General features: G+C 49.4%; 9 protein-coding genes, 1 non-coding gene and 1 pseudogene across 16 annotated transcripts in view; 7 read left to right on the top strand and 4 right to left on the bottom strand.

Moving 5' to 3' along the window:
- The first annotated feature begins 9,570 nt into the window (after nt 1–9,570).
- On the top strand, nt 9,571–14,568 carry PRR14 (proline rich 14). The gene is made up of 12 exons (XM_047087637.1): nt 9,571–9,720; nt 10,518–10,589; nt 10,714–10,882; nt 11,536–11,657; nt 11,728–11,917; nt 12,151–12,194; nt 12,396–12,505; nt 12,807–13,395; nt 13,532–13,601; nt 13,682–13,773; nt 14,034–14,105; nt 14,196–14,568. Exons 2-12 carry the CDS (start codon nt 10,567–10,569, stop codon nt 14,473–14,475), a joined length of 1,761 nt encoding a protein of 586 aa, XP_046943593.1. The 5' UTR covers nt 9,571–9,720; nt 10,518–10,566; the 3' UTR covers nt 14,476–14,568.
- A 1,488-nt stretch (nt 14,569–16,056) lies between these two features.
- FBRS (fibrosin) lies at nt 16,057–28,585 on the top strand. Its single transcript, XM_047087212.1, has 18 exons — nt 16,057–17,582; nt 17,872–18,051; nt 18,790–18,825; nt 18,946–18,975; nt 20,038–20,086; nt 20,178–20,478; nt 21,870–22,171; nt 22,379–22,584; nt 22,700–22,744; nt 22,975–23,070; nt 23,307–23,375; nt 24,176–24,205; nt 24,585–24,656; nt 24,966–25,086; nt 25,192–25,272; nt 26,241–26,324; nt 26,447–26,654; nt 26,768–28,585. The coding sequence occupies exons 1-18, from the start codon at nt 17,127–17,129 to the stop codon at nt 27,345–27,347; spliced, it is 2,946 nt and encodes a 981-aa protein (XP_046943168.1). The 5' UTR covers nt 16,057–17,126; the 3' UTR covers nt 27,348–28,585.
- Nucleotides 28,586–45,234: 16,649 nt separating this feature from the next.
- LOC124518015 (microtubule-associated proteins 1A/1B light chain 3B-like) lies at nt 45,235–48,616 on the bottom strand (annotated as a pseudogene).
- A 9,588-nt stretch (nt 48,617–58,204) lies between these two features.
- SRCAP (Snf2 related CREBBP activator protein) lies at nt 58,205–94,004 on the top strand. Of its 4 annotated transcripts, XM_047087881.1 has the most exons (34): nt 58,205–58,471; nt 59,953–60,026; nt 61,059–61,321; nt 62,678–62,929; nt 64,681–64,866; nt 65,109–65,249; nt 66,007–66,229; nt 66,345–66,625; nt 67,252–67,342; nt 67,484–67,573; nt 68,067–68,255; nt 68,341–68,669; nt 68,772–68,949; nt 69,742–69,878; nt 70,106–70,275; nt 70,391–70,583; nt 72,217–72,353; nt 72,445–72,631; nt 74,111–74,280; nt 74,678–74,943; nt 75,152–75,436; nt 75,921–76,085; nt 76,358–76,543; nt 76,762–77,028; nt 77,368–78,866; nt 83,056–83,321; nt 83,458–83,660; nt 86,044–86,213; nt 86,341–86,537; nt 86,632–86,746; nt 86,932–87,051; nt 90,360–90,554; nt 90,711–90,794; nt 90,906–94,004. In XM_047087881.1, the coding sequence occupies exons 3-34, from the start codon at nt 61,268–61,270 to the stop codon at nt 93,594–93,596; spliced, it is 9,717 nt and encodes a 3,238-aa protein (XP_046943837.1). In that variant the 5' UTR covers nt 58,205–58,471; nt 59,953–60,026; nt 61,059–61,267; the 3' UTR covers nt 93,597–94,004. The 4 variants fall into 4 exon arrangements, with proteins under 4 accessions (XP_046943837.1, XP_046943836.1, XP_046943834.1 ...); XM_047087880.1 differs by lacking the exon at nt 76,358–76,543 and having other exon boundaries at nt 75,924–76,085; XM_047087878.1 differs by lacking the exon at nt 76,358–76,543.
- On the top strand, nt 67,033–67,161 carry LOC124518097 (small nucleolar RNA SNORA30/SNORA37 family). The gene has a single exon (XR_006963626.1). It is a non-coding gene; the product is annotated as a small nucleolar RNA SNORA30/SNORA37 family (small nucleolar RNA).
- Nucleotides 94,005–94,108: 104 nt separating the features above from the next.
- On the top strand, nt 94,109–97,759 carry TMEM265 (transmembrane protein 265). Its single transcript, XM_047087882.1, has 3 exons — nt 94,109–94,572; nt 95,604–95,774; nt 97,266–97,759. Exons 2-3 carry the CDS (start codon nt 95,607–95,609, stop codon nt 97,425–97,427), a joined length of 330 nt encoding a protein of 109 aa, XP_046943838.1. The 5' UTR covers nt 94,109–94,572; nt 95,604–95,606; the 3' UTR covers nt 97,428–97,759.
- Nucleotides 97,760–102,334: 4,575 nt separating this feature from the next.
- On the top strand, nt 102,335–111,607 carry PHKG2 (phosphorylase kinase catalytic subunit gamma 2). Of its 3 annotated transcripts, none has more exons than XM_047087887.1 (10): nt 102,335–102,468; nt 102,870–102,982; nt 107,612–107,787; nt 108,063–108,117; nt 109,181–109,246; nt 109,338–109,501; nt 110,404–110,494; nt 110,589–110,742; nt 110,815–110,940; nt 111,042–111,607. In XM_047087887.1, exons 2-10 carry the CDS (start codon nt 102,888–102,890, stop codon nt 111,333–111,335), a joined length of 1,221 nt encoding a protein of 406 aa, XP_046943843.1. In that variant the 5' UTR covers nt 102,335–102,468; nt 102,870–102,887; the 3' UTR covers nt 111,336–111,607. The 3 variants fall into 3 exon arrangements, with proteins under 3 accessions (XP_046943843.1, XP_046943842.1, XP_046943844.1); XM_047087886.1 differs by having other exon boundaries at nt 102,462–102,540; XM_047087888.1 differs by lacking the exon at nt 108,063–108,117 and having other exon boundaries at nt 102,462–102,540; nt 109,367–109,501.
- LOC124518079 (cilia- and flagella-associated protein 119-like) lies at nt 109,743–113,698 on the bottom strand. Of its 2 annotated transcripts, XM_047087889.1 has the most exons (4): nt 112,844–113,698; nt 112,692–112,761; nt 112,526–112,612; nt 109,743–111,911 (listed from the first exon to the last, which is right to left on the bottom strand). In XM_047087889.1, exons 1-4 carry the CDS (start codon nt 113,144–113,146, stop codon nt 111,733–111,735), a joined length of 639 nt encoding a protein of 212 aa, XP_046943845.1. In that variant the 5' UTR covers nt 113,147–113,698; the 3' UTR covers nt 109,743–111,732. The 2 variants fall into 2 exon arrangements, with proteins under 2 accessions (XP_046943845.1, XP_046943846.1); XM_047087890.1 differs by lacking the exon at nt 112,526–112,612.
- A 19-nt stretch (nt 113,699–113,717) lies between these two features.
- CFAP119 (cilia and flagella associated protein 119) lies at nt 113,718–115,378 on the bottom strand. Its single transcript, XM_047087891.1, has 4 exons — nt 115,047–115,378; nt 114,692–114,723; nt 114,116–114,181; nt 113,718–113,970 (listed from the first exon to the last, which is right to left on the bottom strand). Exons 1-4 carry the CDS (start codon nt 115,248–115,250, stop codon nt 113,718–113,720), a joined length of 555 nt encoding a protein of 184 aa, XP_046943847.1. The 5' UTR covers nt 115,251–115,378.
- A 211-nt stretch (nt 115,379–115,589) lies between these two features.
- On the top strand, nt 115,590–127,600 carry RNF40 (ring finger protein 40). Its single transcript, XM_047087884.1, has 20 exons — nt 115,590–115,827; nt 115,936–116,139; nt 116,550–116,717; nt 116,853–116,994; nt 117,642–117,848; nt 118,398–118,519; nt 118,618–118,764; nt 118,858–118,932; nt 119,636–119,755; nt 119,852–120,031; nt 120,206–120,341; nt 121,179–121,300; nt 121,385–121,812; nt 121,899–122,016; nt 122,141–122,290; nt 122,468–122,680; nt 122,759–122,884; nt 124,107–124,247; nt 124,358–124,459; nt 126,356–127,600. Exons 1-20 carry the CDS (start codon nt 115,720–115,722, stop codon nt 126,530–126,532), a joined length of 3,186 nt encoding a protein of 1,061 aa, XP_046943840.1. The 5' UTR covers nt 115,590–115,719; the 3' UTR covers nt 126,533–127,600.
- A 3,302-nt stretch (nt 127,601–130,902) lies between these two features.
- The window catches only part of ZNF629 (zinc finger protein 629), an 8,857-nt gene continuing 3,479 nt past the window's right edge, over nt 130,903–136,280 (bottom strand). The window contains exon 3 of the mRNA XM_047087771.1: nt 130,903–136,280. This exon is cut by the window's right edge and continues 526 nt beyond it. Coding sequence (XP_046943727.1) covers nt 134,273–136,280 — 2,008 coding nt within the window. The 3' untranslated portion in view covers nt 130,903–134,272.

Here is a 136,280-nt window from a genome sequence, read left to right as displayed (position 1 = left end):
AGATCATGACCTGAGCTGACCTCAAGTCAAATGTTTAACCGGCTGAGCTATCCAGGCGCCCCTCTATGGATATATTTGTAAAACCACCACACCTCCCACCCTGTTATATCTAGTCTATTTTAATAACTTGCCCTCCCATATAATAGAGTAACTCGCCCATACTCCCAAACCCAGCTTGTCCAGGAGTTGCTAAATCTTCCTAAAACATCATCTTAATGTTGTTTTGTCCTTCCTCAAAAATCTCCACTATAAAACACATGACACATTGTAAAGGTTATCATTGAAGCGTTGTTTCTAATACTGATAGAAAACAACTCAAATCCCATCAATAAGAGAGTGATTGAAGAGAGTATGGTGGAATCACACAATGGCCAACTAGGCAGCTGTTGAAAACAACACAGAAGTGCTCTAGGCACCGCTAAGGAAAAAGCTTCCAGACTCATTGATCAAAGGGCAGAACAGTATATGTAGTATGGTACCTCTTAAGTATAAACAAAGCCAAGGGGAAAATAGTAGATATGGAAATTTGCTTTTGTATGCACAAAGAAACTCTGCAGGATAGATAAGAATCCAATAAGAATGATTTTCTATAGGGTGCCGGGACTGACTAGAAAATTATTTTTTCGAGTGTATTTATTTATTTTGAGAGAGCGAAAGAGTGCAAGAGTGTGCTCATGAGTGGGGAAGAGGTAGAGAGAGAGGGAGAGAGAGAATCCCAAGCAGGCTCTGCACCATCCGTGCAGAGCCAGGAGCAGGGCTTGAACTCAGGAACAGTGAAATCATGACGCGAGCGGAAATCAAGAGTCAGACACTTGGGGTGCCTGGGTGGCTCAGTCGGTTAAGCGTCTGACTTCGGGTCAGGTCATAGTCTCACAGCTCGCAAGTTTGAGCCCCGAGTCGGGCTCTGTGCTGACTCCGTCTCTCTCTGCCCCTCCCCTGCTCACACTCTCTCTCTGTCTTTCTCTCAAAAATAAACATTAAAAAAATTTTAATAAAATAAAAACAGAATTGGGGCGCCTGGGTGGCTCAGTTGGTTAAGCGTCCGACTTCGGCTCAGGTCATGATCTCACGGTTTGTGAGTTCGAGCCCCGTGTCAGCTCTGTGCTGACAGCTCGGAGCCTGGAGCCTGCTTCGGATTCTGTGTCTCCCTCTCTCTCCGCCCCTCCCCTGCTCATGCTCTGTCTCCATCTGTCTCAAAAATAAATAAAACATTAAAAATAAATTAAAAATAAAAATAAAAACAGGATAATCAAAAGTCAATAGTTTCTTATTACCTGCAAACATCCACTCATTCATTTGTTCCCTGACTCACCTAACAAATCTTTTTTTTTTTTTCACCTAACAAATCTTTATGGATTCGAGCATACCAGTGCCACTCACCGTCTTTTTCCCCCACTACCTTTCCCCTCCAACTAAGCTGACCTTCGCTGAGCTCTAACTAATCTTTCCACCTCCCATTTCTTTGGGTATTCGTCCCCCCGTTGCTGACCTTTATGCCTTAAATCTGTGGCCCTAAACCAGTGGTCCTCAACAGGGGGCAGTGCTACCCATAGGGACTGTTCTGTGAATTTGTGGAGGCATTTTTTTTTCTTTATCACAGTGGTGGAGGACCTATTGGCATGTAATGGGTGGACCCAGGGATATCAGTTGTCTTGCATAGTACCAGACAGCCTTATTCAATCAAAAAAAAAAAAAATGTCCCTTGTCCTCCACCATTTTCAGAAGGCTCCGTGGACATTCATGTAGGTAAGAACACATTTATAACTATCCAAGTACAGAACCAACATTCATTTTATATATATAAACATAAAGTTATAAATGGTTCTAATCTCAGGGGCCTGTCTTGCTCAGTCAGAAGAGCGTACGACTCTTGATTTCGGGGTCATGAGTTCAAGCTCTACGAAGGGTGTAGAGATTACTTAAATAAGTAAAACTTAAAAATATATTTAGGGGTGCCTGGGTGGTTCAGTCAGTTAGGCGTCCGACTTCAGCTCGGGTCATGATCTCGCAGCTTGTGAGTTCAAGGCTTGTGAGTTCAAGCCCTGCATCGGTCTCTGTGCTGACAGCTCAGAACCTGGAGCCTTGCTTCGGATTCTGTGTCCCTCTCTCTGCCCCTCCCCCACGTGCACTCTCCCTCTCTCCCTCTCCCTCTCTCTCTCTCTCTCCCAGAAGTAATAAAACATTAAATATATGTATATTTAAAAATTTTAAGAATAGTTTTAATCCTGACTTTTTCAGAGAGGCAGACAGCCATATATATCAAGGGAAAATTGTATTTTGTTTTTTTGGAATTTCACCAAGAATTGTTGGCATTTTGGAAAATCGTGGCACAGATGGCCAATTTGAATTTGAGTCACCAGTGCAACCCATCTGTGACAGTCTGAGCTTGTAGCTGCAGAATTCATGAAAATCCTGTATGTAGATGCAAGCATATGATGACTTCATTATGATCACTTCACTAAATCTTTTGGCAAAGCCCTACCCAAGCATTCACACATTGAGATACACATTACTTAAGTTTTTAAAGAATAATATACAGAAAAGTGCACAATTCTTAAGTGTAAGCTCAATGAACTTTCTGGTGAACATAACCAGAATATAACTGGTGAACTGGTGGATATAACCAGTACCCAGATCAAGAAACCAAAACATTTCTAGCACCTTAGACCCTCCCATGCACTCTCCAATCACTGTCTTTCCCAAGGGTATTGGCTAGTCCAATCTCTAACATTATAGATTAATTTTGCCTCTTTTATATTATTATTTTTTATTCATCTGTATACCCAACGCGGGGCTCCAGCTTACCACCCCAAGGTCAAAAGTTGCATACTCTTCTGACGGAGCCAGCCAAGCACCCCTGGTTTTGCCTCTTTTTATGTAATACAAATGGAATCATACTATATATATAATATGTACATACATATACAGTATATAGTATATACATATATACATACTCTTTCGTGTCTGGATTCTTTTCCTTCTAAAGTTCATATTGCTGTCTGTAATTTGTATTCTAAATCATGTATAGTATACTCTTATACTACTGGATACACAGTTTAATATCAATGGCCTGTCTTTTATATTGAGGGTTACATTGAGTTTTTAAAAGTCGGACTGTAAATGAGTTACTTCTCTATTCATTTATTTCATCATCATTAAAGGAGCATTCAAAATATTTATTCTAAAAGGCGTGCAGGGGCGCCTGGGTGGTTCAGTCCAACTTTGGCTCAGGTCATTACCTCACGGCTCGTGGGTTCAAGCCCCGGGTTGGGCTCTGTGCTGACAGCTCAGAGCTTGGAGCCTGCTTCGGATTCTGTCTCAGTCTCTCTCTGCCCTTCCCCTGCTCACGCTCTCTGTCTCTCCCTCTCAAATATAAAATAAAATGTTAAAAAAAATTTTTTTTTAAATTTTTTTTTCAACGTTTATTTATTTTTGGGACAGAGAGAGACAGAGCATGAACGGGGGAGGGGCAGAGAGAGAGGGAGACACAGAATCGGAAACAGGTTCCAGGCTCCGAGCCATCAGCCCAGAGCCTGACGCGGGGCTCGAACTCACGGACCGCGAGATCGTGACCTGGCTGAAGTTGGACGCTTAACCGACTGCGCCACCCAGGCGCCCCTAAAAAAATTTTTTAAATAAATAAAAGGCATGCTTTATTTCCAACAGGCTGATGACCGAATTACAGCCTCCTGAGTCTTGTCCTCTGGCCCTTCGCACGACTGGGGTGACCCATGCACAGTCTCTCTTCCCGACCCCCTTTCCTTTAAATCTCAGATGATTCATCACATTCTCAGAGAAGTCTTCTCTGGCTCTGTTTCTGTGCTCTTTTGGGAAGCTGTGTACAAGTGGATTTTAGTGTTTATCTCCCTATGCCCTGTGTCCATTTATTTGTCTGTCTGAGGAAAAGGACTCTCACTGTCTCATTCACCGTGGTAGCTTTTGTGTCTGGTATGTGGTTGGAATTCAACAAATGTATTGAGCAAATAAATGGACACCTTAGCCTTCTTGACCAGCCAAGGACATTGCTGTCCTCCATTTAGGCCTCTTTCTCTGAAGGAAAGATCATGGCTGTGTGAATCTGTCAGGTGTGTGGGTCATGGTTCTCCCTGCCCCCCCAATTGCCATTCTAGCCCTGAATACCACTGTCCCTCTGCCCCCTCAGCCTGTGACATCAACCACGGTCATTTCCACAAGCCTCTACCCGGACTTGCTTTCTGAGTGCTCCCTAGAGCACTATCCGCCTATCTGAAAACACAGGATGCCAGGAAGTGCCTTTAGACAACATGGGAGCTCTGCAGTTCAACTTCTTCCATCCCAGTTGAGCCAGCTGTCCTCACAGGCACCATCTGCGTGCATTTTCTCCTCCCCGCCCCCTCCTCAAGTGTGATGGGAGCATTCAAATGCCTTTAAGGATTATGTCTACAACGCAGACTTTAAGCCTGTCTTGGAAATGACCGACTGTCTGAAATATCTCCTTAGTTACCGCAGTAGGCACTTTCAGATATTCTGTTTTATTTACTGCTAAAACACTAGTATTTTTGTATTCTAAATCATAGAATAAGTCTGCGACCAATCAGGAGAGAGAAACCACACAGTAATTTGAACAAGGACAAGTTTGTTATAAAGAATTATAGGGGCAGCTAGCTGGCTCAGTTGGTGGCGGGTGCGGCTCTTGATCTTGGGGTCGTGGGTTTGAGCCCCGCGTTGGGTGTGGAGATTGCTTAAAAATAAAATCTTAAAGGGGGCGCCCGGTGGCTCAGTCAGGTAAGCATGGTCAGGTCTTGATCTCAGGGTCATGAGTTCAAGCTCCGTGTTGGGCTCCACATTGGGTGTAAAGCCTGATTTAAAAAAAAAAAAAGAAAGAAAGAATAGAATAGAATCTTTAAAAAAATTATCAACTATAACAGGGAAATAGAGAAATGAGGGTTTGGAATGTGTATTCGTTTCCCAGGGCTGTCCTAACAAGTTACCACAAACTAGGTGGCTTAAGACAACACAAATCCGTGCTCTCATAGTTCTGGAGACTGGAAATCTGAAATCAAGGCATCAACAGGGTCATACGCCCTCTGAGACCCTGGGGAGTATCCTTCCTTGCTTCTTCCTAGCTCCTGGCAGCTGTTAGCAATCTCCGGTATTCCTTGGTTTCTGGATACATCACTCCAGTCTCTGCCTCTGTTGTACATGGCATTCTTCCTGTGTCTCTGTGCGTGTCTTCACATGGCATTCTCCTTTCTATTTGTGTCCAAATTCCCTTCTTCATACAAGGACACCGACGCTGGCTTAGGACCCACCCTAATCCAGTATGACCTCATTGATTATACCTGCAAAGATTCTATTTCCAAATAAGGTCACAATTAAAGGAATTGGGGGTTAGGATTTGAACATATATTTGGGAGGGGGAGACACAGTTCTGCCCACTACAGATAGCAGGAAGTAAAGAGAATTCTAAAGAAGGCAGGAATAGGAGATACAAGAAGACGCTAACCCTTCGCTGGGGATATAACACCCAAGGAAGAGCCTCTATCTGGGCCTCCCTGGGGCTGAGATCCAGAACTTTTTAGAGAGAGCACAGAAGTGGCTGGGGTGTCACCTCTGGTGGAACATCCTGGATATCTTCCCTCTGGGATGTCAGGGGAAACTAGTCACAGGAAGGCATCTCACCAGAGGCACTCCACTAGGAAACTGCAAGAGGCACATCAGGGAGAGCTTCTGGCCACTGCGCGCTGGTGCTGGAGAAGCTGCAGGGACTGCAGAAGCTGGGGGCTGGGGAACCCACTTACACGGCAGGAGCTTGACCATAGGGCTCATTGGAACCAGGAGGAAAATCCTTTCTTCCTGCAATGCCTCCCCAGCTGTCTACTGACAATTTAGTACGATGCCAGCTGGCAAAGAAAATATATTTAAAGGGCCCAGATCCCTTTTCACAGAGGAGGCAAAAAGAGTGAATTTGGAGCTAAGTAATAAATTGGTAACTGATACAGTGACACGTCATTGTTTCAGATATTAGTGGACACTTCTTTTTTATTTTTAATGTTTATTTATTTTTGAGAGAGAGAGAGAGAGAGACAGCTCGAGTGGGGTAAGAGCAGAGAGAGAGGGAGACAGAATCCAAAGCTGGCTCCAGGCTCTGAACTGTCAGCAGAGAGCCCAGCGTGGGGCTTGAACCCACAAACCATGAGATCACGACCTAAGCTGAAGTCCGATGCTTAACCAACTGAGCCACCCAGGCGCCCCAACCTTCTTTTTTCTTTTTAGGTTTATTTATTTATTTTGAGAGAGAGAGAGAAAGAGAGGGGGAGAATCCCAAGCAGACTCTGCACTGTCCGTGTGGAGCCTGACGCGGGGCTGAAACTCAGGAACTGCAAGATCATGACCTGAGCCAAAATCAAGAGTCAGATACTTAGCCACTTAGCCAACTGAGCCACCTAGGCACCCCTCCCTTCACCTTCTTGATTCTCTACTTCCCCCAACCTTCTCCCTTCCTCTGAAACCCTCACCATAAGCCCTATCACTTCACCATCAGTTCTTCTGACCTTGACACCTCCCTATGATCTCTCCCTCAACAACAACAACAACAACAACAACGAGACAAGTATAGAACTGATGGCAGGTGGCTCTCTAACTGGGGAAGAGGAGTTAGACCATAGGTAGGACCAGCTTTTCTCAGGATTTGCTTACAAATTCTAGCAATAGCTGACCAGAGAGGAAAAGCCCTCAGAGGTGGATCTTGAAAGCTCCTCAGCTGGGGAACTAAGTTGGTCAGGCATGTGCTGCCACCTGGCTGGAATAAGTCCTTTAAGGTGGAAAGGACAGAAGCTGCAGGAAGTAGTAGAGCCAATGGCAATTTTGTGTACAGGGACTTAAACTCCAACCTCCTGGGAATAAGCACCTGTTTATCCCCAGGGCAGAGCATGTAGGAGGAGTTGAACTCTTGTTAAATGGTTGATGGGAACCACAACAGCAACCCAAACCTGAAGCTTCCTGTCATTTTTCAGGGGTGGTTCTTAGGAAAGCTCTGTCACTGACCATCCCACCCTTCCCAATCCCCTGCAGCCACGACCCAACTCAACCCACCCCAGCTGATCTGGAGCTCGGGCTAGAGGCTTCTGCAGACAAAGGTACTGAGCAGAGCTGGCTTGAGGGCCAGAAGGGATAGGGTACTCTGAGAGAAAGAAGAGGTGGTTTTTTTTTTTTCTTTTTTGACAGAGAGAGGGAGAGAAAGAGAGAGAGAGAGCATGAGCTAGGGAGGGGCAGATGAAGAGGGAGAGAGAGAATCTTAAGCAGGCTCCATGCAGGATCCACTATTAGATCATGACCTGAGCTGAAATCAAGAGCTCAACTGACTGAGCCATCCAGGCGCCCCCATCTTCCTCATTTTACCGGAGACTTTATTTATCAGGCACATTCAGGTGTGTCTTATTTGATCTTTATCTTTCAAGTCGATTTTCAGATAGGCATGATAGAGTTCATTGCTCCCATTTCACAAGTGAGACCACTGAGGTCAAGAATAGTTAAGCAGATGGGAGACCCAGAGTCAAAGGGACCCAGAGTTTGTTTGTTTGTTTCTTTCTTTCTTTCTTTTTAATGTTTATTTATTTTTGAGAGACAGAGAATGGGTGTGTGCACACGAGCGGGGGAAGGACAGAGAGAGAGAGGGGGACAGACGATCCGAAGTGGGCTCTGTGCTGACAGCAGAAAGCCTGATGCGGGGTTCAAACTCATGAACTGTGAGATCATGACCTGAGCTGAAGTTGGACGCTTAATCAACTGAGCCACCCAGGCACCCTAGAGTTTCTGAACAATGATGCACTGATGGGCCAACCTCCAGCCACATCACCTGCCCCACTGGAAGTTGTGTGGGGCCTCTTGCCAGTGGATCAGCACACATTGACCAGGCCCTAGAGTGTGTACACAGGTGGTGGGTGAGGTAAGAGTTGTTGAAATGGTAGTCACAAAAAAAGGCAGAGGTAACACGGTGAGGCTATCAGGTTTGCTATTGCTGACCTGAGCTTAAGGCCAAGACACCACAGTCTACATTAAACTTCAATTTGATAAACGCCAGCACCCCAAGTTAGGTCTTAGGGCTGGGCCGTCCCTGCCAAATTCTCAGACCCAGACCTTTTCCTTAAGCCTATGTCCTTTGCCATTGCCTGACTTCTTCAGGAGACCCAGAGAATCAAAACTCTGATCAGGCATGCTCTACCCTTGAGTGCTTTTCTTGCCTTGGGGCTGGGGAAGCACCTGTTTAAGAAAGTGAGAGCCTCAGAGGGCCTCTCAACTCAACAAGGTTGAGAAGGATCTCCAAGCACTCACAGCTGCAAGCATCACCAGACAGCCAGCCCCCATCCAGGGAAGAGAGAACACTTCCAACTGGAAAAGCTGCTGCTCCCCCAACACCAGAAGCCTCATCGTGGATTTCCAGAGGACCCAGCAGGCCTTGTGTTACAAAGAGAATTGCTGTAGGCTTGGGAGAGCTATCTGGATGAGCCCTTGCTTACAGAGTGGGGAGTCTTCACTTTCCACACCGGCTCTTGCTGAGTCTGTTCTTTCCATATCATTCTCACTATGTCAATACGTTTATCACGAAGTCCCAGAAGGCAGAATTCTGCTGGGTTGGGCTGCACCTTCATCTCAGACCCAGGATTCTAGGCTTCAGGCTTTCTTGTTCCACCACGAAAATTAGGTACTGGTTTGGACGAGGAAATTCTGGGGAAGGAGAACTAGTGGAGGTACAGGCTCTGGTTAGGCGGTGAGAGCCCCTTCACAGTTCAAGAAGCTAGTGCCTGCCCACTTCCTCCCCACTAATAGCCCGACTCCTGGTAAAGGTTGCATGATGCAGACTCTCCCAGGCAGTGGGAATGCACCCTCGATCCCTTACTACTAAGGGCTATTTCCAGGCCCCTCTTGAAAGAAGGTTAGTGGGACCCCGGAACAGAGAGGCAAGCTGCCGGACCCTACGGAGCACGCCAAGGTGGGTTATTGGTCCCCTGCAAAGGCGCCCCTATACTGAACACTCGGCGTGCGCCGCAGAAACCCCCACACCTCCAGGAAGGTCAACGCCCCAGCCTCCTCCCAATTTTGGCCCAGCCCAGCAGTCTCTCCGGGACATAGCGCAAACACAGGAGCTGGAGGTGGTATTATCATTAGTCTCTGGCCCCTAGCCCCTCCCGATCTTCTCAGCGACGTGGGAACCCAGCTGAGGAATCCCGGAGGGTAACCGGAACCGCCCTCGATGAGGCCTCTCTAGGAAATTGGGAATTTCACATGTCGCTAGCAACTCAGTTCACGTTTATTGGCCTGAGAACAAAAAAAAAAAAAAAAAAAAAAACCAAAACCGGAAGATGCCCTTAAAAAACGTGGCGGCACTCTAGTCACTACAGTTGCCTCAGTAGTTCAAGAAACTTGGCATAGTCTTCGGCCACTGACTGGCCTTCACAAAACGACTCCATCCGGTCCACTTCGGTTCTTCGAGGACAGAGCTACCTGCCCTCAACTATAATGGCGGCGCTGCCCAATTTGGCTTCTTGCCCCTAGGGAAGATGGCTGCCAGGTGGCTTCACTTAGTTTCTCACCACCCCGGAAGACGGGGACCGGCGATTGGGCGGCGCCCGAAGGCTCCGAGAAGAAGGCCCTTGGCGGTTGGACAGTGCTGGGTAAGGCTGGTTTTAAAGGAGCCGGAGGTGGGAGCCGTCGAAGACCCGGGATCCGCGGGAGGCGGCGGTGAGCGGCGCGCGGGGGAGGGCACCGAGCGGCTGGAGAGAGGGCGGGAGGAGGGAGGGAAGGAAACATTTGAACCATCTGGTCCTGGGCTGGGGAGAGCACTGGGCGGGGAGCCGGGGAGGGGTGAAGGATGGGGTCTGTGGGTGGGACCTCCCGAGATTGGAGTGAAGGGGGTATCTGTTTGACAGTGGATCCCCGGGGATCCGGACTGAGTTCGTGATGCTCAAGCTCGGGCTGCCCCTGTCTGAGTGGAGCTTTGCGGAGCCCAAACTTACAGGGAGAGGAGGATCCTCGCGGCGTCTGATTGGAGGAACCGCGCTGTAGGATTCTTTCCACAGGGATCCAGTGTAGGGGATCTGGTGGGGCGGGGGGTGCCGTCGGTGTGTGAGAGTATTGCTTCGGAGTTCTCCGCCACTCGCTGGCAGTGGATGAGGATTGCAGAGGGGTCCGGCAGAAAGTGAGCCTCCCAGGACCGGGATCCCAGCTGATCCCGGGGGATCTCAGGGTGGATTCTTCAGGGACAAAGGCCCCACCAGGAGGCTCGGGCCGTGGGAGAACTGGGGCCGCTGCAAGCCAGGTTCTCCCGGCGAGTGCCAGTCTGGGCGCGGGTGATCCACTGATTTCGGGCGACGGCAGCGGGAAGACACTCGCTCCGGACGGCCAGCCGGGGGCGCCCTTTTACGCCCCAGGGCCCTGGCCTGTGGGCTACCGGGAGCCTTGGGCGGACCATGAAGGGCGGAGCCCCAGGGGAGGGGCTGGCCCTCACTCCCCGCTCCCCCGCTCCCCCCCCATCCCAGGCTGCAGCCTGGGATCCCCCAGGGACTCCCCGGAGCCGCCGCTTCCCCCATGGACTTGCCCGGGGACTCCAGGTGAGAGCGCACCCCGCCCGCCTGTCTTGAGCACGGGAAACGGGGAGCCTGGCGACCGTACCGGGGAAACCACAGAGCTAACGACAGACCCAGGCGACTGTCTTCTGCTTCTCTCATCCTCCAGCCCACCTGGCCGGCCACGTCTGTGCCGCCAGCCCCTGGCTCGAGCATTATGGGGAGCCAGGAGCCCCAAACGGCCGAGGCTGCAGTCTCTGGCAGCCCCTTCGCCCTTGGAAAAGGCCTCTCGGCGGGTCCTGGCTGTAGTGCTGGAAGATGTTATGGCTGCCCGTATGGTGAGCCCCCTGAACTGAAAGGCCCCCTTCTTCCTCAGGTCCTCTCTTCAGTACCAAGGTGAAAGTAGATCACTAGTGAGGATAATTGAGGTCCAGATACCTCATTCTCACACCCTGCTCAGGCAGTCTCACTAATACTAGACTTCTGCTTAGCTCTCAATCCAACCTAGATTTGGGCAGAGTCTCTGGTGCCCATTCCCCACTATCAACCCAGCATTGGTGGTTCAGTGGTAGAATCTCGCCTGCCCCACCATCAACCCTGTTGGGCTGCAACCACATCTCTACACTCTTAAGTATGAGAAACCCTTGCTTTCTTCCCGGGCAAACTTTTAGGCTATCCTTGGGAAGCAGGCTGAGGACTTTGGCTCCATTGCACAGATTAGAAAAACTGAAGCCCCAAATAGGGCAGTGACTCACCCAAGGTTACTCTCTCCCTTTCATTTCGCCAAATAGCCAGGGTGAGATTACTGCAGCTCAGGACACTGTAATATCTGGCCCCTGATTCAGTTCAACTCACTTCATTGGGTTCTTAAGTGAATTCTAGCCACAGTCTCTGTCACTTTGATGGCACAGGGCACTGTTAGGTTCAGGGAGGCCCTGTCCAGTCTGACCTCAGTCCATCACCTTGCTCTTGACACTTTCTCCTCAATTAGGTTCCCCTGGTGCCCCAAGAAGAGACCACCACCCCACAACACCGCAGCAACCGCCGAGATTCTGTCCGAAACCAGCCGCCTGCCTCGCCATCCCAACAGGCTACGTGGTCCTCGCAGACCAGGTGAGCATGGCAGGATAGAGGGTAAACAGGACACAACTGAACCCCTCTGATATTCCTGTGTCCTCTCTAGGCCTCCCGACCCACTGCACTTATGCCGAGACCCCTTGAGCCGCACCCACCGGCCCCCTTCTACCCTGAGACGGAGATCAAGGACAACCCCTGGCCCAGAGGAAGGCCCTTCACAAAAGGTGGACTGGGCCCCCCAGCCTACTCTGGTGGTGATGCTAGAAGACATTGCCAGCTCAAGACCCGCAGCTGAGGTATGAGTATTTTGGGGTAAGGATGTCAGGGCTCGTTCAGCTGGGGTAGCTTTTGCTCTGAGTAAGGAGAATATTATTTTAGATGGAAGACATCGAGGAAAGACCTATATGGAAAAGTCTTTGGTATAAACCCCGGCAGACCTTTGGAGACTTGAGAGGGTCGGAATGTGGGTAGCTAAGAAGGCTGAAGGGGTTTCCTTGCCTCCCCCAAAACATTCTTTGTTTACACCCAGGGCTTTGCTGATGAGACTCCCAACTTCATCATCCCAGCAAGAAGGTGAGAGGGCTGGGGAAGGAATTATCGAAATGTCCAGGCAACACCTGTTACCCAGGCAACTAGAGTTAGGGGCATCAGAATTTACTTGTCCAATCCTTCCTTGTAGCACCTTCAGAAGCCTTAAGGGACAGGGGAGGTGCTGGCTCAGGTGGGATCTGGACTTGGAAGCTCCCTCAGCCTTTACCTTCCCCTTAACCCCAGAGCCAAGCCCATGACCGTGGTTCACCAGCCAATGCCTCCGTCCAGGGACCTGGATCCCCCATTCCAGCCATCTGCCTTGCCTGAAGACCCTCTGGAGAGCCCACCAGGAGGTAAGGACTCAGAGGGATGAGACTTAGGGCTCTGGAAAATCCTAGCTGAGTTTAAAAGTATCAGAGGCAAAGGTGGGGGTGGGGCTTAACTCCTTCCCCTCAGGGAGCTCAGTGTGTGAAGTTGGGGTGTAGACTTCAGAGGTCTGAGGTTCAATTCCTCAATTTAGGACTTAGCTTTTTAGGGGTGGGCTTAGACTTCTGTGGGCAAAGTTTAGTGTTTGGGGGAGGAGCTGAGGCTACTGAAGTAGGGCTTAGACACCTGCAGTTGAGGAATGCCCATCTGAGCCTCTCCTTTCCTTAGCCCCGGATCCTGTACTGGAGCCCCCATCGATCCCACCGCCGTCCAGCCTTTTACGCCCCCGCCTCAGTCCCTGGGGCTTGGCTCCCCTCTTCCGTTCCGTCCGCTCCAAGCTGGAGAGCTTTGCTGACATCTTCCTCACACCCAACAAAGCCCCACGGCCCCCACCCCCATCACCTCCCATGAAGTTGGAGTTGAAGATTGCCATCTCAGAGGCTGAGCAGTCTGGGGCTACTGAGGACACTGCATCTGTCAGTCCCCGGCCCCCTATCCGCCAGTGGCGGGCCCAAGACCACAATCCCCCAGCACCTCTTTCTAAGCCCTCTCTGGGCCGAAGCCACTCCTGCCCCGATCTGGGGCCCCCTGGCCCAGATACCTGCAGCTGGCCCCCTGCTCCACACCACCCGAGCCGGTCACGGCTCCGGCGGCACACTGTGGGTGGTGGAGAGATGGCCCGAGCCCCACCACCCCCTCGGCCCTGTCTCCGGAAAGAGGTCTTCCCTCTTGGAGGAGCGGGAGGCTCTCCTCCCCTCATCACATCTTGTTCGTCCACCGCATCTACTTCCTCCTTCTCTGAACCTGCAGAACCCAGGTAGTGCTCTCAATAAACCCTTCTTAAAGCCCTGGCCACAGTCTGGGCCCAGCCTCCTTCCCTACTATCCAGTGGGCAGGAGATGGGGATATTGCTATGAATATTATTTGTCCCTGAGCCTTGACCTTATCTGCAGGTTGGGCTCAACCAAGGGGAAGGAGCCAAGGGCCTCAGAGGACCAGGTGCTTTCAGACCCTGAGACCAAGGTAGGAGTAGAGATGGGGGGAGGAGACAAGTGGGACTCTGAGTCCATGCTGCACCCTTATCCTCTGCCCTGTTTTTGCAGACCATGGGAAAGGTTTCTCGATTCAGAATACGCAGGACACCAGTCCGTCCTCAGCCAAACCTTACACCAATGGGACTGCCTCGACCAATCAGGTGAGTGGCTCATTGTACATGCAGCTGCCTTGGCCAAATAGGTGTAGGCTTGGACCCTCTGAAGTGGGGCTCTGTCTTCTCTCAGGGAGGAGTCAATTTGGTCTGAACATGGTTTGCACTTAGAACTATATGTCTGTCTCAGGCAGCACTCCTGGCCTCAGTGTGTCCCAGAAACTAAAATATAGACCACACCTTGCTTATCCTTTTTTCAGGGCACAATGGCCCTGGGTTTTTCAATGGCCTCTGCTCTTTGCTCCCAGGTTGAACAAGAAGGAGTTCAGCTTAGAAGAAATTTATACCAACAAGAATTATCAGTCACCTACAACCAGGAGGTGAGAAACTCTGAAGGCTTGGGGGTAATAAAGGGAAGGCTGGAACCAGGGGCCATGCTGGTAACCAGCACCCCTCCCTGCCTGGTCCAGGACCTTTGAAACCATCTTTGAGGAGCCCCGGGAGCGCAACGGGACTCTGATTTTCACCAGCTCAAAGAAGCTTCGGCGGGCTGTAGAATTTCGGGACAGCAGCCTTCCTCGATCCCGGCGGCCATCTCGTGGAGTCCGGGCTGCAGCTGGCAGGACCCTTACCTCCAACGTGGCCCCCAGCCCAGATGTGGGACCTCTGCTGCAGCAGCGGCTGGAGGAGCTGGATGCCTCACTCCTGGAGGAGGAGGAAGTGGATAGGGAGCATCCCCATCGGACCTAGGAGCTCCATCTGTTTGTCCGTCCATCCTGAAGCATCTGAGGCAGTTATATTTTTTTCTTTATATTTCTAGTAAAGTTTTCAATATGTTTCTGATTCTTTTGTATGTCTCTGGCTAAGTTTGAGATTGACTGACAGTACCAGCTGATGTTTTTACTTTGGCTCCCAAAGACTGGGAAATGGGGGAGGTGCCAGGGAAGGCAATGAGGGTTTGATACGGGAAGTGGGGGAATGGTCATCGGACATACTTCCTTGATTTAAGAATTTTCCTGTGTGGAGGGATACTTGAGAATCTGTTCCAGAAGATACTGGCTCTGGACCCTGGGCAGGGTTCTCTAAATTCACTCACATCAAGGAGGAGACTGAAGGACCCAGAGTGGACCAAGGCCTTGATCAATATGGCCCTGAATTCCTCTGAACATGCAGGCCAGGATTTGCTTCTGGATTCAAGAGATAAGAGTAATCAGCTGTAATTGAGCACCTACAACAACCTGTCATATGTACTTGCCCTGCAGATAGCACTATGAGAGGGAATTATACCCATTTTACACACAAGCAAGCTGGGGCACCTGGCTGGCTCAGTTGGTAGAGCACGTGACTCGATCTCGGGGTCGTGAGTTTGAGCCCCACACTGGAGGTACAGATTTTTTTTTTTTTTTAAAGTAAAGGAAGGAAGCTGAATGTGTAATGAGATGCCCTTGTTAAAATGGTTAACCCAGGCAAGCAGAGGCCAGAAGTGGCATTCTCCATCTTTGGTAACTTAGGGCCAGAACAGAGCAGTGGCTAAGAGCACAGTTAAGGTTTCTTGAGCCCAAATCCTGTGTAGGAAACTCAATGTGTATTAATTCCCCTCCCCCTCTGTAAAACGGGGCCAATATCAGTACCTTCCTGAAAGAACTCTTACTGTCAAATGAGTTAATATGTGAGAAAGTGGCCGTGGCCGGCACACAAGTGCAAAGTGTTTCCTATTAGCACGCAGAGACCACTCTCCCACGCAATGAACCGATAATGAGGACGCAGCTTCCTTCTAGCGCGTCTGGTGCTCGCAAGGCATGCCGCGTGCTCGAGCCACCCGGCACCGAGGGGATCCCGCTGAGTTGCCAGCCGCTCAACAGTACTGCCAACGCGCGTGCGCGAGAAAGCCAGGCGGCCTGTGGACTTAAGGCAAGCGGCGGAAAGGGAGAGACGACGTAACTTGCTTTCGAGAGGCACTTTCCGCGACCGCACGCCGCCCAGCGGCCAACCGCCTCCTAGAACTTGCGCACCACCTCCTGGCTCCTAGTCTCGACGCTGTCTGAAGACGGGCCAATGAGCAGAGAGCAGGAAGAGGCGGGGTCACCTGAGGGACCGCCCCAAGCGCTTACTTCTAACCAGTCTAGTCACAAGACCTGATGAAGGGCGGGGCTAATCTGACGTATACCCAATCCAAGATTTGAGGGCGGTTACATATTACCCATTCCCCGGAGCTTGACTCCGCCCTTCGCCTTGACGTACACTTCTCAACCTATCAACGACTAAGCTTGTGGAGGGGTGAGGGGAAAGGGGCGGAGTGTGGGAGGAGGCCGAGAGAGGAAGGAGGCGTAGGCTGAGGAGGAAGAGGGAGGAGGGGCAGGGAAGTCCTGACGAAGAAGAGGCCCAGGACTCCAAAGGAGACAACAGGAGGGTGCGCTGGAGCTACCCCGCTGCCCAACGGCTGTTCCGGATCCCTTACGGCGCAAGTCAGGCAGAGACGGAGGAAAGGAGGAAGAGACTTTTATGTCGGCAGACAGAGAAGCTCTACCCGTCACCGTTGCCTCACATCCGGGGCTTTGGAGGGCTGGACCCGCGGCCCCGCCCCCCCCCCTCGCCTTTCATGGCGACCGGAGGCGGAGGCTGGAAGAGCTGGGCCTGGAGGAGGCCCCTTTAAATCTCCTTAAAGGGGCGGCCACTGAACTCGGCAGACTACATCGGCAGCCTTAAAGGGGAAGCCATCGAACAGAAGCTTGACAAATTGAGAACTGTGCTGTTGGGAGAGCTGGAACGAGTGGGGATTCTCACCGCCGTTTCTCTCTCACGCAAGAAGTCCTTTAAAATCAGCTTAAAGGGGAAGTGGCCGCTTGTGGAGGACCAGAAACTTAACTCCCGGGCCCTTAAAGGGGCGGCCTGCTGTTTGGAGGACCCTGGACTCCTTAAAGGGGTGGCCTCTTTTAGCCGGAGGACTTGAGACACTTTTAAAGGGGAGGTCTACGTTTCGGGGCGAGCTTTCGGTCCCTTTTAAAGGGGTGGCCCTTCCTCTTCCTCGGGGAGACTTGTCTCGACCCCTGGCAGGGGGCGGCCGCTGCACTAGGCCGGCTGGACACCATCGGGTCGTCTTAAAGGGGTCAGGGGCTGGACAACTTGAGGCCTCGCCTTAAAGGGACGGCCGCCCCGTTTTCGGCGTCTCGGCCCCGGCGGCCCCACAGGGGGGGCCCTCGGGCTTGTCGCCCCGGGGGCGGCGCCGGCTCCCCGGGCCTTGGCCTTGGGGCAAGCTCGGGGCCAGTAGATCCTGCTTTAAAGGGGAAGCCGTGGCCTTTTCGTCCCTGTGCAGCCGCCAGCGCCGCGCCTGCGACCCCGGGCCTGCGGACAGGTCGCTTCGGGCCCCGCCGCCTCCGGATGCGGCGCTGAGGGCGGTCGCCATGGAGACGGCAGCGGCCGCGGCTCCGGGCCCGGGCTGGGCCGCTGAGGGGGAGCGGCGGCGGCGGCGCTGCTCGCGCCGAGACCGAGACCGGGAGCAGCGGCGCCGCCGAGGTCCCGGCGGCGACGCGCCCCGGGCCCTGTTGGCCGCCCCGCGCGGCTCCTCGTCGTCCTCGTCGCCGCCACCGCCGGCCAGGCCTTGGTCGTCAGCTTCGTCTGGAGAGCGGCCCGGAGGCCCGAGACGACGGCGGCCCCGTCCCAGGCCTCGGCCCCCGCGACCCCGAGCTCGGAAGCGGCCTGCCGGCTCGGGCAGCCGCGGGGAGGAAGAGGAGGAGGAGGAGGAGGGGGGCGCAGACGACGGGGAGGCCGAGGAGGAGCCTGAGGAGGAGGAAGAAGAAGAGGAGGACTTGATCGATGGCTTCGCCATCGCCAGCTTCGCCAGCCTTGAGGCCTTGCAGGTGGGGCCTGGTGGGGCTGGGGACCTTTGGGGGCTTCAGAGGGGCAGAGAGAAGGGTATCGTGCCTGGAGTGGGTGGAGTTGAGGGGGGAATGCTGGCACCCCAAACCAGAGCAACCGGCTCCTCTGGCCAGGCCTCTGCCCCACCCTGGGGTGGGAGGAGGTAGAGTTAGTCTCCAGGGACCAATCAGGTTATCTGGTCTGAGAGCCACTTTGGTAGCCTGGTCACCCCCAGAGAGGTCGGGAGCTTTCCTTTCTCCATCTACTTTAGTCCCACCTCCTCCTCCACAGAAGGATGCATCTCTTCAGCCCCCAGAGCGACTGGAACATCGGCTGAAGCATTCTGGGAAGCGGAAGAGGGGGGGCTCCAGTGGGGCCACTGGGGAGCCAGGGGACAGCTCTGATCGGGAGCCTGGCCGGCCCTCTGGGGATCGGGCCCGAAAATGGCCCAATAAACGGAGAAGGAAAGAGGTGAGCTTGTCATAGATCCTTGTCCTTTAAAACTCTGGGCAGAACGTCCTTCACATAGACCTGTTTTTCATCAGTAATGCCACTGCCCATGGTAAACAGTGATTTTATTTTCTAAGGGCAAAGAAGGCAGAGCAAATTTGAGCCCTCTACTCCTCAGTCTTGGTCTGACAGAGGCATTCCTACAGTCAGACTTTTCTGCTTTTGGCTGGCTCTGTTTCAGACATGTTGATAATTCAGAGCTGTATCAAAGAGATTTCACTGAATTGTAAATGAATTAGATAGGGTCTCAGCCCTCTCTCTTGAGGCAGTAGTAATCTCCCAAGAAAAAAACAATCTGTGAACAAATACCTAGACCAAAATCTGAGAAGCTATAGAAGGCAGAGGTCTGGGAGAGATGCTGTAGAAACCCACATGAGGAAGCCACTCATTCTGCCTGGGGGATGGGAGGAGGGTTGTGGTTAGGGAAAGCCCCCTAGGATGTCTTAGTCAGGCCTTGAAGGATAGTCATAATTGTGCTAAGAGAAGAAACGAGCCAAGTTGTTTTGAGCAAAAACACAGAGATGTGAGAATGTATTTGGAAGATAGAACATTGGGAACGGTGGGCACTAGCAGGAGAAGTAGCTGGAAAAGGATTGAGCGTGTCATGAAAGACCTTGAGTTCTTTGCTGGGGAGTTTAGACTTTATCCAAAGGCCTTGCCAGTCAGCCTCCCTTACCTCTGGACTCTGGTCTTTCTCAGGCCTCCTCCCGTCATTCTCTGGAAGCTGGATACATAGTAAGTGCTCTCCACCTGTACTGGTCCCTCCCCTCTCAATTCCTCTTTGGAAGTCCCCTCTCTACCTTGGGCCCCACTTTTCTTCCCTCTTTTGACATCTCTGTCTTTCCTTCTCCCCAGTGCGATGCAGAAAGCGATCTGGACGAGAGGGTGAGTGGGGGTAGAACTTGTGGGGTGGGCAGTGTTACAACTTGTAAAATGTACTGCAGCTTAAAGGTCTCCTATGTGCAGCAGACAGAGCCTCCCCTTGAGTGGGGAACATAGGTTAGGGTGGGCCAGGATTGAATGTGGGGAGGGGGAGGGAGATTGAGAGGGTAAATGACTTCTTTTCTTTAGTAACTAGCGCCAGTTGACCAAAGAATAGAAAGCCCATGTTTTGGTATCCCACGTTTTTCAAAGCCCTTGGAGATACCAGTGGTTCTCCACAGAAATCCTAGGTGACTGTGAAACTAAGCTGGTCCTTCCTGCTAGCAGTTAGTCTGCTCTCACAGATTAGAGTCCCAAGCAGAGATTATGGCAGCAAAGATTCTAAACTGTTGTGGTCAGTGTCAGAACAAGTCTTATAAATTAGATTTCAGTTTTTTCATCAGGCTTGACGTGCTTGTTTTGAAATAATGTGTTGTAGCAGTTGGTGCTCTACTCCTATAACTAACTGAGTTTGTATTCCCTGATGTGTGTCTTGTTTTAGTTTAAAAAGTTGGCTGGACAGGGGCTGTGGTGAACCAGAGAGTTCTTTTCTGTCTAAAGGAGGTGACCACTGTCTAGTTCTAGCTAATTGTCATGCAAGAATAGGAGCCAGTTTTTTAAGGGACCCTGCAAGTCTGAGTTTTTATGAGAACGTCTTGCATTTATCAGCAATTAATTTTCAAAGATTTTGCTAACACTTGTGGACCAAACTGATCTGTAAGTCAGGTAGACATGTGGGCCAGCAGTTAGTGATCTCTAACATTTTTGCTTTGATGTGTCTACTTCTTTGCTATGTAAGTTCTACCTTGATTCAGTCCTCCTGGCCTAATTTCAGGTTCAGCTATCCTACCCTTTTTCCCAAAGATAGGCCCTCTGGAGCCCATAGTCTTTGCTGGATTTTAGCTAACCTGGTGAAATAGACTTCTTACCATCACTTATTCCTAGCAGGCTCTAGAGGCTGTTAGCCTTCCTGGGTTAGAGCCTTCCTGAGCAGAACCTGACCCTGTCCCTACCCTTCTTCCCCAGGTCTCCGATGATGACCTCGATCCATCCTTTACTGTCTCAACCAGCAAAGGTTGGTCTCAAGGGCTGGGGCTGGAGACAAGGGAGGGAAGTTGGGTGAGCATGGGCCTCAACTGAATATGTCTGCTGTCCTGTCCTCACAGCCTCGGGCCCCCACGGCGCCTTCAATGGGAACTGTGAAGCAAAACTCTCCGTAGTCCCTAAAGTGTCGGGCCTGGAGCGGAGCCAGGAACAGCCCCCAGGGCCCGACCCGCTGCTAGTGCCTTTCCCCCCGAAGGAACCACCGCCTGCACCGGCCCCTCGGCCTCCTGTCTCACCCCCTGCACCCCTGCCGGCCGCCCCCAGTCTGCCACCCCCACCCCAGCCCCAGCTGCAGCTTCGGGTCTCGCCCTTCGGCCTCCGCACTTCTCCCTATGGCAGCAGCCTGGACCTCAGCACTGGCAGGTGAGTGGTCCAGGGGTTTGGTCTGATCTGGAAGGACCTGGTCATTTTGGCGCCAACCCCTGCATTCTGTGGCTGGGACATGGGATGGTACCTGTGGGATGTGACTTGAAGAAAGGATTCCGAGGCTGAAAAGTTTTAGAGACACTGGGTGAAACAGATTTAAAGAAATTACTTGCTTGCAGGACTTACCAGAACCTTTCCACCCTACATTCACATGCAGGGAAATCCGCTTTGTGCCGTTTCTCAATTTTATTTGCTGGTGAGACCTTCTTGCGGGGCACATCTGCTAGGAATACTGTTCTTCAGAACATACTTTGGGAAATGCTGACATGATGATTAAGGGTGCTGGCTTTGGTGTCAGTCAGACCTGGACTCAAAATCTTGCTCTGCCACATAGTGACTGTGTGATTTTTGACAAGTCACTTAATCTCTCTGAGCCTCCATTTCCTCCTCCTGTAAAAAGAAATAGCAAGAGTACCTTCATCCTAACAAAGCTATTGTGAGGATTAATTATGAGTTAATGCAGTGTTTCCCAAAGTGTGTACGTGCATCGTCAGTGGTGCGTGAGATAATTTGAGCTGTTACGTGAGTAAATTTTTTTCAGTTGTTACTTGCTTTAGAAAAACATGACTAGTATCTCAAACCCTTGATTTCACATGTGTGGCTTGGGCGAGGCTAAGTGAAAAGTCAAGAAAGAGTTAAATTAAAGAAAGAAGTAAATGGTACAGGTGGTTGCACGGACGCAGCAGCAGTTGGGAAGGTGGTGTGACATGTTGGAGATTTGGATTAGCATGTAAAGCAGGTGCCAGCACTTGACCTACAGTAAGTGCTTGTTAAAGGGTAAGAATCACTGACACTATTATCATTATCGATGCTGTTCTATTGTTGTCATTCTCATTATTGTTCTTTTTCTTATTCTTGAGAAAACTAAGGCTCAGAGAGGGGCAGTGACTTGCTCAAGGTCACCCAGGGTATCAATGGCAAGATGGGCCTAGAATTCAGGTCACCTGACTCCTAGGCCAGGCCAGGGAGGTGCTGCTTCCACTGTCTTAGGGTGGGAACCCAGGTGGCTTAGGTTGTAACTAAGCGGCAAAGTGAACGACATGTTTCGTGCTGCAGTTGAGTCAGAAAAGGGCAAGTCATGTGGCCAGAGACGTCCGGGCAGCTGTGTGGAAGAGATCTGGAGAGGGAGAGCGTGGGGGTCGCTGGGTGTGGGAGGTACCTCAGTCTGAGGATGGGCTCCCTGGGCGGGGGTGGGGGTCCTGGGGGCCGGGTTCTGCCACCTTCCATGTTGGAGAACCAGGGTCAAGGTATCGCCCAGGCTTCTGACCCCCTCCCGTCAGAGCTGGCACCTCCCAACCCCTCACTCATCTCCCCACTTCTCTCCCCAGCTCTTCACGGCCGCCCCCCAAGGCCCCGGCCCCTCCCGTGGCTCAGCCTCCCCCCTCATCATCCTCTTCGTCCTCTTCCTCCTCATCTGCCTCCTCCTCGTCCGCGCAGCTCACCCACCGGCCCCCGACGCCCTCACTGCCCCTGCCTTTGTCCACCCACAGCTTTCCCCCCCCTGGGCTGCGGCCCCCCCCACCGCCCCCCCACCCCTCCTTGTTCTCCCCTGGCCCCACCCTGCCCCCACCCCCACCCCTGCTGCAGGTGCCAGGGCACCCTGGGGCCTCAGCCGCTAACGCCCTTTCTGGTGAGTTTGGGGTCCTGGCCGGGGGGGGTGGGGGGCCATGGCCCCGGGCTTGGGCCCAGTCGGCTTTGGGGCAGCTGGACCTCAGCAGACATCAGGGCTTGAGGAGGGAGTGGCTAAAGGCCAGAAGGGAAGGCCAGTCACCTGGGCCCAAGGAGGCTGACCTGGTGGCGACAAATATTAAAGCCTTCTCCCCCTCCCCTCCCACAGAGCAGGACCTGATCGGCCAGGACCTGAACTCTCGCTACCTGAATGCCCAGGGTGGCCCCGAGGTGGTGGGGGCAGGGGGCTCCGCCCGGCCCCTGGCCTTCCAGTTCCACCAGCACAACCACCAGCACCAGCACACCCACCAGCACACCCACCAGCACTTCACCCCTTATCCCCCGGGCCTGCTGCCACCCCATGGCCCCCACATGGTGAGCTCCTCATTGGGCTGGTGATGAGGCTCAGAGACTTGGGGGGAGGGTGTGGCTTCCAGGGGAAGATCATGGGTCCCTGGCTGGCAGCTTACTCTTCCCTTCTCTTCCCTAGTTTGAGAAATATCCAGGAAAGATGGAAGGCCTTTTCCGGCATAATGTGAGTGTGTGTGTGTGTGGTGTGTTATGTGATGGATGCATCAATGCGTGTGGCCCTGACTGTTGGGGATCCAGTCTTCAGCTTCAAAAGCAAGAGCCTTGAGCCTGGGAGAGCTCCCTGGGGGACTTTAGGGTGGAGGCCAGAGGATTGATGGGCAGACGTGGGCCGACGTGGGCAGACGTGGGCTGCCCCTCCACCCCCAGCTTGGACTAGTCCCCTTCTCTCCACAGCCGTACACGGCCTTCCCTCCCGCAGTGCCCGGCCTCCCTCCGGGCCTCCCGCCGGCTGTCTCCTTTGGCTCCCTGCAGGGGGCCTTCCAGCCCAAGGTGAGCTCCCAATCCAAATACCACCACCTCCCACCCTGTACAAACCCAGACGCCCCAGATCCACATACCTTCTTCCGTTCCCCAAAACCACGCCCATTCTCCTGTCCTCCCCTTGTGGACCTAGATTTCTTCAGAGCCAATGCACCCTCCCTGTCCCAGCCCCCAGCTTGGTTCCAGACCCCTTTTTATGCCTGGCGCCAGCTCTCTTGACTGATCCCTCCACTCCCCTTTCCCAGAGCACGAACCCCGAGCTGCCACCACGACTGGGGCCAGTGCCGAGCGGGCTTCCCCAAAAGGGGACACAGGTGAGGGGGGCCAAGGCAGGTCCTGGGGGAACTGGAATATCTGTTGAGGGAGAGCAGGGTTGATTGAAAGTGAACGACTGATCCCTGCCTTTAATACACGATCAGGGGCATCCCTGAGAATCTGACGAGAGGGAATTTCTGTAAAGGACAAGTTTTACCATGCATGAGGAATAGGAAATTTCATGAAGTTGTCCCAGAAGTGAACTTACTAGGAGAGTAGTTTTTGTAGGAGTTTTCTAATTTTTCAAGTTACAAAATCCTTTTTTTTTTTTTTCAAGTGACATCACACCAGGAAGTCCTGTCCATAAAACAATGAATGAAAAGATAAGCTTCTCCTTTGTGAAGTGGCACAGGGAGCAGCCTTAGAGCCCACGGCTCTGGGAATATCATGAAAAGCACAGGATGTGTTTCCTAAAGGGTAGACTAGACCAGAGATTTTGCAACCTCTTTTAGCAGCAGTAAAGGTTTTTTTTACTAGAGGAATCTTCAGCAGAGTCTCACTATGTAAAGCTGTTAGTAGGATAGGTTCTGAGATTGAGAAAGCTGCCTGTCTGCCTCCTCACTCCGCAGTCTTCCAAGCAGGGACACGTCCTTGGGGCCTGGTTCAAGACCTTAGTGCTGGAGGGGAGATACCCAGAGTGGGAGAGATGGGGAAATCAGTCTTGACAGAGGCAGGCAAGGCCCGAGGGAGCCACACAAGGGCTCTGGTGTTTGGGTGGGGATTGGGGACTGTGGAGACGAGGTGCCCAAGACAGTAAACAGGTCTGAATCGCCGCCAATCTCTGCTTTGCCATCCCCAGATCCCCGACCATTTCCGGCCACCTTTGAGGGTGAGTTTGGTGAGGACCTCAGGCTGCATGAGGCTGCGGGCTGGTGTCAGGGTGTTTGGCTAAGGGCGGGTCTTGCTTGGGAATGAGCGAGAAGCCCAAGACGTGGAGGCAGCCAGATGTGGAACAACAGAAAGGGAAAGGCTTACAAGCTACAGACCTGGGTTCTGATGTAACTGGCCGTGGGACCTTGGGCAAGACAGTTTATCTCTCTGAGCCTCAGTTTCCTAGGCTGTGAAATGAACCTAGTCATCCCTCAGTTGTAGGGATGATGAGTGGGGATGTTGTGTGGCAAGGCTGGGCCTAGGACCAGGCCTGGAGTGGGTGATGAGTGAACGTTCTTTCCTTCCCTTTCCCTTTGGTTATCCTTCTGGGGCGGCAGAAACCAGGGAAGTGGTGTGCCATGCACGTGCGCGTGGCTTACATGATCCTGAGACACCAGGAAAAGATGAAGGTACTGGGGCCGGAGGGCTGGGGAGAGCGAGAGTGGGCCAGCCTGAGCCCTGGGCATCTGCCTTTGGCAGAGCTTGGCCGAATTGCTTGGCTCTGTCCCGGTCACTGCCTGAGCGTTTTCACAGTTAGTACTAGGTTGTCTGGCTAACTAGGGGGAGGTGGTCTGAGAAGGCTCTGAGAGAGGCAGAGGCTAGGCACCCAAGCCCCTTCTTGGCGCCCGCCAGCCCTTGGAGGGGACCTAGGGGTGGAAGAGCAAGAGCGGGACTTCACCTGGCTCCTCACTCACCACCCCTCTCCCTGTCCCACGCAGGGCGACTCCCACAAGCTTGACTTTCGGAACGACCTCCTGCCCTGCCTTCCGGGGCCCTATGGGGCCCTGCCCCCTGGGCAGGAGCTCTCCCACCCGGCCGCCTCCCTCTTCACTGCGACTGGTGAGTCTGGCCAGCCCTCTCAGGGCCTGAGGTTCCCTGTCTATAGCCCAAGGCCCACCTTGCGCCCACTCAGCCTCACCAGAATCTCCCACCTCTCTGCCCCAGGTGCCGTCCACGCTGCAGCCAACCCTTTCACCGCAGCTCCCGGGGCCCACGGAACCTTTCTGAGCCCCAGCACCCACATTGGTAAGAGCCAAGGGCATGTTGGGCAACCCAGGCCTTGTCCCTGACTTCAGGAGTTCTCAAGCTGGGGATGGAAATTAGACTTGAGAGGCGGCTGGAATGGGGGTAGGCCTGGTTCCACTTGATTCGTGACCTTGGGCGAGTTACTCTAACCCCTCTGAGCCTTGATCTTGTCACCTGTGAAGTGGGATAGGGAAGGGAGAAGCGATTGCCAATCTCTGCCACCTCAGACACTGTCTCTGAAATAGCCAGTGGTAGGGGGTATAGTGTGCCACCTGGGAGAGGAGGGTGGAGGAAGGCTGTGCACGCCCAGGTGAGAACATAGTCGCTGGCTCCTAGCAGTCTTGTCAGGCTTCGTGGGGAGATTTAACTCGGGTCTGGGTAGACACAAGGGAATTGAGCCTGATAGCATAGGATTAGGTGTTCCTGGAAGAGGAAGTTGTGAGATGTTCCCCTAGTGGGGTAGGTTAGTTGTTCTGACTGGCTATGTGCATGAAGTTAGGGTCAGGTTGGGAAAGGCCCTGCATGTCAGGTGGGAGGAAGCCAGCAGAGAACTTCGGGTGAATGGTTTGCTCTAGAGCCGGTCTGGGTGGCCGGTGTCGGGGGATTGTGGGGTAAGACCTTGACCTCTGGAGTCAGAGAGGCCTTGGGCTGGGGGTACCATTTACTGGCTAGATGACCGTTGGCAAGTCACTTCACTTCTCTGAGCCTGTTTCATCATCTTTAAGTGGGAGTGATCCTGTCTGCCTAGTGGGACTTGTTGTTTGTGAGGTTAAACAACACGATGCATGTCAAAGCCTAGTGCCTTGCCAGGCCTAAGGAGGTGTTCAGCGCCTGGTGGTTAAAACCAAGACCCAAGCGGCTGAGAGCTCTGGGGCCTGCTTGCTAATAAGCTGCCTCTTCCCTGCCAGTCTTGGTGCCTGATCAGAGCCGGCTGCCGACGCTCTGACCATTCCCCTTTTCTCCCACAGATCCCTTTGGGCGTCCCACAAGCTTCGCCTCTTTGGCTGCCCTCTCCAACGGGGCCTTTGGAGGCCTGGGCAGCCCCACATTCAGTGAGTGCGGGTGGGGTGGGGCGGGTGGGTGGCTGTGGCAGTGGGCTGGGGAGGGGGGGTTGTCCCTGAGTGGGGCCTCCTCCTCGTGGCTCCTGTCACTCCCTGCTTCGCCCTCTGTCTAGACTCCGGCGCCGTCTTTGCCCAGAAAGAAAGCCCAGGGGCTCCACCAGCCTTCGCCTCCCCGCCAGACCCATGGGGCCGCCTGCACCGCAGTCCTCTGGCCTTTCCTGCCTGGGTCCGGCCCCCTGAGGCCGCCCGGACTCCAGGCTCAGACAAGGAGCGGCCTGTGGAGCGGAGAGAGCCCTCTATCACCAAGGAGGAGAAAGACAGGTGTGCTTCCCCGTCCCCCCCCCCACTGCCCACACCCCTGGCCCTCCCTCCCCGAAGCCTGGTCTGGTCGCAGCCTGGTCAGACCACTGGAGTACCTCCATTCTTTCCCACAGGGACCTCCCCTTCTCACGGCCCCAGCTCCGAGTTTCTCCTGCTACTCCCAAGGCCAGGGCTGGCGAGGAAGGGGCCAGACCGGCCAAGGAATCAGTGCGGGTAAAGGAAGAACGGAAGGAGGAGGCCGCCGCCGCTGCTGCTGCCGCCGCCGCCGCCGCTGCCGCTGCCGCCGCTGCCGCCACCACCGGGCCTCAGGGCCTTCACCTACTGTTTGAGAGGCCCCGGCCACCCCCTTTTCTGGGCCCTAGTCCCCCAGAGCGCTGCGCTGGCTTTCTGGAGCCAACCTGGTTGGCAGGGCCCCCTCGCCTTGCTAGGCCACCCCGCTTCTATGAGGCTGGCGAGGAGCTGACTGGACCAGGGGCTGTGGCTGCCGCCCGCCTCTACGGTCTGGAGCCTGCCCACCCCCTGCTATACAGCCGCTTGGCCCCGCCACCGCCACCTGCTGCGGCCCCGGGAACCCCTCACCTTCTCAGCAAGACCCCCCCAGGAGCCCTTTTGGGGGCACCACCTCCACTTGTGCCCGCCCCCCGGCCTAGTTCCCCACCTAGGGCCCCTGGCCCAGCCCGGGCTGACAGGTGAGGGAAGGGGAGGGGCGGGGGCCAAGCTCCATCCCCCTTTCCTTTTGACAAGGTCCTAGAGCTGAGGTTTCAAGCCAGGGCTAGAGGGCAGAGGTCATGACCTCACCAGCCATCTCTGAGGTCATGGAACCTGGGAGCAGAAGCCCCAACCCCCACAAGATCAAGCATCAGATGGACCTTGGGGTCACTGGGAGGGCAGAGGTCACAATCCTCTAGAGAGAGGGGTGTGTGTGTGAGTGTGTGTGTGCGCGCGTGTGTGTGTACATGTGAGAGATGAGAGTGGGGGTCATTTCAGAGGTCATAGCTCATGATCTCCTGAGGTACACCATCGCCCCCTCTGAGGGCCCCTAGGCCCTTGGCCTGCCTCCCCAAGGGCTCACTAAGCCAGAGGCCAAAGTGCCCCCCCTCCCCTTCACCTACCACCCAAGTCCTCATGCCCTCTCAGGGCTGGGGGAGGAGGGGCTAACGGAAGGGGGGTTCCATGTACATATTTATCTCCCCTTCCACATAGCCCCCCAGACCTTTTGTACATTTTTACAGGGGTGCCCCTCCCAATAACCCCCCTTCCTGGTTAATTAAATCCTCAGACTGGTGCTGTGTTCCTAGCCTCTGGCCTCTCTGTGGGGGGAGGGGGGATTGTAGAGGGAAGAGCTGGGAGGGGACAGGCAGGAACCCAGGGCTTATCCCTGGAAATATGGAGTCAGCAGGAGACAGAGCAACAGGGGAAGGGACCTGGGTACCTAGGCTGGAAAGAAGGGCAAACGCTTCCTGCTTGGCTAACAGCCCAGGTTCCCCCCCCCCCCAACTTGTTCCTGTTACCTCTGTGTGCCACCATTCCCAAAAGGCTCAAATCTCTAAGCTTCAGACTCCACCTCTTAGTGGCTCAGTCCCCCTACTCCATTTCCAAGTGCCCCCAGGACTCCTGGGCCCTGCTCCCCAGAACCCTGTTCCCCAGAACCCTGCCCTAGGCTGGGGGGGTGGGGGGCAGAGAAGGTCACCATGTACCACACACCAAAGAAGGGGGTCGGCCCGGGGGTGGGCCACACAGGCAGCTTCTTCAGCAGCCTCTCGGCAGCAGTCCCAGCCTTCCCAAAGCAGCAGGCGCCCCCAGGCTGGGGCCCAACCTAGAAGGCAGGGGTCAATTTAACAAAAACATAACGTTGACTTTTTTTCCCCGGTGGGGCTTATTCTGTAACATGACTTGCGGATATTTATATAAAAATGAGTGTTACAATGAGGCCCCTTGGCTGCTCTTTCAGTGTGTGTGTGGGGAGGGGGGTCATCCGGCCGCGGGCAAGGGGCATTGGGTCAGGGAGGGATGAGGGAGGACAATACTGAAGACAGGACATGTCCTGGAAGGTTCCCCTTCCCACCTGGGAGAGTAGTTATTTTACTTGTAGATGGATGAGTTGGGGTGTTGGGCATTGACGTTTTTCACACATTTTTATATAACCCAGGGGTACATACTATACGGGTTCAAACCAGACAGAAGGATGGCAAAACTAAATTTCCCGTTCACCTGCCAACCCACGCAAGCCCCATGCCTTTTCTGAGGTAACCACTCTCGATCGTTTGATCTACGTTCTTCAGGCCCATTTCCGTGTGTTTACGTATGCGTACGTGTACTTGCGTAGTTGTGTTAGAAAAAGATATGCAGTTTTTTAAAACACTAATTTTTATGTGTGGTCACTATAAAACAAATGCAAATACATACTACAGAGGGAAAGTGTCTCATAATATCACCCCTCAGAGATGACCGCTGCTAATTGTCAGGAGTATATTCCCCCAGTTATTTTTCTAGCTAGAAGCTTAAAATACCGTGAAAAAAAAAAAATGGGATCCTGTGAAATGTACTATTTTTCAAATGTCCTAATTTTCCTTTTTTACACTTAACATTATTTTTTTTTTAATTTTTTTTCAACATTTTTTATTTATTTTTGGGACAGAGAGAGACAGAGCATGAACGGGGGAGGGGCAGAGAGAGAGGGAGACACAGAATCGGAAACAGGCTCCAGGCTCCGAGCCATCAGCCCAGAGCCCGACGCGGGGCTCGAACTCACGGACCGCGAGATCGTGACCTGGCTGAAGTCGGGCGCTTAACCGACTGCGCCACCCAGGCGCCCCTTAACATTATTTTTTGATGTGATCATTGAAAACCAAGTGACTAGGGGCACCTGGGTGGCTCAGTCGGTTAAGCGTCTGCCTTTAGCTCAGGTCATGATCTCACGGTTCTTGAGTTCGAGCCCCACATCGGGCTCTGTGCTGATAGCATGGAGCCTGCTTGGGATCCTCTCTCCCCTCTCTCTCTGCCTCTGCCTTGCTTGTGTTCACTCTCTCAAAATAAATAACTTTAAAAATGTTAAAAAAAAAAAAGTCCAAGTGGCTAAACCCAGCTAGAGCCGCTGGCTCCCCCGCAAGCCACCCAGAATTGTCTTGTCCCACTGTATCCATCGCCTTAGATGCGTCTGACATTCTCTACTGTCACTCACTGTACATACCCAAGACTTCTAGGGAAGACTCAAGCCTAGATCGCTCCAACAAGTCACAAACAGGTTGACCAGAAGAAGAAACTTGGCTTGTAGACAAGATTTCACATGGCAGTCCTCGCTTTCAGCTTCTTTAGAAAAATCTAAAGATCCGTTGACGCCATACCTGCTTTCCCTATGACTGCCCCTTGAGATGGGGCATGATCTTTCCACATTGCCACTGTCTCCCCCACTCTATTGTTTAGGAATGAGCCATTGTCACTATTGATGATCCCCCATAAACATTTGGGTGTGAAACTCTCAGAAAAATGCTTTCTTTTTTTTTAATGTTTATTTATTTGAGAGAGGGTGGGGGCATGTGCACATGTGTGAATGGGGGAGGGACAGAGGATGACAGAAGATCCAAAGCCGTCTCTTTGCTGACAGGAGAGAGCCACATGAGGGGCTCTAACTCATGAACCATGAGATCATGACCTGAGCTGAAGTCAGACGCTTAACTGACTGGGCCAACCAGGCGCCCCAGAAGAATAATACTTTCTAGATATGTATATCCAATCTCTCCTAGATCCCCCCACAAGTAACTCAGATACCCAGTCATCTCCTAGATCTGACGCTGTGCTCTCCAGCCCAATCCATTTCCATCTCTGTTATCAGCACCCAAGTCAGAAACCCACCTCTTACCTCAATGGATTCACTTGTCTGAACTGCCTTTTATTGTTTCAACCACTCTCACTTCGTCATGCCAGGCACTGAATAGTGGCTGCGGATACAGAGGTAAACAAAAATCCCAGCTTTCCTGAAGCTGACATGTGTGGACTGGGAGGAGCAACCGTACATGCCTCAAAAAGAAAAAAGGTTGAAGGACAGGAATCCCCAGGGCTGCCTCTTGGGGCCTGTCCTCATAACCACCGTGCGCCATTTGAACCATCCCCACATGTCCTAATCCCAACTCAGGAGCTCCTCAGGCAGAGGGAAGAGAAGAATCCAGAAAGACTGTCAATGCTGAGGAAAACACGAAATCACTTCACTGTCCTGAGGCTGCTATTTGGAAATGCAGTTCTTTGTTCTGGATGAGCTCAGAAGTGTAGCTATGTAAGCTTAAGCCATGGGCTTATATGTGCACCACGGTTTATTTGTGAAATGGAGGGTTTTTTCGTTTTAATTTGAAGATCTAATTGGATCTATTAAATGATTGCTGAATTGGGCAGCACCCCATCTAGCAAATAGGTGCTCCTAAAATGGAGGATTTTAAAAACAATTTTATTAAGATATAACTCACATACCATATAAGTCACTCACTCTTTTATGACTGGTTTCACTCACTCAGCATTGTAAGTATTCAAGGTGTATCCGTATTGTAGCTTGCATCAGTACTACATTCCTTTTTATTGCCAAACAGTACTCCATTATATGGACGTACCACATTGTGTTTATCCATTCTTCAGTTGCAGATGTTTAAGTTGTTTCTTTTAACTACTATGAATAATGTTGTGAATATCCGTGTACAAGTTTTGGTATGAACACATTTTTTTTCTAATTTTTTTAACGTTTATTTATTATTGAGAGACAGAGAGACACAGAGCATGAGCAGGGGAGGGGCAGAGAGAGGGAGACACAGAATCGGAAGCAGGCTCCAGGCTCTGAGCTGTCAGCACAGAGCCCGACACGGGGCCTGAACTCACAAACCGCGAGATCATGACCTGAGCCAAAGTCGGACGCTTAACCGACTGAGCCACCCAGGTGCCCCGAACACATTTTTTACCTTAGAGAGAGAGGGGAGAGGGGCAGAAGGAGAGACAGAGGATCCCAAGCAGGATCCGTGCTTGATTCTGCCACCCTGGGATCATGACCTGAGCTGAAAACAAGAGTCGGACACTCAACTGACCGTGCCACCCAGGCGCCCCAATATGAACACATTCTAAATTCTCTTAGGTATGTACCTTGGGTTGGAATTATTGGGTCCTATGGTAACTCTTAACTTTTAGTTTATCATTTTGGGGAACCGCCAAACTAGTTTCCAAAGTGGCTGCACTATTTTACATTCCTATCGGCAATGTCTGAAGATGGAGTTTTAATGGGTTCTCCTAGTATTACTGTGTGAATTCACTAAGTTAACTAGCACAAACTTCTTAGAACAGTGCCTGGCACAGAGTAGGTGCTCAAAAACTTACTGCTGTCCTTATCGGTGATGCCTTTCTGATCAGAAACTCTTAGAAGCAGATCTTAGAGCTCAATCAAGGAGAATGCTTACTTACATGCCGTTTGTTGGGAAGGCACGTCTTCCAAAACAGACTTTGAGGTGAGGAGCACATACCTAGTGGCACAGAAGGAAGGAGCCTGAGCCAGTGAAGGACACAGATTAAGAGCCTTCTTCATCAGACAGATCAGAGTTTAAATTTGGTCTCCACCAACCAGCTCTGTGCATTTGGTCTTTAGCTGGTTTCCACTTTCCAAAGAAAATGACAGTTCCAGCCCCCAGGTTCATTGTGATTGTTACATAGAATGATGCAGATAGAGGGTACTTAGCACAGAATTGAGTACACAGTGGACGTTCACTAAATGAGAGTGTTGTTACTGATCGCAGTGGGAAAGATTATAAACAGGTTCCTTACTTCAAGATGGGTAGGTTGACGTTCAGAGAAATTTATATGATGTATGGAGTTAGAAGAAAGGAGACATACATATTTGGAAAGATTTAAAAAATAAGCTTGATTATTTTTTATTCTTTTTTTTTTTTTTTTAATTAGAGGTGGGAAGAGAGGAGCAGAGGGAGAGTGAGAGAGAATCTAAAGCAGGCTCCACTCCCAGCATGGACCCCCACACAGGGCTCAATCCCACAACCCTGGGATCATGACCTGAGCTGACATCAAGAGTCAGACACTCAACCAACTGAGCCACCCAGGTGCCCCTAAACTTACTATTAGAACACTCTTAGATGTACAAAAAAAAATGGCAAAGATAGTAAAAGAGTACATAGATTTTTTATATCCCCTAAACTCAGTTTCCTGTATTAACACCTATTAACATCTCACATTTTAAAAAAAATTTTTTTAATGTTTGTTTTGAGAGAGAGAGAGAGAGAGAGAGAGCGCATGCAAGGTGGCGGGGGGGGGGGGAGAGGCAGAGAGAGAAGGAGACACAGAATCCGAAGCAGGCTCCGAGCTGTCAGCACAGAGCCCAACACGGGGCTTGAACCCACTAACCATGAGATCATGACCTGAGCCGAAGTCGGACACTCAACCAACTGAGCCACCCAGGTGCCCCAACATCTCGCATTTGTTAATCAGTTAATCAGTATTGATGTATTATTGACTTAAGTCCATACTTTATTCAGATTTCCTTAGCGTTTTTTTTTTTGTTTTTGAGAGAGAAGGTGCGAGGGGCAGAGAAAGAAAATCTCATGAGGGGCAAAGAGAGGGTGAGAGAGAGAGAGAAGCGGGGCTTGTGTTCACCCAAAGCAGGGCACGAACACACCTGAAGCAGGGCAAGAGCTCACCAGATGTGGGGCTCAAACTCATGAACCGTGAGATCATGACAAGAACCAAAGTCAGATGCTTAAACAACTGAGCCACCCAAGCACCCCGGTTTTGTTTTGTTTTAATAATTTCATTCATGGGGCACCTGGGTGGCTCAGTCGGTTGAGCGTCAGATTTTGGCTCATGGTCTCACAGGTCGTGATCTCACAGTTTGTGGATTCGAGCCTCTGTGCTGACAGCTCAGAGCTTGGAGCTGTTTGGGATTCTGTGTTTCTCTTTCTCTCCGCCCCTCCCCTGCTCACACTCTCTCTCTCAAAAATAAATAAACATAAAAAAACTTTCATTCATTTTTTTTGAGTGAGAGAAAGAGGGCGTGAGTGAGCAAGGGGCAGAGAGTGAAAGGGACAGAAAGAGAAGAGAGAGAGAGAGAGAATCTCACAAGGGGCAGAGGGAAAGGGAGAGAGAGAGAATCCCATGCAGCCTCTGCACTGTCAGTGTGAAGCCCGAAGAGGGCTTAAGCTCACCTGATGTGATGATCGAACTCATCATGAGATCATGACCTTGGCTGAAGTCGGATGCTCGCTCAACCAACTGAGCCACCAGGCACCCCAGATTTCCTTAGTTTTACCTAATATCGTTTGTGTTCCAGGATCCCACCACAAGGATACCACATTACACGGAGTCATCATGTCTCCTTAGACTCCTTTTAACCATGACTTTTCTAGACTTTCCTTGTTTTTGATGATCTTGACAGTTTTGAGGAGTATTCATCAGGTATTTTAGAACATGTCCCTTACTTGGGCTTGTTGTCTTTCTTAGGATTAGACTAGAGTTACGGGTTTGGGGAGGAAGCAGAGGTAAAGTGCCATTTTCATCACATCGTATGGACGGTACATGCCTTCGAGATGACTTATCACTGTGGCTGAGGGAGGGCTTATCAGCTTCCACTGCAAAATTACTCTTTCCCCTCTTCTTTGCACATTTTACTCTGAGAGGAAGTCGCTCTGCACAGCCCTTACTATAAGACTTGAGAAATTATGGTCCACCTCCTTGAGGGCAGAGTATCCACACAAATTACTTGGAATTCTTCTGCATGGGAAAGTTGTCTCTTCTTGCTTTATTTATTTATTCTATCATGTATTTATGCTATGATGGATCCATGGGTATTTCTTTTCTGCTTTAGGCCATACTCCAGTATTACTTTACTTATTACTCCCCAGTTTTCAGTTGGCTCCTATGCCCCTTTCATTGTGGGGCTTTTTGCTTTTTTGGTATTTTTAGCCCAGATTTACTTTTTACTGTTTATCCTTTTGTATCTTTGGGTCTTTGTCTCCCAGTGTATGTATTACCTGTTCTTAAAAGTTAAAACAACTGCCAGTGTAATTAACATAAAAAGTCTTGTAGCTTGTGAACAAAAGACAGAGTCAAAAGTGTCCTTCCTTCCCCTGATACCCTCCTGCCTTGCTCCATTTCTCCTTTCCAAAGATACCATGTTGATTTCCTGTTTGTTTCTCCAGCACAATTCTTTTTTTTCCTTCTTTTAAACAAATGTTTACATATAGTACACACTGTTCTGTGTGCTGCTTTTCTCAAGTAACTATCTCTTGCGGGTTATAGCTCGCCTTTGTAAGGCTATACCATAATATATTTAGCCATTCTCCATTAGTGAACATTTAGGTTCTTTCCAGTCTTTTACCACTGGAACAAGGAGTGCTGCAGTGAATACCCACCTCTTTGTATACCTGAGCAAATAAATCTGCAGGATAAATTTCTAGGCAGAGATTTGCTGAGACAAAGAGTCCATGCTTTCAAATTTTAGATGCTGCTGAGTTCCCCTGCACAAACCTTGTGTCAACTGCCATTTTTCACGCTCGTCCACAGCGTTAAGAGAGGACCTGTTTTCCCATACGCTTGCTAACACAGAGAACTAACAAGCTTTTTGATTTTTGCCAATTCCACAGGTGAAAGATCGTGCCCTGTAGAAATTTGAATCTGTATTTCTTTTAGTGTGAGTGAACCTGAACATCTTGCTGGACATTTAAAATTCTTTTGTGTTTTTGTTTTCTGTGAATTGCCTCTTCAAATGTCTGCCCGTTCCCCTCTCCCCCTGCTCTTTGGGTTTGTTTGTTTGTTTGTTTGTTTAATAACCTTTGTTTTTTTGCCTCAGTGAAAGCTACTCATTCATTTCTTCCATCAACAAATATTTATTTACCTACTGTATATCAGACTCTGTTTTAGCAATGTGACAGTGACCAGAAAGGGCAAAGGTATTTTTCTCTGGGAGATTAAAATTCTAGAGGGGGCTGGGGCGCCTGGGTGGCGCAGTCGGTTAAGCGTCCGACTTCAGCCAGGTCACGATCTCGCGGTCCGTGAGTTCGAGCCCCGCGTCGGGCTCTGGGCGGATGGCTCGGAGCCTGGAGCCTGTTTCCGATTCTGTGTCTCCCTCTCTCTCTACCCCTCCCCCGTTCATGCTCTGTCTCTCTCTGTCCCAAAAATAAATAAACGTTGAAAAAAAAATTAAAAAAAAATTCTAGAGGGGGTAGATGGAGAGTAAAGGAATAAATACATGTTGGTTGGCAATACATGTTATGGAGAGAAAGTAAGGTATGGGCTAGAAAGTTCTGGGGTGCTGTTTTATATACAAGGATTAAAGAGAGTTTCTCAGAGGGATTTTAAGGGAGCAGAGGTGGGAATGAAATGAGGAAAGGAAGCATGCAGTCATCTGGGAGAGGAATGCTTTAGGCAGAGGGAACAGCAGTGCGAAGTCCCTGAAGTGGAAATGTGCTAGGTGGGCTGGAGCCTGAGGGCTAGCATGGCTGGAGCAGGGTGAGCCAAGGGGTTTGGGAGATAAGTGGAGACCAGATCATGCAGGGCCTTGTAGGCCTTTGTAAGGACTTTGGCTTCTATTCTGAGTGAGGTGCTAGCCACTGCAAAGTTTATTTATTTTGGCTGTACCTTTTTTTTTTTTTTTTGGAGAGTTTTAGAGCAGAGGAATGACATTATCCAATTTAGCTTCTTTTTTTTTTAAGTTTATTTATTTTGAGGGAGAGAGAGAACAGGAGCAGGGGAGAGTCGGTGGCGGGGGGGGTGGAGAGAAAGAGAATTCTAAGCAGGCTCCATACCATCAGCACGGAGCCTTACGCAGAGCTCAAACCCACGAATTGTGAGATCATGACCTGAGCTAAACCAAGAGTCGGAAGCTTAACCCACTGAGCCACCCAGGCACCCCCCCATAATTAGATTTTTTTTTAAATTTTTTTTAACGTTTATTTATTTTTGAGACAGAGAGAGACACAGCATGAACGGGGGAGGGGCAGAGAGAGACGGAGACACAGAATCAGAAGCAGGCTCCAGGCTCTGAGCCATCAGCCCAGAGCCCGACGCGGGGCTCGAACTCGCGGACCACAAGATCGTGACCTGAGCTGAAGTCCGACGCTTAACTGACTGAGCCACCCAGGCACCCCAGATTTTTAAAGGACCATACAATAGCATGGTCTGTGAATTGAGACATTACAATACACATGTCACTGGGGATTTCTCATCATTAGCCTGTTCTAACTGCAAAATGTAGGGGGCTGGCCTGCTTTAAGCAAATCCAGTGTGTGAAATTTCAGATGGACCTGATTTTCTCTAAGGGACTGGGCAGTCATTGCCATAGCCATGTGCTCAATTTGGCAGGGCTAATGTGGTGATCCCAAGCTTCTAGGCCCAGGGTTTTTGCTTGTGGATAACAAATAACCTACCTTTTTCCCCATTGGAAGGAATCATCTCCCCAAAGCTCAGCAACCACTCTCTAGAAGTGCCTCCTGCTGACACCTTCATACAAAGCCATAAAAATTTGTGTTCAAGAATGTTCCCCGAATTAGTGGTAATAATTGAACAACTTTGTGAATATACTAAAAATGCTTGAACTGTATACATGAAAGGGTTGGAATTTATGGTATATGGATTATAATTCTGTAATAACAACAACAATAAAGAACATTCCCAGAAACCCTGTTCACGGTAGCACGAAGACTGGGAACAACCCAAATGTCTATCCACAGAGATCTATTAAATAAACTCGTATGACCATCAGTGGGTAAACATGGAGATGTTAAAAAGAATGAGGTGTAAAAATTTTTTAAAAGGTGGGGGGAACGCCTGGGTGGCTCAGTTGGTTGTGTGTCCAACTTTGGCTCAGGTCATGATCTTTACAGTTCGTGGGTTCGAGCCCTGCGACAGGCTCTGTGCTGACAGCTCAGAGCCTGGAGCCTGCACCGGATCTGATTCTGTGTCTCCCTCTCTCTGCCAGTCATATTCTGTCTCTCTCTCTCTCTCTCAAGAATTAACATTAAAAAAATTAAAAAGAATGATGTGTGTCTGCATTTGCAGAAACAGAGAAAGCTCTCTGTGATGTACTATGTTTTTAAAAATTAAGTTGAGGAATGCCTGTGTGGCTCAGCTGGTTAAGCGTCCAACTCTTGGTTTCAGCTCAGGTCATGATCTCATGGTTCGTGGGACTGAGCCCTACATCAGGCTCCACGGTGACAGTGCAGAGTCTGCTTGGGATTCTCATTCTCCTTCCCCCTCTGCCCTTCCCCTGCTGTCCAAATAAGTAAATAAATAAATAAACTTAAAGAAAAAAAGGATTACTGCTAATATTGGTCTATCTCCAGCACTGACTGCTTGGGTTGCCTATTTAATAGTAAGAATATAATCAATCTCACACTTATATAGAGAGGCAGGCAAGGCTGGTCTGATCATGTCCATTTTATACATAAGTACAATGAGGCACAAAGATGAAAAGGGCTTACAAAATTAGTGAAAAATTCAAGACAGGCAGAGTTTAGGGACGTACAGAATACGATTTTGAATCCTTGCTTTGCAGGCTATTTGCTTTGAGACTTTAGGCCAGTTACCTCTCTGAGCTCGAGGGACAAGGCTTCAGACCTCACAGGGCTTCAGGGATTAAGAGCTGCTGGAAAAGAAAAAGGCCTCCTATAGTGCTTGGAGCATGGCAGCTGTCCAGGAAATAGCTGCTATTAGGGTAATTATTCTGTAAATGTTCTGAATGATTATAATATTTATGGACTGAGGCATCGCCCGTGTTAGGTGCCGAGGTCAGATGAGAAACCAGGTCTTTGCGGTCTCTGACTCTTTCCCTAATACCAGTTCCTCGCCCTCCCGAGCCCCACTGTGAATGAGGAGGAGAGGCCCTCAGTGATGCAAATGAATGTTGACTTTTCATTAACAAAACAATGAGCCCGCTGACACAGACGAGGGAAATGTTTAAAACTTTGAAAGGAGAAAAATCAGTTCGCAAATGTGTGTTGATATACTCACACCCTGCTCTACTCCTCAATAAACATTTCCCAAGACCTGCTGAGACAACCCCAGGTTGGTCTCCGGTTGAGGTCTCTAAAATGCTCTATGAACTGGGGCCTCACAGTGTCTCAGGCTAATGACGCTAACCCTTCAGGTTCGCTGGTGGGGGGCTTTGAACTGTGTAGGAAGAGCCTGGGAACTCTTAGAAACAAAGCAATTTTTCTTGTCTAAGGAAATCAGTTTATTTTACCCCAAACCTCCCCATCCCATTTCAGGAGAAGCGACTGTAGAGTCCCTGGAGGATGCTGACCTCAACACCTGGAGGTCACAGAGCCACTGTCAGTCTCCTGGGGAAGACATGGGGGAGGAACATGGGGAGGAACAAGGAATGAGGATACCTACAAGCCATAGTGCGGGGGCGCAGGCCAGGCTGGTTAGGTAAGCCACAGAGAGATACTAAAACAACCCCACAACAAACCAAATACTGTTTTTCATATACGTGAAGATATCCACTACAAGTGTATCCACTAAAGTTGCTAGAACCTAGAGAATGAAAACAATTCCACTGTCCAAAATGGGAGATTGATTAAACACATCATTTGACATTCACAGAATGAAAGGACCAATATGGCTTTAAAATTTTTTTTTTAATTTTTAAAATTTTTATGTGAGAGGGGCGCCTGGGTGGCGTAGTCGGTTAAGCGTCCGACTTCAGCCAGGTCACGATCTTCTCGCGGTCCGTGAGTTCGAGCCCCGCGTCGGGCTCTGGGCTGATGGCTCGGAGCCTGGAGCCTGTTTCCGATTCTGTGTCTCCCTCTCTCTCTGCCCCTCCCCCGTTCGTGCTCTGTCTCTCTCTGTCCCAAAAATAAATAAACGTTGAAAAAAAATTAAAAAAAATTTTATGTGAGAGACACAGAGAGAGAGAGAGACAGAGACAGAGACAGAGACAGACCATGAACAGGAGACAGGGGCAGAGGTCGAGAGAGAGAGAATCTCAAGCAGGCTTCATGCTCAATGGGGAGCCTGACACGGGGCTCCATCCCACGACACTGGGATCACAACCTGAGCCAAAATCAAGTCAGACCCTCAACCGACTGAGCCACCCAGGCACCCCTGGCTTTTAAAAATATAACATAGATCTGGGGTGCCTGGATGGTTCGGTTGCTTGAGCGTCCAGCTCTTGATTTCAGCTCAGGTTGTGATCCCAAAGTTGTGGGATTGAGCCCTGCATCAGGCTCCATACTGAGCTTGGAGCCTGCTTGGGATTCTCTCTCTGCCTCGCCCCCCCCCCCCCATCCCTTTCTCCTGCTCATGTACTCTCTCTCTCTAATAAACAAACAAACAAACAAACAAAGAAATAAAGAGTTTTAAATATATGGTAGATCCTAACATGAAGATCTGGACTAATCTTCAAGATTTATTATTAAGGAAGTGGAGATATCTTGTGTTCATGGAGAAGAAAACTCAGGATTGTAAAGATACCATTTTCTCCAAATTGATTTGTAAGAGTCAATACAATGCTACTAAACTTAAAACAGGATTTTTTTTATGAAACTCAACAAGTCAGTTAAAAAATATATAGGCAGTGGGGTGCCTGGCTGGCTCAGAAGAGCATGCGACTCTTGATCAGTAGGTCATGAGTTCAAGTCCCATGCTGGGTATAGGATTACTTTAAATAAATAAGTAAATAAATAAATAAATAAATAAGAGAGAGGGAGAGAGAGAGGAGTAAAGGGCTAAGAACAGGAAGATGTTTCTAAAGAAGAATAGAGAAGGCTTGTTCTCCCAGGATTGTTAAAAAGCTATAGTAATGAAGACAAGACAAGTTGGTGTTGGTAGCAATAGGAATTCACCAAAATCGATTAATGAATGTAAGAAGCTCTGACAAGTGATGGGGGGTGGCATAGCACATCAAAGAAGGGACTATTTGGGGCGCCTGGGTGGCTCAGTCAGTTGAGTGTCCGACTTCGGCTCGGGTCATGATCTCACGGTCCGTGAGTTCCAGCCCCGCATCAACCTCTGTGCTGACAGCTCGGAGCCTGGAGCCTGGAACCTGCTTCCGATTCTGTGTTTCCCTCTCTCTCTCTGCCCCTCCCCTGTTCGTGCTCTGTCTCTCTCTGTCTCAAAAATAAACATTAAAAAATTTTTTTAAAAAGGAGGGATTATTTGATAAGTGGAATTTCTAAAGGGAATTTCTTTCCAGACTTGGGGTAACAAAGAATCTCTTAATTAAAACACAAAAGAGTAATCATAAAAGAAAATATTAATAAATAAAAATATATTAAAATTAAAAGAATTAAATTATAAGCTACAGATTTGAAGAAGATATGTGCAAACACATGTAATCACTCAAGGATACATATCGAGATACTCTGAACACCTTCTGCAAATCAATAAAGAGCATTAAGCCCGTGAAAAACAATGGGTAAAAAACTTGAATATGCACGTGAGAGAAGAGGAAACATGGTTGAAAATCGCATGAAGAGATCCATGCTCAGCATCACTAGTAATCAAGGAAGTACAAGGCACAACAAGCTGCTTTACTGGTTTATATGCAGTCTGTGGCACAAATTAAGAAGTCAAATAACACCAGGCGTTGGAGAAGAGAAATACGTCTTCTGTACATAGGTGGTGGGAATGTATATCCATTCAGCCATTTTGGAAAGGCAGTTTATCATTTTCTTGTCAAATTGAATACTAACATACTTAAAACTCAGCAATTCCACTCTTGGGCAAATATCCAGGGGCAAGTGTTGCACCTGTGCTCCATGAGACATACATATGAATAATCATAACAGCAGTGAATAAATGGCAAAAAAAAAAATAATAACACACTACCAGCAAAAGAAAGAACTCAACTGCCCTTCAACGGAAGAATGGATAAATACAGGGGTGCCTGGGTGGCTCAGTTGGTTAAGCGTCCCACTTCAGCTCAGGTCATTATCTCACGGTTCATGAGTTCAAGCCCCGCATCAGGCTCTGTGCTGACAGCTCAGAACCTGGAGTCTGCTTCAGATTCTGTGTCTCCCTCTCTCTCTGCTCATGCCCTGCTCACACTCTGTCTCTCAAAAAGTGAATAAACATTTAAAAAATATTTAAAAATTAAAATAAAAACAAGTTTTTTTAATTCAGCACAGCTGATGTTTTCCAGCAGATGTTTGTTTTAAGAGCTTGCTAATTAGTGGTATTGATGAGGGAGGGGCAGGCAGGCACCCTTCATACCCTGCTGGTGGCAGAAAAGTGCAGCTACTTTGGAGGACAATATTTAGTAGTGTCTATGGATATCTTAGATGCACATATTCTGATCTAGCAAGTCTCTTCCACTTTAAGAATTTTCTTTATAGGGGTGCTTGACTGGCTCAGTCAGTAGAGCACGAGACTCTCAATCTCAGGGTCATGAGTTCAAACGCTATGGTGGGCATAAAGATTACTTTAAAAAAAAAAGAATTTACAGATTCACTTGTACAGCTCAAGATCAAGTGTAGAAGGTTGCTCATCATAGCGCAGTACAAAGTTAGCTACACACATGGTATATCCACCTATATTCAGCACCTATTTAAAAGTAAGAGATAAGTCTGTATGCATCAACCTGGAGAGACATTACACCTATTGAGTGTAAAAAGGCAAAATGTAGAACAATATATATAGTATGACATCATTTGCAGGCACAAAGACACAGATACTCATGGAAAATTGCTAAGCAAATGCAAACAACTGTTAACACCGGTGCCTTCTGGGGAGTGGAATTGAAAAGGTGAAGGGAAGGACATACTTTCTGTTTTATATTTAATACTGGATTTTATTTTTTATGAAGAGCATACACTTATTACTGCTATAATAAAAAAATTTAGGGGCGCCTGGGTGGCTCAGTTGGTTAAGCGTCCAACTCTTTGTTTCGGCTCAGGTCATGATCTCACAGTTCGTGAGTTCCAGCCCCAAGTCGGACTCTGTCCTGACAGTGTGGAGCCTGCTCCGGATTCTATCTCTCTCCCTCTCTCTGCCCCTCCCCTGCTCATGCGTGCATGCTCTCTCTCTCTCTCTCTCTCTAAACAAATAAATTTAAAAAATCTAATTTAGAAGTTCAAAACAAAATATTATATGTCAATTATATCTCAGTAAAGCTGGGGCTAGTTCATAAATTATAAAGAAGCAATGTGGTCCACCTGGCTGGCTCAGTCAGTGGAGCATGTGACTTGATCTTGGTCTTGGGGCTGTGAGTTCAAGCCCCATGTTGGGTGTAGAGATTACTTAAAATCTTTAAAGAAGAAGAAGAAGAAGAAGAAGAAGAGTAAAGAGAAGCAATTTTTTTGTTAAGGAAAAAAAAATTTAAAGAAAATACAGAAGCATATGAGGAAGAAAAGATGAGTTTTTGCCTTCTTATCCTGAACAAGATGTCACATTTAACAGTTTGGGGTATAATCTTTTAAAATTTTTGTCTGCTTGTGTGTGTATTTATATATACATATATATGTATATGTATATATATATATACACACATATATTTTATTTTTTCAAAATGAATCATCTAGGAAGTACCTGGGTGGCTCATTCAGTTGAGCATCGACTTTAGCTCAGGTCATTATCTCATGGTTTGTAAGTTTGAGGCCCGCATCAGGCTCGCTGCTGTCAGTGCAGAGCCTGCTTCTGATCCTCTCTCTCTCTCTCTCTCTGCCCCTCCCCCACTTGAACTCTCTCTCTTAGAAATAAATAAAACATTAAAAAAATGGAATCATCTATGTTGTTAGTTTTTTTTTTACATTTTACCATGTCAACAGTTTATCTCTACAATATCATTTATTTCCAAAACCAGAAATAATTGTACATTTTTCTGATTAGACAAGTGTGATTCACAAAGAAAATATCTCTATAACTGTGTTGCTAAATAAGAAATGCAAGTTGTAGGACAATATGTACAGTATTATCTCATTTTTGTTTAAAAAAAGGAAGAAAACAGAACGTGTGTGTGTCTGTGTGTGTGTGTGTGTGAGAGAGAGAGAGAGAGAGAGAAGGTCTGAAAAACCAGTCTATGAGGATAGCCATTAAACTCTGTTCAGAGTATTTAAGTGTGGGGGAGATTGCAATGAGGTGGCTTGGGATATTTATAGTGCATTGCTTTCATAATAATGATGCATGTATGTGATCACAATTGTTTTAAAACTTCAGACAAGCATACAAAAATCTGAAATTATCTCTAAATCCTACCACTCAGAGATACCCCCAGTCAATATACTAGTGCACATGCTTTCTTCTTTTCTTCTTTGCCTATAGAAACATATTCATCCTCTCAATTTATAAACTGGAATCCTACAAAATATACTACTCAGGAGGCTCCTGGGTGGCTCAGTGGGTTAGGTGTCTGACTTCGGCTTAGGTCATGACCTCACAGTTTGTGAGTTCGAGCCCTGTGTCGGGCTCTGTCCTGACAGCTCAGAGCCTGGAGCCTGCTTCAGATTCTGTGTCTCCTTCTCTCTCTGCCCCTCACCCCTTATGCTCTGTCTCTGTCTCTCTTTCTCTCTCTCAAAAATAAACATTAAAAAAAACCCACACAACTCTGTGCCCTGCTGTTTTCAATATGTTCCATGTCAGTACATCATTGTAATGACTACACATTATGCCATCATAACAACCATCCCATAATTTAATCATTCGATCCCTTGCTTTTGACGTTTTGTAAACTTTTTAATTGTAAAGTGTAACACACATTAGAAGAATGTATAAAATACATGTATTTTTTAAAAAGAGTAATAATTATAAAGCAAACATTTATGTTATCTCTTCACCAGAAAATTTATTTATTTATTTATTTGAGAGAGCTCGAGGGAGGGAGAGGGGCAGAGGGAGAGACAGAGAGAGAGAGAGAGAGGGAGGTAATCTTTTTTTCTTCTTTTTTTTTAACGTTTATTTATTTTTGAGACAGAGAGACAGAGCATGAATGGGGGAGGGTCAGAGAGAGAGAGACACACACACAGAATCTGAAACAGGCTCCAGGCTCTGAGCTGTCAGCACAGAGCCCGTCGCGGGGCTCGAACCCACGGACCGCGAGATCATGACCTGAGCCGAAGTCGGACGCTTAACCGACTGAGCCACCCAGGCGCCCCGAGGGGGAGGGAATCTTAAGCAGACTCCATGCTCATTGCGGCACCTGACTCAGGGTTCAATCTCACAACCATGAGATCACGAGCCAAAATCAAGAGTCGAATGCTTAAACGACTGTGCCACCCAGGGGCCTCTAGAAACATTTTAAAATTGTTTTGGGGGCGCCTGGGTGGCTTGGTCTGTTGAGTGGTTGACTCTTGATTTCCACTCAGGTCATGATCTCACAGTTCATGGGATAGAGCCCTGTGTGGAGCTCTGTGCTGACAGCAGGAAACCTGCTTGGGATTCTCCCCACCGCCCCGCTCCTTCCCTGCTTGCGCGTGCTCTCTCTCTCTCTCTCTCTCAAAATAAATAAACAAACATTTAAAATGTTTTTTAACTTAGAATGCAAAGTATTTTATTTTTAAACTTCTAAATTTGAAAACAAAACAGCCTCGGTTAAATAATAGTTTTTCCAAAGCTCAATGTGCTCATTTGGAGTTCCATTTTTCTGCTTGCAGCACAAAACAACTTCCTACAACTCCTAGGCAGGAACACTACTGTTTTTGATGATCTGTGATTGGATGAAGGGATCAATCTCAGTTGGTAATATACTTTTTTCCCCCCTTGGTAAGGGCTTAAAAAATTTCCAGAACAGATGCATTTTTCTAGTCTTGCACACAGACACTTTGATTCCAAATGTCTCCTGAGAGGCATATACCATATACAGAAACCCATGTTCGTTTCTCACGTTCACATACTTCAGAAATCGGCGTGGACACACTCACCGTGCTGTGTCCATTCACTAACAGGAAGAACGCCTGATGAGCCTCCTAATGATCTTGAGGAGCTCACGCAGGTTGACGTGATCAGGTACAAGGAACTTGGTTCTGTCCAGTACAGGAAGTTGCTTCTCACCCTTGAATCGGGTCTGTTATCACCGGGATGTTCGTAAGATGCGGCTCTCAGATAAGTCGGACATGTACTCTTTGTTGGAAGGTGCTGCGCTGCTTGAAGGTCTTCTCCGACGGCACTGCGCGGGAGGTGAGGTGGAGGGTCCCGGCTCTTCCACGCGGCGGCGGTGGCGCAGACTCGAACTGTTAGAAATTGTTTTTAAGTTTAGGGGCACCTGGGTGGTGCACTGCTCAGGGTGGAGGGATCGAGCCCTGCAACAGGTTCCGTGCTGAGCGTGGAGCCTGCTTAGGATTCTGTCTCTCCCTTTCTCTCTCTCTGCCTACCCCCACTGCTCGTGAGCTCTCTCTCTCTCTCTCAAAACAAACAAAAAACTACAATATTTTAAAAAAAAATTTTTTTTTCAACATTTATTTATTTTTGGGACAGAGAGAGACAGAGCATGAACGGGGGAGGGGCAGAGAGAGAGGGAGACACAGAATCGGAAACAGGCTCCAGGCTCCGAGCCATCCGCCCAGAGCCTGACGCGGGGCTCGAACTCACAGACCGCGAGATCGTGACCTGGCTGAAGTCGGACGCTTAACCGACTGCGCCACCCAGGCGCCCCAAAACTACAATATTTTTCAAGTTTATTTACTTTGAGAGAGAGAGTGCGAGAGTGCAATGGGGGAGGGGCAGAGAGAGAGAGAGAGAGAGAGAGAGAGAGAGAATCCCAAGCAGGCTCTGCACAGCCACCACAGTGCCCAATGGAGGGCTGGAGCCTACAGACCACAAGATCATGACCTGAGCTAAGATGGACTCTCAACTGACTGAGCCACCCAGCACCGCCCCCCAATTGTCTTTTTAAAACATTTTTAATGTTTTATTTTTTTTAACGTTTATTTATTTTTGAGACAGAGAGAGACAGAGCATGAACGGGGGAGGGTCAGAGAGAGGGAGACACAGAATCTGAAACAGGCTGTCAGCACAGGGCCCGTCGCGGGGCTCGAACTCACCGACTGCGAGATCATGACCTGAGCCGAAGTCGGCCGCTTAACCGACTGAGCCACCCAGGCGCCCCCCAAAATTTTTAATGTTTTTAATGTTTATTTTTGAGAGAAAGACAGACAGACAGACAGTGAGTGGGGGAGGGTCAGAGAGAGAGAGGGAGACACAGAATCTGAAGCAGGCTTTAGGCTCCAGAGCTGTCAGCACAGGGCCAGAGGTGGGCTCCAACTCAGGAGCGTGAGATCGTGACCTGAGCTGTAATTGGATGCTTAACCAACTGAGCCACTTAGGTGCTCAAAAATTGTTAAGTTTAAAAAAAATGAGAAAAGCACAATGAACACCTGTGTACTTTTCTCCTAGGATTAACAAACATGAATTCTGTTATTTTTTACTTCCTTTTTTTAAATTAACAAGACAACAAAATATAATGTGTTTTATTCTTTTAAAAATTAAACAATTTGTTTTTATTTTTATAAGTAATCTCTACACCGTATGTGGGACTTGAACTCACAACCAAGAGATCAAGAGCCACATGCTCCACTGACTTAGCCAGCCAGGCACCACAGAATTTATTTTATTCTAACACCTTTAAAATTTATTTTTATTTTTTATTTTAGAGAGAGGGGAGGGGCAGAAGGAGAGAGAGAGAGAATCCTAGGGAGGCTCCACAGTCAGCTGTGTGTTGGGCTCGATCCCTTGACCCAGTATCACCACGAACAGAAATCAAGAGTGGGATGCTCAACCGACAGAGCCACCCAAGTGCCCCATTCTAACACCTTTTTTAGAATAAAGTACTTGATGTTCACTCTTTTGTGAATACTTCAATGGACCAAGCCCAGTATTGACCTCAGCTCAATAGTCTCTTTTTGAGGTTTCAATAGCATTAGAGTTGGTCCTTTTAGTGAAGGTTCTTGTGTCTTTCCAACAAGACTTCATTAATCTTTGAAAAATTCTTGCCTCCAGAAGATATTATAGACTCACCTTGTACCTTTCAGCGTTAGTCACAGACTCGGCCTTTTCTGCAACTAGCCCTTTTTCCTTTTAGAGACTATAATCTGGATGCTAAAATGCATTGTTGAAGTGCAGAATTGTCAGAATAAATGCAACTTGACAAATACAGGCAAAGTTCTCTTTGCTCTGAGAAATTATTGTGATCACTTTTACATTTCCCTGTTTATCATGAGGGTAACCGTCTTTTCGACATATTTACTGGCCACCTGAGTTTCCTTTGCCTCCCAACTGCTGCTTCTTTGATCGTTTTTTCTGTCGTTAAACTTTTATGTCATGCCCAGGGGCGCCAGGCTGGGTTAGTAAACACAGCATACGACTCTTAATCTCAGGACTCTTAATCTCAGGGTCGTGAGGTGAGTTCAAGCCCCTTGTTGGGCGTGGAGCCTAGTTAAAATAAAATTTGAAAAGTCTCATGTCCTATCCATTTTTTTCCGTTTCTAAATAATGCTGTGATGAACATCTTTGTACATGCATATTTGCTCATCTTACTGACTCATTCCCTAGAGTGAGTTTCTAACATGGAATTTCTGGGGCAAAAGATATATATTAAATTTACAATTTTTTTCTTTTTAAGAAACAATCTTTTAAAACTCAAAAAAAAAAAGATGCGTACATGTACACTCCCCCTTCAGCAGCCTGTGATCGCCTGTCTTCCCACACCCTTTCTAGAACTGAGTGCCACAATTTTAGTTTCCTTCTTTGAGGGTTGGGGAGGTTTTCAGTTGGGGTGTTTGCTTAAGATTCAACATGTAAAGTCCCTGCACAGCGTTGGCTGTGTTCTCAAGAGGTCCCAGTCCTCTCAGAGAGAAGAGACGTGTTCTAGCAGCTCCCCACCCTCTCCTAGCCTCCTGGGACCTCAGCTACTTTACAGCTGCCTTCCGGAAGCTCCTCTCAGAGGTCCCCCCGGAAGAGCTGTTTGCTAAATCTGGCAACCCTACCCCCAGGTTCCCGTTCTACTCCCACCTAAACTGCAGCAGTCGCCTCCAGATCTCACCCCTACAGTCCATTCTCGACATGGCCTCTGCTCAAAGCCGTCCTGCTACACTCAGAATTCCATGGGAACTCCTTAGGTTGGCCTTCAAAGCCCCCACCAAATCCAGGCCTGACCCTTCACTCAGACCTCACTGCCAACTGTTCCCCCGTCCCCTGCAGCCCCCTGGGCCTCCTGGTTGTTTCCTGTTAGGATAAGCTGGGCTGGCCTCAGAGTCTTTGTATTTATTTACCTCTGCTTAGAATGCTTTTTCCCCAAAGCATTCTCTGTTCAGATGTCACCACACCAGAGAGGGCCTTGCCAGACCCCCTTGTCTAAAACAGCACCTCCCATGCCCCAAACCTGCTTTATTTTTTTTTTTCATAACACACAGTACCGCTCATTATTTTATACTTTGACTTGCCTGATGTGTTTGTTCTTTGCTTTCCCTCACCAGGAATGTAAGATTGATAAAAGCTGGAACTGAGAGCATTTTCCTGGTGTGTTTTTCCAGTATTATCTCCCTGGTGCCTAGGATGATGCCTGGCACTTCTCAGACCTGGATCTGACAGGCTGTCCTGCACAGCAGTTAAGGGGATACCCGCGAGTCACTTTCTCTGGGTTCAAGCCCCTGCTCTGTTTGCTGCTTCCCAGCTGTGTCACTTGGAACAAATGACTTAACCATCCTTTGTACCATCTGTAAAACAGGGATGATAATCTACTTTAATTGGGTTATTGTGAGGGTGAGGGCAGGCCAAGCTCTGCCTTCTTTTTTTCTTTTCTTTTCTTTTTTTAAAAGTAGCCTCCACATTCAATGAATGTGGGGCTTTCACTCACGTCCCTGAGATCAGGAGTCACATGCTCTACCGACTGAGCCAACCAGGGGCCCCAATTGGATCATTGTGAGAATTAAACTAGTTAAATCATGTAAGAACATAGGCTGGTGTTCAGTGTTTGTCACTATTATAGTTTTTGAGTGGATTTAACACATGGGTTATTGCTATCATACACACAGGCAAATATCAACCAATCTCTATCTATTGATATTTAGTATGTACCTGTCACTCCCCCAGACAATGGGTATAGGCTCATACACAGAAGTTAACAAGACAAATGTGACCTCTCTCTTACCATGAGTCTCCGGGAACTCAAGTAATTATTCCTAGTTTTAAAGTGTTGAGAGGCAACAAAGCACAGAATTTTTCAGGAGATACAACTTAGTCTGAGGGCCAGGAAGAGATTCTGGAGGCAGTGATGTTACTCTGTAAGTTCTGACTGGGTGGAGAGGAAAGAGAGAACCATGTGTGAGGAAGCCCAGAGTGGAGAAGAGCCTATACAGCAGGATGGCCAGTGTGGCTGGAGTGCAGGGGCTGGGAGAGAGAAAGCTGGAGGATCTGGCAGGGACTACCATGCGGGGTTTTGGTGGCCTCAGAAAGGGGTTTCATGGGAGCTATGAAAGGACTCAAAGTTGGAGAGTGACTGTCAGCTAAGCAGTTAGCACAGTTTCCCTGGCTGGTGCTGTTCAATGACCTCCAGAGATCACCTTGTCTAAAATGGCACATCTCCTGCTGCCCCCCCCCATCTCTGTCTCTCTGCACCTGATTTATTACGTCATAAGCCCTGACATTCTCTCATACTGTCTTATGCTGGTTCTGGATTCACCCATACTGGAATGGAAACCACCACAAAAGCTGGGACTTTGGGGAGGGGGAGAAACTGGCTGCAGGGAGACTGATTAGGAAGTTGGTGTAGATGGCCCCAGCTCTAGAACTTGTACTTGCTAGGAGGGTTAGGATCAGCCAGCCGTCTGGATGGTAGAGAGCAGGAGGCTAGAGGACTTGACAGCTTGAAGCCTCATTTGCATAGCACTTTACAGAAGACTGAGAAAAAGGCAATTGTCCCTATCAAAGAATGGAGTGTGGAGGCAGAGATAAGGGTAGTGAGGAAGGGGGACTAAAGTCCAGCAGTCTCAAGGTGCCTGGCTGGCTCAGTTGGTGGAGCATGTAATTCCAGTTCTCAGGGTCATGAGTTCAAGCCCCACATTAGCTGCAGAGCTTACTTCAAAGAAAGTCCCAGCAGTCCCAAAAAGCCAGTTCTTGGTACTGTCCTTGCTTTTAAGTCATCAAAGGCTAAGGATCAGGTGTGGGGCTGGGGAGAACTAGAATAGAGAAATATTAAGATGTAACTGACACATCTGGTGGCTGGATGTGGGGCATGAGGGAAAGGGAAGGTGATGGCTACGTTTCTAGTTTAAGTAACCGGGTGGATACTGGTGCCATCGCCTCAGAGCAGATTTTGTGGTTCAACTCATGAGTTCAGTTATGGATGTATGAGTCTGAGGTGCCTGGGAGACCAGGAGGAATCTAGGAGTTAGATGGGAATGCAAGTTCTGAGCTAGGGAGAGTGCTTGGTTTAAGAGATGATAATTGGAATGCACAGTGAAATCATGACAAGATGCCTTTTTCTTATGAGATCTCTTTAGGCAAATTACCAGAAATGCTTACATGCAAATGCTTTCTGGTTGCAAGCTGGCTTCTCCACTTTACCTACACTGCTCTATAACCCCCAGATACTTCTAGCAATGGAGGGTACCTGTAAAGAAGGGGTCCAGAAGCTAAGCTTCCTTAGCTTCAGGGTATCTGTCTCTGCCCTTGTGGATGTGTTGGATGAGATTGAGGGGACAATCTTGAGGAATGCCTACAATTGATGGAGGGGTCCAGGAGAAGTGGCCTGTGAGGGAGACTGAGAGGGAGCATTCAGGGAGGTAGGAGGTAGAGGAGACTGGGGAAAGCTTCACAGAAGGCAAGAAGAATGGCTGTTTAAAGGATCGTTATCATCAGCAATCAACTGTCTGCCAAGTTCTGCTAATTCTTCTCTGCAGAGTCTCTCCCTCTATCTCCACTGCCACCTCCTGGCCAATAGTCCCCATTACAACTGGGTAATTCTTTTGGCTTCTCTATTTCCAGCCTCTAGTGGAGCCTGGATCATGCCAATCCCTCCTCAACAACTTTCAGTAGCTCCCTGTCACCTCCGAACTAATCCCCCGCTACCTAGCCTGGCATGCTGGGCCTTTGGCCACCTAGTTCCAGGTGACTTATCTGTCTCAGTCTGCTCCCTCATAAAAAAGAATAAGCTCACATATTCACTATCCCCCCAACCCTCAACCTTGTTGCGTCTATGTCATCTTCCTGAAGTGCCCACCCTGTAAGCCTAAATTTTTCAAGGCTAGGCTCAAACGACATCTCATGTACCCACTGGATTGGACCTTACCTTTGACCACCTCCTTTTGTGGCATCAGAAACACTGCCCTGATTTTTACCAAGCTCACAGATCATCCCCCGATGAGACTAAATTCTTGAGAGTAGAGACTATCATCTTCCCTCCTGTCTCTCCCATTTAACCTGGCACAGGGCCTGACACTCAGTGGGCAGAGAAAATGCTGGTCAGGAGAGCATACCCACTACCACTCGTGTGTAGAACAAGAGGTCTCAGATTCAACTGCCTCCGGGATCCAGACAGATAGGACAAATGCATGAAGTTGCTCAGTGCAAGACAATTGGGAATGGTGGGGCCTATGGCAAATAGGAGTCTTCATTTTTCTGCCTAACGTATTACTAACATTCAGAACATTATATAAATCTGAAAACTGAACTTGACCTGAAGATCATGAGTTTCAGACTCTGAAATATGGGTCCAAAATACGCCCCTGCATTAAGGTGGTTCTTTAGAGCTTTCAAAGCAATTTTATATCAACAACTCCATCTCCACCTTATATGTGAGAAAAATGTGGCTCAGAGAAATGAGGTGCTTAAGGAGATATAGCAAGGAATTAGTAGCACAAGGCGAGGTCCAACCCATTCAGACTCTGGCCTGGCCTACTGTCTTCTGCAGGTGTTGGGAAGAGGGTCTAAAAAGATGGGCTTCATCCACTTTTTAAAACTTAAGACTAGTTTTTTAGGACAATATTACGTTCACAGCATTGAGGGGAAGGTACAGAGGTTTCCTATATACTCCCCATCCCAACACATGCACTTTTCCTCCATTCTCAACATCCTCCATGACGGTGGGACATTTGTTATAATTGATGAACCTACATTGACACACCATAATCACCCAAAGTCCGTGATTTACATTATAGTTCACTCTTGGTGTTGTACAGTTTATGGGTTTAGACAAATGGACAATGACTTGTATCCACCATTATGGTATCATAGAGAGTATTTTCTGCCCTAAAACCCCTCTGTCCTCCTATTCATCCCTCCCTCACTGACTCCTGACAATCACTGATCTTGTTAGTCTCCGTAGTTTTGCCTTTTCCATAACGTTATACAGTTGGAATGATACAGTAGGTAGCCTTTTCATATTGGCTTCTTTCACTTAATAATATGCATTTAAGTTTCCTTCATGTTTCTTGATGGCTCAACAGCTCACTTCTTTTTAGTGCTGAATAATATTCCACTGTCTGCATGTATCACAGTTTGTTTATCCATTCACCTACTGAAGGCCACCTTGGTTGCTTCCAAGTTGTGGTATTTGGAATAAAACTGTATAAACATTTGTGTGCAGGTTTTTCTGTGGACAGAAGTGTTTTTTTTTTCAACTCCTTTGGGAATAAAAAAAGGACCATGACTGCTGGTTTGTATGGGAAGACTATGTTTACTTTTGAACAGTTAAAAAATTTTTTCTAATGTGTTTTTATTTTTGAGAGAGAGAGAGGGGGGGAGGGGCAGAGACAGAGACAGAATCAGAAGCAGGCTCCAGGCTCTTGAGCTGTCAGCACAGGACTCGAACCCACAAGCCCTGAGATCATGACCTGAGCCAAAGTCGGACACTTAACCGACTGAGCCACCCAGGCACCTGAGTATGTTTACTTTTTTTTTTTTAATTTTTTTTTCAACGTTTATTTATTTTTGGGACAGAGAGAGACAGAGCATGAACGGGGGAGGGGCAGAGAGAGAGGGAGACACAGAATTGGAAACAGGCTCCAGGCTCCGAGCCATCAGCCCAGAGCCCGACGCGGGGCTCGAACTCACGGACCGCGAGATCGTGACCTGGCTGAAGTCGGACGCTTAACCGACTGCGCCACCCAGGCGCCCCTAGTATGTTTACTTTTGTAAGAAACCAGCAAACCATCTTCCAAAGTGGCTGCACTGTTCCCACCAGCAATGAATGAGAGTTCCCACTGCTCCACATCCTCCTCAGCATTTGCTGTTGTCAGCGTCCTGAATCTTGGTCATTCTAATAGACATGTAGTAATATCTCATGTGGAGCATCTTTTCATATGTTTATTTGCCATCTGTGTGTCTTCTTTGGTGAGGTGTTTGCTATCTTTGGCCCATTTTTTAATCAGGGTGTTTTCTTATTACTGTGTTTTAAGAATTCTTGGAATATTTTTGAATATTCCTTTACCAGATGTTTTTTATAAATATTCTCTCCCAGTCTGTGTCTTGTCTTCAGCTCAGGTCACGATCTTGCGGTCCTTGAGTTCGAGCCCCGCGTCAGGCTCTGGGCTGATGGCCCAGAGCCTGGAGCCTGCTTCCGATTCTGAGTCTCCCTCTCTCTCTGCCCCTCCCCCGTTCATGCTCTGTCTCTCTCTGTCTCAAAAATAAATAAATGTTAAAAAAATTAAAGTAAAAAGGCGTCAATACCATAGCCAAGGTCATCTAGGTTTTCTCCTATGTTATCTTCGAAATTTTTTTAATGTTTATTTATTTTTGAGAGAGAGAGAGAGAGAAAGAGAGAGAGACAGAACATGAGTAGGGGAGGGACAGAGAGAGAGAGGGAGACACAGAATTCGAAGCAGGCTCCAGGCTCTGAGCTGTCAGCACAGAGCCTGATGAGGGGCTTGAACTCATGGACTGCGAGATCACGACCTGAGCTGATGTCGGACGCTCAACCAACTAAGCCAACCAGGCCCCCCCACTCCTATGTTATCTTCTAAGAGTTTCACAGTTTTGCTCTTTACATTTAGGTCTGTGATTCATTTTGAGTTAATTTTTGTGAAGGGATGTAAGGTCTGTGTCCAGACTAACATTTTTGCTTGTGCATGTCCAGTTGTTCTAGCTCCATTTGTTGAAAAGAGTAGTTAATTTTTTTTTTAATTTGAGAGAGAGAGAGAGAGAGAGAGAGAGAGAGTGAAAGCAGGAGAGAGGGGCAGAGGGAGAGAGAGAATCCCAAGAAGGCTCCACGTTCAGCATGGAGCCTGATGTGGGACTTGATCCCAGGACCCCGGGATCGTGACCTGAGCTGAAATCAAGAGTTGGATGTTCAACCAACTGAGCCACCCAGGCACCCTGGACAGAGCATTTTTGCTCCATTGTATTCTTTGCTCCTTTGTCCAGATCAGTTGACCATATCAATATGGGTCTATAACTGGGCTCTCTATTCTGTTCTAGTGATCTATTTGTCTATTCTTTTGCTAATATCACTCTGTCTTGATTACTGCAGCTTTATAGTAAGTCTTGAAGTCAGGTAGTATCAGTCTTCCAACTTTGTTCTCCTTCAATAATATCTTGGCTATTCTGGGTCTTTTGCCTTCTGATATAAACTTTAGAATCAGTTTGTTGATATTCACAAAATAACTTGCCGGGATTTTGATTGGGATTGCACCAAATCTATAAATCAAGTTGGGAAGAACTGACATCTTGACAATATTGAGTCTTCATCGTTCACTTTTCATTCAACCAAGATTTCATTTGGCAAATGGAACAATCTCCTTTTCACAGGATTGTCTGAAATATGTTTCATCATTCAGTAATTATCTAGAGTACTATAAACCTGTGACAATGCCCCTGCTCTCAGGGAGCTTACCTTTTGGGGGGAGGGGAAGACAATAAACAAGGATACAAGTATATCAGTAATTGCAAGTAAGTGTTGTAAAGAAAGCGTGTAATACGGAGTGACTGGCAGTCAAAGGGCTATTTAATGTCAGGAACTTCTCTGAGGAGGCAACATTTGAACTAAGACCGTCATGAAAAGGGAGAGCTAGCCATGAGAAAAAATGTCAGAGGGAACAATAAAGATGAAGGCTCTGGAAGCAGAAATTGATGGATGTTTTGGAGCAGGGCATGATGGCTACAGTATAGCAAACAAGGGGTAAATGAGGTTTTTTAAAAAAAGTAGGCAGGGGTCCTATCTTGTAGGGTTATTTATTTTTAAAATTTAAGTATCAAATACATGCTTTGAGGTATATAAAGTATACAAACTTTAAGCGCGCTCAGTGAATGTTTACACCTGTATATATACCCATGGAAATGACCTCATCCACATTAAGATGTGGAATAACGGTCAGCAGACTTTTTTTGTAAAGTACCAGATAGAAAATTGTTGACTTTGTGGGCCTGTGGCCTCTGTTGCAACTACTCAGCTCTGGTACTGTAGCAGGAAAGCAGCTATAGATGCCATGTAAATGAATGGGTATGGTGGGGTTCTGATAAACCCTTAGTTATGGACACTGAAATTTGAATTATGTATATTTTCATGTGTCACAAAAGGAGTTTTCTTTTGGTTTTTCCTCAACCATTTTCAAATGTAAAAACCATTCTTAGACTTGTGATTTAGACTTGTTAGCATTCTTAGTTTGTGGGCTGTACAAAAACAAGTGCTAGACAGGACTTGCTCTTTGGACCATAGTTTACCAACTCAGGACACACATTCCTAGTATCCCCCTAGGGAGCTGTGGCTCTTCCCAATTAAAATCCCTCTCTCTCTCAATGGTTATATTTTATTTTTAGCAACATCAATTACTTTTGCCTGCTTGAACTTCATATAAATGGAATCGCATGTGTATACTCTTGTGCCTAGATTCTTCATAATGTCAGCCCTATGGAGCTTTTGTCACGACACATAATTTGGGCTTTCATTTAAGTGAGCTAAGATGCCATTTGGGGATCTTAAGTGTGACAGCAATATGATCTGATTTATACATTACGGTCACTCTGGTTGCCATGCAGAGAATGAAGTAAAGGGAGACAGGAGTGGATGTGGGAAGCTCATGGGTAATCCAAGCAAGAGATGATGATGGCTGGCCCAGGATGATAGTCATGGAAATAGAAGAGATTTGAGGTTTATTTTCAGTTTGTGCTCATGAATCCAATACCAGTTATTTTGTTTTTAATCAAGTATTATAATACAAGTAATTCACACTAATAAATTTCCTGAATAATCTTTCTGAGAGTGGCATAGTGAATTTACATGTATAAACCATGTTCCTATCCTCAAGGGGTTAATAATACTTTTTGGGGTGGCGTGGACAGACCATGAATCCAGATACAATGCAATCAGTTAGTACTCTATGAAACCCAGGAAGCTATGGGAGGAGTATTAAACCAGCCTAGGGGTGGTCAGAGCAGATCACCTGGGGCTTGTGGCCCTTGAGCTGAATTTTGGAGGACGAATAGCTGGAAAAGGATGAGAACATTTATGGGAAGGCTCTTCCCATAAATCTCTTATGGGAAGAGATGTGAGAGCTCTTGGTAGCTCAGTGTGGTTCTATGACGGGATCTCAGAAATTTGTAAACTTGGTGTGAACAAAAAAAAGACTTTGAACTGGACCTAAGTGGATGGACATTCATCCAATTTTTCAATCAAATTATCTGTCCTGGATGCTTCCATATGTCTTGAGGCTTCAGCATAGGCCAGAGGTAGTAAACTGGCAGCCTGTGGCTGAATTTGACTCTTAGATGTATTTTGGCCCCCATTTCTGCAGGGTGACTGGAACAGTCGTTTGAACAGCGGCTGTTCTCTCTGGACAGAGCATGTGGTCTCCAGTTCCTCATATTCCTCACCTGACCCTCTTCACTTTATTTACATGACGTGCCCGGCTCTTTAAGGTTTTTGAACTTTCTTAAAAAAAAATTTTTTTTTTATTGAAGTACAATTAACAACTCTTTGAGTAAAATGGGTTAAGAGCTAAACCGGGTGGAAGAAGAGGAGCTGAAGAACTTTTTCAGGGCTTCCTAACCTGATTCTTAGGGTGGGCTTTAGGTGGCAAATTGTGTGTGTGTCTCCTTGTGATTTAGGCTGTGTGGCTATGAACCCTGGCTTTGGGCTCTGTCACTGGTTAATCTAGGAGCCTCAATTCATTTGTAAAATGGAGCATTGTTGGGATTAAAAGAATTAGTGCACAAAGTGGTCTCAACAGAAGGTAGCTGTTATTATTCTTTCCTGGGGTGAGGGTATCTCAAAGGAGTTCTTAACCTAGAAAGTTGGCCAACACATGGCATATAGTTGCTTGGGAGCTATTGGGGATACCACCCTTGCGCAAAACGAAGCAGCTCTCTATAAAGTGGACTGCCTTGGGAATCCAGAGGCCCAAGCTCTACTGCTAATTTGCTGAGAACACCTGACATATTGCTTCAGCTCTCTGGGTGATCTATTAAAAAACGGGGGACTGGTCCGAATTGGCAGCCGCAATGCAGCTCCACAGGCACCTTCTCCGGTGGAGGATAAAGACGCTATACCGCGGGGCAAGCTCGGAGCCTCCAAGCGGACTACAACTCCCAGTATGCTTTGCGCCTCGGGCAGCGCCCTACGCTAGCACGCGAGCCTTCCCGTTCCCCAACGTCCAGTTACTGCCTCTCGCGAGAGGACGGGCCGCGCCGGCGGTAGCGATAGAGAGCTGTGGTGGTGGTGGTGGTGTTGGTGGTGGCGGCCGAGACGGCGGCGGCCATTTTGGTGGGGCCTCGGAAGCGGCGGCGGCGGTTCGCCGAGAGTAGCGTCTCCCATTTTTCCCACCCACCGTCCGCATCTCTGTGCCGTGAGAGGAGGCAGTGGAAGCAAGGCGGCGGCAGTAGCCGCGAGCCCCAGGGGAATTTAAAGGCCGCGAAGGCGGCGGCCAAGAGGGGGCCCTCCCCCCTCCTCGGCGGGAGGGGGGGTGGTGCGCACGCCCCCGAGGACGCAGGTAAGGAGAGGGAGACAAGATGGCGGACGCCCCACAGTTCCCCCTCCCCTGACGGGTGACTGCGCGCGCATCTTTCCGCCACCGCCTCTCCTCCCACCTTCCCGGGGTGCTGCGCGCGCACCTTCGGCCGGGGCCCCGGGGCCGGTGCGCGAGGCTGTCGGCGCGCGCCCATAGAGACAGGCTGAGGGGGGCCAGGCCGGCCAACACTGGGCCCGGGCGCATCTCCTCTCCCCTCACGCCCGTCTGCGCACGCGTGCCTGAGCGAGCGAGCGAGCCCTGAGAGGACGGACCCAGGTGCGCTCCTGCCCGCCCACCAACCCCAGGCACCCCCCCCCCAGGGGCGCGCGGGAAGAGGAAGGGGGGCGTGGGATGAGGAGTCGGGGCGCGCGCCCACCATATCCAGTCAGTAACCAGGACCTGGCGGCACGAACCCTCCCTTATGTCAGCCTTTCGCGATCTGGTGTTGGGGGGCTCCCTGACGGGTAGGGATGAGAGACTTCCAGCCTGCGACCCTTGCGTGCGTGGGTTTGGGCTCTGGCGGGAGCCCCCGGGCGGTGCGCGCAGCCGGCTCTCTCCACTTCTAGTCGCGCACGCGCGGGCCCCTCCCCCAGTCTGTCGCGCACGTTGGGTGGGGTGGGAGTCCGGGAGGGGGCGGGGCTATCTTAGGGTTAGTGGCGACTTGGGGCAGAGGTCAGGGGTCACGTCGGGTCAGTCTGTTGGAAGGAGTTGGGAGACAGCAGTGAAGCTAGGGGTCAAGAGTTCAAGCTTCTTGGATTCTGGTTAGTTCGGGTCCTGTGAATCTGTTGTGGAGGAAGGAGTGAATCGAAGGCTGCTCCGTGGTTAAGGAATTTCCTTAAACACTGGGGAAACACTTCCGGGCCTTTGGTGGGTTTACCCTGCCTGTTTCCGGGGCATGGTTCTTTGCTGAGCGGTCTTTCTCTCTTCTGATTTCTCCTCTAATGTCTCCTGCTGCAGTTCTTGTGTTTGGGGAAGTGTCTCATGGCGCAGGTATAGGAGTTACGGGGTTCTGCCCTGAGGAAGGGTGGATTCTGTGATTCTGTTCAACCCTTACTGGAAAGGAGAGCAGGCTGCCAGGCAGCCAATGTCTTTTTGAGCTTCTGGATGTGACAGGTTTTTTGTTTGTTTTGCTTTGTTATTTACTCTTTTATTCAGTGGTTGTAGCCTTTTACACTTAAGCTTTTTAAACTTTTTTTTTTTTTTTTTTTTTGCTTCACTACAGTGCTCCTCCTCTAGCCAGAATCTTATGTCTCTAGGGAGTTCTGTTTTCGCAAACCGTGATTTTGCTTTTATTTTTCTGAAACATGAGCCTTTCTGACTACTGTTTAATTCTCTTATTTTCAGCCTTTGATTCGGGTATGTTTAAAAGCTTCAAAAGTTACTGTAAAGAAGGTTTTGATGGATGTTGTTGGTAAATGTGGATTCGTTTCTCACTCTGTTTTGCTTCCCTCTGTTTGTTTTAGGCGTGATTTCCCTCAGTACGGCGGCACCGTGGAAGTACAGACTTTCACAGGGGGTGTGGTCTCAGCTCACACAGGTGAGGGTTCATACACCATTTTTTGTGTTGATGCTAATAGGAGAGATACTTGAGATGAGAGAAATTATAAGTCAGTATTTTTGGTTTGATGATATTTGTGCAGCAACAAAAGTGGGAGTGTGGATAGAGAAAGGCCTGATCACCCTAGCCCTACCAAGGAGAGTAGCACATTTTCCTTGGTCTTGGCATCAGACTACCTCAGCTTAAGTTTTTCTGTTAGCTTATTACTGTGTGACCTTATGCAAGTTACTTGGGTCTCTTTGTGTGTTGACTTCCTAAATTATAAAAGAGGGAAAATTTTAGAATGCCTCAATTAGGTTAGGGATCTTTTCTGTATGCTTCTATTCTCAGTATATGGAAGGAACTAAATAAAGATTTATTAAGGTGTGAGAAGTGTTTAGGTCGCAAGATAGTTGTGAGGATTATAGAACGTATCAAGTCAGTGCTTAGGAAAGTATGACACATAGTGGATGCTGAAGAAATGTAGACCATAATCATTGTTCATTTATAGATTCTTCAATGTGATTGTGGGGTTTTTTTGTTTTTTTTGTGGGTTTTTTTTGGAGAGTCGCTTGCATGTGCATGTGAGTTGGGGGGAGAGCAGAGGGAGAGGGAGAAAGAGAACCGCAAGCAGTCTCCATGCTCAGTGTGGAGCTTGATGTGGGGATTGATCCCACAACCCTGGGATCATGACCTGAGCTGTAATCAAGAGTTGGACATTCAGGGCACCTGGGTGGCTCAGTTGGTTAAGCATCGGACTCTTGATTTCATCTCAGGCCATGATCTCATGGTTGGTGAGGTTGAGCCCCATCTTGGGCTCTGTGCCGATAGGACAGAGCCTGCTTGGGATTCTCTCTTTCTGTCTCTGCTTCTCTTCTTCTTGCTCTCTCTCTCTGTCTCTACAAATAAGTAAACTTAAAAAAAAAAAAAAATTTGGATACTCAAAGAACTGAACCACCCCAGCATCCTTTTTTTCCCAAGGATTTATTCACCTTTTTAAAACCCATTTCTACTCTTTTAACCCTACCTAAGGTGCTCCAGAGGCCGGTGGACCTGAGCGGAGGCTGGGACGCCCTAGTGGGCCCCGGGCCCTGGAAGGCGGGTCCCGGTGGCCGGTGGCCCAGAATGAGGCCAGCTCCCAGCATGCCCTGCAGCCGGACGCCAGCCCCTCGGCCAGCAGCAGTGGTGATAACGACCCAGTCATTCTTCAGGCGTCCAAAAAGGAGCCTGGGAGTGGGACCATGCAGAGCAGCCCCTCCCCTGCTCACCCTCAGCTCCCAGTCCTGCAGACACAGGTTTGAAAGTGGGGAGGGTTCCTTTTCTGCTTCTGCTTTTGTAAACTATTAGCTCGGATGCAGAAGAAATACGGCAAGTTTTAGCCACATTTCCATGATCCTAACTGTCTGTGTTTGGAAAATTTTTGGTGGTCAGCTTGACCATCAAGCCTGTTAGATATGTTCTATTTGACATTTAGTGTAATGTTGATTTCTGAGTTTGGAAACCCTTTGTTACCTGAAAAGGGTTGAATTAGGCCAGGTTGGATATGGAGGTTGAAACCACATGCTCCTAAGACTGTGAGCTTTGAGAATAGATAATTTTTTAGAAGTTGGAGCAATGTAAGCATTACGGATGGTGTGTGGTATTTCTTCTTTTCTCATACCAAGGAAGTGCAGGAGTAGAAGAAACATGGATTTTGAGAGCAGACATACCTAGATTTGCATAGAGTGGCTTTTGATGGGTATGGATTTAATACTTACAATTTTTCTGTGTACCTGGGAAATTTTGTGACATACAGTTGTTTGTCATTTAACTGAGGTAGGAATTTTAGTGGCACCCTGTGAGGCTAATATGCTGGAGTGATTTTTATGAGTGTCCTCACTATCAGCATTTAAGTGAGACCGTGTTCTCTACTTATTATTGTTTGTGCAGTACCTTGCAAAGTAATAGGTGGGTGTTTGAGAACAGTTACCAGCTCCTCTCTCCTTCCCTTCCCACCTTCCTGGTAAAGGAAACTCCCAAGATTGATGAGGAACCTAAAGAGGTTTAGGTGATCTTCGTTTTTGTTTTCTAAATGTTTATTCATTTTTGAGAGAGCGTGAGCAGAAGAGGGGCAGAGAGAGACAGAGAGACAGGATCCAGAGTGGGCTCTGTGCTGACAGCAGCAAGCCCGATGTGGGGCTTGAACTCATACGAGATCATGACCTGAGCTGAAGTTGGACGCTCAACCAACTGAGCCACCCAGGTGCCCCTGTTATTGCTTTTTGAACATGGTGATAACTTAAATTTATTTTAATAGGTGAATCTGCCATACTTGCTGTGTAAATGAGGGAAGAATAGAGAGTTGTTTATGTGAGTGAAATCATTGAGGCTCTGAAAGGATCATTAGCGTTTGAAGTTATATGCTGTAATATTATTCTTGAATTTGGGAACTGTGTAAATGTCAGGCTCTAACTCCTCTCGCATGCCAAGTATCTGTGAACTTGGCTCTGTTATCTTTAACATTTTATGAAAAGATCGTCCCAGGTATTTGTGTTTATAAAAATGAGGTTGATAATTTACTCCGTAGTTTTTTCTTATGAAGGTAGAATGAAATAATATGCTTAGAACTTCTGGCACAGTGCTAAGCATTCATTTTATTTATGTTTTTCTAGATGGTGTCGGACGGCATGACAGGCAGCAATCCTGTGTCCCCTGCCTCATCCAGTTCCCCAGCCTCTAGTGGGGCAGGTGGCATCTCTCCCCAGCATATAGCTCAAGATTCCTCTCTGGATGGACCTCCAGGGCCCCCAGATGGTGCCACAGTGCCCTTGGAGGGACTCAGCTTACCCCAGGCTGCTGACCTTGCTAACAAAGGCCCAAAGTGGGAGAAGAGCCATGCTGAGATTGCAGAGCAGGCCAAGCATGTATGTATTGGAAATGCCTATGAGAGTTTTTGGGAGTCTTCCTTCTTTAATTTCTCTGTCCCATGGGCCCTTTACATTTCTTTCCTTGTGGATTTAGAGTATAGGCTTTGCCTTAACTTACATGATCTTGAGCAAGTTGTTTGATCTGAACCTAATTTCCTTTTCTATAAAGTAAACATCATGTAATAGTTCATGGACTTACTAGGTCTGTGTTAAAGGAGAAAATACACGTAGAAGTGCTATGTCAGATACAAAGCTCTGAACATTTGCTGGTTTCTGCTTCTCATTTCTGTCTTCTAGCCCCTATTATTTACCCAGCAATAAGTGTAGTCTCTGAACCAGCAGCATCAGCATCACTTGGGAAATTAGAGATGCAAGTTTCTTGGTACCTCTCTTCTACCTATCCATTTAAAGCTTGAGGGGTAGGCTCCAGCAATCTGACTTAAAAAGCACCCCAGATGATTTTGATGCATGCTTAAATTTGAGAGCCATTGGTCTAATACCCAGGTCTTTCTTAATGTTTTCTTCACTGTCAGGCCATTTAGTTCCCTGTCTCGTTTCTGGCTGCGATTTCCTCTGATTTAGTTTTTGTCAGGAGAGGCCAAGCATAATAAAGGCAATTGTCTTGAGTTTTTTTAAGTCACTTCTGTTAAGTAAAAAAAGTTTCAAGTGCTTTCACCGTTTTGCTTATGAAATTTAACCATTATAGAATGTTAATTTTTTTTATCACAAAAACTGTTGTTAATCTTTTAGTATTTTCACAAAAAAGTGTACATTGTGGGGCGCCTGGGTGGCGCAGTCGGTTAAGCGTCCGACTTCAGCCAGGTCACGATCTCGCGGTCCGTGAGTTCGAGCCCCGCGTCAGGCTCTGGGCTGATGGCTCGGAGCCTGGAGCCTGTTTCTGATTCTGTGTCTCCCTCTCTCTCTGCACCTCCCCCGTTCATGCTCTGTCTCTCTCTGTCCCAAAAATAAATTAAAAAAAAAAAAAAGTGTACATTGTTATAAAAGTATTTTTCAAAAACAAACAGGATTGTGTATGTGGGGCTTTGTAACCTATTTCTAAGCATGAACATACTCTTGGGCAAGCAGATTTCTACAGTGATGAAGATCCTTTCTATCTAGTCTGTAAGGAAGCATATACTCCTTGCTTCTCTGGAGGCTCCCCATGGATTTCATTTTTCTAAGTCTTTCCAATATTCAATTTTTTTTTTTTTTTTTTTAACGTTCAGTTTTATTTTTGAGAGTGAGCGGGGCAGGGGCAGAGAGAGAGGGAGACAGAATCAGAAGCAGGCTTCAGATTCCCAGCTGTCAGCACAGAGCCTGATGGGGGGCTTGGATTCACAAACCACGAGATCATGACCTGGGCTAAAGTTGGATGCTTAACCGACGGAGTCACCCAGGTGCCCCATGTCTTTCCTATATTCATGGGGTGTGGAGATTGAGTGAAATAATGGAAAGAATATGAATTCTGGTGTCTAGAGTCATTAGATGTATTTTGAATTCCCAGCTCTTACCACTTTCTGGTTGTGTGATCTCAAGTAGATTGCTTAATCTCTTTGATTTTTTTTTTTTTTAATTCACCTGTGAAGATTGTAATACCTACCTTGTAGTATTGGTATGTGGACTTAAGACAGACATAAAACACTCAGTTCAGACCGTGCCTGTACGTAATTAGTGCCCAGGAATTCACCTATGTTCCTGAGGTGGACTTTATGTCCAGTAACTTGATTGACCTAGCTCTTCCTCATTAGGAGGCTGAGATTGAGACTCGGATTGCTGAGCTGCGGAAGGAGGGTTTCTGGTCACTGAAGAGGCTGCCTAAAGTGCCCGAGCCTCCCCGCCCCAAAGGCCACTGGGACTATCTGTGTGAGGAGATGCAATGGCTCTCTGCTGACTTTGCTCAGGAGCGTCGTTGGAAACGGGGTGTGGCCCGTAAGGTATGTCCTCAACTGAGCCTACCTTCCATATTTTTTTTCTAGGTTTCCTTTTCCTTTATACGTGGGTTTGTTGGAAGGCAACCAAACAGAACAGTGTAGGGTGCATATTAACGTCCATAGTCTCAAGAGGCAAGCTCTGACTTCCCAAATGTCTTGGACTTGATTTTTGTTTTTGTTCTTGACGTGAGGAGGGGATAGGAGACTGGCCTTGGAGTTTTCACTCTGGTTCCTCATTCCCACAGGTTGTGCGCATGGTCATCCGGCACCACGAGGAGCAGCGGCAGAAAGAAGAGCGGGCTCGGAGGGAAGAGCAGGCCAAGTTACGCCGAATCGCCTCCACCATGGCCAAGGACGTCAGGCAGTTCTGGAGCAATGTGGAGAAGGTCGGCAGCAGGGATTGGGAAAGGGAAATGCCTTAGGTGTCCTAGGTGGGTAGCATGGTAGCAGGAATGGTTGAAACTTCTCCTTGAGAGAGTGAATATTCTAATTTCAAGCAACTCTAATGACATTTCTGGTTTGTATTGGATGTCTCTAGTGTTGAGTGCCAAGAAGAAAGACAGTGGAAAAATATGGCCCTGCCTTTGGGGAATATTAATAGGACTTTTTGATCCCTCTAGGCCATCTGTCCTTTGCAGGGCATTCAGCATGCTTTTTCTAAACCTCTGCTATTTACCTGCTTAAATGTTTACATCAAAGTTCTCAAATTGTTCTTATATATTGTTTGTTGTTTCTCAAGTACTACCAGGTTTCTTTCTGTATTTTAGTTTTGTCTCCTGCCAGCTCCTTAACTTCTCTTTTCCACTTCAATTGTTCTTTTGTTTTGTACATTTCTGGTAATTTACCTATGGTCTTTTTGCTGCCAAGCAATGCCTTTTTTTTCATTTCCACTTGGGGAACACGTACTTAGTCTTTAAGATTCAACTCCAGATACACTTGTAAATCTTCCCTGCTGCCTGAAGTTAAACTGGTTCTTCTCTTTCTTGTGCTCCCTTTGTGCTTTCGTCAAAAGCACCTTTAGGGTCATTTAGCTCTTCCCTCTTGGAAAGCCAGCTCAGGGCCTAGCATAGAGGAGGCTTCTCTAAATATTGGATAAAAGAATACATGAATATTTTAGTGACCGTCCATTTCATGCTGTGGCAGGTGGTGCAATTCAAGCAACAGTCCCGGTTGGAGGAAAAGCGTAAAAAAGCTCTGGACCTGCACCTGGACTTCATTGTGGGGCAAACTGAAAAGTACTCAGACCTTTTGTCTCAGAGCCTCAACCAGCCACTAGCATCCAGCAAAGCTGGCTCTTCCCCTTGCCTTGGCTCTTCCTCAGCTGCCTCTAGTCCTCCACCCCCGGTTTCCAGGCTGGATGATGAAGGTGTGTGTCCTCTTTGGCTCTGTTACTCTTCCTTATGTACCCTTTCCAGAGCTGAAAACCCACCCTGTGGCTTGCAGGGCCCCGTGGACTTTGTGACCTTGTTCTCCTGCTATAGATGGGGACTTCCAACCCCAAGAGGAGGAGGAAGAGGATGATGAGGAGACGATTGAGGTTGAAGAACAACAGGAAGGCAATGATGCAGAGACCCAGAGGCGTGAGATTGAGCTGCTTCGACGTGAGGGAGAATTGCCATTGGAAGAGCTGCTCCGTTCCCTTCCCCCTCAGCTGCTAGGAGGGCCTTCCAGCCCCTCGAGAACCCCCTCATCTCGTGACAGTGACACTCGAGATGGGCCTGAAGAAGGTGGTGAAGAAGAAGAGCCCTCTCAAGTGTTAAAGGTATAGGGAGAATGGGTAGAGGAAGGGCTCAGAGTGGGAGCAGAGGTAGAGGTTCAGGGACCGAGTTCTGGTCTGTAAGATCATTTGTGGTTTTCAGGAGTCCTCCCTGGTTAAGGGCGATTGGCTCTCATTTGGGGATGGATATGGAAGAGCCTGTGTTTGGGGCAAGTTGTATTTTGAGATGGGCATTTCCTAATGCTGTAATGGAAGAGTATACTGTACTCTTTAATTGCCTCACGGTCTTGAAAAGATAACTCTGGTTCTTGCCACTTCTGTGAAATGGTCCTAATACTCCCTATTGGTTTGTAGGTTTGGACCTGGGATGATAATCTTGAAGTCTTTTCTGGACCTAAGCTCTCTCTTTCTCCATATGTGTGAGCGCATGGGGATGGTGTTGGGGGCCTTATCTAGCACTTTCACAGGTCCTCCCCCAGGCAGTGGGGCCAGGATTTGGTAGCTGGTGCTGAAAGAAAACCCTTGATTGCATCTTTGCCCTGGGACTGTGCCAGTGGCAGCTGTCATTCAGTGGGACAGAGAGACTGTTCTGTGATATCATGTTCAACATTGTACCTTTCTCCTGCTGCTCTAACCTTAGGTCTTCTTCCTTTTTATCTTTTGCCATACAGGTGAAGCCCTCACCCTCTGTCACACAGCGCAACAAACAGCCCTGGCATCCAGATGAGGATGATGAAGAGTTTACTGCCAATGAGGATGAAGGTCAGGCTTGTTCTCTTTGTCCTGTTGGCCCTTTACTCTTTGAATCCTCTGGACCTACCATTTCATGTTTTCTCTTGTCTTCCACTGGGATTGTGTTCTATGATTCTGTTGCCATTGATTTTGCTTTATTCTCTTTCCTAGCGGAGGATGAAGAGGATACTATAGCAGCTGAGGAGCAGTTGGAAGGGGAGGTGGATCATGCCATGGAACTGAGCGAGTTGGCTCGAGAAGGTGACATTCAGTAGACGTTTACTGAACATCCATTTGGTGTCTCCTCTGTGCAGAGTGCCAGGGATAAAGAGATGAATAAGACACTTTTTATCCCCCTTGGAGGAACTCCAGGTCTAATGACAGAGACAGATGTCAACAAATAATTATAAATAGAATTTGAGGACTGGTTGTGATGTAAGTTTGAACAAAGTGATGTGACAGCTTAGTGGAACTAATGTAAGAAGCTTATTTGACTTGAACCTCAAAGAGAGATTTAGTTTGATATTATCTTTCACAGTGGGAGGCAGCAGCATCCCTGGTTCCAGCCCAGGCTGTGGGGCTTGGCTTTAGTAGCTGGTGCTTAAAGTAAACTCTTTCACCTCCCTTCAGACCTGGGCCTAGTAGTGTCTATAGAAACTTAAGTAAAATGATCTGGCACCACTCAGACCTCCCTTTCTCCTTTGCCCCCTTTCCCTTGAAGTTCCCAAAAGCTTATCCTTCGTTTCTTCTCCAGGTGAGCTGTCTATGGAGGAGCTGCTGCAGCAGTATGCAGGAGCCTATGCTTCTGATGCCTCTGCCCCAGGCTCTGGGAGTAGTGAAGAGGAAGATGAAGATGAGGTTGAGGCTAACAGCTCTGACTGTGAACCAGAGGGGGCTACAGAAGCTGAAGAGGTTCCTCAAGAGGATAGTAGCAGTCAATCAGGTGGATGTGTGGTCATGGGCACATCGGAGGGGAGACGCTGGAGGAGTAGGTATGGTGAGCACTTAGCCTTCGTTTTGTGTTTTAGAATCTGCTGAGGAGCAGAGCGAGGAAGAGGAAGATGAGCATTCAGAAGAGGAAGAAACAAGCGGGAGTTCAGAATCAGAGGAATCTGAGTCTGAGGAATCTGAGGAGTCTCGATCACAGAGCCAAGCAGATGAGGAAGAGGAAGAAGATGATGACTTCGGGGTGGAGTACTTGCTTGCCCGGGATGAAGAGCAGAGTGAGGCAGATGGGGGCAGTGGGCCTCCCACCCCAGGGCCTGCCACTACTCTAGGCCCTAAGAAGGAAATTACTGACATCGCTGCAGCAGCTGAAAGTCTTCAGCCCAAGGGTTATACCTTGGCCACTACGCAGGTATTCCCAGGCCCCAGCTTCTGTTTTCTCTTATCTTGACTTTGCTGTTTCTCAGCAACTGATACCTCATTTCTACCCTGATGCCTCTCTCCCTCCTACCAGGTGAAGACCCCCATTCCCTTGCTCCTGCGGGGCCAGCTCCGAGAGTACCAACACATTGGGCTGGACTGGCTGGTTACTATGTATGAGAAGAAGCTTAATGGTATTCTTGCTGATGAGATGGGGCTAGGCAAGACAATCCAGACCATCTCCCTACTTGCCCACTTGGCCTGTGAAAAAGGTAACAAGGCAGGGCCTTTCGTCTTGGGCTGCTTGGCCAGCTCCCTGCAAAGCTTGTTTAATGGTGACCCTAGCTGCAGGATGGTAAAACACTCACTGTTTTGCTGCTATCGTAGTAGCTTCATTGACTCTGGTTAGTAACTATAAAGATGTTTGCTTAAGTGCTAGGATTCTTAGGAAGGACCATCAGGACAGAGTGGTCAGGGTTATACCTCAGGAACCAGAACAGAACCCCAAAGTTTGGGGCACCTGGGTGGCTTAGTTGGTTGAGCATCTGACTTCGACTCAGGTTATGGTCTCGTGGCTTGTGAGCTTGAGCACCATGTCAGGCCAACAGCTCAGAGCCTGGAGCCTGCTTCGGATTCTGTGTCTCCCTCTTTCTCTCTGCTCCTCCCCACTCATGCTCTGTCTCTCTTTCAAAAGTAAACAAACATTAAAAAAAAAACAAAAACTCCCAAAGTTATATTTCCTTACCATCTCTCATTCTTTTTTTTTTTTTTTTTCTTTTCCTGCTTAAAATCTTTCTAAGTTTATTTTGTTTTTTTAACTGGAGGTGTAATTGACATACAGCATTATGTTTCGGGTATACATGATTTTTTGATACTGGTGTGCATTGTGAAGTGATTAGTACAGTAAGTCTCGTTAACATCCACCACCACACGTAGTTAACAAAAATTTTTTTGTGTGTGATGAGAACTTTAAGATTTACCCTCTTAGCAACTTTGAAATATGCGATCCAGTATTATTAACTATAGTCACCATGCTGTACATCTCTCATTCTTTTGCTAAACAGGTAACTGGGGTCCCCATTTGATCATTGTCCCCACCAGTGTGATGCTGAACTGGGAGATGGAGCTGAAACGGTGGTGCCCCAGCTTTAAAATCCTCACCTATTATGGAGCCCAGAAGGAGAGGAAGCTCAAGCGGCAGGTTTGCCCCTCCATGTGATCACTTCCCCTTGAATGATTGCTCTTTTACTCTTAGGCCCTTTCCTCAGAGGAGCTTTTCCCCCTACCCTTTCTGTTGCTCCCTTCTGCTTCTGGGACTTTGTCTTTCTCTCAGTCTGATTTATGTTCCTTGAGGACCTTAGCATATCTTCCCTTTCTCCTTTCTTTTCTTTTCACCCCACTATCTGGTGCTTTCTCCTAATACCTTAGGGCTGGACCAAGCCCAATGCCTTCCATGTGTGTATCACGTCTTACAAGCTGGTGCTGCAGGACCACCAGGCCTTCCGCCGCAAGAACTGGCGCTATCTCATTCTGGATGAGGCTCAGAACATCAAGAACTTCAAGTCGCAGCGTTGGCAGTCATTGCTCAACTTCAACAGGTAGAGATGGAAATGGGGGTTTGTAGGAGGGTTGACTTGACCTGAAGGGTGGGATGCTTGGAAGGTTGGGACCTTGCTGACCATTTTCCCTCTAATTTCCTCTGTTTCTTTGCAGCCAGAGACGCCTACTCCTCACAGGAACTCCCTTGCAGAACAGCCTCATGGAGCTGTGGTCTTTGATGCACTTTTTGATGCCCCATGTCTTCCAGTCTCATCGTGAATTTAAAGAATGGTTCTCTAACCCCCTAACTGGCATGATTGAGGGCAGCCAAGAGTACAATGAAGGTCTAGTCAAACGTCTCCACAAGGTAGGGCCTATAACAGTTTGTCAGGGGTATTGGGAATAATGAACGAAGGGCAATACCTAGAAAACCATTATGGAGAGAAAGTCAGTGCTGGGCTAAATTCACTGTTGTCAAGTGACTAACCCAATGCCAAATTGAGTGGCCTCATTTTAGTCATCATTTTACCTGTTTTTTCCTAATGGTGACGTTTCTGTCTTTATTCTCTGAGTAGAATGACACTGCTGATCAGTCATTGCTTAGATTTTTTCCTTGCTGGGCTTTCTTCAGCTTTCATCGGGATCTCTTTTTTCTTTGTTTTTATTTGTTTTCTTTTTTTCTTTTGTCTTCTTTGGCTCCTCTTCCTTTGTCCAGCTTTTAATATTCTCAATATTGTCTCAATAACATCTCAGTATTCTTATTTTTATTTTTTTCTCAATTGACATATCTTAAGGCCTAAAGATCCTCCGTGTATTTTTATTCTCGTGACTCTCTATACCAGTCAACTTGTATTTAAATTTGACTTGATTTCTTTAATTGAAAGTTTCTCTTGAACTCATTCTGTTCTAAGTCAAACAACTCAAGTCTTGTAACCTACTATATCTACTCCATGTTGTTCAATCATACCATCATTTTCGTAAATTAAACTAGAAACCAAAAGGTTGTTTTTAGTTATATCTCTTTCCTTCATTTTATTCCTATTTTTCATTTCTTCCATAGCAATTTGAAGACTATGTCCTGGGGCTCCTGGTGGCTCAGTTGGTTGGGTGTCCGACTTTTGCTCAGGTCATGGTCTTGTGGTTCATGGGTTTGAGCCCCACATCGGGCTTCATGCTGGTGATGCAGAGCCTGCTTGGGATTCTCTCTCTCTCTCCCTCTCTCTGTACCTTCTCCACACTCCCTTTTTTGAAAATAAATAAATGAACATTAAAAAAATTTTTTAAAAAAAGAATAAATACACATAAAGACAATGTCCTCTCCGGTTTTACCTCTTGGGATTTTCAGATTTGCTTTTTGTTTTCTATGGTGTAGTCACTGCCACAATTTTTGTTTTCAGCTTCTCTCCTGGATTTACTTTCATAATATTGCAGATTTATAGTTACTCCTTGAAGTGTAATTTGAGCCATCCTTCTTGCAGAGTTAGTTGCTCTGCCCTCATTGTTTTTGTAATAATTTTTTTTAAATTTTTTTTAATGTTTATTTATTTTTGAGACAGAGACAGAGTATGAACGGGGGAGGGTCAGAGAGAGAGGGAAACACAGAATCTGAAACAGGCTCTAGGCTCTGAGCTGTCAGCACAGAGCCTGACGCGGGGCTCGAACTCACGGACCGTGAGATCATGACCCTCAGGCTCACCAAAGTCGGACGCTTAACCGACTGAGCCACCCAGGCGCCCCTGTAATAATTTTTTTAAGGTTAGTGTCGTCATCATCATCTTTATGCATATCTCCTTCAACAGTAGTAAAGTCCTGGGAAGAGGGCTTACTTTTGACTCATCTTTGTGTGATTGGTTCCTGGCATGCTTCATGGCTTCATGAGTATTTACTGAAGGGTTAAGCCAGTGCTCTGCTGGTCATCAGGCCAAGACCCAGGTAGAGGGGCTAGGTTGGGGCTCAGTGCCCATTTTTCTCCTGTCAGCCACCTGCTTATTTGCTTTTAGGTTTTGCGGCCTTTTTTGCTGCGCCGAGTCAAGGTGGATGTTGAGAAGCAGATGCCTAAAAAATATGAGCATGTTATCCGCTGCCGGCTCTCCAAGCGCCAACGATGTCTCTATGATGACTTCATGGCACAGACCACGTAAGGGAGGACAGAGGGTGGGCCCTGTGATGCTGTGTTAGAACAGATGTGACTGTCAGGGTGCTCCATGTATTTTTTTCCTCTCTCCCAGAACTAAGGAGACACTAGCCACAGGCCATTTCATGAGTGTCATCAACATTTTGATGCAGCTGCGAAAAGTCTGCAATCATCCAAACCTGTTTGACCCTCGACCTGTTACCTCCCCCTTCATCACCCCAGGAATCTGCTTCAGCACCGCCTCTCTGGTGCTAAGGGCCACTGATGTCCATCCCCTCCAGGTAAGTAGTTGCTCCCAAGATAATTGGCCCTATTCCAGTCCTGCATCTTTTTCTTTAGGCTGCCGTCCGATCTTTTGCATCCTTACCTCCCTGTAATCTCAGCACTATTCCCTCAGTTTCATTGTTTTCTAGCTGTGTGATTTTTGGGCAAGCTAATTATTAATCTCTAACCCTAAGTTTGCTTGCCCTTGAAAGTACTGATTACAAGGTCTATTATCTGTGGTATGTTTGTGAAAATTGTGTTAATGTTTTTGGAAGTGCCTAGCATATTAGTAATACTTACAATGTTTTGTTTTCCTGTTCCTTTCCCTCTTTTTGGTTGCTCCCCCCCCAACATTTGGTTTTGTTACGGTAAAATACACAACAGGTTTTACCATTTTACCCATTTTTAAGCATATGGTTAGTGGCATGAGTACATTCACATTATTATGCAACTACTGCCACCATCCAACTTCAACACTTTTTTGATCTTTCCAGATTGAAACACCATACACACTAATAGTAACTCTGTATTCTCCCCTTTCCTCCAGCCCTTGGCAGCCACCATTGTACTTTGTAGAAGTTTGACTATTAAATAGAATCATATAGTATTTGTTCTTTTGTGACTGGCTTATTTCTCTTAGCAAAATGTCTTTCAGGTCCATCCACGTTGTAGTATGTGTCAGAATTTGCTTCTTTGTTTAAGTTGGATAATTCTGTTCTGTATCTTTGTGTATCTATGTGTAGTCACACATATGTGTGTGTATATATATTGCATTTTGTTTATTTGTTTATTCATCAAGGGACAGCTGGGTTATTTTCATCTTCTCATTATTACAAATAATGTTACTGTGAACGTGGGTGTACAAATATCAGTGTGAGTCCCTACTTTCAATTCTTTTGGGTACATACCCAGACATTGAATTGCTGGATCATATGGTAGTTTTATTTTTAATGTTTTGAGGAATTTCCATAGTGTTTTCCGTAGCGCTTTCTCCATTTCACATTCCCACCAGCAGTACACAAAGGTTCTAATTTATCAACATCATTGCCAGCACCTTTTATTTTCTGTTTTATTATAATAGCTATCTTTTTAATGGGTGTGAAGTGAGGGTACCTCCTTGTGGTTTTGATTTGCATTTCCCAATGATTAGTGATGTTGAGCATCTTTTCATGTACTTACTGTATATTTCCTTTGGAGAAAGGTCTACTCAAGATATTTGCCAATTTTTTAATTGGGCAATTTTTAAATTACACTTAGTTGAGTTGTAGGAGTTCTTTATATGTTCTGGATATTAACCCCTTATGAGGTACATGATTTGCAAATATTTTGTCCCATGCTATGGCTCGTCTTTTCACTCTGTCAGTAGGATCCTTTGATGCAGTGCAGTTTATCAGTTTTTTTTTCTTTTGTTGCCTGTGCTATTGGTGTCATATCCAAGAAATCATTGCCATATTGGTCCCTTTGACACCATGCTTTTGTGTTCCTTCTTGTACCAGCGGATAGACATGGGTCGGTTTGATCTTATTGGCCTGGAGGGTCGTGTCTCTAGATATGAGGCTGACACATTTCTACCCCGGCACCGCCTCTCCCGCCGGGTACTGCTAGAGGTGGCTACTGCTCCTGACCCCCCACCCCGGCCCAAACCAGTCAAGATGAAGGTCAACAGGTACCAGGGCTGAGGGATAAAGGGATGGGTTCCTAGAAAAAGTGGCTAAAGCTGGCTGGGGGCAGAAATTGGGGTGGAAAGGAGAGAGTTGGAGGCTAGGCTGGAATGTTTATGTGGGATTGATGCAAAATACTGTGAAGGATTTGGGGGAGAGAATAACTAGAAGAGGGAACTGGGAGGGGCCCTCATGTTTGTCACTGATCTTTCTCCATTTCTTTGGTGCTTTTCAGTCATCTCAAGTTTCTTTCCCTTTTTCTCCTTTGTGTCCTTTCCCTTTACCCCCTTTGCTTTTGTTACCTTGTCATATATTTCTGCCTCATTTTCCTTGTTCCTTTTTTTTCCCCTATACCTTATTCTCCTTCTCTCCCTACCAACCTTCTTCTTTTTGTCCTCATAGGATGCTGCAGCCAGTGCCCAAGCAAGAAGGCCGGACAGTGGTGGTGGTCAATAGCCCACGGACCCCCCTGGGCCCTGTCCCGGTCCGACCCCCTCCAGGCCCTGAGCTCTCCACCCAGCCCCCACCTGGCCCAACCCCCCCAGTGCTGCCAGCACCACTGATGGTGTCAGCCTCGCCTGTTGGGCCCCCACTTATTCCGACATCGCGGCCTCCTGGCCCCGTTGTGTTGCCTCCACTGCAGCCAAACAGTGCGCCTCTGCCCCAGGGTGAGTTACCAGGGGGCTAAGATGCTGGGGAGTACCTCATGTATATTACTCAGATTGGGGAAGAAATAATGAAATTGGGAGTGATGAGGAAGCTGGATTGGAGATAGGTGTGCTGTTTGATGGGTTGGCAGTGTGCATGGAGGCTTTGGGGAGCAGTCTAAGGCTCTAGTTAGGGTATATCTGACAGGTGTTTGCTTTGTGTCTACAGTGTTGCCATCCCCCCTGGGGGTCCTGAGTGGGACCTCAAGGCCTCCTACACCAACCCTGTCCCTAAAGCCAGCCCCACCTGCTCCTGTTCGCCTAAGCCCTGCCCCACCTCCAGGCTCATCCAGCCTGTTGAAGCCTCTGACAGTGCCACCGGGCTACACTTTCCCTTCCGCCGCCACCACCACCTCTACCGCCACAGCCGCTGCTCCCACCACGGCAGTGCCGACTACTACTCCTGCGCCACAGCGCCTCATCCTGTCTCCTGATATGCAAGCTCGCCTGCCCTGTAAGTTCTCAGGAGTCTGTGAGTGAAAGACTTGAGATGGCAGGAAGGTTTATGTGCCACAGGGTTGGAGAAAAGCCAGGAAATGTGAAAGAAAATTTTAGGTAGCTAATGTACATAAAGCATTTTGCCATATGCTGGAAATTCATAATCAAGTAAGAGCTGTCGAGTCCTGAGGCTGATAAGGGAGATGACACAGAGATGTGTAAATTGTGATAAACCTAGCAGCAGAAAGTTATTTGAGGTAAAAGAGCAGCACAGAGTTGGGAGTGGTGATAAACTCAGCATGGTGGCAGACCATTAGAGGACGTAAAGGAGATTGCTAGGCAAACAAGTGGGATTGGAAGGAGTAGCACATCAAAGGCTGAGTTTGTTGGAACCTGATAAATTGAGGGGGAGGATTGGAGGAATTGGAGGCTTGTGCCTCATCAGGTGAAGGGGCATTAGGATGACCCTTGTTTACATTAGACTCTTTCTTTGTTCCTAGCAGGCGAAGTGGTCAGCATCGGGCAGTTGGCCTCACTGGCACAGCGTCCAGTGGCTAGTGCAGGGGGAAGCAAACCTCTCACCTTCCAGATCCAGGGCAACAAGCTGACTTTGACTGGTGCGCAGGTGCGCCAGCTTGCTGTGGGGCAGCCCCGCCCGCTGCAAAGTAGGTAAAACCCACCCCCTGTCCTGCCTTTTTTCTCCACTTCCTTGTCTCTGTTTTTGTTGCTCTTTTCAAACGTCAGCCTTTATGTTTCTTTCCCTAGCTTTTGGTGGGTGGGGCCCAGGGGAATGTTTGGAAGGGGTCTTTTGAAAAAGGGATGAGGTCATTCTAGAGAAGTTATCCCCTCTCTGTTTTTTCCTTTTCCTCTTGCCCTTGCCTCTACCCTCCTCAGGCTGATAGCTGCTTCTCTTTCTTTCTCTCTTCCCTTAACCCAGGGAATGTGGTGCACCTGGTGTCAGCAGGGGGGCAGCACCACCTCATCAGCCAGCCTGCCCATGTGGCTCTCATCCAGGCCGTGGCCCCGACCCCTGGCCCCACCCCTGTCTCTGTGCTGCCTTCTTCGACCCCCAGCACCACCCTTGCCCCCACTGGCCTCAGCCTTCCGCTTGCTGCTAACCAGGGTGAGGCGCCTGGCCTTCCTATTTACTTAGCCCTTGCTGGCCTTGGTCTTTTCAGGCATGCCCTGGGCTACTGTCTGTCCAGCCTTCCCTCAATGTTGTTTTCCCTTGTCAGTATCTCCAGTATCTGTCTGCTGCCCTCTCCTGCCCCTGGACTTCTTCCATCCTTTGGGTCTCTTGTTTCTTTTCTACCTTCCCCTCAATGTAGCTTCCTCTTGCAGTGCCACCAACCATGGTGAATAATACAGGCGTGGTGAAGATTGTAGTGAGACAGGCCCCTCGGGATGGACTGACTCCTGTTCCTCCGTTGGCCCCAGCACCCCGGCCTCCAAGCTCTGGGCTTCCAGCTGTGTTGACTCCACGCCCCACGTTAACCCCTGGCCGGCTACCCACACCTACCCTGGGTACTGCCCGAGCCCCCATTCCCACGTCCACTCTGGTGAGGCCCCTTCTCAAGCTGGTCCACAGTCCTTCGCCTGAAGTCAGTGGTGAGTCCAGGTGGCTTAAGAGCAGATGTTTTTGCCAGGAATGGAGATAGGGTGGCCCCGAGGGGTTTCTTAGTCACAACAGATTCCTTGTTTAACAGCATACTGACTTGCTTTGTAGTAGGCCCCAGAACTAGGCTGCTGAGCCCTTGCCTCATTTTAGAATTTACTTCTTAGAACATTGGAGGGAAAGGAAATGTTAAATTGTCAGATTCCTTGAATCTTTGACTTCATGGTGTGGGAGTGAATGTTTTCTGGGAAACATGTGAAGTGTGGGGGTAAGGGAAAAGATAATAGGGCAAGAAAAGAATTCTGGGGCTAACTCATGCTCTGTCTCCACAGCTTCAGCACCCGGAGCTGCTCCCTTGACCATCTCTTCTCCTCTCCCCGTGCAGTCCCCACTCCCTGGGCCAGCTTCTCCAATGCCGGTTCCCAATTCCTCTCCCCTTGCTAGTCCTGTGTCCTCTACGGTCTCCATCCCAGTGTCATCTTCACTTCCCATCTCTGTCTCTACCACGCCTCCTGCCCCGGCCTCAGCTCCACTCACCATCCCCATTTCGGCCTCCTTGCCTGTTTCGGCCTCTGGCCCGGCTCTGTTGACCAATGTGACTCCAACACTGGCACCTGTTGTCTCAGCGACTCCTGGACCTCCCTCTTTGGCACCAGCTGGGGCTTCCCCATCAGCGTCAGCTTTGACTCTGGGTTTGGCCACAACTCCATCCCTGTCTTCATCTCAGGCAACTGGTCACCCTCTGTTGTTGGCTCCAGCCTCTTCACATGTTCCAGGGTTGAACTCAGCCATGGCCCCAGCATGTTCACCTGTATTGGTACCAGCTTCTGCTCTGGCCAGCCCTTTTCCGGCAGCACCAAATCCAGCTCCAGCTCAGGCTTCCCTTCTGGCTCCAGCACCTTCTGCATCTCAGGCTCTAGCCACCTCTCTGGCTCCCATGGTGGCTCCACAGACAGCAATCCTGGCTCCTTCTCCAGCTCCTTCTCTGGCTCCTCTTCCAGTCCTGGCCCCATCGCCAGGTCCTGCTCCTGTCCTGGCTCCATCGCAGACTCCGGTTCCAGTTCTAGCTTCTTCATCTACTCCAGGAACTCCTTTAGCTTCAGCTTCTTCACTGGTGCCAGCCCCAGCTCCTGTGTTGGCTCCATCATCAACTCAGACTATGGTACCAGCCCCTGTTCCGTCACCTCTCCCAAGCCCGGCTTCTACACAGACACTGGCCTTAGCCCCAACTTTAGCATCCACCCTTGGGGGCTCATCTCCATCTCAGACCCTCTCTTTGGGAATGGGGAACCCTCAGGGGCCTTTTCCAGCTCAGACATTGTCATTGACTCCAGCGTCATCCCTAGTACCAACTCCAGCCCAGACACTGTCTTTGGCACCAGGACCACCACTGGGTCCATCTCAGACGCTGTCTCTGGCTCCCCCTTTGACGCCAGTTTCTCCAGTGGGCCCAGCCCCAGCTCACACGCTGACTTTGGCTCCAGTATCGTCATCTGCTTCACTCCTAACCCCAGCTTCAGTGCAAACATTGACCTTGAGCCCTGCCCCAGTTCCGGTGCCCACGTTGGGTCCAGCTGCAGCCCAGACTCTGGCGCTGGCCCCAGTCTCAACACAGGCCCCAGCTTCCCAGGCATCTTCCCTTGTGGTTTCGGCATCTGGCGCTGCTCCCTTGCCTGTCACCATGGTATCCCGGCTGCCTGTTCCCAAGGATGAGCCTGAGACACTGACGTTGCGCCCTGGTCCCCCCAGCCCTCCTTCCACTGCTACCTCGTTCAGTGGTCCCCGGCCTCGACGCCAACCCCCACCACCACCTCGTTCCCCTTTCTATCTGGTAAGTTTTATTGCCTCAAAGGAGAGGGAAGGCAGTTGGGTTTCTTTGGAGTGTTGGTAGAGTGGATGGAATAGAATAATGTCATTTTTATCTTGGTAAATTACAAAGCCTAGTTTTGTAAACCTGATGCTTGAGTGTGCGGTTGGACAAGTCCCTGGGCCTGTACTCTTATCTGTATAATGGGAATAATAATCCATATTGTGGCATGGTGGCTCAGTTGGTTAAGCGTCTGACTTTGGTTCAGGTCATGATCTCACCATTTGTGGAGTCAGGCCCCACATCGGGCTCTGTGCTGACAGCTCAGAGCCTGGAGCCTGCTTCGGATTCTGTGTCTCCCTCCGCCCCTCCCCTGCTTGCACTCTTGTCTCTCTCTCAAAAATAAACATTTAAAAAATAATAATCCATATTCTGCCTTTCTCAGAGGGGTACCTGAGGACCTAATGTGCCTTTATTTATTTATTTTAAATACTTTTAAAATTTGTATTTATTTTGAGAGAGAGATAGCATGTGCACAAGGGAGGCAGAGAGGGAGGGAGAGAGAGAATCCCACGCAGGCTCCATGCTGTCAGTACAAAGCCTGATGTGGGGCCTGAACTCAAAAACCATGAGATCATGACCTGAGCCAAAATCAAGAGTCAGATCCCCAACCAACTGAGCCACCCAGGTGCCTCCCTAATGTGCTTTTACAACTATGAATTACTGATATGTTCAAGGCTGTCTTGTTATTATTGGTCTTTTTGGTACTTGCTCACTGTCGAGTTAGTGTTGGCATCTAATTGCCCCATCTTATAGATGAAGAAACTAGCCCACTATATGATGTTATAAATTATAAAGGTTACATGAGTTGTGAAAACTCAGATGTGCTGACTCTGTTGCTTTCTCCTTTCCACACAGGAGGCATTCCCCAGAGATAGACTTTTTTTGGTTGCTAGAACCATTGTGTTTATTATTTGAATTTCTGAGGGAAGTCATGGAATACAGTTCCCTAAAGATGATCCTCTGAGTGATGGTCATGTTTTTTGTTTTTTTTTTTTTAAACCTTCACGGTGATTAAGTGGGCAATAAAAGAACTCTGTTCCCTGTCCTTTCATGAGCTTTGTGATAGCTGTTTTTTTTCCTGTCATATGTATGGTTCCGTATATGTTTGGCTAAGTTCAGCTTACAGTTCAAATGAGAGTAAATAACTCGGGAACTAACAGGAAAAAAGATCTAAAAAATCGTTCCAGTCCTTCTTTGTCTGTTTCTTCTTTTCTTCCCTTTTTTTTGGTTTTCTTTTTTTAAGTTTATTTATTTTGAGAGAGATGGAGTAGGGAGGGACAGAGGGAGGGGTAGAGAGAGAATCGCAGGCAGGTTCTGCGCTGTCAGTGCAGAGCCCGCTGGAGGGCTCGAACTCACAAATTGTGAGATGATGATCTGAGCTGAAATCAAGAGTCAGAGGTTTAACCAACTCAGCCACCCAGGTGCCCCTCCCTTTATTTTCAGAGCTGCTTCTTATTCTTTGCCTTAGCCCCAGTCGCCCACTCCATCAGTGCCACTGACTCCACCTTTCATCTTTTTCTAATGCTGTCAGGTTGGTCTGGCTTGTTCAAAGTAGAAGAGAGCTAGATTCTTGCCCAAGGGTGGTCACCTTATGGTCTATGTTAAATTTTGTTTGCTCTGCAAGTAGGTAGAAACTTCTTAACGCTTTTTTTCTTTAAGCAGCTTGAGATAAAGATTACATACCATACAACTAATCCACGTAAAGTGTACAGTCTAGTGGCTTTTAGTATATTCACGAATACGTGCAACCATCATTGCAGTCAACTATAAAACATTTGCATGTTCCTAAAAAGAAACCCCACACCCTTAGCCATCATCTTCCAGCCATTCCATCTCTCCTAACCTTTGGCAACCATTACTTTCTGTCTCTTTAGATTTGCCTATGGAGTCGTGTGGTGTATGGTCTTTTGTGACTAGCTTTTTTCATTTAGCTTAGGATTTTTGGGGTTCATCCACATTGTAGCATACGTTGGTACTTCCTTTTTTTGTTGTTGAATAATATTCCATTGTGTGGATATACATTTAATATGTCTATTCATCAATTGATGGGGTCACTTGGATTATTTTTACATTTTGGCTCTTATGAATAATACTGCTATGAACATTCATGTGTAAGATTTTGTGTCTTTCATATGCTTTCAGTTCTATTGGATGTATGCCAGGAACAGAATTGCTGGGTCAGATAGTAACTGTGTTTAACTGTTTGAGGACTACCAAACTGTTTTTCAAAGCAGCTGTACCACTTTATATTCCCACTGGCAGGATATAAGGGTTTCAAGTTCCCCACATTTTTGCCAACGTAGCTATCCTAGTGGATGTGAAGTGGTATCTTGTGGTTTTGATTTGTGTTTTCTTTCTTTAAAAAAAAAAAAAATTTTTTTTTAACATTTATTTATTTTTGAGAGACAGAGAGAGACAGCATGAGCAGGAGAGGAGCAGAGAGAGAGGGAGACAGAATCTGAAGCAGGCTCCAGGCTCCAAGCTGTCAGCACAGAGCCCGACATGGGGCTCAAACTCACAAATTGCAAGATCACAGCCTAGGCTGAAGTTGGATGCTTAACCAAATGAGCCATCCAGGCACCCCTTTGATTTGTGTTTTCTTAATCGCTATCACTAATGATGTTGAGCATCTTTTCAGTGGTTGGCCCTTGTGTATCTTCTTTGAAGAAATGTTAGATATTCAGATCCTTTGCATTATTTTTAATTTTTTTTAATGTTTATTTTTGAGGGAGAGAGTGCAAACAAGAAAGAGGCAGAGAGAGGGGAAGACACAATTTGAAGCAGTCTCCAGGCTCTGAGCTGTCAGCATAGAGCCTGATGCAGGGCTCGAACTCATGAACTGCGAGATCATGACTGAGCCAAAGTTAAGCCAAAGAATGCTTAACCAACTGAGCCACCCAGGCACCCCTGATTTTTATTTTTTAATTTTTTATAATTTTTTTGAATTACCTTTTTTTTTTTTTTTTAAGTAATGTCTATAGTCAATGTGGTTTTGAACTCAAGACCCTGAGACCAAGTGTCACATGCCCTACTGACTGAGCCAGCCAGGCACCCCTGACCTTTTTAATTGGGTTATTTTATTTTATTTTATTTTATTTGAAAGAATTCTTTATATATTCTGAATACAAATAGCTTCTCAGAAATATGATTTGCAAATGTTTTCTTCTTTGCTACTACTCTTGAGACCCTGGCCTGTTCTGCTAGGATGCTTTCCTTTTTCACTTTGATCACCAGGAGCCAAGAGGTCAAGTTTAAAGGGAATAGTCAAGAAGGGAAATTTGGGACACTACTTTTATTCAGGACTGTCTGCTAGGATCCAGCCTCTTTCATCTGTTCGTTCTAATAACAACTATTTATTGACAGCCTACTAGGTGCCAGATAACAGCTAGATAGTGGGTGAGAATAGCAAAATCAAATATGTTTTGTGTTAATATGGGGCTACAGTTTCGTGGATAGAAAACATTAATCAAAGAATCATACAAATGTGGTAAGTGCTGCAGAAAAGAGTTCTGTCACAACCTGTGAAACCGAAAACGCTAGTGATGGGGAAGAACTGGATCAAAGTTCTATAGATTTCCTATCTGCCAGGGCACTCCCCTTTTCTCTCTTAGGGTGATGATACCTAGATGTCTGATTAGCTGTTGCCATCCTACCCCATTCCAGTCTGGCCCTTGGCAGAAACCTGCCATGGATTTGATTAGCCCCTCTGTGTCCTGGTCAGGAATTTGAGGAAGGCTTTTAATAATTGTTTTGGATCCACTTCAAGGAAGTAAATTAACTTGAGTGTTGCAGAGTTATTTAAGAAAATTCTCAGAAATCCTCTATTTTATAAGCTTGTTGGATATGCAGGTCTTAATTTTAAATATTCAGGCATTCTGCTTTGGTAGCATACAAGGGAAGATCAGTTTTTTCTTGCAGAGAAGTTACTTCATTTAACCTTATGAGAGGTATAACATTCATTATTGACAACTTGGAAAACCACTAAAAACATAATGTAATTTTGAGTCTTACAGTTTACATCAGTTATGGTTAATTTGGGGAGGAATGGTCAGGTTTTCTGTGAGGATACTGATTACTTTTTCTGTGTGTGTGTGTGTGTGTGTGTGTGTGTGTGTGTGTGTGTGTGTGTGTGTATTTTTCCTCATCCCAGGACTCTCTGGAGGAAAAGCGGAAGCGGCAGCGGTCTGAACGCCTGGAACGGATTTTCCAACTTAGTGAGGCTCATGGGGCCCTGGCACCTGTGTATGGGACTGAAGTCCTGGATTTCTGTACCCTGCCCCAACCTGTTGCCAGCCCCATCGGCCCTCGTTCTCCTGGCCCCAGCCACCCCACCTTTTGGACTTATACCGAGGCTGCCCGCCAGGCTGTACTGTTTCCCCAGCAACGACTAGACCAGCTGTCAGAAATCATTGAGAGGTTGGCAGGGCTAAGTGTTAATGGGAAGCGGGTCTTGGGGCCTCTGAGTGGATGTAGTGGTTAGGGCTGGTGAAGGTGCACTTCTGGGGCCTTTCAGAATTCCACCTTTTATACTGCTTGCCTTCTTTCTTCACAGGTTCATCTTTGTCATGCCTCCTGTGGAGGCACCTCCCCCTTCCCTGCATGCCTGCCACCCACCTCCTTGGCTGGCCCCACGTCAGGCAGCCTTCCAGGAGCAGTTGGCCTGTGAGCTCTGGCCCCGGGCTCGCCCCTTGCATCGTATTGTGTGTAACATGCGCACCCAGTTCCCTGACTTGAGGCTCATCCAGTATGATTGTGGTAAGTTCATTGTCCAGTGAGGATCCCTTGACCTCTTCCCCTCTTTTAGTAGCGATACTGCTACTTCAGAGAGCTGCTGTACATGAGGTCTTTGTGAATTTCATTAAACATTAGACAGTTGTTCAGGTTATGCTTATAGGCAAGACAGAGAAATGTAGGCCTTTATGCTATATTCTTGGCATTTGTGAATTTGATGAAAGTTGAAAATGTGTGCTAACTCATTTATTCATTGATTCAGTGATTATTTTGTGAATATCTGTTGTATTTTGCTAACCATTTGGGATACGGTGACAGATAAGATAGTACAACAGAGTTTTCAGATTCGTGGGGAAAGGTGTGTGGTGGTACAAGACTGCATGGTAACCAGTTTTTCTTTTGGGAAAACACAAGGAACTTTTTTCTTGGTTTTGGTTAGGATGCATTTGACTGCAAGTAAGAGAAAACCGACCAATAGTGGCTTAAACCACAAGAACATTTAGTGTTTACTTAATGAGAAATTCTGAGAATAGTGGTTTATGACTGGCTCAGCTTACTGGTGTTTTCATGGACCCAGGAACCTTCTGGTCTTTCTCCATTGCTTATCATCCTTAGCTTTTATCTTTGTAGTCTCATGTTTATTTCTTAATGGTCTTACCATGGCTGCCATAACTCCAGGGAGCACAGCAATGCTTTGAGCAAGAAGCAGGGGTTGAGACAAAGACTCTAAGCAAGTTTCTCTTTTTTGGGGGGTGGAGGGCCGAGTTCTCCCCACTGACTGTGCTTCACAACTCATTGGCTTGAATTGGGCCATTTGCCCATCCCTAGATTAATCACTAAAAAAAGGGAAATGGCAAAGAGGAACTGTGGCTCATTTAGACCAATCATGATTTATCTTGTAGGATTGGTTGGGGCTCTCTGGGATCAAGGGCTCTCTGCCAGGTGTCCACAGTGTTAAATCAGGTTCTGTTAAGCAAGAATGTCTTTTAGACACAGGAGTAAATTGTTTCTGCCACAACGCTGCAGAGATATCTCTTTCTTTAAAAAAAAAAATGTTCATTGAGGCGCCTGGGTGGTTCAGTTGGTTAAGCGTCTGACTTCAGCTCAGGTCATGATCTCATGGTTTGTGAGTTCGAGCCCTGCTCTGGGCTCTGTGCTGACAGCTTGGATCTTGGAGCCTGCTTCAGATTCTGTGTCTCCCTCTCTGCCCCTCCCCTGCTCATTCTCTCCCTCTCCCTCTCCCTCTCCCTCTCCCTCTCCCCCTCCCCCTCCCCCTCCCCCTCCCCCCCCCACTCTCCCTCTCCCCCTCTCTCCCTCTCTCTCTCAAAAATGAATAAAAGTGTTTATTCACTTTTGAGAGCGAGAGCACAAGCAGGGGGAGAGAGAGAGAGGAGAGAAAGAGAATCCCCAGCGGACTTCTCACTGTCAGTGCAGAGCTCCACAAAATGTGAGATCACAACCTGAGCCAAATCAAGAGTTGGACGCTTAACGGACTTGAGCCACCCAGGCGCCCCTTAATATTCCTGTAGTAACGTTTTTTGGGAATTTCTTAAATGCTTTAGAACATCAGACAACAAAATTTTTATCAATGTGTACTCAAACATTTTATTTTTTTAATATTAAAAAATTATTTTTAATGTGTATTTTTGAGAGCAGGAGAGACCGAGCATGAGTGGGGGAGGGACAGAGAGAGAGAGGGAGACACAGACTTGGAAGCAGGTTCCAGGCTCCGAGCTGTCATCACAGAGCCTGACGTGGGGCTCAAACTCACAGACTATGAGATCATGACCTGAACTTAAGACGGGTGCTTAACTGACTGAGCCACCCAGGCGCCCTTCGATAAATATTTTAGTAAAAAAAATAATTTTGTAACGTATGAACCCATTTAGAGTAGATCAACTGAAAGTCTATTAAAAGCATTCAAAATGATTAATCAGAAATGTTATAGAAGTTAACTTTTATGTTTGATGGGAGGTTTAACTAGATAACCTCATAAGATCCTCTCTCCCTGGTTCTGATCTCAGTGCTCTTCAATCCCTGTATGTTAGCCATGACTGCCAGCTGGTGTTGTTGACATTTGTCCTATAAATCTATCTGTTTCAACTGGCATAATTCATTGTAGTACCTAAGGATTGTAGTACCACCATTTAGGATTGCTTTTTTTCCCCCATGGGTCTGTATGTTATCCTACCTCTGGTTAGACCCAGAGAAATTAGATCCAAGAAAAGAGCAGACTAAAGAGGGGACTCCTTAAGGGAAGAAAATAAAGTTAAATTTTTGATCTCCTAGGCTAATTGAAACCCTGGCCTAAAGCTTTTATTATCTTTCAACTACAACCTTTCAGTACTAAGTGTTCTCCCTATTCCAGCTTATAGCAAATTCCCTGTACCCGTTCATATTTCTTTAGGGAAGTTGCAAACATTGGCAGTGCTGTTGCGACAGCTCAAGGCAGAGGGCCACCGGGTGCTCATATTCACCCAGATGACTCGAATGCTGGATGTATTGGAACAGTTTCTTACCTACCACGGCCACCTCTACTTGCGTCTGGATGGGTCTACTAGAGTTGAACAGAGACAGGTAACCCAGGCATCTGTAGCCCTCAAAGGCTTACTTCAGCTACTGTCTTCCAGACGGGGCCCCACTAAGCCTTGGGTCTGTTTTTGGGCCTCTGTCTCCTAATACTGCCTTTTTTTTTTTTCTCTAGGCTTTGATGGAACGATTCAATGCAGACAAACGCATATTCTGCTTTATCCTTTCAACTCGGAGTGGGGGCGTGGGTGTAAACCTTACAGGAGCAGACACTGTTGTTTTTTATGACAGCGACTGGAATCCCACCATGGATGCTCAGGCCCAGGATCGCTGTCACCGGATTGGCCAGACCCGAGATGTCCACATCTACAGGTATTGCCTAGTCTTCCCTCATGTTGTATCCTCTTTACTGATAGGGTTTTATTAACGTATTTGGCTATTTACACATGCCTTCATCACTCCCTAGACTCATCAGTGAACGGACAGTGGAGGAGAACATCCTAAAAAAGGCAAATCAAAAGAGAATGTTGGGAGACATGGCCATTGAGGGAGGCAACTTCACCACAGCCTATTTTAAACAGGTACTAAAATCTTCCAGCCTATGGAGGAGAGAATTACTTCTGCTTATTAAAGAGGATGCTTTGGCCTCTACCTGCCTTTTCAACTAGTGGCACTTGTGACTATTTCTAAGAGCTGTCATCTCATAGTTGTAGACTGGGGCCCAGCATTCTATTGGCTGACACTTCTTCCTCTGTTCTCTCCAAAGCAGACCATCCGAGAGCTGTTTGATATGCCCCTGGAAGAGCCACCTGGCTCATCTGTACCCTCTGCCCCTGAAGAGGAGGAAGAGACTGTGGCCAGCAAGCAGACCCATATCCTAGAGCAGGTGAAAAAAGAGTGGGCAATCTATAGAGCAGAGCTAATAGTTATGATGTCTATGGTTTCTCAGCCCATTGAGCTTTTGTAGGGGGAAAGGACGTTTTTGCTGCTTTCCAGATTACTGTTGACCTTTTCTTTCTTTTTTTCTTTTTCATGTTTATTCATTTTTATTTTTGAGAAGAGAGAGAACATGGGCAAACAGGAGGGGTAGGTAGAGAGAGGGAGAGAGAATCCCAAGCAGGCTCCTTGCTGTCAGCACAGAGCCTGATGCAAGGCTTGATCTCACAAACCATGAGATCATGATCTGAGCTGAAAGCAAGAGTCGTAAGCTTAACCAACTTAGCCACTCAGGCACACCCCTACTGTTGGCCTTTGATGGTTGGGAGTAGATTGTTTATTGGTTCATAAGATTTCATAGAAAAAAGGCTTTGGACTCCTCAGTTACAGGTTTGAATTCTAACAGTACTTGTTAATAATTGTGTTTGTTAAGTCAAGTGTGTTTAATCTTAATGAGTCTCACTTTCCACTTTTTGAAAGTTAATGAGAAGGAAGTAACTGAGGTTTAAATGGCATAATGGATGTAAGAAGTGGTTTCTATGTGGTGTAACCTCTTATTTTTCAAACACCAGTGCATAGTAGAATCACTTGGAAAGCTTTTTGGTTTTTAATTTTTTTAAAATAGGCTCTACACCCAACATAGGGCTTGAACTCATGACCCTGAGATCAAGAATCACACATTACACCAACTGAACCAGCCAAGTGCCCCGAAAAACTATTTTATTTTATTTACTTTTTTTAAAAATAATTTATTTTTAAGTAGGCTCCATGCCCACTTGAATGTGGGGCTTGAGTTCATGATCTTGACATTAAGAGTCTCATGCTCTACTGACAGAACCAGGCTGGTGCCCCTGAAGAGCTTTTCATTTAAAAGTGTTTTTATTATTATTTTTTAAATATTAAAAAAATGTTTTTAATGTTCATTTATTTACTTCTGAAAGATAATGTGCTCCTGTGCAAGCAGGGGAGGGACAGACAGAATCCCAAACAGGTTCTGTGCTGTCCACACAGAGCCTGACATGGGGCACAATCTCACAAACCATGAGAACATGACCTGAGCTAAAGTCAGGAGTCAGATACCTAAGCCACTGCGCCACCCAGGCGCCCCTTAATATGTTATTTTTTTTAATGTTTATTTTTGTGAGAAAGACACAGAGTGTGTGTGGGGGAGGGGCAGAGAGAGTGGGAGACACAGAATCTGAAGCAGGCTCCAGGCTCCAAGCTGTCAGCACAGAGCCTGATGTGGGGCTCCAACGCATGAACTGTGAGATCATGACTTGAGCCGAAGTCGGACGCTTAACTGACTGAGCCACCCAGGTGCCCCAATATGTTCTTTTTTAATGTTTGTTTTTTTTTGAGAGAGTGCATGCATACAAGTAGAGGAGTGGGAGAGGGGCAGAGAGAGAAGGAAGACAGAGGATCAGAAGCAGGCTCTGTGCTGACAGCAGAGAGCCCAGTGGTGGGCTTGAACTCACGAATCATGAGATTATGACCTGAGCCAAAGTCGGACACTCAACTGACTGAGCCACCCAGGCGTTCCCCCCTCGGCTCCCTGAGAGGTTTTTAAAGGATTGATTCCTGGGACCCCATCTCAGAATATACTAAGTTGTGAGTTTGGGGGGCAAGGGCTGGGCATTTGTATTTTTTCAGAAGTAGTAGAGACCATGGAGATGTTTTTTCCCTACCAAGTGCCTTGCCCCCATTGCTGAGCACACTCTAGGTTGCATCTCTTGGTGACTTTGGTATGAGATTCCTGGATATTCATTTCAAGGAAAAGACAAGATGTGGTAGTGTGTTGTCAAGATGGATCTTGAGGCAAAGAAGAATTGGGGATTTTTGTGTATTTAAAGCTTTCTGGGGGCACCTGAGTGGCTCAGTGGGTTAAGCGTCTAACTTTGGCTCACGTCACGATCTCACAGTTCACAACTTCAAGCCCCGCATCAGGCTCTGTGCTGACAGCTCAGAGCCTGGAACTTGCTTTGGATTCTGTGTCTCCCTCTCTCTGCCCCTCCCCCACTCATGGTCGCTCTCTCACTCCTCTCTCTCTCTCTCTGAGAAATAAACATTAAAAAAATAAATAAATAAAAACTAAAGCTTTCTGGGACTTTTTTTTTAAGGTTTACTTACTTTGAGAGAGTGAGAGATCACCACTGGGGGAGGGGCAGAGAGAGAATTCTAACACATCCTACACAATCAGCACAGAGCCCGATGTGGGGCTCGAACTCAACAAACTGAGATAATGCATGACCTGAGCCATAATCACTTAACTGACTGAGCCACCCAGGCGCTCCTCTGGGACTGCTCTTTAAAATTATTTTTATTCTTATTATAATTTTTTTTTTCAACGTTTATTTATTTTTGGGACAGAGAGAGAGCATGAACGGGGAAGGGGCAGAGAGAGAGGGAGACACAGAATCGGAAACAGGCTCCAGGCTCTGAGCCATTAGCCCAGAGCCTGACGCGGGGCTCGAACTCACGGACCGCGAGATTGTGACCTGGCTGAAGTCGGACGCTTAACCGACTGCGCCACCCAGGCGCCCCAAAATTATTTTTATTCTTATTATTCATGTATTTATCTTGAGTGAGAGTGCACATGCACAAGCAAGGGAGGGGCAGACTTAAGCAGGCTCTGCGCCCAGCGTGGAGTCCAGCTTGGGGTTCAGTCTCAAAACCATGAGATCACAACCTGAGCCAAAATCAAGTTGGACCCTTAACCACTGAGCTGCCCGGGCCGCCCTGGGACTTTTTTTTTTTTTTTATCTAGATGTTTATTTTTGAGAGGGAGAGACAGAGGGCAAGTGGGGAAGGGGCAGAGAGGGACACAGAATCCAAAGCAGGCTCCAGTCTCCAAGCTGTTGGCACAGAGTCTGACGTAGGGCTTGAACTCATGGACCACGAGATCGTGACCTGAACTGAAGTCGGCCACTTAACTGACTGAGCTGCCCAGGCAGCCTAGGATTGTTTTTTTTTGTTTTTTTTTTTTTTTAAAGGAGATCTAAGGCTGACTTGAGTGGAAAAGGAAGCAGAGCTAGAGGTTTCTAAAAACAGTTCGTCACTGGTGGGCCGCCAAGTCAAATCTGTTTCATCCTGTGTGGAAATACTGCATTGCTTTGGTAACTCTGAGGGCCCAGAAGAGAGTTGAGTTCTGTTGTAAACCTGGTTTGGTGTAAACTTGGCTTTAGATTCTTGCCAGAATCGAACTACAGGATATAAAGTTCTTTAATCTCTGTGGTTTTTTGCTTCCCCACATCCTTGCAGGCACTGTGTCGGGCAGAGGATGAAGAGGATATCCGTGCGGCCACCCAGGCCAAAGCTGAACAGGTGGCTGAGCTTGCAGAATTCAATGAGAATGATGGATTTCCTGCTGGTGACGGAGAGGAGGCTGGCCGGCCTGGGGCTGAGGATGAAGAGATGTCCCGGGCTGAGCAGGAAATTGCTGCCCTTGTAGAACAGGTCAGTGGCAGACCCACTAGTTCTTAACCTCACCCTTCTCAGCTTCTTCCTCTGGACCTTGTGATCCTCCTCCTATCTTCCCTGGTGAAAATAATCAAGGGTGATGGGCCCTGGTTGCCAAGTCCCTATGTTCATCACTGCTTCTCCTTCCCACAGCTGACCCCCATTGAGCGTTATGCCATGAAATTCCTGGAAGCCTCACTGGAGGAGGTGAGCCGAGAGGAGCTCAAGCAGGCAGAAGTGAGTATTTCTAGGGGGTGAGGATAGAAGTGGGAAGTTGCTTCTTTCTAACCAGTCCCAGTCTGCTTGCCTCCCTCTGACCACCCACTGTTCGGGCTCTGTTGTTGGTAGGAGCAAGTGGAAGCTGCCCGCAAGGACCTGGACCAAGCCAAGGAGGAGGTGTTCCGCCTACCCCAAGAGGAGGAGGAGGGGCCAGGGGCTGGGGATGAGGTTTCCTGTGGGACTGGTGGAGGCAGTCACCGGCGCAGTAAGAAGGCCAAGGCCCCTGAAAGGCCAGGGACTCGCGTCAGTGAACGTCTTCGTGGAGCCCGGGCTGAGACTCAAGGGGCAAACCACACTCCTGTCACATCCACCCATCATACCCGCAGCACTTCCACACCCCCACGCTGCAGCCCTGCCAGGGAGAGAGTTCCCCGGCCAGCACCTAGGCCTCGACCCACTCCAGCTTCAGCTCCTGCTGTAATTCCTGCCCCAATCCCTGTTCCAATCCCTGCCCCAATCCCCATTTCAGCCCCAAATCCAATAACCATGCTTCCTGTTCATATCTTGCCTTCTCCTCCACTTCCCCCTTCACAGATTCCTCCCTCTTGTTCTTCTGCCTGTACCCCTCCTCCTGCCTGTACACCTCCGCCAGCTCATACTCCACCTCCAGCCCAAACCTCTCTCTCAACTCCTTCTTCTCCTCTCCTGCTTGGTCTACCTTCTGTGCCCGTCTCCCCCCCAGTCACCAACCTCCCCTTGGGCTTGGGGCCTGAGACAGAACTGTGTGCACAAGCATTGGCATCCACCGAGTCCCCGGAGCTGGCTGATATGGCCAGTTCCGAGACTTCCCCACTTACTCTTGTGCCCCCTAAGGATCTGTTGCCAGTTGCTGTTGAGATCCTGCCTATGTCAGAGAAGAACCTTTCTCTCGCCTCTTCTGCACCTAGCCCAACCCTGGAGGCTGACAGCGTCCCCAACGGTCAAGAGCAGGAAGTGCCAGAGCCTGCTGAGGGGACCATCCTCACAGTGCTGCCTGATGGTGAGGAGGTGCCCTCCTGTCTGAGTGAGAGCAATGGGCTGGAGCTCCCACCTTCAGCAGCATCTGATGAGCTACTTCAGGAGCCGTTGGAGGCTGACAAGAGCTCAGAAGAGCTGGTGGAGGCCCAGACCCCAACCTCCAGCCCAGAGAAGCCACAGGAACTTGTTCCAGCAGAGGTCACAGCCCCATCAACCTCATCTTCGGCCACCTCCTCACCTGAGAGTCCTTCACCTGCCCGGCCCCCTCGGCGTCGCACCAGTGCTGATGTAGAAATTAGGGGTCAGGGGGCTGGTCGGCCAGGGCAGCCTCCAGGCCCCAAAGTGCTTCGCAAGCTGCCGGGACGGCTGGTGACTGTGGTAGAGGAAAAGGAACTGGTGAGGCGACGGCGACAGCAGCGGGGAACTGCCAGCACCCTAGTGCCTGGGGTCTCTGAGACTGGTACCAGCCCGGGAAGCCCATCTGCCCGCAGCATGTCGGGGCCAGAATCCTCACCTCCCACCGGTGGGCCCTGTGAAGCTGCTCCCCCATCCACACTGCCCACCCCAACCCAGCAACCCTTCATAGCTCGCCGTCGCATTGAGCTGGGGGTGACTGGTGGGGGCAGCCCAGAGAACGGAGAAGGGGCACCTCTTGCCATCACCCCTCCTGCTGTGAAACGTCGGAGGGGGAGGCCCCCCAAGAAGAACAGGTCTCCAGCAGATGCTGGGCGAGGGGTGGATGAGGTACCTTCATCCACCTCTAAGGGAAAAACCAATGGGGCTGACCCAGTCCCTGGGGCTGAGACCCTTATTGTTGCGGAGCCTGTCCTGGGACCCCAGCCTAGTCCTGGGTCCCAGCCTCTTGGACCCCAGCCAATTCACAGACCCGAGCCCATCATCCTATCACCTGTGGAGAAAAGAAGGCGTGGGCGGCCCCCTAAGGCACGAGATTTGCCCATTCCTGGGACCATTTCCTCTCCAGGGGATGGCAACTTAGAGAGCCGGACACAGCCACTCCCGCTACCACCTCCCCTGCCACCACTCCCACCACTCCTAGCCTGTCCCACTGCTACTGTCGCCAACACTGTCACCAATCTCACCATTTCAACATCCCCACCCAAGCGGAAACGGGGTCGACCTCCCAAGAATCCACCATCACCTCGGCCCAGCCAGCTCCCTGTCTTGGACCGTGACAGCTCTTCTGTCCTCGAGAGCTGTGGATTGGGGAGGCGGCGGCAACCCCAGGGCCAGGGGGAGAGTGAGGGTAGTTCCTCTGATGAGGACGGAAGCCGCCCCCTCACCCGCCTGGCCCGCTTGCGGCTTGAAGCAGAGGGAATGCGGGGGCGAAAGAGTGAAGGGTCCATGGTGGTGGCTGTAATTCAGGATGACCTGGATTTAGCAGATAGTGGGCCAGGCGGGTTAGAATTGACACCTCCTGTGGTCTCGTTAGCTCCAAAACTGCGCTCTACCCGGCTGCGTCCAGGGTCTCTAGTTCCCCCACTAGAGACTGAGAAGGTGCCTCGCAAACGGGCAGGGGCCCCAGTTGGCGGGGGCCCTGGGCTGGCAAAGCGGGGCCGCCTACAGCCCCCGAGTCCCTTGGGACCTGAGGGTTCTGTAGAGGAGTCTGAGGCTGAAGCCTCAGGCGAGGAAGAGGAAGGGGATGGGACCCTACGTCGCCGGCCTGGCCCCCGTCGACTTGGTGGGGCCACCAACCAAGGGGACCAGCGTATCCTGCGCAGCAGTGCCCCCTCCCACCTGGCTGGCCCTACCGTTAGTCACAGAGGCCGCAAGGCCAAGACGTGAGTGGGCTGCCCCTCCACCTGGGCTTTCCGCCATGGCCCCTCTCCCTCCACAACCAGGCCTGACTCTGTTAACCACTACTTGAAGTCTTTTGAGGGGGAAAGCCTCCAGGGAGACATAGGGGCCTTCTCCCTTCTTTCCACCAAAGTAGGGGGTAGGCAACTGGTTGTCATGGAAACGGGGCTCTTCATATACCCCCTTCCCTTCCACCCCACAAGGCTGGGCAGTGTTAAGGGTGGCAAGATAGTCTCTGTCCCCACCCCCTTGTACTTGATTCCCCAGCTATCTTTCACAGCCCCCACCTTTAGGGGAAGGGGGAGGGGCTTCTTCTCTACCATGAGTTTTTTTTTTTTCTTTTTTTTTTAAGAAGAAAAAATAATAAACTTAGTTTCTGTATGAGCATCCGCGTAAGGAGGCTTCTGATTTTCTGGTCTGGTGGAGGGCTGGGTGGGAACTTGGGCATCGTTTTCCTCCTCTCTCTTGTTCTTGCCAAAACCCTAGTACCTGATCTGTAACCCAGAATTATGTGTCTTTGAGGTAGAAATCACCCAAGAGGAGGGAAGATTGGCAAATCTGATCTGGTAGGGTATCTTTCCCTAAAGTTTCAGTTTTAAGTCACTCCAACTCATACTTTTTCTCTCCTCCTATTCCCTTAGTTCTGGACTTTCCCTCAGAGCTCTCTGATGCCTCAGATTTTCCCCTGCTTTTACTCCTCTTGCTCAGGTGCTTTCACTCCTTTTCCAGAAGGCAGGCATCCTACCTCCAGTTGCTCCATCCCCCTTTTGCTTCCCTCCATCTAGCCAAACTAGTTTGAGTCAGCCACACCCCATTCCGAGCTCCTGGGGCTTTTCAGGAGGTGGCTGGCCACCCAACCCCACCCCTGGGCTTGGCTTGGAGACCTGAGTCAGCTCCTCCACCCAAGCCAAATCAAACCTGAGGCAGGAGCCGAAACTCACAGTCCCTCAAGGCCTATAGCCAGGTAAGAGCCCCTGTTCATTTTTACGTTTCCTTTGATCACTTCTGGACCCTCTCTTTGCATTCCCCCCCAATGACTACATCTGTGTTTACCTCAGCAGTTCTTTTCCCATACCCATTCTTCAGCCTTGTGGTAGAGATTCTTTGCACTCTTCTTATCTTGCCTTTCCTCTTTCCATCTATCCTTTGTTACTTGTGTTCAGAGAACTGCAAATGGTTCTGTTTTGTGTAGGATGTAGGGGGATGGTTGGAGATGAGGGTGGAAAGGTGGTTTGATGCCAGAGCTCAGAGGACTTGAGAAGTTAGGGGAATGAGAAGTGATTAAGCAAGGCATCGTTATGTAGGTTTCTGTGTGGGTTATGAGGTCAGACTGGTCCTGGGCTAAAATGGAGAGTAGAGGTAGCAGGGAGTCAGCATAGCAAAAGAGGCCCTGATTTACGCAGGTAAGGATTTTCTGGTGTTCAGTGTCCTCAGCTATAAAGAGAGCTTGAATGGATAATTTTCCCCTTCCTTTCCCCCATCCCTGTGTTGTCATCCACCGTGTTTTCACATGAAATGATTGCTTTGCTTAAAGTGGGGTATAGGGCTTAGGGTGCTATTTTGTGACCCCTCAATATTCAGGGGCAGCCTCTGAGGAACTTCAGGAAATTTTAAGCCCTCTGAAATACAGTTTAAAGTCACTGATTTATATAGTCTGATTCCTAGCAGCTTTTGAGATGGTTTTTCTCCTGCTTGTCAGTGTGCTCCTGTCATTTTCCTTTCCCCTACATGTCAAAACAGCAAAACAGATAATGCGATATTCACACCAGCTTGCCTTTAAAGGCTCCAAATCTTAGGCTGAGAAAAAAGGATTCCGGCCACACATTTCCTCTCTTGGTCTATGAGTCACTCACTGGAGGAATTCCGCATAAGGCAGCTTACCTGACAGTTGGGCTAGGTCACGAGGACAGATCAGAGAGAGGGGTGGAGTCTGAGCACGCCAGGCCAATGGCTCAGTTGTTGGGCTTACAAGTACCTTGACTGTATCGCCCACAGGTGATGGAGGACGAGGAGAAGGCAGTGGACACCTTGGTGAGCAACATGGAAGCTGCTCATTCTCCATCCCCCATCCGCTGCTGCTGGCTCCGCCTCCGCTACCTGGCAGCTACTAGCATTATCTGTGGCTGCTCTTGCCTGGGAGTCGTGGCCCTTGTGTTTGCCATCAAGGTGAGGAATGCAATTCCTATGGGAGCAGGGGGGTGGGTGTAGTTAGGCAATGGTTTGGTGTATCTGATCTATATCTACAGTGATCACACAGTTACTAAGTACTTGTCAGAGCTTGGCTCTGGGCCTGCTGTCAAAGGGCTCACCGTCTAATGAAAGAGAGAACTGCGAAAATGGATAATTATGACTGGAATGCAGGTCATCAGTACTGTGACAGAGGAAATACAAGGCATTTGGGGAGCTAGGGAGTGTACGTACGTGTGATTACACACATGTGTATAGTAGAGTAGGTGACAGGAAAATAACCTTAGGGAATGAGTGACTAAAGGTGAAAGGGCGTTCTAGGTAAAGGGAACAGTGTGTACCTGGACTATTAGTTCTGCATGACTGGACCACTGAGGAATAGTGACAGATGAAGCCAGAGGGCCCAGATTCCCAAGGGCTTACAATGCTGTGCTTGGAGTTTAAACTTTATCTTCAGAGTACTGAGGAGTACTTTTTTTTTTTTTTTTAATTTTTTTTAACGTTTATTTTTGAGACAGAGACAGAGCATGAACGGGGGAGGGTCAGAGAGAGAGGGAGATACAGAATCTGAAACAGGCTCCAGGCTCTGAGCCGTCAGCACAGAGCCCGATGCGGGGCTCGAACTCACGAACCGCGAGATCATGACCTGAGCCGAAGTCGGCCGCTTAACCGACTGAGCCGCCCAGGCGCCCCCTGAGGAGTACTTTCAAGAGTTTTTGGAGAGGAGAGTGACATGGTCAGGCTTGTGTTTCAGTGAGATCTGCTCTCAAGGCCTACATGGAAGATGGATTGGAAGGGGCAGAACTCGAGGCAGTTGAGCAGTGATTAGAGTGATCTGTAGCAGTTGGGAAGAAGCTGTGGAGTTTTGGAGAGGGCTTCACCATTTCCAAACACCTAACCAAAACTGCACATGGACCTTTTGAAAGGCCACACGGGATAACTTAAACATCATGCTGGAATTTTCTCAATCCTAGTTGGATATTAATTATCAGAAACTGTATTCTTATCATCATGAGAATTTCTGGGCTTCATTAGGTCAAAATCATAAACAGAATCCTTAATAATGAGAGAGTTGAGACTCATGGGGCTAATATGAATGGAGTGTTGTTTGACTGGACGTGGAGGTGGGGGGGCGGGGCTAAATACTCCAAGATAGCTCATTGTTTCTTGCCGAGGATTCCAAATTCTGAATGAACCTGGGATGAGTAGAAAAAGATAGGGAATAAAAGGATTGAAAAGTACTTTCCCATATGTGATCTTGTGAGCTAACAATGGCTACTTGGAGAAGTACACAGAGCAGAGTGGGTACTTGCTTTGCAGATGAGGCTTGAGAGATAGACATTGGAAAGGGAGGTTAGGGGTTTGGGTGTCAGGTTTTGAGCCATGACAAGGATGGAGGATTGGTGTGGGACAATGGGTACTTTGGGTCAGAAGCAGGGGGAGAACCTAACCAAAAACCTGCCCCCACAGGCGGAAGAGCGGCATAAGGCAGGCCGGTCCGAGGAGGCAGTGCACTGGGGGGCCCGGGCCCGGAACTTCATCTTGGCCAGCTTTGCCGTCTGGCTTGCTGTCCTCATTCTGGGCCCCCTGCTTCTGTGGCTGCTCTCCTACGCCATCGCCCAGGCTGAGTGACCCTGGGTGGCCTCTGCTGAGAGTCAGCGAGACCTCCTGGATCCTGCAGTGCGGCATTGCTAGGGTCTGGGGCGAGCAGTGGTCCTTCCTGGCTGGAAGGATGGTGCCTCTCTCAAAGGGCTTTGGAAGAGCTCTTCTAGACCTTTCTAAAAGGAGGCAGCAGCTGAGACTGATGAGGGGAGGCCAGCCTGCTCTGTTCTTTCAGTGCCCACCACCCCCTAATTCCCCCAGCCCATCACATCCTAGGGGCCTCAACCCAGAGGTGGGGTTGAAAACCAGGCCTGATTTTATTAGAATTTGTTTTGTAATAAAAAGCTTTTTTAGTGGTGAAATGCTCCTGTCTAATTGTTGTTCCCCTACTTTCCCCGGGTTCTTGGCAAGAGCCAGACTGGACATGTGACCGATGGCAAAATCTGCATTTCCCTTTACCTAGGCACTCCGAGAGAAAGAAAGGATTTTTTTTTTCTTTCTCTCCACCCCCTCCCTTCTCCTGGTGGTTTCCCTTCTTGGAAACACCCCAGCTTCTCCCGTGCACATCAACAGAGACCCTGTGGCCAGATAGGAAGAGTAATAGCAGCAACCACTATTTACTGAGTGCTTACTATGTTCCAGGCTGTGTTCTAAGCACTTTATATTTCTTAACTCCTTCAGTCCTCACAGTTAATCGATAGCAGGTACCATTATTTACATTTTATAGCTGAGGAAACAAGCACCCAATGTCACCCAGCTAGTGAGAGGCAGAGCTGGGATTGAACCCAGATAGCTTGCTTCCAGAGTCGAAAGAGGAATGGAAGGGTTGGATAGCAGTCACAGGTAAGTCTCTGCCCTGTGTGTGAAGCTTTGTAGGATTATAATGAATTTTCATATCTTGGGCCTCATGGTAATCTTAAACATATTTTATTTCAAATTTCGAAGTATACATGCAGGAAAATATCCCAAACAAATACAGAGTTTATAAACTAATGCAAAGCAAACATCTGAAAATCACCATTCAATCAAGAAATTGAACATTGCCTTTACTCCAAAACCTCCTTTATATCCCTCCCAATACCACTCCCTTCCTTTTTTCCCACAGGTAACTACCATTCTGATAAGTTTGTGTTGTTTTTTTTTTAAGTTTATTATTTTGAGAGAGAGAGGGCATGAATGGGGGGAATGGCAGAGATAGGGAGAGAGAGGATCCCAAGCAGGCTTTGCACTGTCAGGGCAGAGCCCAATGTGGGGGTCAAACTCATGAAACTGAGATTATGACTTGAGCTGAAATCAAGAGACAGACGCTTAATCGATTGAGCCACCTAGGCACCCTCCATTCTGATTTCTAACAGTGGAATTTAGTCTTGCCTGCATTTAAGCATTGTATAAATGGAATCATATGTATTCTTTTCATATCTGGCTTCTTTAACATTATTGCTGAGATTCATTAATATTTGGTTCAGCTATAGTTTTCATTACTGTATGGTATTCCATTATATGAATATATTACATTTTATCCATTTCCTGTTGGTGGACTTTTGGGATGATTACAGTTTCGTGATATTATGAATCATGCTGCTGTGGACATCCTTGTACATGTCTCTTGGAGTACATGTGCTCTGGGAATTGAATTTTTGGATTATTTCACCATAATTTAGAGACCAGAGCACGTAAATGAATTAGAGATATTTGTTGCACACCGAAGAGAGAAGATTAAAGAGAAGAAGAGGCACATGATGGTTGTCTTCAGTGTTCTGAAGTGCTCCAGGAAATAAAAGTGAAGAGACTCTATTGTTGGTTCCAGAGGTTAGAGTTACAGCAATGGATAGAAGCCATACCTAGGGCACTGGTGGTCAATCTTGTCTTCACAATAGAACTGCCTGGGGAGCCTTAAAAAGTACTTAATGCCTGGGCTTTTGTCCCTAGGGATTCTGATTTAATTGGTGTAAGCTGCTGCCTGCACATCAGTATAACACATTTTAGATTTCATAAAGAAACTTTTTTAAAGGTAATATTTCATTAATCATTTTCAGTTTCTAGAGGAAACTATCCCATTCCCCCAAACTGATTAAATGAGGTCTTGCTATTTTTTAAAAAAAATTTTTTTTGATGTTTATTTTGGAGAGAGACAGAGACAGAATGCGAGTGGGTTGGGGCAGAGAGAGAGGGAGGCACAGAATCCGAAGCAGGCTCCAGGCTCCAAGCTGTCAGCACAGAACCCGACATGGGGCTCGAACTCATGAGCTGAGAGACCCAAACCAAAGTCGGACGCTCAACCGACTGAGCCACCAGGGGCCCCAAGGTCTTGCTACCTTTAAACTCAATTTTGAAAAATTTCAAGCCTACTGAACAAAAGAATAGTACAATGAACTTATGTGCTCTTCACCTAGATTTATACTTTTTTAACATTTCACATTTGTTTTAGATCTTTCTAAATGCACAAACTGTTATTGTGGAACCATTTGAGAGTAAGTTGAAGGCCCTTCTTTCCTAAATACTTACAATTTTAAAAAATGCTTATTTATTTTGAAAAAGAGAAAGCAAGAGTGGGGGAGAGGCAGAGAGACAGAGAGAATCCCAGGCAGTTTCCTTGCTGTCAGTTTAGAGCCCAATTTCTTGAACTGTGGGATTATGACCTGAGCTGAAATCAAGAGTTGCTTAACTGGCTGAGCCACTCAGGAGCCAGTGTCAGGTTTTTTTTTTTTTTTTTCAACGTTTTTATTTATTTTTGGGACAGAGAGAGACAGAGCATGAACGGGGGAGGGGCAGAGAGAGAGGGAGACACAGAATCGGAAACAGGCTCCAGGCTCCGAGCCATCAGCCCAGAGCCTGACGCGGGGCTCGAACTCACGGACCGCGAGATCGTGACCTGGCTGAAGTCGGACGCTTAACCGACTGCGCCACCCAGGCGCCCCATCCAGTGTCAGTTTTAATGTAAGTATGGTCCCAGATTGTTTTTTAGTTCAATTTGTTAGATTCATTACTGTCATCCTTAAAATGTTTGGTTGAGGTATAATTTATATGAAGTAAAGTACACAGATCTTAAGTGTGCAGCTTGGTGAACACCTCATATGAAGACCTCTATATAATCACCACCTAGGTGAGTAGAACATTTCTAGCACATCAGAAGGCTCCCCCATGTTCCTCTCAGCCTCATTAATCTTTGTGTTCCTGGTTTTGACCAGTGGAAATTCCTTCAACTTGGTTCTTGTGTCCTGCTATGTCTCCACATTTCTTCACTTACTTTCTGGCCCAAGCCTGGGAATTGGCCATTTCTCCCAAGGAGTCCTGGTTCCTTGAACTGAGGACTATTACTTTAAAATGACTAGAGTAGAAGTGCCTGGGTGGCTCAATCGGTTAAGTGTCTGACTTTGGCTCAGGTCGTGATCTCACGGTTTGTTAGTTGGAGCCCTATGTAAGGTTCTGTGCTGACAGCTCAGAGCCTGGAGCGTGCTTCAGGTTCTGCATCTCCCTCTCTCTGTGCCCTTCACCCACTCACGCTCTCTCTCTCTCAAAAATAAACATTTAAAAAAATTAAAACGACTTAGAGTAGCTGTACTCATTCTTCTGGGATGTTATTGCTTTTAGGCCCTTTTAGAGATTAGAGCTAGAACACATCTAATTTTATCTGTTTTAAATCTATTTTTTAAGTCATAGGATTTTAATCAGTCATAAGGTTCTTTCTCCCCTTTCACCATCCCAAATTCCAAATTCCCACAGGAAGAAACTTGGCTGCCAACTACATCAACATGTTTATTCATTTGCCCAATTTCTGAATAATTATCCCATTATGCTACCAAACAGCCTACTAAAGTTAAGTTCAAGGTTTCTTTGCGATTTTGTTCAGACTGATGGTATAAAGTCAAAGTACTCAGTTAAAAAGTTACTTGGATTTGTTTTTCTCTTCTATGGTTGTGATCCCAAAGTGACATTTCTAAGATAGTTGCTAAAGATTAAATGAATTCATTCTGTGCCTTTTTTTTGCTGGAACATAACCTCCACAAGGGTGAGGACTCCCCCCCCCCCCCCCACTGCTGATAGTCTAGCGTTTAGACGCTCAGCAAATATTGAATGAGTAAGTGAATGCCAGGGTTGAGCTATGCGCTGAAAAGGCTTATGAAGTAAGTTGCTCCGGGCAGTATCACACACAATTTGGCAGACTTAGAACAGAGTGTGATAATCCCCCAAGGCTTTTAAGGAGGCGGTGGTGGAAGACTGGGAAATGTATAACCCCAAATGGTGAGCACGAGGGCTTTGGAGATACTGAAGAGGCGCAGCAACCAGAGGACTAGGAAGCCTCTTCTGGTTGACAGGCTCTGACTCGTCCAAGTCCTCACCCAGTGGCATGTGGGGGTCCAAGCTGCATGCTCTGAGCATTTTTTTTTAAGTGTTTACTTTTGAGAGAGCAAGTACACAAGCGGAGGAGAGACAGAGAGAAGGAGACAGATGATCCTAAGCAGCCTCTGCACTGACAGCAGAGAGCCCAATGTAGGGCTTGAACTCACAAACCCCTGAGATCATAACCTGAGCCGAAGTCAGATGCTCAACCGAGCCACCCAGGCGCCCACTCCGAGCCTTTTAAAAGCAGGGAAGTGACTTCTCAAAGCAGGCATTCCTGCTGCCAGGCTGCCAATATAAAAGTTTAAAAAAGAGCCAAATTCAGATAGTGATGCTAGAAGGAAAGGAAGGGGCCATGACCAAGTCCGGGAACCTGAGACGCAGCTAGTCCCGCGACCCAGATACCCAGAAGCCACGCTTCCGGGTAAACCTAACTTCCGGGTACCGTTGGAAGCCTCCAAGCCCTCTAGACAACGAGCTCCGCCCCCTGCTGTCCCCAGCAGATCCTGTGCACTAATTGGCTGCATCTGAAGCCCCGCCCTAGCGTCGCAGCCTTCGGTAACTCCGAGCTCCAACGCCCGCGCCAGCCTAGGGACTCCCCGCTTCCTATTGGACTACGAACTTCCAATCGGAAGGGATTTTGAAGCTCAGTCTTCAGGCGGCGCTGACCACTCGCCGACAGGATGGGGGCGGGGCCTGAGGTCGTTGCCGGCGCCGCCCTGGGAGTAAGGTAAGGAACTGGAGGCGAACCCGGGACAGAGAGGCTTCGCGTTGACCCTGGCTTCTCTCTCATCACCCGCGGGTGAGCCTGCGCGAGACCCCACGCCCCCTCCCAGTGCCCGCCCAAGTGCGCCTGCGCAGCAACAGCCACCTGCCCGTGTGCCCTTTCCTTCCTTCCTTAGCACCTTTTCCCTTCCCCTCCCCCGTCCCCCTCCCTGCCCTGCCACCCTTCCCGCCCCCTAGGCCCTTTCGCAGGGTCTCCCCAGTCCTGATCCTTCCCCCACCCCGTCCCTATCCCCCAGGATCCTGGCGCCCCAGCCGCAAGGGCTGCGCCTCCGCGAGCCGCGATGTGTGTCCTCCCAGAGCCTGTGGGCCTCACTGCCCTCCCTACCCTCCGTTTCCTCCACACAGGCCCCCACCACCTTCAGAATGACTCTGGACGTGGGGCCGGAGGATGAGCTGCCCGACTGGGCAGCGGCCAAGGAGTTTTACCAGAAGTACGACCCTAAGGACGTCATTGGCAGGTGAGGCTTCATTCAGCCAGAGAGACAGAGTTCCAGAGAGATGAGGTCCTAGCCAGAATACACGATTCCATTTGAGGGCTGGATAGTTCTAAATGGGAAGGAACAGTGGTTAGTGGAGCAACATTTGGTGACTAAACTCTTTTTCTGAGCCAACCTCCATTTTTTCCAAATTCACACATTTATGTGTTCAGCAAGCATAGTTGAAGTAACTTACTGTCGGCCAGACATGAAGCTAAGCACAGGGAAGGTAGAAGAGTTGTTTGTCCTCCAAATGAAGTGACTGAAAGAGACACAAAAAACGTTCAAGTAGTATCAGGCTGTGTAAATAGTGTGATGGGGCTGATAAAACCACAGCTTCCCCCTAAAGGGGGATATTTGGGTCTTGAAGGATGAATAGGAGTTCAGCATGCAGAGAATAGAAGGAAGGCCTCACTTGTAGAGACAGTGCAGATACACTTACTCATCAAAGATTTCCTAAGCACGTATAGTGTGCTGGGTGCACTGTTTGAGGCACTAGGAATACAAGACCCACAGGTTTTCTGTTTGCCTGGAGTATATGCTAGTGGTAGAGATGGAGGATAAACACAAAAACAAGATAAACGTCATCATATGCTGGGATGATGGAATGAGAGTAATTAATGGGACTGAGACTTGAAGGATGGGAATGAACAGCTTGTGAGCTGAGATAGGATATATTTGGGGCAGAAGGAACAGCACATGCAAAGGCTCAGGCTAGAAAGCGCCTGTTCAAGCAATAGATAGAAGATCATGGTGGCTAGAATGTAGTAAGAGTGGCACAAGGTGGAGGAAATTAAGTTGGAGAGGTAAATAGACATTAGATTATGTAGGGATTTATGCCATGATAAGACATTTAGATTTTATTCTAGTGAAATTGGTGGTTTCAAACAGGGCAGTAACATGATCTGATTTACATATTTTTGATTTGGGGGTAGGAACTTAAACTTTCCATGCCTCAGTTTCTCCATTTAGATTGGTTTATAAAAATAGACCCTACCTTGTAGGTTGCTGTGAGGATGGAAAGAATATGATACACTTTAAAAAAAATTTTTTTTTCTTTACATTTATTTTTGAGAGACAGAGTGAGTGGGGGAGGGGCAGAGAGAGAGGGAGACACAGAATCCGAAGCAGGTGCCAGGCTCTGAGCAAGCTGTTAGCACAGAGCCCGACGCGGGGCTCAAACCCACTAACCGTGAGATCATGACCTGAGCCATCGTCGGATGCTCAACCGACTGGGCCACCCAGGTGCCCTGATACACTTTTTTTAAATGTTTTATTTATTTTTGAGAGAGAGTGTGCGAACAGGGGAGGGGAAGAAAGAGAGGGGGACGAAGGATCTGTGCTGACAGCAGCAAGCCTGATGCAGGACTCAAACTCATGAACTGTGAGATGATGACCTGAGCCAAAGTCGGACACTCAACCGACTGAGCCACTCACGTGCCCCTTAGTATGATAACTCTTAGAACACTTCCTGGCATATGGTAAGTGCTCAACACAAATGTGTTATTACATTTAAAAAAGGTTATTCTGGTTCTTGTGTAGAGAACGGATAGGAAAAGGACAAGAGTAGATGTGTAGAGATCAGTTAGGAAGCTACTAATGGATTCAGGCTAGAGATGGTGATGTTTAGAATAGAGGAGCGGTGGTAGAGATGGGGAGAAGTGGATAGATTTAGGTGATGATTTGAAGAGAGACTTGATAGTTTCCTGAAAGACTGGTTACGGACCATGAGGGAAACGGAAAGAAGCAAGAGTAACGTCTCAGGTTTGGATTTGAGCACCTGAGTACCGTTTACTGAAATGAAGAAGTGTGAGAAAGATCAGATTTCTGGCAGGGGCAAGCAAGTCAGGAGTTCCATTTTGGAAATACTAAGTTTTGAGATATCTACCTGGAGCTGTCAAGTGGGTACATGTGTCTGGAATTGGAGAGAGAGCTGGGCTAGAGCAATAAATCAGAGGCGTTAGCATATAGATAGTAGTTGGTGAGAAAATAGAAACGAAAGGGGGCCTAGGCTTAGGCCCTGAGGCCTGTCACCATTAAGGGGTTACAGAAGGAGGAGTCAGTAAGGGAGACTAAGATATAAGATAGCACCTGTGAGTTAGAAATAAAAGCACAAAAAGAATGTGCCTCTGGAAGGTTGGCATGGTCTGCTGTGACCCATGCTGCCCAGGCCAGGAAAGTAGACAGGGGTGTGGCTATTAGGTTTGTTCAGACTCTTTTAAAATATATCACATGGAGATGTCACAAAGGCCTTTGGGATCAGGAATTCTGGAGAGGACTCAAGGTTTGAGACAGTGCAGCAGGAGCCAATTGCACAGTTGGTATTTAAGTCCCCTGGGACTGGTTGGAGGTCATCAGAGGGGAGAGAGTGTCTGGAAGAGAAGTGAGCTGAAATCCAAGTCCTAAGCTGACATAGGGTTTCAGGACTAGATAAGGGAGGATTCACCGAGGCTGGGAAGAACCCTTAGGGAAGGCAGTGGAGTGTTTCCACTGCCACAGGGTACAGAAAGACCCATTTTGGAGAAAGCAGGTCAGAGGGTAGGGCCCCTGTCATCTCATTCTGGCATTACAGTAGTAGCATCATCCCTGGTCTCTACTGTCTTTTCCCTGCATAGTAAATTACCTGCATACTTTTACTGAATGACTTTTCCCAGAGTACCAGTCTATTCATGTATAAAGGCATGAAGCTTTTTTTTTTTTTTTTTAATTTTTTTTTCAACATTTATTTATTTTTGGGACAGAGAGGGACAGAGCATGAACGGGGGAGGGGCAGAGAGAGAGTGAGACACAGAATCGGAAACAGGCTCCAGGCTCTGAGCCATCAGCCCAGAGCCCGACGCGGGGCTCGAACTCACGGACTGCGAGATCGTGACCTGGCTGAAGTCGGACGCTTAACTGACTGCGCCACCCAGGCGCCCCAAGGCATGAAGCTTTAAAAGAGCTTGATGCAGTCTAGAAATTGATAAGTTGTAAGTCACTGAAATAAAGACTGAATAGCAGAGTAATAGCCAAAGATGAGGCTGAACAGAAACTGAGACCATTTCTGAGTGATGGGTGAAGGAACTGGGATTTGACTTCTATCTTGCAGGTAATAGGGATGCAGTATGGAGAGAAAACAATTTTAAGTGCACTCCACAGTTAACTATAAGGTTGGAATTCTTAGGTCTCATTTCAAAAGAGCACAGTTGTTCTAGGGGGTCCCACTAAGGAATAAGGGAACTGTTAGGGAATTTAAGCTGGAAAACTTCAGCAATGAATGACATGATTCTTATGACAGGACTGTCATAAGAAGCTCATTCTGGAAGCAGTGTGGTGGATGGGTTGCAGTGGCTGAGACTGGCAGCAGGGAGATCAGTGGGGAGGCTGTTAACAGCTATGGGGGTGGAGAAGTAGGAAACAGAATTGAAAAAAAACACAGAATGGAGTGGACTGGTTGCAGGTGGTGGGTTGTGAAGGAGAGGAAGAAGCCAAGAACTGTACCAAGATTTCTAGCTTGGGAGTCTGGTTGAATGGCATTGCCATTTAGTGGAGATCAGGAAAGTGAAACTGTGAAGTGGCCAAGAGTAAGGCAGTAGGTGTGGGGAGCACTGCGGCAGCTGGACGGGTCTTGTCCCACTTAAGATGGGAATTCATTTTGAAAAGAACAAGAATACGCTGACCAAACAGCGCACCTGGCCAGAGGGTCAATAGTTTATATCTCTTGATGGAACTAGAGATGTGGTTGACAGGCATTCTAAGCAAAGGGAGTTACATAAGGGCAAGGAAGCCTTGAGAGCACGGCAGTAAAGTTATGTGGAGGGCAGCCAGGGAACCAACATAGGAAATGTGGTGTGAGGGCCGATCTTGGAGAGATTTGCACTTAGCCTGAGGTACTTGTAGGGTCATATGCAATTGGTGACAGATTCCCAGCAATGAAATACCTGTCTAAGACTTTCTCTTCACCATGCCAAATGGGCTTTTCTGCTTCTATCTCCTTAATGTTTTTCAACATCTCTTCAAGATGTTTTTGGCCACATTTCAGAGCCGGCAAAGTGGAATCCCAGAGACCTTAGGTCATTAGGTTACATGGAGGTTAATTAGTGGCAAATTTGGGGCCTACACCAAGGTCTCCTAATTCACAACTTTGGTCTTCCAGTCAATGGTCCAGTATTTATTTGGAGCCCCTTGCACTTGACGTATTTTAGGAGAACTTTGGGATTTGGGTGGGGTAATCAGCGAAGTGTGAGTAAAATTTGGAGTGAGGTTTAGGTCATTTCTTCCCACTTTCTCCTTGTGGGGTTCCAGGGCAAGCAAGAGGCAGGCTCTGGAGCTCAGTGTGGAAAAGACTTGCCTAGGCTTATCCACGGAGGGAGTGGCAGAAACTGGGTTCAAACCCAGGACCTCCACCTGCCTTCTCTGTGAGATTTGTGTTGCACCTTGCTGGGTATCCAGGTTGCTTGCTGAGGCTACTGTGAAGCTACTGTAGATCAGAGCGAGCTCCTCGGGAGGCAGCCTTGTCGCCCAGATGGATCTTCGGAATCTGGTGCAGTGGGTAAGAGGATGCCGAGGCACCACTCTGCGTGAAAATGACAGAGCAGGAGGCCTGACTCTTGTGCTGTCTTACTCTGGCAGAGGAGTGAGCTCCGTGGTGCGCCGTTGTGTTCATCGAGCTACTGGCCATGAGTTTGCGGTGAAGATCATGGAGGTGACAGCTGAGCGACTGAGCCCCGAACAGCTAGAGGAGGTGCGAGAAGCCACGCGGCGAGAGACGCACATCCTTCGCCAGGTCGCCGGCCACCCCCACATCAGTGAGGCTGCCTTCCCTGCTCCTGTTAGCTGACAGCCACCTCCTGCTGGCCCTGCCCATAGCCCCATTCCCCCCACACTGCCTCCATGCCTCTGCTCCCTTTGTCATGGCTCTGCTCCACCTCAAAGTGTGGCCAGCCTTTGGGTCCCTACTGCCTCCTTTTGGTTCTCCTTCCTTCCCAGTAACAGCCCACTGCCACCTTGGGGTGGAAAGCCCCTATAACATGCATCCGCTCCTTTCCATCTCCGTATTTCTACCTTTCTGCCTCTTTCCCAGTCACTCTCATCGATTCCTACGAGTCTTCTAGCTTCATGTTCCTGGTGTTTGATCTGTGAGTATCTCCCTGCCCTGATCTGAGAAGCCTCCTCCTCCCCTGCACGCGTGGCCCCAGCCTGACAGCGCAGTGGGCTAAGACTACCTTGCTCACACCTTCCTGTGCTCCTGGCTTTGGCCCCTCTCCCTGGGTGCCCTGATTGGGCAGGTTCTTCCAGAATGTTAGTGACCAGCCAATTAAAAAGGGTCTTCATGACCCAAGGGGCCACTGTCCCAGTCCCCCATGGTTGAAAGGTTAGCAGGGAAGAAAAGGCTGTTTTAAGAGCTGGCCACTTATCAGCAGGTTCTTGCTCATCTGTCTCTCGCTGTTTAACACCCTACCACCTTACATGGTGTTTGACTCTGCCCGTCAATTCGTTTTCTGGGTAGTCTGAATCTGAGTGTGAGATGTTAGAAAATATAATGTAAAGCAGTGCAAAGGTACCTCAAAAGAGAATGGTTTAAATAGCAAATATTTAAGAGGGACCCTTGGAAAAAATTCACAAAGTCTTCATACAGAAATGACCCTCTGCAAAAGTTGGCCGGGGCGGGGGGGGGGGGGGAGGTAGGAAGTGTCTGTTACCTCATCACACAATGTTGCAAAACACTGATATGCCCCCAGTCAACTCCGGATTTCAAGGACTGATGCAGAGTTGCAGTTAATAACCTCAATTTTTAAAGACAATATAAAATAAGCAAAATTCAAAATAAAGTCCTATTCAACTTTTTACTACTGTTAACTGTAAAATTTTGGTCATGGTCTAGATTCACTTTAAAAGGTCTTCTTCGAGTTTACTCTTACATAATAAGGACCTCCTATAAAATAATTGTTGCAAGAAGGTACTTATTCTTGCTAAAATAACCCTCTCATGGCACAGTGCATATATTTCAACTACCAATCCCCTGGGCCAAGCTGCCCCGGGCATCCAGTTCACTCTTGGAGCACTCTGTCTCAAGACCCTTTGTTTGTCTAAGAGGAATCTCTTTACTGGCCTCTTCCGTGGTATTTTCTGTGAGCCACTGGCTTATTTTCTCAGCCGCTTGTAAGGTACACCTACCTCCCAATCCCTCCTATCCCTTAGGATGCGGAAGGGAGAGCTGTTTGACTATCTCACAGAGAAGGTGGCCCTCTCAGAAAAGGAAACCAGGTAATGGCTGAGCCTGCGGCCGGTGGGGTGAGCAGGGGGCGGGATGGGGCCGGGCAGGGAGAAGCAGAGGAGGAGACTGCACCTCCCTCAGGTCCATCATGAGGTCTCTGCTGGAAGCAGTGAGCTTTCTCCATGCCAACAACATTGTGCACCGAGACCTGAAGCCTGAGAATATTCTCCTAGATGACAATATGCAGATCCGACTTTCAGATTTTGGGTTCTCCTGCCACTTGGAACCTGGCGAGAAGCTTCGAGGTGAGGGGTCCTGGTGCCCTAAAAGGCTTGGGAGGGAAGGAGACCCAGACCTGAGGCTGGTTAGCTGGGTCTGATAATTGAGTACCCAGGTAACCAAGCAAAGAGGAGAAGACAGCATTTGCCAAGTATCCTCTAGGTGCAAAGCGTTGTATGTATCTCACAGTGGGCTTCCTGATCTGGGGTGGGGATGGGTGGAGAGTCATTTTCAAATGAGGTAGGCCTAAGATTTCCTGGAAGTATGCCATGGAATACAGTTTGGCAGTTGCTGGGATGAAAGAATTGGTACCTGAAGTGATAAAAGCAGCTAAAAATAATAGGATCAATAATAGGATCAAGTCGTGGAGGGCTGTGCTTTAGGAGTCTAGACTTGAGCCCGAGACCACAACGGGGAGCCAAGGAAGGGTTTTAAACAAGGGACTTACTCAGTATGTGCCTTAAGAAATCCTATATTCCCACTCATTCTCCTTGGTTTGAGTGGTGATCCTGCCACACAGAATAGAGTTTATAGGAGGAGGAGTCCACTTGGGCAGAAAGGAACGTAGAAAAGATTGAAGTTTTGCTTTCCATTTATGTTATACATGTAAAAACGTGGCACAAAGTTGTGTAAGGAGTGGGTAGGTTTGGTTGCAGGTGGCAAATGATATGCTTGGGGAAGACTTTGAAGTCCATCCAAAAATGAGGTTTTCCCCAGGAAGGCCACCAGGAACCTTGGTGGGTATTGTTGTGCAGCAAGGTTCGGGTCTAGTACTGCCCTCAGTGGAGGGCAGGCAGGAGCAGAATGGGAACACTTATGGTCCTGGCAGTGTTGAGGCTCCAGCAGAGGTCTGGAGTTAGGGGCCCTTGAACAGGCCCTTGAGTTAGGGGTCTGGTGGCATCCATCAGTCTCAGCTCTCTCTCCCCAGAGTTGTGTGGGACCCCAGGGTACCTAGCACCAGAGATCCTTAAATGCTCCATGGATGAAACCCACCCCGGCTATGGCAAGGAGGTCGACCTGTGAGTTTATGGTCTCCCCCCCCTTCCTTTCTCCTTTGTGTCTTGTCCTTCAACACATTTGCCTAGCCCTGCCTGACTCTGGTCTCTTTCCCAGCTGGGCCTGTGGGGTGATTTTGTTTACACTCCTGGCTGGCTCGCCACCATTCTGGCACCGACGCCAGATCCTGATGTTACGCATGATCATGGAGGGCCAGTACCAGTTTAGTTCACCTGAGTGGGATGACCGTTCGGACACCGTCAAAGACCTGGTGAGCTGGGGCCATGAGAGGGTGAGGAAGGAGGCCCAAGAGCTGCCTCTCATGCTCTGGGGTTTCCCCTAGATCTCAAAGCTGCTACAGGTAGATCCTGAGGAGCGCCTGACAGCTGAGCAAGCCCTACAGCATCCCTTCTTTGAGCGCTGTGAAGGCAGCCAACCCTGGAACCTCACCCCCCGCCAGCGGTTCCGGGTAAGCCTGAGAGTGTCAGCGTCTGGGCCTGTTCCTCTGTCCCATGATCATTTTCCTATGGTGGATGCCCCACTGGAGCTCACATTGCCTCTCCTTCCCAGGTGGCAGTGTGGACAGTGCTGGCTGCTGGACGAGTGGCCTTAAGCACCCAGCGTGTCCGGCCGCTGACCAAGAGTGCACTGTTGAGGGACCCTTACGCGCTGCGGCCGGTGCGGCGCCTCATCGACAACTGTGCCTTCCGGCTCTATGGGCACTGGGTGAAGAAGGGTGAGCAACAAAACCGAGCAGCCCTCTTCCAGCACCAGCCCCCTGGGCCTTTTCCCATCATGGGCCCTGAAGAAGAGGGGGACTCCGCTGCTATCGCCGAGGACGACACCATGCTGGCGCTGGGCTAGCACCTCAGCCCAGGGGAACCCCAGAAAGCAGGACTCTCCCGGAGGAGGATTTTTATCATTCCAGCCCTTATGGGCTCTGGCCTCAGGCCCCCCTGCCTGGCCATGCCGCCACTGATATATGACCATAAAGACCAGCCCTGTACACCTGTCCCCACCAGCCAGGGCTTTGGGATCAGAGCTAAGGTGGAAGGGCACTACTGCTCGCAACACCATGCCTCGCCTTGTCAATGCTGCCTGTGCTGCACCTGCAATAAAATCTGCTGCACGCCCGAGAGAGCCAGTGCCCTATGTCTGCTGTCTGGCTTCAGCGGGGAAGCCCAGAAGGTGCTCAGGAGGGGTAGGGGGGCGGGGATGGGGCTGCTCTGCCCCAGGCCTTTATTGGGGAAAATGCTGGGGGTCACTTGGTCTTGTTCTTGCCTTTGCCAGGAGGTAGCTGGAAGAGCTGCTCTAGGATGGTCAACTTGCTGTTGAGCCTTTCCTCGCTGGCTTTGAGCCGCTCCTCTATCAGCTGTTGGAGCTGCCCCAGCTCCTTGCTCATCTGGGTCTTGATGTAGGCTCGAAGGATGGAGACCTGGCCTGCAGGGGCAAGGAAGAAGGGGCAGGTCAGCAGAGATGCCATGGGGCTGAGAGATTGCCCCTAGCTGGGCAAACACAACCTCCAAGGTGCACCTGGGGCTACACAGGTAGCAATCAGGAAAGGCTTCAGTTCAGGAAAGGTCAACTAGCCCTTCTGTGGAGAGAGGTGGGTGGACTGGTCATGCTGGACTCTCTGGATTGCTGATGAGCAGATAAGTGGCCTTACACAGGTGATTTAATCTTTGCATATCTCTGTTTCCTCCTGTGTACAATGTAGATAGTGCTAGCACCTAGTGCCTAGGACTGAGGGAGGGTTAAATGTAAGATGCTTAACACAGGGCCTGCCTGGCACCCTGTTACTGCTAAATGTGTGCTGGTTGTTACTGTCATTGGTTTTATAATTATCCTTTTCTGGAGCTCCTCTTCCGCGCCCCCCCCCCGCCCCCGCAGCTGCACTTTTATTACCTGGTTTGTCATCTTGAATTTCTGCGTAAGGAATCTTTTGGAGAAAGGACACTGTGCCTAAAACAGACCTGAAGTCCTGATGTGGTCTAACCCCTTCATTTTATACTTGCTCCAAGTCACAGGGGAACCTAACCCTTCCAGCTCCTCACTTGGCTCTTGCTCTGGCTGGACCACTGTTTCCAGCTCCTCCTCCTGTGGGGTGACTGCCTGCTTTCCCACCTCCTCGCCTTCTTTCTCTGCAGGCCAGAAGCAGGAAGAGGCTTCAGCTTCAGCCCCAGCCCCAGCCCCAGCCCCAGCCCCAGCCCTCTTCCTCACCTGTCTCATCCTCTGGCCAGAGCTCAGGCGGCTGTAGCCCTATGTAAGTCAAAGATAGGTCCAGCCTCACCTGGGAAGAGGGAGGAGGAGGGAGGCTGAGAGGAGGGCATCTGCACTGAGTGAAAGGGGGAGATGAGAGGTGGCCTCTGTACCTGGGGTGTGAAGACATATTTGTAGAGCTTGAAGTGGCGGAAGTAGGTGTTGACCACATAATCTGCCAGGGCAAGCAGCTGTTCCTCCCTAAAGAGGTTGATACTGAAGGGAGGCCGCTGTGGGGATGATTGGGAGTTAGGGGACTGACCACCCCCAGGAACCCTGACCTTTTCTCCAAGTGCCTGGCAGTCCAGGAGCAGGGAGAGCCCCTTGCAGCCTTCAGAGAAAGATGAGGGTGATGAGTGTGAGAGAGGGCAGGAGACTGGGCTAGACTTTATCTGGGGGGAGACTGAAGATTCCATTCCAGAGGAACTGACCCTGACTCCGTGGCAAAAAAGAACACTGGTGAAGTAGCGGTAACATTCCTCCACGTTGCCCAAGGGGGTTGCTGAGGGGGGAAAGCAAGATGTGACAGTGAGTCCCCTCCCTGATATTCATTCATTTCACTCACTCACCAGCTACTTATTGCACTTTAGAAGTGAGCAAATCTAGGTTTAAGTCCTGGCTTATTTCAGTAATTCACTCAACAAATACCGAGTACCCCGTGCACTGTTCTAGGGCACTGAACAAAACAAACAAGGTCCTGTATGTAAGTGACATACAATAAAATGAGAAATATGTAATTTCACCTCTTGTTAAACATTGTGCAGAAAAACACAGTTCTAAGAATAAAGTGGGGGGGGTGGAGGAGGAGCTGTTTTATTGAGCACTGTGTGTATATTTACATCTATTACAGTATTTCTCAGAACAGTCTCATGAAGTTGGTGTATATGAAGAAATGGACAGTTTCAAAGCTGAAACAACTTGTGTGTGGTCATATTGCATGTAATGACAGAACAAAGATTCCAAGGGAATCCAAAGATTCCAAGGGAACTACTGCTTCCCTTGGTCACTTTTGCCATCCCAGTCTCCTCTGTCCCCTGGGCTCAAACCCTTAGGTAGCCTGACCCTCTCACCCACACAGGCCTTGTGAAGATCTTGGAGCAGAGCACAAGCTGTTGATGTCTGTTCCAGTGAAAAGCCCTGCTGGCGGCAGAAGATGAGTGCATGGGAGAAAAGGTCCAGGATGATGGCATCCCGCAGGCTCTGCTCAGGAGAGCCTAGCCCCAACAGCTCAGCTAGCACCCTTAGGAGAGAGGAAGGAATGAGCGAGCCTCCCCACACCGATGCACCACATGCTCTGGAGTTGGGCATTCTTCCCGCCCTCCCAACCCAGCCCTCTCAATCTCCCCAGGAGACAGCTTCTCTGCCCTTCCCTCATCCCCCCATACTCCCTCATCTCCTCAGTGTTGGTGGTCTTCTCCAGCCTGTGCATGGAATGGATGTCCAGGTACTTCCTGTTGTAAGAAAAGAGGTGAAAAGGTGTTGGTGGCCATTGTGCATTAGTCTCCTGGCAGGGCTATGATGGCTAGAGCATTGAACTGGGAATCAGGAGACCTGAGTTTGAGGATTAGCCCTTCCACTACTCTCTCTGGATCCAACTTTCTCCACCTTCAAATAAGGAATATGGCTTAAATGAACTCCTTTGGTCCTCTTCGTTTATAAAGCCAAGGATTAGGAAATTTAAGCTCTTGTCTCTGCCACTCCTCATGTGGCTTCAGTGTCCCCATTTATACAGTGCTCCACAGCAGTTGATATTCCATTTACATCCTTAGTCTTTGGCTCCCTTCTTCCCATCCTCCCTCGCTGGACTGGGGAGGCAGGAAAGCTGGAGATCTAGTCATCTTGGGTAATTGCAGTTTCCTCATCTGTAAAATGGGTAATGCTCTAGCTGTTTGACAGAACTTTTGGGGAAGAATAATGCAAATGTAAAGTGTAACTTTTTCCCCAAGGCTCTTCACACTCACCACATGCAGATCCGGGGCCGGGGCAGCGGCGGCTGCGGAGAGAAAGCGGATTGGGCAGGCAGAGCTTGTCCCTGGCCCCAGTCCCTGACCTGTCGCGGATCTCCAGCTGGCCTAAGAACCCGCTAACTTGCCTTCTCATCTTAAAGATTATGTACGAGCAACGCCGGCAGGCCAGGCTTTGATAGGCCCTAAGTACCATTCATGAGCATTTAACAGTCGGAGTTACACACCCCCGCCTCTTCACCAAGGCACCCAGGAAACGTCTTGAACTTTAATAAACATAACAGCGGGTGGCGCCCTGCCGGGGAGCCCTTTTACAAACATTCATGAGCGGACCACTCTGTCCCGCCCTCACCGGGAACAAGTTGGCTGCAGGATCTTCATCCGCTTCTACCGAGGCCGCGGTGCCGGACTCAGGCCGCACACCTGTTGCTATCCGCATGACGGACTCATCCAACGAAGTGAGTTCCCTCTCGGGTTCCCGCTGCAGTTCGGAGGGCTGTTCAAGCTCCGACTGCATCTTCAGTCCTAGGAATTGGCTGGACTTCTGACGGATCATCTCGTCGCTCCTCTTTGCCGTGGGTCACCACTGGCTCTGTCCCGCCCAGGTCCTGGGAACGCCGGTCCTCGGGCAGCGACTGCCAAGGCCTGGCCCTCTAGCGACGCCTCAGCCAATCGGCGCCGTAGAAAGACAGGGTGCAGCCAATCCGCAGGGGGCGTCTCCCTCCGTTTCAACGGCGACCGTTGCTAAGGGAGCTTGTAGAGGGAGGGAGGAAGTGTAGGGCGCTCGCCAATCAGTAAGAAGAGAATGCGCATGCGCAATAAGTTTCAAGCCCCGCCCCCGCGCCCTCCCTTCAAAGTGGCTGACCTGAGGTAGGCGATGCCCTTAGGACTAGGGAATGTAAGTGCGGTGTCAGTTGCCACGGGAACTGTTTACTGGCCAGTCACCGAGAGAAAGAGGAGGTGTTCAGAAAGAAACCAAACGGGACCCTAGAGGTGGGACAAAGCGCGACCAATAGAAACAGGAAATGAAGTTTCGCCACATCCGGCATTGCCTGCGGCGCTTGCGCTCTGGGCTGAAGAGGCCGGTGACGTCCGGTGAAGTCCAAGATGGCGCTAGGCTGATCCTGCTGCAGGTGAGGGGCCCGGGGCTGGCGGGGGCGAGATCCAGCAGGTGTGTGCGGGGGTGCTTGGGGCTGCGGAGCGCTGGCAGCCTCCACATCTATGCTCTCTGTCTTCTGCAGGTGACAGAAGTGCCACCCACGCCTGCCCGACGTCCCTCGGGAGACCCTGCGCCGCTCCTCGTCTCCGCGGCCATGTCTGGACCCGGCAACAAACGCGCCGCCGGCGACGGGGGCTCAGGGCCCCCAGAGAAGAAGCTGAGCCGTGAAGAGAAGACCACAACCACGCTCATAGAGCCCATTCGTCTTGGGGGCATCTCTTCCACGGTTCGTGGCTCCTGCCCCAGTCCTCACAACTTGCCAGACTCCCATCTCTGTTCTCCGTCCAAATCGTCCAGAATTTTACTCCCAGTTGCCCAAGCTTGGCACGGTTCACTTTACAGAACACACTGTTGAAGGAAACGGAGGACACGATTTTTGCCTTCCTTTTACAGATAAGGGAAACATGTTCCCAGGGGGCATATGACTTGTCAAAGACTTGAGAGTTAGAAAGAGGTAGTAGCAGAACTCACAACCAAGATGCTTTCTGTGGGTGTCTGAGCCTCTTTAAATCCTGTTAGCGGTTAGTCTGGGGATTTTCTCTTCTCCATTCCAGTTGCTCTCCTTTGTTTCTCTCTGTAATTGGTTTCTTGGGCCCTGCTTGACCCTCTCCTTGGCCCCTTTGTTTTCCTTGGTAGGAGGAGATGGACCTGAAGGTTCTGCAGTTCAAGAACAAGAAACTAGCAGAGCGGTTGGAACAGCGACAGGCTTGTGAAGATGAACTCCGAGAACGAATTGAGAAGCTGGAGAAGCGGCAGGCCACAGACGATGCCACACTTCTCATTGTCAATCGCTACTGGGCCCAGGTGGACGCCCCTCTGCTTTCCAAGACCTGGCCTTGATCCTGCTGCCAATCCTCAGACTCCTCTGCTGGGAAAAGGGGTATCATGCTGGGAAGCACCTGAGGGATTTGTAACATTTTTGGTGCTTTCTCCCTTCAGCTGGATGAAACCGTGGAAGCCCTTCTCCGACACCATGAGAGCCAGGGGGAGCTGTCTTCAGGGACAGAGGCGCCTGGGACCCAGGAGGGACTGACACGTGATGAGACCCCTGTCACAGAGCCAGGGACATCGGAGCTGAGGGGTAGGACCGGAGCCCTAGGATCTGGGGAGCTTAGTTAAGCTAAGAAAGGTCCTGGAATGGAGGGGACTTTTATATTAGTCTCTCGAATTTCCCGCCTGTCTTCTCACTCGTGCATACACACACACACACACACACACACACACCTGATTTCATGTTTGGGTGGCAAAAGTGCAGTGGATAAGACCCCAGGCCCCGGGCTTTGGAATCTGAGTGACTTGGTTCATAGTGCGTGTCATGTTTGACACTCATTTAGTTGAAAACTATTAACATTGAGTACTGGTACAGCCTCAGAAGAAACAAAGACAGGAAGAAACGTTGGCCCTGACCTCAGGGAGGAAGTGATTTTAAGCCATGAGTAAAAAGTACAGGGGCCCTTGAGAGGGAATCAGTGTATGCACACATGTGTGTGGTTCTAATTTAGATGGAGAAGGCTTCCCTGAAGAGTGATTTGGGAGCTCTGTGGCCTTGAGTAAGTTATCTCTCTGAAATAAAGTTGTATCACTTTGAGGATGGGGATACCAGTGTATTACAGGCATTGCGTGTGTCGATTCAGTGAGCCGTAGAGTGAAGGGCTCAGGCTGGAACATCGTATGGAGTGGTGGTAATTGCTGCTGTTATCCTCACAAAGGTCTGTCCATCCCTCGCAGAGCCTCTGCCGGTGCAGCCGCGGCCCCCTCTCAGTGAGCCAGCCTTGGCTTTTGTGGTAGCACTGGGCGCCAGCAGCAGTGAGGAGGTGGAGCTCCAGCTGCAGGGCCGGATGGAGTTCTCCAAGGCAGCTGTGTCCCGGGTCGTAGAGGCCTCAGACCGCCTACAACGCCGGGTGGAGGAACTCTGTCAGCGAGTATATAGCCGAGGTTGGTTCTTCCTTCCCCATCGCATGGGTGTCTACCCCCATTTGCATCTTGATTGTATCCCCTCAATGCCCCAAGCCCAGAGGCAGCCATAATTCTCCAAGGAATAAATCAGCCACGTTCTCAGGGAAAGGGGTGGGTTGTAGATGGGGCCCTGGCTCTGATTCCTGGGGTTGAACTCTAGAGAGATGGGTGGGAGGAGTTGTCGATGCTTATGGGGCCCCTGCCTTCCAGCTGGAGACCTCTTTGGAACACTTTGCGCAAATTTTGGTGGCAGTTGTTGATCCGCAAGGCATAGTAGCAAGTGCCTTGGCTTTGCAGGTTGACAGGCTTCTCCCAGCCCTAGTCCTGTTGTTCTAGCCTCGGCGTTCTCAGTAAATGGCTCTCTTCTCTGAGCTGGTTTCCTCCTTTGTACAGTGGGGATAAAGACTCCTGGCTTTGTCATGAGAGATTGGCAAGACAGCTGGTGGATCACATGGGCACTCACAGAATGAGTTAGTACTTTGCCCCATTGCCCTGGACTTCGCTCTTACCCGAGCCCTGCCTTCCCAGGGGACAGCGAGCCCCCCAGTGAGGTGGCTCGGGCGCGCACCCGGGAGCTGGGTCGTGAGAACCGGCGACTGCAGGACTTGGCCACCCAGCTACAGGAGAAGCACCACCGCATCTCATTGGAGGTGGGATTAAAACCGGGGCAGGATTTGGGTTAGATGGGCACCCAGGATCTCAGGGAGCCAAGTCCCTTGCTCTAAGCATCTTCCCTATCATTGTCTAGTATTCTGAGCTCCAGGATAAAGTGACGTCAGCAGAGACCAAGGTGCTAGAGATGGAGACGACGGTGGAGGACCTGCAGTGGGACATCGAGAAGCTGCGCAAGCGTGAGCAGAAGCTCAATAAGCACCTGGCAGAGGCCTTGGAGCAGGTGGGGCTAGGGTGCTGGGTCAGATGGAGCCAGGGCTAAATACTTGGGAGTCTTGCTTCTCTCCTCCACTCCCATCTATCTGTCTCTCCACAGCTCAACTCTGGCTACTATGTGTCTGGGAGCTCCTCAGGTTTCCAGGGGGGCCAGATCACACTCAGCATGCAGAAGGTGAGCAGCCGCCATTCTTGGCAGCCCCTCCCATAACCTTTTATCTACCTTACCCATGAACGTTCCCTCAGGATTAAGGACAGACCACCCACATGGTCTCTGAGGCCCTTGCCTGTACTCATGCTGCTTTGTCTCATTCATTTACATATTCAGTAAATACTGTTGAATGCTAAATGGTAGGGACTGCTAGAAAGCAGGCATATCGGAGGACAATATAGACAGAAATCAGAGGTTTTTTTGGAGTTTGGGTTCTGGTTGAGGGAGCAAATAAGTACGTAGTACATAAGGTAGTGATAAGTGCCTCAAAGAAAAAGCATAGAAAAGAGACCAATGGAAATATGTTGGAGCTGACTGGCGTTCTTAGCTGGGTAGCTGAAGAAGGGCCTCACTGAGCGGGCTCTATGACTTCTTGGTCGTTGCACTATTTTGTGGTCCTGTGAGGGTCACTGTTTCCTGTGAACTCTTTATTTCAGCTTTTTCTTCAGGTGTTTCAGGAAGCCTTCCCTGACTCCCTGTCAGCCTTGGTTGCCAGCACTGACCGTGCAGTATTTTCTCCCACTTACCTGGGAGCCCTTAGGAAAGTGCTTGGGTTTGGCCTGTCCTTAGGGCTTCAGAATCCATCATTGTCCCCGTGTGGTGGGGATGGGAGGGAAGCATGCATTCTGGCCTGGCCCTACCTGCCATAGTCCCTCCCGCTCCACAGTTTGAGATGCTGAATGCAGAGTTGGAAGAAAACCAGGAATTGGCCAACAGCCGGATGGCAGAGCTGGAGAAGCTACAGGCCGAGCTTCAGGGGGCTGTGCGGACCAATGAGCGCCTCAAGGTGGGCTGTATTTAGGCCTGGTAGGGCCTGAGCCTGCCAGGTAGTTGCTGGGCCCTGAATCCTCCTGCTGATCACTTTTGGGCACCTTGCTCCTAGGTAGCCCTGCGGAGCCTTCCTGAGGAGGTGGTGCGGGAAACGGGGGAGTACCGGATGTTGCAGGCCCAGTTCTCACTGCTCTATAATGAGTCTCTGCAAGTGAAGACCCAGCTTGATGAGGCCCGGGGGCTGCTGCTGGCTACCAAGAATTCCCACCTGAGACACATTGAGCACATGGAGGTATGGCCCTGGAACAGACCTTAGGGTCAGGGCCTTTGGAGACCTTGTGTGCTACCAGGGATCCCTTGGGAATAAATTCTTCCTAAGCCACTGAGGCCTGAGGTGGGGGGGAAGAAGAGAGGGGTTTGCCAGGGGCTAAAGGGTTGTGTGGGTCCTTAACACCTCAACCTACAGAGCGATGAGCTGGGGCTACAGAAGAAGCTGCGCACAGAGGTTATCCAGCTGGAGGACACGCTGGCCCAGGTACGCAAGGAGTACGAGATGCTGCGCATCGAGTTTGAACAGAACCTGGCGGCCAACGAGCAGGCGGGTATGTGGTGAAGATGGGGTGGAGGTGGGGCCTTATCTGGGATTGCTGGTCCCTGGTGGGGGGCTACTGCTTATCCAGATGCAAGGGGTTAAGCCCCTTCCTTTTGCAGAGCCTCCTGTCCCTGGCCAAAACAGGGATCATAGCACCTGGCTCAAGGGCACAGTGAGGGTCACAACCAGCTGAGGTGGCTGATGGAGCAGGCACAGCCAGAACATGAGCTGTTGGCCCTGTCTGTGGTTCTCTGGCCTTACAGTGTCTCTCTCTTGGAGGTATTCGTTCATTTGTGGATGTATTAAATCTGGCTCTCTTCCAGCCTTTGGGATTATATTAGTAAACAAAATTCAAAGCATCTTTGCTATTGTGGCCTAGTAGAGTAGTGGGGAAAGACAACAAAGTAAAAAATAGAAGGTGTATGTTAGATAGTGGCAAATATATCAAGAGAAATAAAGCAGGGGAGAAAGATACGAAGTGTTAGAAGATTGTGGTTTTGGATGGGGAGGTCAGAGAAATGAAACTCAGAAGATGACATCTATTTAAAAATATGAAAGAATCGGACTAATTTACTTCGATGAATGTTACAGTCGTGTGCTCCTTTGAAGGAAATTTGGAAATACCAAAAAAAGTCTACATTAACAGAAATAACATAAACAGGAGGTTCGAGAGTTTTCTTCTAAGCCTAGGTTATTACTTTGATAAGGTCACACTCCGTACAGGGCCTCAGTTTCCCTCTCCTTCACAATGGGAGTGATGACTTTGGCTCCCCTTCTCCCACCACTGAGGAGTTGGGCTCTTAGCCCAGAGGCCAGTCTAACCCCTTACTTTCCAACCCTTCCCCAGGGCCCATCAACCGTGAGATGCGCCACCTGATCAGCAGCCTCCAAAACCACAACCACCAGCTAAAGGGGGATGCCCAGCGATACAAGCGGAAGCTGCGGGAAGTGCAGGCTGAGATTGGCAAGGTGAGGAAGGGGATGCCTCGGAAAAGCCTTGGCTAGACCCCAGTAAGCACTGTCTCACCTCAGCCCTGTTCTTTATCTTTGCAGCTCCGGGCCCAGGCCAGTGGCTCAACCCACTCCATTCCGAACCTGGGCCACCCAGAGGACTCTGGCCTCAGTGCCCCAACCCCAGGGAAAGAAGAGGGTGGGCCAGGCCCTGTCAGTGCCCCTGACAGCAGAAAGGAGGTGGCTTCAGTGCCTGGTGCCACCACTGCTGCCTCCTCAGCAAAGAAAGAAGAGCTGGCCCCCTCTGAGGAAGATTCCCAGGCCTTAACTCCTGGGTCCCAGGGCCCCTCCTCCCGGAGCCGAGAACCTGAGGCCAGGCCCAAGCGGGAGCTTCGGGAGCGGGAAGGGCCTGGCCTGGGACCCCCATCTGTAGCCTCAGCTCTCTCAAGAGCTGATCGGGAGAAGGCCAAGGTGGAGGAGGCCAAGAGGAAGGAGTCAGAACTCCTTAAAGGTCTCCGAGCAGAGCTCAAGTGAGACCCTGTTTTTGTCTCCTTTCCACCCCTGCCAAAGTGGCCTCCAGCCCCAGTCACCAAGCCTTCCTCCTGTGCTTCTCCAGGAAGGCCCAGGAAAGCCAGAAGGAGATGAAGCTGCTGCTGGACATGTACAAGTCAGCACCCAAGGAACAGCGGGATAAGGTGCAGCTCATGGCAGCCGAACGCAAGGCCAAGGCTGAGGTGAGGGCAGGTAGGGCCTGTGGGGCATACACAGAGGCTGCCCTGGGGGGTTCTGACTAGAGCAGGGCCCTAGGTCAGCAGGAAGCAGTGAGAAGAGCTAGCTCTTTCTTTCTGGTGGCTGTAGGTCGATGAACTACGAGGCCGCATTCGGGAATTGGAGGAGAGGGACCGAAGAGAGAGCAAGAAAATTGCTGATGAGGACGCCCTGCGGCGCATTCGGCAAGCCGAGGAACAGATCGAACACCTGCAGCGCAAGTTGGGTGCTACCAAGCAGGTATGACCCCCTTGTGGTCCCCTGCTTCTGAATATTGGGATACCCTTAACTCCTTGATGGGTACTCCTAGCAGATGCTCTGGGATCACTCTGTGGTCAGTCCTTTTTTCCTGTGGTTTGCCCACGATCATCGTGTCCATCTTCTGTTTTCCATCTTGTCCCTGTCCACCTGCTGCAGGAAGAAGAGGCTTTGCTGTCGGAGATGGATGTGACGGGTCAGGCTTTTGAGGACATGCAGGAACAAAATGGGAGGCTGCTACAGCAGTTACGGGAGAAGGATGATGCCAACTTTAAGTTGATGTCAGAACGGATCAAGGCCAACCAGATTCACAAGCTACTGCGGGAGGAGAAGGATGAGCTGGGCGAGCAAGTTCTTGGCCTCAAGTCCCAGGTATGGCAGCCCTGGGCTGTAGGGTGGAGCTGGAGAGGCACCAGCTCCCCAGCACTGAGTCTCCACCCCTGACCTCAGGTGGATGCCCAGCTGCTGACTGTGCAGAAGCTGGAGGAAAAAGAGCGGGCCTTGCAGGGCAGCCTCGGGGGTGTAGAGAAGGAGCTGACGCTGCGCAGCCAGGCCCTGGAGCTCAACAAAAGGAAGGTGAGGCCAGGCCCGAGGGCAGAAAGCAACCTGGGATGGTGGCTCACAGCTAAAGCCCTGCTCTACTTCCTCTCCCGGCCCAGCTCACATCTCCAGTACTTACTGTGTTCTAGTTCCTGTGCTAAGGCCTGTCTATGCTGGGTTGCATTTTGGTCTTACAACAATCGTAAGATGGTATTTGTTATCTGTTTTTCATAACTTAGGAAATTGAAGCTCAGGCAGAGCAACTGACTTGCTCAAGAAAGAGTGGACCTGAAATTGGGAAATTGGGGCCTGGATCTCCTTGGCTCCAGAACACACCTTTTTTTTTTTTTTTTTTTTTTTTTAAGAGAGAGCACGTGAGCAGGGGAGAGGGGCAGAGGGAGAGAGACAATCTTAAGCGGGCTTCATGCTGAGCATGGAGCCTTATGTGGGGTTCGATCCCATGACCCTGGGATCGTGACCTGAGCCAAAATCAAGAGTCTGACACTCAACTGACTGAGCCACCCAGGCATCCCCAGAACTTGCATCTTGAGCACTAAGTTGGCTAGATGTAAAGTAGGGATGCTGGTTCCTGTCACATAGTTGAATTGAAGTTCTGGAATGTCTAGGTCATGGGAAAGGCTTAAGATCAATGTTAGTTTTAGTTTGTTTTCCCTACTGTGCTTCCCCCCCCCCCACATTTAATTCATTCATTAAAGCAGTATAATTCATCCCCTTGCCATGTACCCCCGGCACTGAGTGCTAGAGAGAACCTGGAATAAGAGGGTCCTACCGGAAATGGGAACTTCAGTCTTGAGGAGGTAGATAGCCAGATATCCCACAGGTAAAATATGTTACTGCAGATTCCAGTAAATCTTGTGAAGGAAACTAAGGTGCTGTGAAAGAAAAATAGGGGGAGCCTGTCTCCAGAACCGACATGTAAGCTGAGGGCTGAGGGAGCCACTGGAAAGAAACCTGTGTGTTGGGGGTGTTGAGGGGAGAAGAGAGAAGAGCCCTGTGGAGGTTCAGAGATAGGAGAGAGAGTTATGCAGGTAGGAAGTGAGCGTGTCAGGAACTGCAGAGATAGAGGTGAAGGTGGAGAGGTCAGGAGGCAGAACTAGCTCCAGTGAAGATCCTGGACTTGATCCCAAGAGCAGGAATCACTGGAATGTTTGACACAGGCATCTGTAGACCATGGCTCCACATGCCTGACTCGCCAGGCTCAGGCGAGCCCACCCTTAACCTGTTCCACCTACCCCAGGCTGTGGAAGCAGCCCAGCTGGCCGAGGACCTAAAGGTGCAGCTGGAGCACGTACAGACGCGGCTGCGAGAGATCCAGCCTTGCCTGGCAGAGAGCCGGGCCGCTCGCGAGAAAGAGAGCTTCAACCTCAAGAGGGCTCAGGTGTGTGCATGGGGTAGGGACAGGGTTGTTCAGGGTCACTGATGTGGCCTAGGGGCGGGTGGTTCAAGATGAGGACCCTTGCCCTTAGCCTAGCCCTTCTCCTGCCCCAGGAGGACATCTCCCGACTGCGGCGCAAGTTGGAGAAGCAGAGGAAGGTGGAGGTTTACGCAGATGCCGATGAAATTCTCCAGGAGGAGATCAAGGAGTACAAGGTGGGGCCGTGGGGCTGAGTTGTGCTCCAACAACCCAGGAATCTTAGATGGGGAGTTGGCGAGGGCTATAGTGGATAGCCTGGGGATCCCAGAAATAAGGTTAGATAGAAAAGGTGGGCAGGGCCCTAGTTGTGGAGAATCAAACAGCTGACGAATGTACATGTGCTCATGCCAGGCACAGTGCCTGGCCAGGTGTGGGAGGGCTAGGAACTAGCTCTAGTCTTTGGTTTCTTGAAACTGACCGTCTGTTGAAGGAAGCAGCCAATGTTCTCAGTGATGAGCGATGTGATGGCTAACCCCACGGCAGCTCTGGGGGTTAGCAGGTTTCCTGGAAGGAATGTCCTCCAAGGGAAACCTGAAGAATGAGGGTTGACTGTGAGTAATGAGGATGAGAGGGTTCCAGCAAAGGGAAAGGTAGAGGTCCTTCACTGAGAGCGGTGTGCTGGAGCACAGATTGCTGGACACTGTAATTGGAAGACAGAATGTAGGTTTTGTGATGAGCAGGAAAGCTGAGGGTCTTGAACAGTGTCAGATCCTGAAGGGTGTGGTGAGTCAGGTTGAGACGCTTGGCTTATCCTGTAGGTAGTATGGAGACATCAAGGGGGTTTAAACCAGAGAGTTATATGGCTGGATTTGGGCTAGAGGGGGTAAAGACTAGAGGCAGAGAAATCTCTTAAGCAGTTGCAGTCATTGAGGCAAAAACTGGTAGGGAGCTAGCCTCGGGTGTTAGAGACAAGTAGAAGAGGTGAGGAGATATTTAGGAGGCAGAAGTGCTTGGACTCAGGGATGGATTGATTCATGGAGTGAGGGAGAGGGAGATCCTGAGAGCTCCTGGGTTCCTGATTTGAGAAACTAGTGGCATGTGGTAGGATTAGGAAGACCTCAAAGGAGTAGGTGTTGGTGGACAGTGTTGTATCTCAGGGATGTTGAAAATGTGCCTTTGGGAGGCTGGCTGGGAAGGCATTCGAAGCAGAAGGACTTTCTGGATGATGAGGTTGGAGGATTGTCTGCAGGCAGAGGTAACGGTGGAAGCCAAATAGAACTGTGGTCACCCAGGGAGGGTCTGTGATATGATACGGGATGGGTCATTCTTTTCCCTTAGGAATCTCAAAGCTTAAATGATAAAGGAAGAGAAGCCTGCAGTTTGGCCTTGAAGGGGCAGGGGTAGCTGGGGGAGGCCATGGGGAGGCAGAGGAGGGTTTCTCCAGAAAAGATGGACTTTGATGAGGATGGTTTGACAGCTAAGGGAAGAGGTGATGCTGGGGTGTGGGCTGGCCTGGGCTTTTCAAGCGGGGCAGAGGAAGAATGTCGGGGAATGTTGAGTTGAGGGAATTCCTGGAGTTGGACATGAAACCTGGTGGCCGGTAGATGTTTCAGGAGGTTTCACTCTTCGTAGAGAAGAGTGAGTCCAGGGACCCAGCAGGATCTCTGGGCAGCACCAGGGGTGGGCCCAGTTGAGGGTGGAGCTGGGAGATTTCTAGTGGCACCGCTATGCCCAGCAGGTGCAGATGAAGAGAAGGTAGATCGTCAGCTTCAGCCAGGATTGGGCTTTTGCCAGAGAAGGCCAGAGCGGCAAGAGATAAAGCCCCAAGGCAGGGGAGTCCCGGCTGGGCCTTTGGGTTATTGGCTTTTGAGCAGGGCGGGGAGAACATGTTGCCCACTGGCCACCACTGCCTGGGTTAGAATCCAGATTCTGCTACTTTCTGGTTTTGAGACCTTGGCCTCTGAGCCTCAGTTTCCTCATCCGGAGAGTGCCCATCCCCATCTCTCAGGGTTATGGTGAGAGTTAGATGCAGTCTGCTGTGTGGTGGGCTTAGCCTGGACCACCTCCTGCTGTCAGCTTGGGGTCTGGGGGCCATCAGGACTGTCCCGAGCTGATGCCTTTGCCTGGCCCAGGCGCGGTTGACCTGCCCCTGCTGTAACACCCGCAAGAAGGATGCAGTCCTTACCAAGTGCTTCCACGTTTTCTGCTTCGAGTGCGTGCGGGGCCGCTATGAGGCCCGCCAGAGGAAGTGCCCCAAGTGCAACGCAGCCTTTGGTGCCCACGACTTCCACCGTGTCTACATCAGCTGAACCCGTAACTCAGGGGACTTTGGAACACCCATGGACCCTGGGGGCTGTGCCTCCAGTCCCTCCCCTCCCCACATTCAGTGGCCCTTACCCTCCATTCCGGAACTTGGGGGCCCAGCCCCTCTCCACCTAGTTGGTTTGGGGGGTCCCAGTGCATGCTAGTGGGAGTGAGATCTGGCAAGCTCAGTTATACCTTTTCCACACAGAGCTACAGCCTAAGGGGCATCTGCCCTGCAGGAAGGGTCAGCTGTGAGAGGCCTGAGGGTCCAGAGCATTCAACTGAGCTTCCTGGAAGCTGACCTTAATCCTTCTCCAGCTGTCTCCCTGGGCCCATCCCTGTCCAAAGGGTGAAATCCCCCAGGCTGTGACCTCCCACTCAAGAGGAGGCTCACTACCTGCTTGCTTATACACCCACAAGTGAGGACCAAGGGTGGGCCAGTTTCCCCACCTCCTGAACTCTTGGGCCCACGGAGACTTTTCCACACTTGGGTGGGACTTCCCTCCTGTGGATTCACTGGGCTCTTTGGTCTGACCCTTATGCTAAGGGCTGAAGGAGGTACCCCCCTGTAAGGGGGGGGGGGGCGGGAGCACTGTCCTCTTCTGGGAAACTCTGGCTGTTGCAGTCACCTTGCCCTCATCTCAGGGGTGCTGAACCAAGATCATCAGTCTTTATTCTAATCAGCCTCCCCCCACCCATCTGTTTCTCTCCCAAACCCACTTACCCCCACCTCATGCTTCCCAAACTCTGACCCTGCTTTCATCCTGGTGGCCTTAACTTCATGGAGGCATTATGTCCCAGGAGGGTAAGGGACAGACTAGCGGCTGGGCCAACTTCCGATCATTCCAGGTAGAGGAGCTTCATCTAACACCCTGTGTCTGAGCCTGTCCCCATGATGCTACCTGTGCTGTCTGCCCAAGCAAACTCCCATGGTTGTGAAGGCAGCAGGCAGGGGCCTGGAAGATGGAGCTGCTGACAGGTGCAAGGGTCCATTCTGACCCACAGGCCCTGCTCTGGAGATGTCTTGTATAGGCTGTTAATGTTATGAATAAACATCCAACCCTCAGCCTGCAGTCCAAGTAGCCAGGCTTCCTGCCCTAAACGTGGTCCCAGATTTTAGCTGCTACACTTCCAGCGCTGTCCTGCCTGGCAGGTAAACCCCCCCAAGGGCCTGCACAGCAACCTCGCGTTTCCCACCCCCAGCATCTAGTTACATTTGGATTGCCGTCGTGGATCCTAAACTGGGCTCGTGGGAGGAGCATGTCTGCAGGGAGAGAGCATCGTTCTCCACTGTCACCGGCCTGCCCCTCCTGCTGCTACGGGGGAGGGCTGACACTCCCACGATCCCGGCGTCTCTGCCGCCCTGTCTGCACGCTGTCGCCACGCCCCTCTCAATAATTGGTCGCTGGGATGCCGGGGGTCTCGTACTGCATCCTGGGAAATGTAGTCCCTTAATCATCAGGTAACAAGGTCCTCCGTGGAGAGAGCCGGTTCTAGGGTTGTACCGGCCAAAGGCAGACCTGGACGCAATCTGCGGGCTATCGCTCCCCAGCGGCTTCACCCGCCCCTCCCCTCAGGCGGACAGAGGAGAGCAGCGCAGCGGATGACTTCCTTCATTGTAACTTGCTGGCCGTGTTCTCGGGAACCGTGTGTCGATTGGCGTCTGTGGGTTTAGCTTGCTGTGAGGTCTGCGGCTGGGGCCATCGCTGCGGCTGTGGCGGGGCTCGCGCCGGGGCCAGTGCGGACTGGGCTGGGTGCCGGAGTTGGGCGCGGGGTGACGGTAGTGGCCGCAGGCTTGCAGCAGTCCCGCCTTCGCGGGGGCTCGCGGCCTTGTCAGCCTTTGGGCCCCACCTGGCGTCCAGCGTCTCGGTGGGGCTGCAGTGGCTGGACCAGGTCGGACTGGAGACGGAGACGCGGGCCACAGTGACTTCCGGCGGTGGGCACGCTGGCGGAGACCCGGGCCGCGGCGGGGGATGGCATCGGGCCTTCCAGGAAGTGTCCGCCGCCTAGGGGCAGCGGACGCCAGGATGGGAAAAACGCAGCATATTGCATCATAGAGACGCGGGCCGGCTCTGAGAGGGCTGCGCCCGGGAGAGGTCGGGGTCAGCCAATCCTCTGTGAGCACTACTCGCTTTTCTCAGGAGTCCCCTCCACACGGGCTTTTTAAGTAAATACAAGCTAACTACACATCACTTTCTGAAAAGTCTCTTCTTGACCAGTCTCCATATCCTGAGAAGTAAAAACTCTGTGAGTCTTTAATAAAGTAGGTACCAAACCACTTGCTCAAGCCCAATGTGTGGGATAAAGATGCCAGAATTTCAGTGGCAGGATCAAGCACTGATGTGGTGGGAGGAAAAGAGTATTCCCCATGAATGTTGGTTTGCAATCAGTCTGCCCAGTGCTGGGAAGCTCTGTCTTTGGGGTTGGTCAGGTCTCTCCACTCAGGAAGTTTGACCCCTTACAACTCCCAGTAGCCCCAAGTGGCTTCAGTGGCTGTGAAACCCTGGGCCCCTGGGATGGGCAGGCCAAAGTTCCTCCTGAACCAACACTGACCTTAGCTGGCCTCTTATGGGTGAGCAGATATTGGCCTCAGTGGGGAAGGTGCCTGTTTTAACCAGAATTGGGGCTACTGTGTGATTGGCTACAGGGTCCAATGGAGCATTTGACACTAATCACTCTCTTTAATCTTGGACTTGTGGTGCTAACTGTCCTGACTGTCCTTATACTTACTGTCTTCTGTTGGTCCTGTTCCTCCACCCCTAAGCTACATCCTCTCCTCTCTCTGCCACTCTTCCTGTGTGTTCGTCCATGGTTTTGGCTACAGCTAAGCTGCTAAGACCCAATCCTCCAGCCCAATTGTCTTTCCTGAGCTCCAGACCTAGAAAAACACCACCAGTTGTTGGGGAGCAGGAGGGGGGGTGAGGTCATGTCACTCTCCTTAAAATCTCCTTAAAGATCCCAGTGGTGCTCTACCCCCAAGTTCTCCAGACAAGATGCTCTATACTCTGGCCTGTGTTCTCTACCTTACCTTAATCTCTACCCCCTCTGTAATCTAACCGCCCACTCCCTGCCACATAACTGCTATATACTCTCTATCCCCCACCCCACCCACCCCTGGCCCCTGTTCTCATGCCTCAGGTCACTTCCTCCAGCCAGTTTCCTGACCCTCTGTTGTGGCGGGCACCACATCTGGGTCCACAGCCCCTTCTGCTAAGTCTCTGAACCAATCACTGTGCTCCAGTGCCTGTTCTTTCCCCCGAAATCCCCTCACTTTACTGAAGACCTCTGCGCTGGAACCAGGGCAGGGAACACAGAATCCAGGAGAGCCTTCATTGCTCACCTCACCCTCCTCCCTTACCTACTACTCTACTCCTCAGTTTTCTACATGGGGAAAGGGAAGGCGAGACAGTAAGCCTGCCTTGCGAGCCAGGGTCAGAGCAGCATGGAGAAAGTGGAGAGAAAGCTTCTTGGCTGGGGCAGGAGGCTCCCTGCAGGCTGGGACAGAGGCAGGCTACAGGTTAGAGCAAGTGCTGACCTCAGGTGGCTGCTCGGGGAGCCATGGCCAGGCCTAGGCCCAGGAGATAGCACTGAGGCAAGCCTGGCATTGAGGATTCATTAGAGCAGCCCCACCTGGCCAGACAATGTGGAGCCCAGGCCAGGCCCAGGCAGGCCCAGCGCTGGGGGAGGAGAGGCTTGGTTGGGTGCAGAGCCTGCTCCCGGTCATTCTGGTTTCCCTCACTGCCGTCCTGTGGATCTTGGGCAAGTGGCTGCCCTTCTCTGAGCCTCTTCACACAGTGAGGGCTTATGGGCTACCTCCTGGGGATGAGAGGACAAGCCAGGTCTCCATCCAGGTCTCTTCAGGGTCTAGGAGGCTCTGGCCCAGAGGAGGGCTGACCGGGCCCCAGGTGAACCAGGGGAGGTGGCTGCCAGCTTTTGGAACCAGAGCTTAGGAGCTTTGCCTTGTGGCAGTCTTGGGAGGAGCGCGGTTGCCGTGGTCAGAGAGCCCCCCTGGGGCTGCATGGCTGGATGGGAGCCCACCAGTGCCGGACGCACCAGGCAGCCACCCAGGAGTCAGCATGGCATGCTGGTGCCAAAGCCAGGCACCAAGACCTGCTTGGCTCTGCCACCATCTCAGCACATTTCTCCCCCTTTCTCCCAAGGATATGGATTTTTGAAATCCACAAACCCTCAGGCTCCTATCTGCAAGCACCAGATAGGGATTTGAGGGCATCTGAATGAAGGGTGCAAGGGTGGCCTGGGCTGAGCTGAGCTTTTGAGGTTACAAACGGACCCGGGCTCTGGGAGAGGACAGGCTCCTTCAGCTCTTTCCAGGCTCGAAAGGGAAGACAGAAAACACCCGGGAAATCTTATTCCCTTTATTCTCTTCAACTAATCAACATGACCACCGGTGACACAACACTGTTATTGACACACAACACTCAAAAGTGGGGCCTCTCTTCACTCCACGGAGACAAGTCAGGTGAGTGGGGCTTCCCTAATGGGGGCAAAAGAGTCTGGGGGCTGCTCACCTGAGGAGCGGGTGTCATGGGATCCCACCTCTTGGTCGTGATGGTTTCAAGTTTCCCCACCATTCAGGATTCATGCCTGCTTCTGTTGAGTTCCCATGTGACCTCTGTAGCCATAGCAGTTCCAAGTTGTACCCTAAGCTCAGATCGATGTCCCCTCTCCCCCCTTGCTTTCACCAGTGACTCTGTGACCCTGTCTGTTGGGCTCCTCCCCCAGGGCACTTCTGAAGTCAGGCCTGCGTGGAGCTGGACAGAAGGGTTTGGGGACACCACGCCTTCCAGACTAAGTTCTGGTGGCAAGTGCCACGACCGACCCCTGGACCTTTGCCTACTCTGGTCAGAGAGACTCTGGACACTGCCACCTCCCCAAGCCAGCTCCCTGCTTAGTTCCTCCTAAGATGTAGCTCACTCTGGGAGGGAAGCACCTGGGTAAAGGCGTTTGGGGAGGTGGGCAAGAGAGAACAAGTCACCCCCCAGAGGTCTCCGATTCTGCCCCTTTCCTGCTACGAAACCCCAGACCCCACCTAATCGTGTCCACGTCATCCATTCAGTACCGGAGCCAAGACCGCTGGCCCTCACCCATCCCTACAACATGCGAGCATCCTACTATGTGTGCTACACCCTAGTCCTCAATAGGCCTACAGTTGGCCTTTGACCATACTGACCACCTCCCCTCCCCCCCGGGACCGGCCCCTGAGCCCCAAAGGCTGCTCTCCAGGACTCTCCTGGAGACAGATTCCTCAGACCTGCTTCCGAGGGGCGCTGCTTCTAGCTTTACAAGGGGTTTGTCTCTACAACTGAAGTTTCTTTCTACTATCATCTTAACAAAAAAATCTTTGACTTGGAGAATGGTCTCCTCTTCCTCAGTCTCATAGGGACACCCCCTTTGTTGACGCTTCTGTCAGTAGAGATTCGGCAGGCAGGCTCCTTCTCCCCTCTCAGTAGTGCTTTCTGACCTGGCACTTGGGTGGGGTGGGGCTTTACACAAATGGCATAAGGGTCTCCCCACAATCATCCAAGACCTGCCTTTTCCTTCTCCCCAGCAGGCCTGGGTCTTTCCTCTTGCAGTGTTCTAGATTTTGATCCTTTGAACTCAAGGTCATCCCTTTGGGGGCAGGAGAGATGAAGGGTGAAGGGCTTTCACCTTTTGAGCTTTTGGGTAATGGAATTAGAGGTCTCTTCCACAGCTTTGAGGAGTCCAGTCGCCCTCTCCAGGGATGTCTTAGAGGTCTCTTCCACAGCTTTGAGGAGTCCAGTCGCCCTCTCCAGGGATGCGACTCCTGAAGGGCCCCCTCACCCGGCATCTCAGTTCTGACTCCAGGACCACAGTGCGTTAGTGGTACCAGCGTGGGTCAGTGGGCACTTCTTTTAGACCCAGCACTGGACAGAGTCCTCGCTTTCCTTAAGGGTCTCCAGGGTGACGCTGTGGGGTTCTTGTTACAGATGTTTGAAGAGTTTTCACTCAACCATTTTATAGGGCAGCAGTCTCTCTCCCCTGCCACACACACTCAGTCACATTAGCGGGTCTGGCGGCGTTAATGAAAGAGTGGAACTGTGTGGTGTGTGAAGACAGGAGATGGGTCGGGCCAGGGAATGTGTTTCTCATCCTCCCCTTTCCCTCCGAAGGTTGCTGGCTGAGGAGGAGAGGAGCCAAGTGGGTGGGATCTGTCCCCATCCAAGACCACGATCAGGCCGGGGCGTCACGACTTCAGAGAGCTCCAAGTACCAGGGGGAGGAAGGTGGCCAGGCCTCCATATGCTCTTCAGGGACCCATGGCCCAGTCTGGGAGGGTGTTTGGACCCCCACCACTACGTGCAGGCTGGCTCATCCCGCCAGCAGCCTCGCAAGCAGCTCAGATGAATAAGTGAGGTTTAAAAGCAGGTTGCTGGGTAATGAGCGCTCTATTCCGTCGACTTGCTGTCCCTCGTTGCCACAGAGAACCCACACATGACTCTCACTGACTTGGAGGAGAGATGTCTAGGGAGGATTTAACCACACGCAGGCCTTGAGTCTCTGAAGGGCTTTATTCTTTGGAGGTCGACTAGCAGCGGTTCCCCCTCTCCACTAAGGACAGAATTCGAGGAAGCGAGACCTGGTGGCAGTTAGATTTCAGGAGAAACCTCCTGACAGTGAGACCTGAGAATGGGCAGGAGGGACCCTCCAGCCCCGGAGGCCTCTCAGACTAGAAGTTCCCCATCCTGCCTGGCTAGGGGGAGCCCCGGCGGCCTGAGCTGGGATCTGCTTGCACTTGTAGTTTAACAAGCTCCCAGAAACAGAGAGGACTGGGCAGCCCCGAATTGGCTGGGTTCCATCCACAGCTTCACCTTGGTTTGCTTTCCTCAAAGCATGAACAGAAATCTCCCTCCTGCCCCCCAATTTTTGCGGTGGCTTCCCAGTATTCTTAAAGTTTCTATGTACCCCAAATTTCAGCCTTTAAAAAGGCTTGCCATCACTCTTTTCCTTCCCCATTTTTTGATTCTTCCCGATAAGGAATTCCATGGGCCTCTTCCTCTAACACACAATCACCTAAGATTGGCCTCATATCCCAAGGAACCCCCAGTGCGGCGAGCTGGACTTTCTCTTCCTAGTTTCTTGGGTCGTTTCTTCTCTGTGGGTCTGGGGGCTCCGCATCACTTCTTTTTCGCCTCTCCCCACACTAGTCCCCAGCTGAGCATTTTCCTCAGTGTCACTGTCCAAGTCTTCTGGTGAGAGAGGCTCCCTCCCGTACTCCAGGGGGAGAGAACACTGTGGAACAAGTTCATGGGAGGCTCTTCTACACCTTCTGAGGGTCACTCCTCTCGAGTCAATGCCATTGGATTCCCTGCACTTCCCCGACCCTATAGTTTCACAAGGATTTTGATAACAGTTTTATAGGGTTGTCTAGAGACATATTAGGACCTCTTCCTACAATTAATAGGGCTTTTATCCACTATGGTTTATAGGGTTTTTCTGCTACAGACTTAAAGGGCTTTTTTTTTTTCCTACATATTTATAGGGTTTCTAACCCAACAGTTTTTCTCTACTGCCTCTTATAAGTGGTTCCCACCAACAATTTTATAGGGTTTCTCATTACTGATGTAAAAGCACTATTTATACCCAGGGTTCTTTATGCTCCGTTTCTCTACAATCTGATAGGGTTTTCCTCCTTTCCCCACATAACTTCTGGGGAGAGCCAGTGTTCCTCTCAGGAGAGAGAGGCCCCTGGTCTCCAGACTCATTTCACAAGGTGACCCCTGGGTGGCAGCTCCTATGGAGGAGGAGGGCCGCGACTTCTGCGAAGCCGTCTCCACACTCAGGGCACAAATAGGGCTTTTCTTCCGAGAGGGTCTTGGGGTTTTCCCCATCCCCATGGCTGCTGCTCCCTGTGGGGGTGGGGGCCTCTCCCTCATCTTCCTGGCTTGTGGGCAGGGTGGCTGGCTCTGGAAGGGGCTCCTCGGGGGTGGGGGACTTTTCTTGGGTGTGGGTCTCCTGGTGCCGGACGAGCGCCAGGCGATCGAGAAAGGAGGCCCCACAATCTGAGCAGCTGTAGGGCCTGGCCCCCAGGGGGCTCCTGAGGTGCTCCAGGAGGACAGAAGAGCTCTTCCCCAGCTCTGGACTCTTCTGGGGTTTTCCACCTGCATGCACTTTCTGGTGCAGCAGCAGCTCAGAGCTGAGGCCAAAGCTTTTTTTGCATTCAGGGCATTTAAAGGGCTTTCCACTTAGGAAGGGACTGGGCCCTGCCCCTTCCCCTAGACCAATCCTATAATCAGGAAAGAGAAAGGGCTTTTCATTGCCGTGGGTGAGCTGATGTTGGAGGAGCACAGCCCGATCCAGAAAACTTTCTCCACAGTGGGAACAAATGTAGGACTTGGAGGAGAGCAGGCCCAGCCTTTGGCCAAAGCTCTCCTGCCCTTCAGGCATTTTAAAGGGCTGTCCTGGGGGTTCGGCTCTGCCCTCCGCAGCACCTGGATAGGAATTCCCTCCGAAAGGGAGCCTGGGGGGTCGGAACTGAGGCGCCTTGGGGGCTGGGTGTGCGATGAGGCCATCTGAATTTTTGTAGGGGTTTTCTCCAATATGGATGCGCTGATGCTGCATGAAAATGCCCTCGTCGTTGAATCCCTTTCCGCAGACAAGACACTTGTGTGGTTTGGCTCCGGGGGGTGGCGTCAGCAGGGCAGGGTCGCCCAACCCCAGCAGGGTGTCGCCCTGAGCTCTCCGGGCTGGGGTCTTGCCCCTCTCGTGAACCACCCGATGCTGCTCCAGCTCGTGCGCCTCCAGGAAGGCCTTCCCGCAGTCGGAGCACACGAACAGGTTCTCATCCATGTGGGTGCGGACATGGGTGATGAGGTTGGAGCTCTGGCTGAAGCTCTTGCCGCACTCGGGGCACTTGTAGGGCTTCTCGCCAGTGTGCGTGCGTCGGTGCTGGATGAGGTGGGAGCTGCGGATGAAGCTCTTGCCGCAGTCGGAGCACTTGTAGGGCTTCTCGCCCGTGTGGATGCGCTGGTGGCGGATGAGGGTGGAGCTCATGATGAAGCTCTTGCCGCAGTCGGCGCAGATGTAGGGCCGCTCGCCGCGGTGGATGCGCTGGTGGTTGATGAGGTTGGAGCTGACGCTGAAGCTCTTGCCGCACTCGGGGCACTTGTAGGGCCGCTCGCCCGTGTGCGTGCGCTGGTGCCGCAGCAGCGTGGCGCTCAGCGTGAAGGTCTTGCCGCACACCGGGCACTTGAAGGGGTCCTCGCGCAGGTGAGTCCGCTGGTGCTTGATGAGGGTGGAGCTGTGGCCGAAGCTCTTGCCGCACTCCAGGCACTCGTAGGGCTTCTCGCCGGTGTGCGTGCGCTGGTGCTGGGTCAGCTCCGAGCTCTGGATGAAGCTCTTGCCGCACTCGGTGCAGCGGTAGGGCTTCTCGCCGGCGTGGATCTTCTGGTGCTTGAGGAGGTTGTGGTTCTGGCCGAAGCGCTTGCCGCACTCGGGGCACTTGTAGGGCTTCTCGCCCGTGTGCGTGGCCTGGTGCTGAATGAGGTCCGAGCTGCGGTAGAAGGCCCGCCGGCACTCGCCGCACTTGTACGGCTTCTCGCCCGTGTGCGAGCGCTGGTGCTTGATGAGGTTGGTGCTCTGGGTGAAGGCCTTCTCGCACTCCGTGCACTTGTAGGGCTTCTCGCCCGTGTGCGTGCGCTGGTGCTGCACCAGGTTGGAGCTCCAGCTGAAGCACTTGCCGCAGTCGGGGCACTTGTAGGGCTTCTCGCCCGTG

This window comes from Lynx rufus, unplaced genomic scaffold, assembly GCF_022079265.1.
Source record: "Lynx rufus isolate CCGP_SWC_20201006 ecotype Redwood Valley unplaced genomic scaffold, mLynRuf1.p SCAF_23, whole genome shotgun sequence".
Taxonomy (NCBI): Eukaryota; Metazoa; Chordata; class Mammalia; order Carnivora; family Felidae; genus Lynx; species Lynx rufus.
The sequence above is the reverse complement of the archived record's forward strand: the minus strand, read 5'-3'. Positions and strand labels throughout refer to the sequence as shown.

What these genes read in the sequence shown, in the direction of transcription:
- PRR14 (XM_047087637.1), top strand. Translation starts at nt 10,567, where the DNA reads ATGGACTTGCCCGGGGACTCCAG. An exon ending in GACTTGCCCGGGGACTCCAG is followed by an intron (nt 10,590 to 10,713) that starts GTGAGAGCGCAC and finishes CTCATCCTCCAG; the next exon opens with CCCACCTGGCCGGCCACGTC. An exon ending in ATGTTATGGCTGCCCGTATG is followed by an intron (nt 10,883 to 11,535) that starts GTGAGCCCCCTG and finishes CTCCTCAATTAG; the next exon opens with GTTCCCCTGGTGCCCCAAGA.
- FBRS (XM_047087212.1), top strand. Translation starts at nt 17,127, where the DNA reads ATGGAGACGGCAGCGGCCGCGGCTCCGGGCCCGGGCTGGGCCGCTGAG. An exon ending in TACTGTCTCAACCAGCAAAG is followed by an intron (nt 20,087 to 20,177) that starts GTTGGTCTCAAG and finishes CTGTCCTCACAG; the next exon opens with CCTCGGGCCCCCACGGCGCC. An exon ending in GACACCAGGAAAAGATGAAG is followed by an intron (nt 24,657 to 24,965) that starts GTACTGGGGCCG and finishes TGTCCCACGCAG; the next exon opens with GGCGACTCCCACAAGCTTGA.
- SRCAP (XM_047087881.1), top strand. Translation starts at nt 61,268, where the DNA reads ATGCAGAGCAGCCCCTCCCCTGCTCACCCTCAGCTCCCAGTCCTGCAG. An exon ending in ATACCTTGGCCACTACGCAG is followed by an intron (nt 68,670 to 68,771) that starts GTATTCCCAGGC and finishes CCCTCCTACCAG; the next exon opens with GTGAAGACCCCCATTCCCTT. An exon ending in GACTTCATGGCACAGACCAC is followed by an intron (nt 72,354 to 72,444) that starts GTAAGGGAGGAC and finishes CCTCTCTCCCAG; the next exon opens with AACTAAGGAGACACTAGCCA.
- TMEM265 (XM_047087882.1), top strand. Translation starts at nt 95,607, where the DNA reads ATGGAGGACGAGGAGAAGGCAGTGGACACCTTGGTGAGCAACATGGAA. An exon ending in CCCTTGTGTTTGCCATCAAG is followed by an intron (nt 95,775 to 97,265) that starts GTGAGGAATGCA and finishes CTGCCCCCACAG; the next exon opens with GCGGAAGAGCGGCATAAGGC.
- PHKG2 (XM_047087887.1), top strand. Translation starts at nt 102,888, where the DNA reads ATGACTCTGGACGTGGGGCCGGAGGATGAGCTGCCCGACTGGGCAGCG. An exon ending in ACCTGGCGAGAAGCTTCGAG is followed by an intron (nt 109,502 to 110,403) that starts GTGAGGGGTCCT and finishes CTCTCTCCCCAG; the next exon opens with AGTTGTGTGGGACCCCAGGG. An exon ending in TATGGCAAGGAGGTCGACCT is followed by an intron (nt 110,495 to 110,588) that starts GTGAGTTTATGG and finishes TCTCTTTCCCAG; the next exon opens with CTGGGCCTGTGGGGTGATTT.
- LOC124518079 (XM_047087889.1), bottom strand. Translation starts at nt 113,146, where the DNA reads ATGGAATCTTCAGTCTCCCCCCAGATAAAGTCTAGCCCAGTCTCCTGC. An exon ending in CTGGCCAGAGGATGAGACAG is followed by an intron (nt 112,613 to 112,691) that starts GTGAGGAAGAGG and finishes TCTGGCCTGCAG; the next exon opens with AGAAAGAAGGCGAGGAGGTG. An exon ending in CCAGCCAGAGCAAGAGCCAA is followed by an intron (nt 111,912 to 112,525) that starts GTGAGGAGCTGG and finishes TTGCCCCTGCAG; the next exon opens with GCCAGGTCTCCATCCTTCGA.
- CFAP119 (XM_047087891.1), bottom strand. Translation starts at nt 115,250, where the DNA reads ATGATCCGTCAGAAGTCCAGCCAATTCCTAGGACTGAAGATGCAGTCG. An exon ending in CTGCAGCCAACTTGTTCCCG is followed by an intron (nt 114,724 to 115,046) that starts GTGAGGGCGGGA and finishes TTCTCTCCGCAG; the next exon opens with CCGCCGCTGCCCCGGCCCCG. An exon ending in CGGCCCCGGATCTGCATGTG is followed by an intron (nt 114,182 to 114,691) that starts GTGAGTGTGAAG and finishes TTCTTACAACAG; the next exon opens with GAAGTACCTGGACATCCATT.
- RNF40 (XM_047087884.1), top strand. Translation starts at nt 115,720, where the DNA reads ATGAAGTTTCGCCACATCCGGCATTGCCTGCGGCGCTTGCGCTCTGGG. An exon ending in AGTTGGGTGCTACCAAGCAG is followed by an intron (nt 122,291 to 122,467) that starts GTATGACCCCCT and finishes CACCTGCTGCAG; the next exon opens with GAAGAAGAGGCTTTGCTGTC. An exon ending in AGGAGATCAAGGAGTACAAG is followed by an intron (nt 124,460 to 126,355) that starts GTGGGGCCGTGG and finishes TGCCTGGCCCAG; the next exon opens with GCGCGGTTGACCTGCCCCTG.